The sequence below is a fragment of the Melopsittacus undulatus genome, chromosome 6, assembly GCF_012275295.1.
Source record: "Melopsittacus undulatus isolate bMelUnd1 chromosome 6, bMelUnd1.mat.Z, whole genome shotgun sequence".
NCBI lineage: Eukaryota > Metazoa > Chordata > Aves > Psittaciformes > Psittaculidae > Melopsittacus > Melopsittacus undulatus.
The window spans coordinates 29,155,133-29,296,080 of NC_047532.1; the positions used below are offsets into that span (position 1 = coordinate 29,155,133).

The 140,948-nt window shown below is 46.6% G+C and overlaps 4 protein-coding genes across 6 annotated transcripts; 3 read left to right on the plus strand and 1 right to left on the minus strand.

The window, feature by feature from the left end:
* Window positions 1-1,341: 1,341 nt before the first annotated feature.
* Window positions 1,342-6,201, minus strand: LOC115946205 (14 kDa phosphohistidine phosphatase-like). The gene is made up of 3 exons (XM_034064372.1): window positions 5,851-6,201; window positions 5,255-5,379; window positions 1,342-2,544 (listed from the first exon to the last, which is right to left on the minus strand). Exons 1-3 carry the CDS (start codon window positions 5,978-5,980, stop codon window positions 2,452-2,454), a joined length of 348 nt encoding a protein of 115 aa, XP_033920263.1. The 5' UTR covers window positions 5,981-6,201; the 3' UTR covers window positions 1,342-2,451.
* A 14,117-nt stretch (window positions 6,202-20,318) lies between these two features.
* On the plus strand, window positions 20,319-28,393 carry LOC101870887 (E-selectin). Of its 2 annotated transcripts, XM_034064360.1 has the most exons (14): window positions 20,319-20,457; window positions 20,740-20,805; window positions 21,182-21,568; window positions 22,313-22,420; window positions 22,542-22,727; window positions 23,402-23,587; window positions 23,695-23,877; window positions 24,442-24,627; window positions 24,735-24,917; window positions 25,174-25,359; window positions 26,214-26,321; window positions 26,780-26,801; window positions 26,912-26,984; window positions 27,328-28,393. In XM_034064360.1, exons 2-13 carry the CDS (start codon window positions 20,769-20,771, stop codon window positions 26,967-26,969), a joined length of 1,830 nt encoding a protein of 609 aa, XP_033920251.1. In that variant the 5' UTR covers window positions 20,319-20,457; window positions 20,740-20,768; the 3' UTR covers window positions 26,970-26,984; window positions 27,328-28,393. The 2 variants fall into 2 exon arrangements, with proteins under 2 accessions (XP_033920251.1, XP_030903154.1); XM_031047294.2 differs by lacking the exons at window positions 24,442-24,627; window positions 24,735-24,917.
* A 15,597-nt stretch (window positions 28,394-43,990) lies between these two features.
* Window positions 43,991-82,053, plus strand: RXRG (retinoid X receptor gamma). 2 transcript variants are annotated; one of them, XM_031047250.1, is made up of 11 exons: window positions 43,991-44,026; window positions 44,099-44,234; window positions 71,583-71,842; window positions 74,936-75,080; window positions 75,652-75,831; window positions 77,771-77,931; window positions 78,609-78,738; window positions 79,298-79,430; window positions 80,163-80,254; window positions 80,494-80,599; window positions 81,636-81,868. In XM_031047250.1, exons 2-11 carry the CDS (start codon window positions 44,141-44,143, stop codon window positions 81,781-81,783), a joined length of 1,449 nt encoding a protein of 482 aa, XP_030903110.1. In that variant the 5' UTR covers window positions 43,991-44,026; window positions 44,099-44,140; the 3' UTR covers window positions 81,784-81,868. The 2 variants fall into 2 exon arrangements, with proteins under 2 accessions (XP_030903110.1, XP_005147129.1); XM_005147072.1 differs by lacking the exons at window positions 43,991-44,026; window positions 44,099-44,234 and adding an exon at window positions 61,457-61,558 and having other exon boundaries at window positions 81,636-82,053.
* Window positions 82,054-89,658: 7,605 nt separating this feature from the next.
* LMX1A (LIM homeobox transcription factor 1 alpha) lies at window positions 89,659-133,552 on the plus strand. Its single transcript, XM_005147071.3, has 8 exons — window positions 89,659-89,766; window positions 90,344-90,530; window positions 127,710-127,942; window positions 132,287-132,456; window positions 132,609-132,686; window positions 132,794-132,863; window positions 132,993-133,163; window positions 133,392-133,552. The coding sequence occupies exons 1-8, from the start codon at window positions 89,691-89,693 to the stop codon at window positions 133,550-133,552; spliced, it is 1,146 nt and encodes a 381-aa protein (XP_005147128.2). The 5' UTR covers window positions 89,659-89,690.
* The last annotated feature ends 7,396 nt before the right edge of the window (window positions 133,553-140,948 follow it).

Genomic DNA, 140,948 nt, shown 5'->3' on the forward strand with positions numbered 1-140,948 from the left:
TACTACTCCTTTACTAGCTTAATCTTACTCTTGGATTGCTCAAGCATAGCTCTCTTTTAGTACAAATACAGATTTTTTAGGACCTTCAAGTGAAGAACCACCATCTCACAGTGACAGCACACTTGCAAAACAAGAAACTCCACATAGTATAAAGTTCCCATTTCAGAATTACAGATGAGAATTAATAGAGGATTTTTTTTTCCAGGTAAAATCAGCAAAATTAGCATTGGGATTTCTACAATTCCAGATGAGTTCTATTCTAGTCTAAAATTCAGCAATACATGCTGAGAGGAAGCCAAATTCAACACTTAAGTTTTGTAGGCTAACGGATGTTGGAACACCAAGAGAACAAACAACACTAGTTTCCTAAATCTACATTAAGGCTTTCCCTACCTGCCAAATCATCACCACCCTAGTGACTAGTTTCCTGCTTCTCTTCATGATCTGGAATAAAAATTTTTCACTCACTTGTAATACTTGCACATATTACTTAATAGCTAGGGAAATTAGCCTTTCCCCAAATGACACTGCATTAGAAAACAACAGGCATAATTTCTTGTATGAAGAAACAAAGACAGATGTCAGCTGGTAACTCAATTTATTAGCTCATTGCAAATCATCATGCCTTTTCTCCCTTTATCCCACCCCCTTGCTCTTTGAAAAAGTCATCACAATAGGAAATCCAGTCTAAATTATGTCCTTCCCGTAACTATTGCGGAGAGAAACATTAAAATCAGCCATAAAACATCTCAGGAAATTAAACTAAAAAGTTTGTTTGTTTTAACAGGCACTGGCCTTAACTGATTACTTCCCTTTGAAGATAATTTGCTAGTTTTGGGAAATGAGGCTATTAAAAAGATCAGTTTTGTATACTGGCAATTACAGTTATTTCACTGAACCTTAGTGGGGAAAAACCATGAGGAAAATCAAAGTGGGAAGTGCCTAATTTGCAAATTATTGACTTGTATGCTATTCTTGGTTACTAGGTACACAGGCATTTAATCACATTCTGAAATCAAAATCTTGTGGAGAAAAACCAAGCCTGTGATCAATGTTATGGCATTTGAAGCAGTGCAGCCAGAAGACTATTTACTGCACAAGAATGTAAAGAGAAGCACAAACAGCAGATGCAAAAGCGCAGAGGGGTGGCTGGAGGGAAAAGTCCAGGCTGCTTGTGGAGGGAAGCAGGTGCCAACCACAACACCTGTAACACCAGGTTCCAGAGATCCTGCTCCCAGGCATTTGAGATGGAACTCTTCTAATGAGGAATGGACTGAAAGGTTTGAGAACAAGTACAAGAGATTTTGCCCAACCAGTCAAAATAAAGACACAAGGGTGACATATGATGCATTCGCAGTGTATTAAGGTAATAACAACAGGACTTTTTTTTGTGATAAAAACTCAACTAAAGCATATCAAATTTCATAGCTTGTACTTGAAGAGTCACATGCACATTGAAAAGAAAAAGTTGCTCTATACCACCAGATACTGGTAGATAAGTGCAGTAGGAAATAGCAAAGGGAAGAACTGGGATTTAGATAGAAATATCTTAAAGACTGCAAGTCAACAATGTAAGCATAAGAACAAAATATATTCCCTTGAAATCTATAGCAGCATTAAAAGACAACTGGCAGAAAACAGAAAAAGTGAAAACTGTAGCAAGTAACTTAACAGAAATGAAAGGCAAAGTGCTGCCATGACACATGCAGTAAGTTAATTCAGACACTGCCTAAGTGTACTGGCTCTGGCAGGAAGGTAGTTACCTATAAATCAATTATTGCTATAAAAGGAAAAAAAGTATCATACAGGGAATAAAAGTACAGAGGAATCAGTATTGTCAGAATTTGACATTGCCATCAGTCTACTATAGGTGAGAATCTCACAGGAACACAAAAGATCTCAATTATTACTTGTGTGGAACATAAGTGCTGAATTTTCAAAACCATGGAGTAAATCAAAACTTTACATCATTGGTGAAGAACTGTAATAGTCAACCCTCCCCTCTCCTTCCTCCCCCAGTTTTTGTAAATTTGGATAAAGGAATCTGAAAAGCCTGAAGAGCAACAGAAAAAAAGGAAACTGAAAACAGTGTGGTCAAAAAAACAGGGAACAAGTCCGGTCCTGTGGCGTTTAAGTTAATGGCAAAATCCTGATGTATCCTACAATGTATCAGACAGCACTGGATGAAAATAAACTGGAGGTAATATGTTGTGGGAGTGTTTAATTAGATGGCACATCAAAAGGATGAAAAAAAAGGCTTAGAACTGCAGATTCTGCACAAAAGAATTATCTGGAAAGTAAGATATATCTGGGGATTACTAACCTTACTATAAATCACAGCAGAGTCCAGCTACTCCAGATTTATGGTAACACACAGAAGATATTTGATTTTATTTATTAAAGTACAGCTCGCAGAGTTACCAATTTTTGTTGTGTACATAAATTGCCAATTTATTTCTTGTCATCTGACCATGTAATTTCATAATCTGGATATGCTTTTTTCAGTATCTCCACTGTCAACGAATGATCAGCTTTTCCATAGCCCTGCAAGAACAAGTGCTCATTAGACATATACAGAAAGTCCACAGAAACATTCAGTTCTCGTTGACACAAATGATCCAGTTATTTGACACTTCAAGTAGTTCACATACAAATACAGGTTCTGAAAGAGTTATTCTTGCAGTATTGTGTTTTAGTTAACTCTTGTCCTCTCCGATCCCCCTCCCCAACCTGAGATGTGAAAAATGAGATGGGGACAGGTATATTCTTCACATCATCGTTTCTCCAGCAGAAAACTCGTTTTAAAATGTTCCCAACCTCACAACCATCATATTTATTGAATATCCTTTTAAACCACAGAGATTACATTGACCACTTTAATGAGTGAACATACAAACATCTGATTTGGCTCAGCAGAAAGAAAAGGGAATAAGCCAACCACATGTGTGAACATTTGAGTAATATTCTAGCCACTAAAGAAAACACAGTCTTCATGTTTTATTTATTTGGAATCTTGCTTTAGATGGTATGGCATAATTTTAGATATCTGTGGTCTTCAGCCACTGCAACACCAAACTAAGGCAAGGTCAGATGACTCATGTAATTAACCTTCCTTTAAATCACTGATCACATTGTTACTCTTTCACTGAAATTTAAGACAGTTGTGGTAGAAAGTGCCTTTTCATTACTGTCTTATATGACTGGAGTAGATTTCTTATTCTGGAACTACAAGTAGGTTTTTGCTGTCAAAAAGCCTTCACTGCACAACAGAGCAGTCTACTGACAGAAACCCGTGATTTACAGGTCACCTTTTTCCAGTAATATTTCATGAGAAACTTAACTTGGAAGACTTAAAAAGAGAGCTCAAGCTGGCATTATTAAACAAAACATGTACTCTTAGTCATGACTGACTCTGCCCCAAGAGGAACAGTTTAAGTAACCAGCATTTAAACTTTACAGATTAAAATTACTGATGCATTATAAAATGCAAACTTTTCAAAAAGACCAGATAATATAGTTATGTCAGAAGTGTTGTAGGCTTATCCTGTCAGTTGTAAAGCAATGGACCCTTCATCAGGGACTGTTACTCTTCATCAGGGACTGTAGTTATAGGACAAGGGGTAATGGGTTAAACTTAAAAAGGGGAGATACAGGTTAGATCCAAGGAAGAAATTCTTTACTGTGAGGGTGTTGAGGCACTGGCACAGGCTGCCAAAGTTGTGGCTGCCCAGTCCCTGGCAGTGTTCAAGGCCAGGATGAACAGGGCCTTGACCAACCTGGTCTAGTGGGAGATGTCCCTGCCCATGTAAGGGGTTGGCACTAGATGATCTTTAAGGTCCTCCAAATCATTCTGTGATTCTACAGATTACTCTTGCCTTGGTAATCACTTTGAACACCTTACCCAGTTTTGGAAATAATAGCACAGCATCAGCTTCAGGAGAACAATGACTATTTCCCTGGTTTTCATAAAACACCAGGATAGTTCTGGTTTAGAGTCTAACAAATCTCCAAGTAGAGAGAAGCATTAAACCCATGTAATATACTCACTTCTGACTTTCTACTGAGGTCTTCTCAACCTCCAGGTCTCTGCCTGACAGCAGCCCTCATGGTAATAAAGCCCTGCTTTTACATGGTGCTTAGCTGTAAGTGTCAAGGTACCAAAGCAAAGAAGCACTGTATTTTCCATAGACATTGCATTACAAGAATAGGAGTTAACTACTGCCTCTAACACTAGATTGGCAGTTGAGTAATACAGGTGTCAAGTCTCATCTAAAAAAGCAGTTCACATGAGGGCCTACAATCACAAAAACTTAGTAGAATAAGCATTATACACTGCCTTCCCACCCCACACAAATCTAGAGTGGGTTTGGTTTTTTTCCTTATGATTCCAGGTGGCAAGAGCCATCTTGGTACAAAAGCAGCACTAGCATTTAGAAACACTTCACTCATTCAAGCCCCAACCTCCACTGCTCACCTAAGGTGAGCAGGTTAGAAGTAACCATCACTTTCTATTAACAATTAACTTTATACTTTTCCTTAATATTTTCTTTTGGACTAGAACCTTTACTTACAGTATTACTACAGAAACAGCTATGCCTCATTACAGAGCAGCACCAGAAACAGAGTATAGCATGTTCCCTTATTTCAAGAAATCATTTATCACTTAAGAGTCTTTTTATAAACAAACTGAGATTACATGGAACAGGTAACAAAAATGCTCTAGCTTCCATGTTCTTGGAAATTAATTTTAGTCCCCCAATATGTATCTATGTGAAACTACATCTTCACCTATTAAACATTAACCACACCTAAACTGGGTCTATTCTCCTCATCCAACACATATATAGAACAACATTCAAAATTTAGCTGGTCACTACCAACCATCATTCTCATCGGCAAATAAAGGTTGCATAACAGCTGGATCAAGACCCAGCGGCTACAAATGGGCTCTTCCTGATCTAGCACTACAAAATTCTAAGTCAAGAGAAGCTAATTTCCATTTTTAGTCTGGATTATAAATTAATGTAGGTATTACTCAGCATTAAGTTACCTATTACTTTTGCTTTTTAATGGCAGTCTATTGCCCTTAAAACTAGTGGGTTTTTTTCTAATTTATCTCATAAGTGAGCCAGGCAATTTTTCCAATTTTGTTTACACTGCGACTCAAATTGCCAAAAGCCACAATACTATGAAACAAAAAACCTGAGAACATGAGAGACAAAACGATCTGAAGGAATATAAGAGATGCACTTACTGTCGAGAGCCCAAATACCCTAATTTTCTTGTCTTTGCTATTATGATCAATTTTCCCTCCTCCAAGGCACTTGCACTCATATCCCAGCTTTTCCATCTCAGGATTTACTTTTTCAAATATATGATCTGCACAAGAAGAAAGGTCAGAGGTATTAGAATATGCACCCAGTATCAAATACTCGAGAACTCTTCAGCTCTTTTCCACTCATTTTCCTCCAGTGCCCTTCTTTCACCTGCAAGGGAGGGAGGCTTCTCTTGACAGACATAGAAAAGCTGTAATTAAGGTTCTCTATTTCAGGCTTTTTACTTAGTTAACACTTCTCATTCTCCTAAACGAGGTTTATCGGGTTCAGAAATGGCATCTGGCAGAGACATTGCTTTTCCTGTTCACACAAGGCACCTATGAAGGTTACAAAAGGGGCTTCTGAACGACACCCTCTGACACCAGCCACCGCAGGCTGGGGGCTCTCCCGCCGCCTGATTCGCTTGGGAACCGGCGGCCGCCTCCCGCACTTGAGGAACGCTGCCGGGGTGGACGGGGCCTGTTAACAGTCGCTCCCCTCCCGCCGCCCTCCACCGCCGCGGCCTGTCACCCACTATGGAACTCGGCTGCCTTGGTGCCACGGACGATGTCCCGCGGCTCCTGACCGCCCGGGCGCTGCACACGGACCAGGATATACTTGAACGTGCCCTCCGGGTCGATCTCTACGTCCCGCACCGCGGCCATGGCTGTACCCCCACTCCAGCGGCAAGGCGCCGCGCGCTCCGGGGGGCGGGGCCCTGCTGCCGCTCGGTGGGTCAGCGTGAGGAGAGCGGCACGGGGGCACGGGCAGGCTTCTCCTCACAGGCTTCGGCAGGGCGGACGGGGAAGGCCGGCATTACTTCTTTCAGTTGCCCGCCCAGGCCTTAGGGGTGTCTTTGTCCTCCGTGCCGCCTACCCCCGGGTTCCAGAGCCGGGCCTCGCACCCGCCGTCGTGGGTCTGTCGCAGGGCAAGGCGTTTATAGGGGGGGAAAGAGGGTCATAGAGAGGCAAGTAGCTTTATGCCCCAGCGTTTTGTAGGATATATTTTAAAACAGGTACTGAGTAAGAGAGACATTCACTTCCTGTTTGCCTTATTTTTATAGGTTCCACTAGATGGGTTAGGTAAGCTCCACACAGATTCATCAGGAAGTCACAGGTGTCCAAAATGAGTAAGGTACACCAATTCACTGAAGACTAAATCTATTATGATATTAACTGAAGGAAAATAATAGTTTCCTTGCAGTGCTGAAGTAGGAACATATCAAGAGCGTATTCCAAAAAGAAGAAATACATTAAAGACTAGAAGTTTTGACATAACCACATCTTTCAAGTGTTATGTTGTAGGTCACTTTCAACCAAGCTTTTAATACACAGAAATAGTAAATCGTAATTGACATTAATTTCTTAAGTTCTTAATTTTTTTAATGCTTGGATGCAGACAGTGTACCGTGTAAACTAACATACAATACATTAAAAACACCAGTAAAATAGAGGAAGAGTTCAACCTATAGAGGTGCTTAAGAGGATAAATTTTAATTCAAAAGTTACATTCGTTTTATGATTTTTTTTTTTAATGCTACTCGTTAAACTACTTAATTGGCTGTCCTAAACCTGAATAACAACTAAAGCATCAGTCAGATAAACTAAATTCTTACTGGTTGAATCTTTATAAAGAGATGGGAGGAGCTTTAAGTATAAACACATCTCAGCTGTTCTGGATTTACCAGGTAGGCAGGGAAAGTGATAAAAATTGTCTGGATAAGGTGCCCTTTAGGATCATAAGGTTGAGGGAGTTTTGTAGGTTTGAGGTGTTGGCTTAAGCTTGTTTTGTTCTATAGTGAAGGCCTCTAGGGTTATTTTAACATCCGTTCTTTAATTGCTTTTATGGATGTAGCTTTTTGTCTAATAGCCTAATATTTGATGTTCTTATTTATCTCTTGTTGGAGCTATACAATCAAAAAGGTTTTATGGAACTTGCTTGTTTAAGTGAGCCTAGCCTTTTTATTTTAACAAGAATTGGGTATTTCCCAAGAATTTCCTTAATTGCAGAAGTCTGTTGTATGGCTATGGAAAACTTTATTGACCTGTTTCACTTATGATGTACGGAAGGAACTAGCAACAAACAATGGTTGCACTGATGAGTAAGGACAAGGATGGCAAAGGAAATACTTGTGGTGTGCTTCAGATAGAAGCTGAACTTCAAATGAATTTGTTCTTAACCAAAAGAGCAGTCATTTGGCTTGATCTGACAGCAGCTTGACTGTAACAACTAAAGTTTGTGATTTGGTAATAGGTAAAGCACAACTTTGTCCTGTTTTTTTGTAATAACTTTTGTCTTCCTAAGAACCCACCTTATCCAAAAATAGTTTTCTGTGCTGAGCTGTAGGATATTTCTGTTGGTTTTTAGGCTGAAAAGAAAAATCCCTTGCTGTTGGTGGTAACTATTAGTGCGTCACTTTGTGGGTCTCAGGGGTACAAAGAGGATGGCATGGGGTAACAGGGGTCTTAAAACAGAGACAGACTGTCTCCAGTAAAACTGACTGGCGGGACTTTCCTTTTGTAAGGAGCTTACTCATATCTAACTGTGGCACTGAGTTTGGCACTACTTTCTGAAAAATTAAGGTTTTTGTTGTTTTTTTTTTTTATTTATTTGACCAGGTGACATCTTGTCTCTTCACAGTTGTGTCCTAAAAAAAATTGTTCTGAAAAAAAGTAGTATAAGTTTATCAAATTAGATAATGGTGAACTGATGTGATAATAGTTAGGATAGTGTCTATTTTTCTTGAGTAGTTACAGCCAGATCATAAGTGTTGCCAGTGTCTTTTACTCTTCTGTGTTACATATGGGGCTTGTTTTCCATTATGTTTTGCAGGCTTTGGGCTGGACCCAGATTGACTGTAAAGCTGTATTGTTGTTTATGCCTTGCTTATCATCAGATTGTTTCAATCTATATGGCCTTGTGAAATTCACCTATTCTTGTGTTGTGCCAATATTGCAATGTATATTTCAGTGGATTAAACTGTTAGTGTAACAGCATGTGTGGTTAGGCTGGATCTGGGGTACAGTAACCAAGTTACTACTTGACCTAGTGCATCTGAACATGGTCAAACTTCTCTATACACTCTATCAATCAGGGAGATTAAAAAGAAATAACGCAATCTGTGGTTCATGTGACATGATACTTGGGTGTAACTGTTGTAGCTACCCCAGTTTGCTTTCACAATGTATGGTATCTCCTGGTAGGTCATTCTTTCACCTTCTAAAACTACTTCCTGAGTGTCTTGGGAGGGATAAAGCAGATAATAGCCTTGTGTTCTCTATTGCATCTCTTATAAGAGGGTTCTGTGACTGTGCTTTTTGTGAGTGTTCCTTCTGATGGAATGGCTTCTTCTGTACTGTGTGAAATGTTTGGGTGATGGAAACTGCTGATGGGGGACAAATACATTCTCATTGTCACACATAACTGAATTTCTGCTGGCCTTTGTGGTGGCATTAAGGCTGCAAGATATATATCTTTATTTAAAGTAACTTTCTATAAACATTTTTCTTCCATGTTATGTGTTCCCATCCCTCAAGAAAGATAGCTCTTTTCAAGTGTATACAGCTACTTAGTATTCTTTTAAAATCTTTTTCCTAGAGTTTCATATTTTTTGGTTAGTGAGGTAGACAAATAGTCTCCAAATGATCTTGGAGGAAATTTCCACTTGAGTGCAGTGCCCTTAAATCTAGATCTTGAGTGTTTACTAGAATTAAGCAGCACCTTGACACATCAAAGTACAGCTACTATATCTTGAGTATTTATATCCTTTAGCTGTATACCATTCAGTAGCTCAAACTACAATTCAGATCAGTTATTTTCTTTTGAAAAAAAAAAGTTGGAAACTGGCTTTTATACATGGATTCTTACATGAATATGTTAAATGCTAGTTTTCCAACAAATAAAGGTTCTGAATGTAGTTAAAGGAGTGCACCTATGTGCCAATATCAAATCTAACAGCAGATGAATATGCTAATGGCATGTTAAAAATAAATTGGTACTTTAAATGTGTTATGAGCAAAGCACAGTAGGTATGCACCTCCTGTATGAAGGCAGGCTGAGAAAGTTGGGGCTGTTCAGCCTGGAGAAGGCTGCATGGAGACCTCATGGCAGCCTTCCAGTATCTGAAGGGGACCTACAGGGATGCTGGGGATGGGCTATTCATTAGGGACTGTAGTGATAGGACAAGGGGTAACAGGTTAAAACTTAAACAGGGGAAGTTTAGATTGGATCTAAGGAAGAAATGCTTTCCTGTTAGGGTGGTGAGGCACTGGAATGGGTTGCCCAGGGAGGTAGTGAATGCTCCATCCCTGGTAGTGTTCAAGGCCAGGCTGGACGAAGCCTTGGGTGATATGGTTTAGTGTGAGGTGTCCCTGCCCGTGGCAGGGGGGTTGGAACTAGATGGTCTTAAGGTCCTTTCCAACCTTAACTATTCTATGATTCTAATATAAATGCAGCTGGGTTTTCTTACTATGTATTGGCAGTCCAATATGTATTGCTCATATAGAGCATATGTAGAATATCTGCAATATAGCAGATACAATACTGTACTTATGTCAAGTGATAGGTTCTTAGGAGTTCCAGAGGCATAGGTGCTAGCAGAGCAAAACAGGTGTTGTCTTATTAAGTAAGGATTTTTGGAGCAGTTCTGCCCAGTTGGCCCTTTTTTTATGTTTGATCTCTATCCCTTCTTGCTGTGAATATACCAGAGATGGCTGATGTAGGAATCTCATTTACTAATTAGATTCCTAAAACCTTTGCCATAAAATCAGAAAAGTTAAATTTCTTATTAGCCTTTCCTTTAATCATTACTGGAAAAACTGTGCATGTAAAAATCAGGGCAAATCACTGGAAGTTCTCAAGGTGTAATGGGACAGGGTGCTAGATCATCTCATCTAGGCTGCGTTTCCCACGAAAGGTTTGAGCAAATGATTGTTCAAGGTTCCTTCCAACATGGGTTATACTATAAAATTCAAATGTTAAGATTACTGAAAAAGCAGGTTTGGTTTGTTTGCTTGTTTACTTCATGTGTGTGTGCTTATGAGTGCGTAAATGGACTTCCCATTTCAATCTTTGCATGCTTGAAAACATCTGATCTTCACTAAATATAATTGTTGCAGGTAGAATGTTCATAGCTTATCCCCCATTTCTCCACATCCATTTTGTGTAGTCAGTAACAGCATTTTTCAATCAGACTTGAGCTATGAGCCTACTTTTAAAATTCAGGCAAAGCACTGTGTACAGTATTTCAACTCCTCTCTTGGTCTGAATGTCAGGAGTCCAGCTTTAAGACTAAGTTACCTTTTGACTCACACTGCAACATTCAGAGAGGCTGAATATCTGACTCCCCTGCCTTATGTTCTGCGTTTTACAGCCTTCAGCTAAAGTCAGTAACTGGAAAAGTTGAGTATGTCATTACAAAGGAAAGCCTTTTGAGTAACCCAGTAACAGAAAGGATCCATGAAAAAGCATGGATTGAAAGCCCAAATGGATTAGCCTTTGTGCATGATGGTTTGTGATTTTCTTATTTGTAGGTAAAGGTTAATTTGGCCGTTGTAATTTAACAAGTTCATGTAGCAGAAGTGATCTGGCTGTAGAAAAACAAAGTTCAGATCCAGCTTGCTTATCCTGCCAAAACCCAGAATCAGTTTATTGTGCAGATCTCAGACCTGGTATTACTTGCTTGTTTTCATTGCCCAGACTACACTAGTTAACTTGCATGATATCTTAAAAAGAAGAAATTGGATTGCAGCTCAAGATCAAATGTAACATTTCATTTGAGAATAGGCAAAAATCCTGTGAGCTAGCAATATCTTAATTTCAAATATCCTGTTTATTTTGCTATTTATTTGAACAGCAAGTGACTAGAAAAGGAATATTAGTATTTTGCAAATGTGTTAAATACACATTGTGCTTCAGTGAAGCTTATCACAGTATTCTCTCAAGCTATTAGGCCAATCCAGGTTACCAAAGTCAGCAAAAGGGAAACAATCAACTTGAGCTCCAGCTTTATAAATTTTTCCTTTCATTGAGCTCTTTGACAGCAGAGCACAAGAGGTAAGGATATGTTTAGCCTATTGTTGTATTACAGGAGAATATTAAGAAAAGAATTTTGAAGTAGGGAATTTCCATTGCATGTAACTCGCACAAGAGAGAAAATAAAATGAGGGTTAACTTTCAGCTGTACTTGCCAAATTTTTTTTATCCCTGAGTTAGGGTACACCCATGAGTTCAGCAGAAGAACATGTAATACACTGGTGCAAATGAAATACACTGTTGTAAGTTATTACTATTGTGTACATCAGAGATCACAGTTCTGTTTTGCTGCTTGGCCCACTCACTTTAATAGGCTTCAATTTTTTTTTTTTTTTAACCAGCTGTTGATTAGTGGCTCCTCAGATTAGCAAAGATGCCAGAACAAATGCAGTATAATGAAATTATCTCCTTTGGTGTTAACATCTTTTGGATCTGTGTGTGCATAGTCAGTTGAGAAGCCAGAGGCTTGGATTGTGCACTGATGCTTAAGTATCCAAGCCACCCTTCAGGATGCAGGAGTGTAAAGGACTTTTACTGGGTCCTTTATACCTTGCTTTCATTAATAATGTTCTCATATGATCCCTTTCAGGAATTGAGCAAGATCTTAATGAAAACCAAGTTTTATGTTCTGCTCGTAGAAAACAGTTTCATAACCTCATTACTCTGCTAGCTAGAAATTCCCTCCTAATTTCCAGTCTACATTACTCACAGGTGCTTTGTGTCCATTTGGGGGTTTTGTACCAACTTTATGCCTTTATGTACAGAAAACTTCTGATCACTTTCTTTTTCCTGATACTTTTGAAGAGTCTCAAAAGTTTCTGAGCCTTCCTAGCTGCTTCCTCTTCCCCAGACTTAAGCACAGATTTCTAGTAATCCCCTGGAAAGGTGTTTCTTAGAGGGGACTTCATGGAATATTTCTACTCCTTGAACAGTCTGTTTTCTACCAGGAAGAGTCTTTCTCCTAACTCTTCCAAATGACCGTAAATATTACCTGCCTGTTACAGGATTGCTAGTTTAAGTACTGAACACATGAACATTTGAATCCCCTTGGTCAGTAAAACCAGTCTGCTAGGTTTGTTTTCAGGGCTTGGCTGTCCTTTGGTTGTCCTTCCCTGCCCTTAGTGTCCATGTTTGTAGCATGTGCAGATAATGTAACAGCTGGGACTCTGGAATTTTTCTAGTCTGTAGAGACAAACAGTGTGAATGAGTTGTTTAACTGATTAGAGTTCATTTGTGTGAAATATATGACCTGAATGGAAGGGCCTTTCAGCTGCATCTGCTTTCTTTCAAGATAAACTCATGCATTTGCATTCATGGTGCAGAGATATGAAGGTATTTTGAATGGTGGTTTTAGGGCTTCAGGTACCCAGCAGGCAAACTGTCTTCTTCCTTGGTAATCAGACTGAAGAAGCAAAGGTGGATGGGTAATGCCCATCATGAAAGTAATCTTAGCTGATTATTACTTCTGTGATCTAACTAACTAGACACTACTACTGATTGCAGTCACAGGCATCTACAAAAGATGAGTAAATGTGTGTCGATAAACGAGAGAAAGAAAACCTCAACTAACACGCACCAGGAAGGATAAATACAGAATCATAGAATCAATCAATTGGGTTGGAAAAGACTCTTAAGGTCATAGTCAAGCCATAAAGGTAACACTGCCAAGTTCACCACTAAATCATGTCCCTAAGCACCTGAATACCCCCAGGGATGGTGACTCCACCACATCCCTGGACTGCCTGTTCCACTGCTTCACAAGTTACTCTGTGGGTTGCTTTTTAGGCTCAAGCATGAAAGTGCAGCAGTTTCAGGGTAGATGACAGACCCATCCTTCCTGATGAGTCAAGAAATCTAGAAGTGTCAAAAGAACAAAATTGTTGTTGGAAGGTTAAAGTGTTGTTTTCAGGCCCAGGAAATAAGGAAAGTCCTAATGATCATTACATCAGTTAACTGGAACCTTAAAAACACTCATGGTGCCGTTTTGTTTTTTTGAGGGGGGGTGTTCTGCTGGAAAACAATAAAATTGAGCAATTTAAAACCCTTTCAGAGTTAATGATGAACTTCTTTGTTGTGAAAGAATTACTGTATGCATTAAGTACCCTCCACTAATGATCTTATGTTAAACATGTCTGTTGTAAAAATCAATTATTTATCCAGCTGATAGAAATAAGCTGCTTTCTTGGAATAATTCATGGATAGTATGATTGTGTCAAACTTGTGCTGGAGTGGCTAGAATGCTCCTGAAAGAATACTTAATTCAGGAACTTCTGTTTAGTTCATAGTCTGCTGAGAAAAGTAATTTCTTAAAAATTGTTATTGAACATTACTTTAGCTATGGACTCAAACACATTAAATACTGTGTCCATTTACATATAAAAATTATTTACCTGAAACTGACTTTCACTGAAAGGAACAGACCTGAAGTATGGAGTTCATAAACTAATGGTGAGATGTATTAGTAAGGAAGGGAATATACTGCCCTCTTCATCCTTTTTTGTAGTCTCTCCCTCATAATACTGCAAACGCAGAATAGAAGGTCATGTCAACACTCCATAGTATTGATAGTTCACGTGCTATCTGCTAAGTCAAAACAGTGTTTTCTGGAAACACAGGTAGACAGAAACTATGCAGAGAATTTGCAAAATGAAACTTTTCTCACTATGACCACTTTTACAGAACCAAATATTTACTTAATCTCCTAATCCTGAAACTTCCTCTCACTCCTCTTGTCTACCAAAAGCTGTAACTGTTATCTTCCTCAGAGTGAGCATCTCCCATCAGTGTCCCATATGGGACATCTCGCTTGCTGTGAGATTATGGGACTACAGAACAGACCTGGAAAGTAAAACCTGATTTAAAAACAAAAAAAGTTGATGAAAATCCATCTGTGAGCAGTGCTGGGTCAAATGCATGGGTTATAGTTATTCTTTTCTTACCTGAGCATGAAGGCTGGCAAGGCTCTAAGAGCTTCTCTGCCATAATTTCCAACAGTAGGATTAGAAATACTTAAGTTCTGCATGGGATCTGTTCCACCTGCAACTGCAGGCAGCCAGGTACACACAATATTAAGACCAGCATTTCTTAAGGTGTGAGTTGCTTCCTCTGCTCTTTTGTTTTTTTTCATGTTTCAGTGTGCTGAATCACACCTTGCCAGTTCAAGGGATCCCTGGCCTCAGTTTGGATTCTTAAGTGTTTATTTTTGCCTGTTTGGAGGAAATTGAGCAGTATGAGTCACACTAGAGAGTTCCCGAAATGAGAAGTGGAGATAAGGTTTTCTGGCTCCTAGGGTTTCACTCCAGACAAAGTGGAGACTGTCTTAGGCAGTCTGAGAAATTACAGCTTCTTTGTAGCAGTGGCATTGCCTACCTTATTTACACTTAATGAGACACAGAGGCAGAGGGATGAGTATGTTTTTAGAAATTATCTTTTCTTCCCATCTAAGCCTCGGGGAAAACTTGTGCCTTAGACCTTTTGTCTCTGAATTTTTAAAGAATTAGTATTTCAAGCTCTTCTCCAAACAGGAAACACCTTCACTGCTGGCACCAGAACTCCTTTTCCCCTCAAGGCTGGCTAAAACTCTTACTTGTACTCTTCTACTGACTGTTACTATGGATGAAGCTGGAGTTTTTTATAGGACTTCAAAATTTCAAGTAGTTTTACAGCTTTTGCCATGAGATAAATGTCTGTTATACAGACTATTTTGAATAAAATATTTATGAAGTGTTTTAATTCAGGAATGACAGATACATCTCCTAGAAGAGAGATGGAACTGCATTACTTGAAGATACTTAATTATTTTTGTCTGTTGATATAAAAGCATCATTAAGATGTTTAAAAGGGAAAACTTGGAAATAGGCAGATGCAGATACAGTCTTATAATGTAGGTAAAAACCAACACTCTAAAAAAAAAAAAAACATGAAAAATTTCCCTCTTTCTGCAGCGTTTACATATGTACAGATGTATGTATTTTCATTAAATGAGATCTCATAATATCCTGTATTTGTCATATTTTGTTGATTGCAGCAAATTCAACAAAGAATTTGAGATAATAAAAAATAATTCTTACTGCATCCCAATTTCACAAGCTACTCATAAAGATATTGATGAATTTTTCTCACATCAAGTCTTAAAAATCTCCAGCAGAAAGCTGGACTCTACAAAACTCCTGTTTTAGTATTTCATGGCCTCCTTATTTAGAAAAATATCCTTTCAAGCTTTGTCACTACAAATTAATCCAACCACTACTTGCTGTGCACCAAGTGGACATATGCATTGTTGATCATGTGCCTCCTAAATACTCTAAAATACCTTTTAGGCTTTAGAAGATTGCATAGACTTCTTTCCTCTATTGTCTTTTACTGCAGTGGGGTGGGAATAAAACAGTTAAATGACTTGGGTGTTTACACATAAGCCATGTTTTCTGGGCCTGTGTTACTTGAGCTGTCATCTGTGGAGAGCTAGTAGTTGGGAAGATTAGATCACTTAGAGTCTCCTTACATGTTAGACAAGCATTCATATATGTTTTCAAGAAAAAAAAAAGAAAAAAAGAGGGTGTTCTTAAGGAATAATTATTTTTTTTTAAAATTAAAATAGTGCAGGGTATCAAGATTGGCTGAGATGGTCCTAGTTTCTTTTACAAAAGAGAATAAACCTTTAATCTTGTTCTACATAATGTATTGACAGTGTGGGTCAGGATTCAGTTGCATTTTGTCAGCTGGTAGCTTTCTAAAATGGTAGTACTTAAGATTAGATGCAGTACATCAGATGAGATTTGGCAACAGCAGATTGGATGAAATAATTGCAAATTTGCTCTTAAATAAAACATTCCTGTTAATACATACCAGAAGAACACTGGTCCTCTGGAACTCCTGCAGTTCCTCAAAGCCTGATGTCATCTGCAAGTTTTCTAGGCATTTCAGATGACAATTTGTTATCTAATATAAATTAGCTCAAATTAGTTCAGGACAATCCCTTGTAGGGCTAATTCATATAGTCCTCTCAGACTGACAGTGATCTTTGAAAAACTGCCCTTTGAGTAGCGGTTAGCCCTCTTGCATACTCATTTTATGATTATTTCAGCTAAGCACTATTGTTTTCTCATAAGAATGTCTCATGGGACACTATTAAAAGTCTTAATTACAGCAAAGTATATTGCACTATTGTTTCTTGTTGCTCACTCAGCCTTGAAGTACAAACTAGTTTGATCTGCCAAGAATAAATCAATCATATCAATTTTCTTGATAGCTTAGTAGCCTTCTGCTGATTTTTCAATTATTTTCTTTAAAAAATGTCCAGTATCTTTTCTAGTGCTCATGTGTAAGGCTTCTAATTACTCTGATCTTCCTTTTCTAGATACAGAAAGGAAATATTTGCTTTTTTGTCAGCTCTCTGACACCTTTCCCCATACTCTCAAAGGTAATTACTGAGGGTTTGGATCCTTAAACAGTAACCTGGTTGGCTGTAACTAGCATAAATAGTTTTTGCTTCTGTCTTGCCTTATTGTAACCTGTTCTGTTTTCCCAGTGCATAATGCTATTGCAGTTTCTGTTAACTTTTCTCTGTACAGAAAGAAATGACATTTGATATGTCCTCTGTCAATTGCTATTCTTTAAAGAGCAGACCTGACCTGATTTTGTTGTTCTTATTCCTAATGTGTTTATATATCCTTTTCTTACCTTTTATGTCTCATAGTAGCCTATCAGGTAAGCCTTGCAACTGGAAAATTGGTTGCTGCTACATAATCCTTGTTAGGCACATCTGTTTGTAAGGAAAGAGAGGTCATCTGGAGTACTCCCATTCACTTGTAAAAAGCTGGGCTTTTGCTGATGGAAATTAAGGTCTGACAAGAAGCAGCATTTCTAGAAGTTTGACTTGATATAGGTTTGGAGTCTCCTGTGTTTCTGGCAGAGAGGAATCTGATTAATTTTAAGGAACTGTATTTGTGTTCATGCAAGAGTGGTCAGCTACACCCAGCTTAGAACAGCTCAAGAAACAAGGCTCTTGTATTCTCAAATCTACTGGCAAAGGTAGGAAAAAAAGCATAAATGTGAAATAACTGGGAGGATAAATCGGTAACATAGAAACCAGCTAAGAGGCAGGCTGGATGACTTTTCTAGCTTGAACATCTGCAGTTCAACCTAGTAACTGTATCAAGTATTTTTTGTGATAACAGGGTTGAAGTTTTTATGTGCCTTTGACTTTAACCTCTCAGCTGTGTGCTTTTGAAAATGCTTTTTAGGCTTTTTCTTCTTTTCTGTAAACTTTGTGTTTATATTCATTATCCACTATGTAAAAAGGCAATAAAAATAATAGGTGAATGGCAGAATTCCCTGGGAAAAACCACAGAGAGCCCCATGTCAGTGATGCATAGGGGAATACTGCCAACAAAAATAGTCTATTTTTAGGCTGGAGTTTTTACAGGCATATTGCTTTTAGGCTTTGGTGGTTTTGGTTATGGGCTTTCTTTGTATGTGTGGGTTTTTTTATCTGCTACAGACAAGAGGTCTGAGACAGCCCCTGTGAAGGAAGACTATTGTAAATTCTGAAATGCGCTCTTCCTTCCTCCGGAGATTCCACTGGCGAAGAGATTCTGATAAAGTTTTCTCCGCTCAGCTTCAGAGCTTCTGCCATGACAGGGATGAGCACTTATGAGCAGGAAGCTCATAAAATGACTTGAAAAAGTGAATCTCCAGGAAAAGGTGTAGGATTTTCTACCTCCTGGCTCCAGAGAGGATATAAACTGTTCTGGAGTTGTCTATAATTTTTCTGTGTATACAATTAAAACAGCCGGTCAATGTTTGAGGAAAAAATAAATAAGGCTCCTCTATCAAAATTAGTTATTAGTTTGTATCAGGATAATGCTTACAGAACCTCTGTGAAATCAGGCCCTGTTGCATGGTGTACTGTACATGTTCATTAAAAGTACCAGTCTCTGTTATGTGAGCTTACAATCTGAAGAACACAGACAGAAAGGTTGATAGGAATTGCTTTCATTCCCAATTTACAGATGAGTCTCTGAGGTTAAAAAAACAGTTGTCATGATTTGGTGCTACCTGGAAGTCTCTGAAAGTCTGGTTGTTCTAAGCAAGGCTGGCCCAAACCTGGGCTTGCAGGGTGAGTCTGTGGCATAGCCAAGAGTTAGCGTTATCTTTCCAGAGTTTCTTGATAGTTTGTGTTTCTAGCTTTGTTAGTTCACACCTGCTAGAAAGCATTCCTCTCTTTACAAATATTCAGTATGTTGGTTTTAATCTCCACTCTATTCAGTAACATTTTGACATGCTTTCTAGTTGTAATTGTTGCAATTTCTAGTAAACCCTTCTATTCTGATAGTAACTGAAGTTGTTTTAGAACATACTCTTTATCCTCTTTTCTGTGATGGATTCCTTTGGGCAGAGATTAAGATATGGCTACTTGACAAATATTTTTTTGTGGAACAAAAATAGAAATTGATACGAGCTGAGTTATTGGTTTGGAATCCAAGAGCCACTGATTTTTATTCTGTAAGAACAGGCTGAGGCTCAAAAACAAGAACTCCAACATGCACTGTATATGCTATAACTATGCTTTACAGATATGAAGTGGGTGCTACCTTGTGTCCTCCTGTCGCTGACAACCCTTGTCAAGTCCTTTGCATGTTTAGCCTTGCTAAACCTCACCAACAATGGCAAAACATTATGCTTGGAATACCAGTTTGGCAACTGGACTGCCTGGTGGAGCCTCCACAGTAAGTGCCTGAGTGAACATGGAACAAAGGGTGGGGTGACATGGCTGATCAGGGTGCAAGGAAGTAATACCACTTTGTATTGACCAAGGTTGGGAGTGCTGGGGAACGTGGAATCTGCAACAAGCATCTAGTGTCATGTCTTTGCACAGGATCAAAGACCAAGCTAATGTGTCTATTACTCGTGTTGCTTATTCTCTATTTGTAGCCCTCAGCAGTACTTCTGAGACCTCCTGTAGAGACGTGAGAAGTGAATATTTGGATATTCTCTTAAGTGAGAATACCCAAATCTATTTCCGTGCATACCATGGCAAGTCAATTGCCTTATCACTGAAGTGGTCTACATGTGAAGGTATGCATGAGGATCAAGGAGTGGAGTGACATCATGCTGCCAGAACACTATTGTGCAAAGAATTGGTGATCTTCATGCTTACTACCTTCTCATGTATACAGGTGTACTCTGAATAGCCTATGAGTGCTTACCAACTCACTGTAGCAGTGTCCACAATTACTCAGGCATATGTCTCTGTACCACGGACACTGTGTGACTGCTCTATGCAGTAGTATAATTAATCAGTGTATACACAATAAATGTGCATTAATTCAGTACAAGACTAGTGTATTGTCTTGTCCATCTGAAATATTGTACGCACCTGTCCAGGAATTGTAACTCTGTTGAGGTAAGGATATTGAAGCATACAGTCCAAGGGACCGTTTGAAGCTAAGTTCACATTCTAAGCTTGACTGCTGTGAGCGACTGATGAATCTGTATTGTGAGCAAGACTCTAGAAGAGTACTAGCAATCCTGAGGCTGGCAGACCTTATCACAGATGAGAGCTCTGTACAGTGTGCTGTGGGCCACAAGGAATGGCTTGTCCAATGCTGCAGTTTCCATCTTTTACTCAGTTAAGCAGCTTTGAGTGTCAGTGCCTTTCTCACTGAAAATTGGCACCCCCTTGCAAAACAGTATGCTAGGTAAAAAGTTGGAGTCTTTATCATTCATACAACTAACTCTAACCATCTTACTCCTTCCTGATATCCTGTAATTGTGTGTTGCTGTCAGTAAAACTATGTAATGTAGCACTTGGCAGTTTGTCAGCACAGTGTGTCTTTGTGGGATGGTTGATTTGCCAACGGGAAGCATCAGGCTTAAATGTGTGGGAGTGCCAAATCCTCGGATTTTCCAAGAAATGCTTTTCCACGTGGAATTTCCCATGTCGTGGACAGGCCAGTAGAGAGAATAAAAGGCTCTAGTAAAAGCAAGGGAATACACAGTCCAGACACTTGGAGCTGAACTTACCTCAAGTCTGTATTCGGCAACTTAGCAACAGAAAGCAGACCCTGAGAAATACTGCAGAAGACTTGCCACCTGACCACCACTACCTGTGAGTATAAATGGAGTGTGTTTCTCTGTTTCATTGCTCAGCTAAAGGAAAATAGGACAGATGGAATTCTCTGTTGGTGTTGTTTAAAATCTGTTTACATTGCAAAGCGATCTCAGTATTAAGAACTGGTTTAAAATAAATAATTTCCTAAAAATGGAAACCTTATTTAAGTCTTTAGAATAATTGTTAAAATGGAGAAAGGATTGCATAGACAGTATTTTATACTGAATTATAAAAATCAGTTTTCGTTTTTTACAAATGTGTTCCTTTGATCTCTCATAGCTATCTGCTTGAAAGAAAAACTTGGAAACATGAATTGCTTGTGGTTTCTATCTCTTCTTACTTATGGTAAGTAAGTGTTCTGTGTGTAAAAAAACTAACTGGATGTTAATATTAATCTGACTGCTCTGTCTCAGCGTAGAATTAAATGGAATTTTTGAGCCTGACCTGACCTGACTTGAGGCTAGGTTTACACAGAAAAACCTAGTCTGCTAAGCTTTGTGTGATTGGCCATAGTTTCACCTGCTGAAGTCCCTGCACTTAATGCTGACATGCATGTTTTGAAGCTTGACAATTGATTGTTTCTAAAACAACTGGAACCTTTTATCTAGTTTCAGAAATGGATGAGTTTGCAATGATTGTAGAACTTTTGCCTCCTCTCTAGAAGAGGATATGTAAACATCAGACACCAACTTTTGTATTTCTTTTCATCTTTTCATTCTAGGACTTACACTACTGCAGGGGGCAAATGGTTGGACATACCATTATTCAGACACAAATATGACCTACAGGGAAGCAGAGCTGTGGTGCAAAAAGAGATATACTAACATGGTTGCTATTCAGAATAAGGAGGAAATCAGCTATCTCAATAACTTCTTACCCTTCAATCCGGGTTACTACTGGATTGGAATCAGAAAAATTAATGAGGTATGGACCTGGATTGGAACTAACAAAGAACTGACAGAAGAGGCAAAAAACTGGGCTTCAGGTGAGCCAAATGGCAAAGGGAACAATGAGGACTGCGTTGAAATCTACATTAAAAGAGGGAAAGATGATGGAAAATGGAATGATGAACAGTGTGAGAAAAAGAAAGTCGCCTTGTGCTACACAGGTATGATGTGATAAAGGCTATTCTAGTATGCCTTTATGGAGATGAGGTGATGGGTGGGATGAGTTGTTTGTAAGCACTTGTATGATTATCCTTGCTGCAGAGCTGAGATTGTTCTTGTTCCAAGAGCTGGATTGATCTCACCTTTTAGCTCATCTTTTGTGAGCAAGTCACCAAACTTCTATAATCAGTAAAGAGAAACAGGCTCTTCAGGATGGTGACTTTCATCCCACTCTCAAGTGGGTGTCTCAGCTAGATAAGGATCACCCTTTAGGAGGCATCTGTCTGCTGATTCTAGATCACTGGATTAGATTAGACACTGTGTGTAAAATTTAAACTACTTTGTATAGAGGTGGTTAAGGCAAAAAAATCAAAGTCAAATATCAGCCAAATTAGAGCTGTGGTGAGCTCATGAAGAATGGACCTGCTGAGGATTTCTACCTATGCCATAATATGTTGTTCCTTTTGCATTTTAAATATTGCTAATATCTACCTGAGAACAAGTGGGTCATGGAGTTTCCAGCCAGTAGAATCCTTTCACTGTGAGCTAGTCTGTCAGAGGTATTTTTTCTGAAATTCTTTTGTGAAATGACAGGGTAATCCTGTGGACTAACCCCCCTGCTTTTCTTTTGCTATGCAAAGTGCTTGTTTAGTGCCAGAAAGATAAAGTGCTAGCCAGGTTTCATTAGTGGCCATTGCTGATTCTTTTAGAAGTTGCTATATTTTTTCTTTTTTATTTTTCCTCAGCTTCTTGCAACCCATCTCTCTGCAGTGGCCATGGAGAATGCATAGAGACTATTAACAATCACAGCTGCAATTGTAACCCTGGATTCTATGGGCCAGAATGTGAATTTGGTAAGATTACTCCATCCTGCTTTTCAGCCAGGGCAATGCTCATGCTAGTCAGTGTTCAGTATGGCTGGCTTGTTGATTTACCACCTCAGCCAATGAGTGTATATCTGGTGTTTCTTTGAAGTTGAGAGCTGTGATCCACTAAAGAAACCAGATCATGGGAGCCTTGTGTGCAACCATCCATTGGAGAACTTCAGCTACAACTCATCCTGCACAGTTCAGTGTGAGGAAGGCTATGAATTGACTGCATTGGAATCTGTGTACTGTACCTCTTCTGGGGTCTGGTCTGCCCCCCTTGCAGCATGCAAAGGTGAGCTTTCTACATTATATGTACCTTTGAACTTCAGTGTTGCTCAGTTAGTAGTGACAAACTGAAGTTCTGGCTCATTCCTTTGTGGAATTAATTACGCAATGAAAGTGCTATTTTATTGCAGCACACAGGTCTCTGTTCCTGAAGGGGTGAAATGGACAGGATGAATGTTCTGGCCCTGGTCTAGATTTCTGTGTAGGGAAAGACTTTCACTTCTCTTAGTGGGAAATGGGGAATGGAGATAATCTAGCTGTGAGACTGCTCACAACAGACCAGATACTCCTGACTGTAGGGATTTTTTGAGGTGTTCACCCTAAAATGCTGTTTGAGGAAAATAGCATCAAACATAGCAGTCAAACTAAGAAAAATTTTAGATTGTAAATAGTTGCTGTCATGAGCTTCAGATGAATTAATGTCCTTGCCTTAAGTGTCAGTCTTCCATTTTGAGATCTTTCCACTCCTGTCTACTTTCTGAAATGGCAGCATAGTAGATCTTTCTAAAGCTGCTTCCTTTTAGTAGATATGTCGCTGAGTTTCAGGAAAGGGAGAAAACCCTCAAACATCCCAAACAAAAAAAAAACCAACAACCAAAACAAAATAACTCTGAAAAACAACCCTCAACTTTTTATGGTTTGCTCCAAACTAAGCTCTGTGCTGTCTCTTATGCCTTTCAGCTGTAACCTGTCCTGCCTTAGAAATGCCTCTTCATGGTGCTGTGAACTGCTCCCATCCCTCTGTGGAGCTCACCTGGGGTGCCACCTGTGAGTTCACCTGTGAGGAAGGATTTACCCTGACAGGACCAGCCACACTACAGTGTGGGTCTTCCGGGGCTTGGGATAGGCAGCAGCCATCCTGTGCAGGTACCTTTCCTTATCCTGGCTCACTTGAGCACTTGGGGCCGTCAGCATTGGCATGTTGAATTCCTGAGGCATCTGTGCTGAGTGCGCTTGTGATCTGTGTGTTGCAGCTGTGCTGTGTGAGGCTGTAACCTGGCCAGAAGGCTTTGTGACCTGTGACCACGCTCCTGCAGATCTTGCCTACGGCTCACGTTGTGATTTCCACTGCAGTGAGGGCTACGTTCTGGATGGCCCATCCAGCATTGAATGCACAGCACAGGGACAGTGGTCAGAGCCAGCACCAGTATGCAGAGGTAGGACTTACTGGGTTAGAAGTCATCAGTTAAAGCCTACAGTAGCTTGAATAGTCTGAAGAAACTTCCTCATATAAGTGTAGTCAAGGAGTAACAGTCATTCTCAGTGTGTTTATAGTACTCTTCATAACCAGATCTTGTGATGTGGATCATTAAGCCTCTTGTATTAAAGAGGAAACAGCAGTGCAGGGTGATAAGGAACACTTGGGAACTGTGTCCGCAACACATATGACAACAGGCTTTTGCGGTGGAGTGTTCTGACAGGAACTTTATTCCCTATACCCTAAATGGAAACCAGTGTCTGCTTATAGTCCGCTAGTGGACTGCATAATCCAAAGCCAGTCTCAGTATAACTTGCAATGCTTTAAGTGCATATTTATGGGTTCTGGTTGCATTGCGCAATGTGCCAAAATCCCTGTTTTCTGAGACACTGCTAGATGTGAAGGGAAGTGTTTTGGCTCTGTAGGGCACAGCTTGAGACAGGTCATGTCCTCTTGTCAGCTAAGAGAGTGTTTGACTTGACCTACACAAGCTAAGCTCTGTGCTGTCTCTTATGCCTTTCAGCTGTAACCTGTCCTGCCTTAGAAATGCCTCTTCATGGTGCTGTGAACTGCTCCCATCCCTCTGTGGAGCTCACCTGGGGTGCCACCTGTGAGTTCACCTGTGAGGAAGGATTTACCCTGACAGGACCAGCCACACTACAGTGTGGGTCTTCCGGGGCTTGGGATAGGCAGCAGCCATCCTGTGCAGGTACCTTTCCTTATCCTGGCTCACTTGAGCACTTGGGGCCGTCAGCATTGGCATGTTGAATTCCTGAGGCATCTGTGCTGAGTGCGCTTGTGATCTGTGTGTTGCAGCTGTGCTGTGTGAGGCTGTAACCTGGCCAGAAGGCTTTGTGACCTGTGACCACGCTCCTGCAGATCTTGCCTACGGCTCACGTTGTGATTTCCACTGCAGTGAGGGCTACGTTCTGGATGGCCCATCCAGCATTGAGTGCACAGCACAGGGACAGTGGTCAGAGCCAGCACCAGTATGCAGAGGTAGGACTTACTGGGTTACAAATACAGTTTCTTGTCATTGGACAACACACTGAAATTAATATTCCTGCAGGGTCATGGCTGCAACCTAAACTCTGTGCTGTGTCTCTTGATTTCAGCTGTGACTTGCCCTGCATTTGAACAGTTCCCATCCCAAAGTCAAAAGAATTTAAAAATACAGTGTACATCTAGTGCAAAAAATAGGGCCAAAGACAGAAAAGTCCTTGATGATTCTTAACCATTTCTGTCTGCATTTCAGTTGTACAGTGTGAACCACTGAACTCCCCTGAGAAAGGCTCTATGGATTGCTCTCATAGTGTGGGGAACTTCACATACAACACAGCATGCTACTTCAGCTGTCTGGAAGGATGGATGCTGAATGGTTCTCATGTTCTTGAATGTAACCATTCAGGAAACTGGAGTGCGAGTCTGCCCACATGTGAAGGTATTTTACCTGTGACTAGCCACAAAAAAAGGTGACACTGGGTTTCCAGTCAGGTGATGTGTAGAAGGGTGGAGTAGGTAAAAAAGACCACCAGTGAGTTGGAACTTCTAGTGGAGTGCAAAAATTACAAAGTGCAACAGAGTTGCTCGGTAAATTTCTTGAAAATAGAAGAGGGGAAAATTCCTAAAAGGTCTCAGTGAAAAGTGTTGGTTTCTAATCCAAAAATAAAATCTGCGAGCAGATTTTGGGTTGTTTTGTTTGTTTTTTAATTTAAACATTTCTCATGTTGAGCTTTTTCCATATGAATAAAGAAAAAAAATCTTTTCCAGAGAAACTGAACCTTGTGGGGACGTTTCCATTCATAATTATGTTTCTCAGTTGAAAATTTTATAGGTTTATTAATTTGTTGTGATAGATTCTTGGGTTCTCAACCAGAAGACCTCAGGGAGCTTTTCTGTCAGAGGCTGTAATTTTGCCAAAGTCTCAGCCTCACCTTTCCATTCAAGGCTGTAAGAGCTCTGTCACTGTCCTCAGTGGGAACATGCTTGGAATTAAAATATAAACTGAAACATGAAAGATGAGATAAACCTAAGTTGTCATGTGAGGCTGGAGGTTAGTCAGACTCTGGTATAGCTAGTCTGTTGCCTTGCTATTGCTTTGGCAATGGGCGAGATAATTTTTAGTATGCATGTTTTACCGTGTCAACTGGATGTGTCTTGTCTTGGCAAGAGAAAACTTAAGGATTACAAGCTGCAAGGTTCATCATGAAGTGCATAAGAAATAGGAAGAATTAGAGAGAGCTTCAAAGACCACACATGCCTCTTGAGCTCACTGAAACTTTTTTATCCTTTCAGCTTCTGAGCAAGTCAGCTATATCTCTGTGGGAGTAGCAGCCACAAGTGCCTCTCTGTTGTCCACGGCATCATTCCTCCTTTGGCTTGCAAGACATTTCCAAAGAAAAGGTGAGCAATTGGATTGAGTCCACTGGATCTACTTACCTTCCTGCAAAATTTACAGTAGAGGAAAAAAACCCAACTCTCCAAATCCCAGTACCTTGCTTTTTGAAAAAGTGAAAATTCCCATATTTAAATTATTTTCAAGAAGCCTGCATGTGTGCCATGTTTGTCTTCTGGATGAACATTTGAAAATCAAATACAGTAGAAACCCAAATGTTTAGATAACAAGAATTAGGAGGACAAAAGCAGCATTTAATTTATTGGTAATTGCTGCCAAGGACAGTGAATGGGAATTTGAGATGGGGCTCATGACAACATAGTAGTAACTGCCTGTGAGATTTGTTGCTAGATAATGGCTTTTTATCAGGTATTCTTAAATGAGAGGGTTTTTCAGTAGAGAAAAAAGTTTGCATGAGGGGGCTTTAATCTTGAAATGCTAATACCTGATCTTATTCTTCTTGCAGCAAAGAAATTTACTCCTTCCAGGTAAGTTGTGTCTCAAAAAGCAGCATGAGCAGCACTGTGATCATTTTGCTAAAATCCATTTGATATAAACGAGTTGTCATTAAAATACTTTTCACTTCTGCTTTTTGTAGTAGCTGTCAAAGCCTAACCATTGAAGGTAGTTTCCAGAGTGCTGGCCAGACTGTCTAACTCCAGGTGTTTCAGGTAAGCACATGAGAGCACTGCACTCACAAATTCTCTTCCTTTTAATCACACAAGCCATCAGAGCTGTTAATTGCTGAAGTAGCAATATGTGCTTTGGGGTACCCAATATGTGTCTTGGCATTGCATGAAAGTTCCTAACAAGACTGATGGATTTATTGCTTTAGAAATGGTTATTCAGCTCCTTAAGGATCTTTGTGGTTATTATTCTGTCCAGCTGCATATAGTATTAGTAATGATTTTGTGTGGTTTTGCTACCTGCTGCATATAAAACTCCTCTGAAATGAGAGCAAATACAGATCTATGCTGATTTTCCAGTTTATAGAAGAATTTGTTCTCTCTGCAGGAATTGAAGCCATCTTTACTTTTGTCTCGGATTTCCAGAGAGTGAAACTGCATGCAAATCAGCAGCTGTCCAGATGTTTTTACCTCTTGCTGACAAGATGATTGACCTTGTGTATTGTTCAGAAATGCTAAACTCAAGCTGTCTGGTATTTCCATTGAAGACAAGCAGAGTAAAAACCTCTGGCCTTCTGGCAAAATACTGTCTACATTAAGTGATGTAGTTATCATAACTGGGAGCTTGCCATCTCTTGTCCAGATGGTGAGCAAATAGTAAGCTGCTGCCTAAAGAGGAGGCTGGTTTCTCCTCTGGGCTATTCAAAGGTACCTAGGTGAGGTGAAGACATGCATTATTTCACATCACTTACTACACCGATGGAGATGTCTCCTCTGGAGACACATGGGTTACACTTGCAGAAACAGAATAATCAGGATGAAAAAATATTCATCGAATAGTTTTGAAACCATTGATCTGGTTTGTTGTTGAAGTCAATCTCAGAGGATGTCCAGTCAAGAAATACACCTGTAGTGATACGGGCAATTATTTGGGATTCTGTTGCATGTCCCAGAAAGCCTGGGGACTTTTTTTTTCCGTAATAGCACTAAGAATTGTAGTGCTTATATTAGGTACTCACTCTGGTTTCTGAATGCAGCAAGTAGATCTGAAATGGTCTTGTCCCTGTGGGATTATGCACTGTAATACAGGTGTATACACAAATTTAATTGCATTTTTTTACTATGGATGCTTCTGTGCTGTTAACTAAATGGATGATAAAATACTCGTTCTTGAGTAGGTCTGTGGGCACTGATCTGGCCCCAGGTAATCTTAAAACAATTCAGAGGTGTTTGTAAGGATTTCATGCCTGCATATTATTTACAAATACAGTGGAAGCCTGAGATGTGTGTGTGTATATATATTGCAAGTATGATTTATTAAACTGTTAAAGGACTTCAAATGAGAAAGTCTTAAGTTATGCTTAAGTTATAATTATAAATTAAAAATCTTTGTCTAGAATCTGATCTGTATTGTCCTGTTTGTAAAATTATTTAATAAAACGTTTCAAATGTAATGTTCCCTTTTTGGACATGTGCATCTCTGAAATAATTTAGGTCAGCCCTGTGGATCTGACTTCAACAGCAGGGTTTGAGGGGTTAGGGGAAGACTGGCTAAATAGCAAGTCTGGCCCTTACTTAGATTTTCACGTTTTCATAGCAGTCAAGGAAAGAGTAGCCAGCAGATGGCACTGACAGCCAGAGCTGGACTCCAAACCAGCATCGCCAGTCCTGACAAGCAGGAGGGCTCAGCGATGTGTCCTGTGAAGAAGGTGCCTGGAGCAGCAGTGAATTTTGTGAGAGACATGCTCAGGAGGGAGAGGGAAGCAGAAAGAGAAGCAACTAGGTGATTTTTGTGTGTAGTTAAAGGTACAAGCTCCTCAGCCCACACAGGTCTTTTTCAGACCTTACTGCTGGGAAGTTAGCTGAGTGTGGGAGACATGGGCTAATGGCTGAAAGTACAGATCTGGGGATTAGCTGTGACTGCTATGTAGGGACTTCCGCTCCACTGTTGCCAAAGGCTCAGATACTGATGGTAGCCAGCTGCTCCTGTGGTTGCCTTTTCCCAGCCCCTGACATAGTCAAGGAAGCTGCTCTGTGGCTCTCTGTAGCTGGTGCCAGGAGCCAGCCCTTGATGATAAATAATGAGTTGCATTCCTCCCCTAGACAAGACTTCAGAGAACCCATCAGGCCTGTGAGCAAGGGACTCAGTTAAGAGATGCTGTGCTGCAGTGGACAGGGCCCATTGCTGTTTATCCCAAACTGATTAAAGAACTGAGAGTGGCTGTCAGTGCTTCCCCCTGCCTTGACAAGGTAGGGCCCAAACATGTGAGCAGATGTAGAGCAGTAATCCTTCAGGTTCCCTGAGGGGATGTAGAGATTAGCCCGAAATGCCCTGCTCTGAATCCCTGCAGGAGTTGTTTGAGAGATAAACCACCACATGGGTCCCCCAGCCAGTCCTTGTTGTCCTTGTCCTGTCCTCTGTGTGCTGGCCCTGTAGCATCCTCTGGAGAGAGCTGCTCAGGCAAATGTGGCTCCCACTCTGCTGCAGTCAGGGCAGCCAAGCTTCTCCATTCCTGACCAGAGATGGTGCTTCTAGAAGCTTTTCCTGGGATCTTACAGGGTCTTTATTGAGGGAAAAGAGGCAATAAAATTATCCTCTCTCCAAACATTCACCCCGAGATTTCTAGAGGCAGCATGAGTGAGATATTTGAGTGGAATTAGTCTCTCATTTATCTCCTAGGCCAGACAAAGACTCCTCAGAGGGGATCTTCTTCTTTACAGTGACTTTTAGGTTACAGCTATTCTCATAATTAATGGTAGTCCAGGGCACAGGCAAAATTCTAGCCTGTGCTTGTCCAGGTTGCTTGATTCTTAGTCCTCTTCTGGTATTGTTCTGCTCCTACTTCAGGATATGAATTACCAGTTATGACAGTTATGGTGTGTCCAGGCCTTAAGGATCTTCAGGAATTAATTTTATTTGCAGTGGATGTCTCTGTTGCAGTGCCTGGGAACACAACTCTTCTGTTTGCTATCTGTGTAGTTCCTGTGCTGGCAAGAATGGCCATGGGAATGTTTGCTTCCAGGCAGTCATTTAGAAACTCCATCGAATCACTCCTCTGTGTAGTGCTGTGCGACCACCAAAGGGCCGCAAGGGGACTTCTCTTATTTCCTGTTGTTTCATTTCCCTTAAATTCCTTGGCCATCCCTGGGCCTGTGGCATTGTTCAGAATGGGATCAGCATTTTGCCTGGCGTCTTATTTTGGACCGGATGTCTGCTTGTGCCATGACCTGGGTGGCTTTAGCTTTTTTAATCCACAGCCCAACAGAAGGAGACTTAGAAACAAAGTCTCAAACAGACAGGTAGTGTTTGATTTGGGGTGGGTGTTTCTGTGGCCCTTGGTGATATGGACAGTATGAGACCTACCCAAGTTGGGTTTCTGCCTTCTATTTTCATAAGTAATTAGTCATCACTCAGTCATTTACCAAGGCCTGGCTGAAGCTGCCTTTCAGAACTACAGTTTTCAAGGGTTGGACTGGACCCAACATTTGGCCAGCAGTTTTTCACTCATGAAGAAAAGTCACTGCTACAGACTAGAGACTGAATGTCTTTCCCACTCCTTGCGTGCTTTGCTGAGGACTGGCAGCAGGGGCTTTGAAGCAGCAGCTCCCATAGGAGTTGGTGTTATGATCAAATCACTACCCTGCTCAGCTCCTGCTCTGGGAGCTGTCAGAGGATATTAGGGCCAGGAGGCTGCCACACTGCAACATACAGTGTCTGTACAATACAATACACTCAAGCCTCTGTGAGTCTGGTTTCTGTCCTGATTCTTGCTCCTGTTAGGATTCCTCTGGTCCTTTCAGGGGGCTGGCTCCGCTCTTTTGGATTGAGAATGCTGCTAATGTGTGGCTGGTGGTGGGTATTTTGTTGGGGGGTTTTCAGCCTATAGGTGCAGGGGAGCAAGATGCTGTGGTGAGCTCTTAAGGACATAAAGGTCCACAAGATTACTGCTTCCTGGGGCCCATAACTTACATCAAATGAGAAATACAGCATGTGTTTGCCCATGGACAGGCATCCTCCTGTTTGCAATGGGCAACACAGCTTGGTGGAGGGCAGAAAAGCAGGCAGCAGAGCCAGCCTGTCATAGCAGTTGCACAGTTGTACAATCGACCTCCCTAGCCTGGTTTACAGCCTCTCTCACGCACACCTGTAGGGAGAAACAAACAAAATTGCAGTTTAGATTTGGCCAGTGGAGTCAAAACTTTCTAGATGGTTATTGTTCTTCACCTGGCCCTATTAAATCTCACTGAGAAGGGAGGCAGACATGGCCAACATAATTCAGCTGTGGCTCTGGTGGTGAGAAAGAAATACACAGCCCAGAAACCATTTCCACAGCTGATGATGGCCAATGCTTTCTGGTGCTCAGGAAAGCTGCTGCTAAGAACAAAAGCTGCTGCAAAAAGCACGAATGCCTCCTCAGCAAGGCAGCAGATGCCCCGGGACAGCTGCCAGCAAGTTTTCTACCTGCCTTCCTACTTCAGGAAAGGACGTTCCCTGAAAAGCCCAACGTTTGCTTTGACTTTCAGCCTGGGACAAGTGGGACCTTCATCAACTTCTCGCCTCACCAGCTGCCATGAAAGCAGCAATGGCAGGTGTGAAATTACAGGTGATTTGCTTGCTCCTGGCACTCCAGTGCTGTCATTTTGGGCTTTTGACAGCCTCCAAGTGTGCATGAAGAGGGAATCACACTGAATCATGCTTTCTGGAGCAAGCCTTTGGTCATAAAGCACTTGGGTGGAAGGAAAAGGGTTAAAGAGCAGACAGGAAACACTTTGTTCAGGGCTTATTCTACAGAATTATTTCTGGGAAATAAGGGGCTGCAATCAGGAAGGATGTATTCACTTTGGGATCTTGGGAAATCAAGCCAGCCTGGCCTAAACCAAGAGGAAAGTACAGCACAGCCCTCACTGAATGAAACAACAGCTTCCCCCTTCACCTTATCTTGTGCCAGTGCAAACAGTCCAGATAATATACAAATGAGACATCATGAAATGGTGGCATCATATGAACAACCAAGATATCCCATGGGGAAGTGACATGGTTTGAGCAGAAAACAGTGGGGATAGTCCTAGAAAGCCTTAAGATAGAAAGGGCATTCTCTAGTCCTCACTGTAGTTGCTTCTCCTCCCTTGCCACAGTTGGTACCAGGGACCCCAGTTTGATCCCTGGCTGGGGAGCAGGGTATACTGTCTGTGTCACAGGGCTGTTCCCAGACTGGAATCTGATCTGGATGGCCCTTAAAGGTAGCAGAGGAAGTCTGTATAGATGAGTTAGGAACAGCTGAGCCATTTAATGGGGAAGATCTTTGCTACTTCACAGCTAATCACTTTTGACCAACAAACCCTCTGCAGACAACCAGATGTAGCAGAGGTTCTACTCTGTCAAAGGCACTTGTGGAGAAAAACTGATCTGTGTCAGTAACCTCTTTCAACAAAAGGCAGAAGATCATAGAATCATAGAATAGTTAGGATTGGAAAGGACCTCAAGATCATCTAGTTCCAACCCCCCCTGCCATGGGCAGGGACATCTCACACTAAACCATATCACCCAAGGCTTCATCCAGCCTGATCTTGAACACTGCCAGGGATGGAGCATTCACTACCTCCCTGAGCAACCCATTCCAGTACCTCACCACCCTCACAGTAAAGAATTTCTTTTTTATATCCAGTTTAAACCTCCCCTGTTTAAGTTTCAACCCGTTACCCCTTGTCCTATCACTACAGTCCCTAATGAATAGTCCCTCCCCAGCATCCCTGTAGACCCCTTCAGATACTGGAAGGCTGCTATGAGGTCTCCACGCAGCCTTCTCTTCTCCAGGCTGAACAGCCCCAATTTTCTCAGCCTGTCTTCATATGGGAGATGCTCCAGTCCCCTGATCATCCTCATGGCCCTCCTCTGGACTTGTTCTAACAGCACCATGTCCTTTTTATGTTGAGGACACCAGAACTGCACACAATACTCCAAGTGAGGTCTCACAAGAGCAGAGTAGAGGGGCAGGATCACCTCCTTTGACCTGCTGGTCACGCTCCTTTTGATGCAGCCCAGGATACATTTGGCTTTCTGGGCTGTGAGTGCACACTGCTGGCTCATGTTCATTTTCTCATTGACTAACACCCCCAAGTCCTTCTCCGCAGGACTACCATGAACTTCCTTTTTGCCCAACCTGTAGCTGTGCCTGGGATTGCTCCCACCCAGGTGTAGGACCTTGCACTTGTCATGGTTAAACTTCATGAGGTTGGCATCAGCCCAGCTCACAAGTGAGTCAAGCTCCCTCTGAATGGCATTTCTTCCCTCTAGCGTATCAACAGAACCACACAGCTTGGTGTCATCGACAAACTTGCTGAGAGCACACTCAATTCCATTGTCCATGTCAGCGACAAAGATATTAAACAAGACTGGTCCGAACATCGATCCCTGAGGTACACCACTCGTTACTGATCTCCAGCCGGACATGGAACCGTTGACCACAACTCTTTGAGTGCGATATGACTGAAGCTCTTGACAGTGATGAAGTAGTCATCATGGAGTCATGCAGGAGGGAGCAGGGATATAGAGGGAAGAACAGCTCCATCTCTGTTTTGCAAGACACTTCCTGCTTATCACTTGTGCCCTTCTCCCTGGCTTATCACTTGTGCCCTTCTCCCAGGGCTTGGGGTAGAGGTGAGGGGCCCTTGGAGGAAAGAGTGGCAGTTTGCATTGTGTGGGCAATTGGTAAAGTCACAATGAATTTTGCATGCACTGCTCGGACATGCAGAGTTTGCTTAGGCTGATGGTTTATTGCACTAATGGCAAGCCAGCCATTCACCTGAATGCATTTGTCACTCTGCTCTTTTGAACTGGGGCAGCTGGATATTACAGTTGATGTCAGTACAGATTGATCTGATTCATTTTCTTTTCTCTCTATTATCTCATTTTTCAGGAATATTCAGCACCCTGTTTAATTTGCCCTGCTTGAGTACAAGGTTTCTGTTCTGCTGTACAGTCCCAGCTGATGTGCCATGAGGAGACCACTCAGGATATTAAAAACTCCATGCCTTTCCTAAAATTGAGTATAAACCCCAGACTTTAAAAACAGACTGGACATAAAAAGTTTCTTGTAAAGTGACTGTAATTACTAACAAATAAGCATCTGGTTCTGTGAATTCATCTAAGTGCTGAAAAGAAGTCATAGACTGTGGAGACAGTGTTCTCACAGGAGAATGAATATTTGGTACATGAGCTCTGAATAACTCCGAGGGATACAGCAAGGCCATGGGAGGCCCGAGGAAGCCTAAGCAAGCAAGATAAGAAGAAGCTGGAATTCACTGAGTTATAAGAACTGTGGACTGTTGGCAAGTGTTCGAGGTCAAGTTCTCACACCTGTGCTTAACCAATTATATGTTAGTCACTAAGGGTCTTCAAGACAAGCATCCAATCATGATATGCCAAATTGCTGTAGGTGTGTGTAAGCAATAGTATATAAGGAGTTAATGTTTTGCAATAAATGGCTTTTTGTCTGATCATATTGGTCTCTGACTGAGTCCTTTCCGTGGCAAATGGCGCCCGAACAGGGACCCTCTATAAGTTCACATTGAAACGGAAGAGGGTGTGAATCGCTGGGCCGTGAAGAAATCGGCTGGAATCGATCTGGCTGGACCAAGATCGGGAGGCAGAAGCCTCGGAGGAGGGAATCCTCGGATCGGAGCCTTGTGAGCCTGGAAGACACTGCGCAGTGCAAATAAGGTGAGCAGCCGGATGGTTGGAAGGGAGCTTAAGGATGGGAAAACAGTTAAGTAAAGAAGAAGAAGTAATACTTAAGCTTTTCCAACATATCCTCTCTGTGAGAGGGACAGGCTATGATGAAGCTATGCTAAAAAGATTGTTGCTCTGGAGTAAGAAGGAGTTAATTGTGGGAGTCGGCGAAGCTTTTAATCTTGAGATTTGGGAAAAAATTACTAAGGAAGAAGCCTCTGATTTATGGATGTTTTCAGTCCTTCTTAAGGTGAAGGGAACAACCTTTAAAGAGACAGACTTAAAGTTAATGTTGAAATGGTCGAAGACACATTGCCCACAGATTGATGAGTCTACTGGACTTGAGATCTCTTTGTGGAATGAGGCAGGAGTTAAGCTGTGGAATGCAGCCACGAAAGGCAATGATGCTGTGAAAAGTTTGTTAGTCATTTGGAGAACTGTTTTAGAGATGTTAAAGTCAAAAAATGAGATCATGGAGACCAGCGCCCACCCCCCACCCCCCCTGCCCTCCCCCCCGAACCTCCGCTGGTTGCCGCTACGGCTGTGAAGACTGAAGATGAGGATGAAGATGATCCTTTTGATTCAAGTCCTATTGACCCCGAGAAGGAGCCTGTGCACGTTCATCAGTTTGCTGTTGCTGCTCCTGAGATTCTGACGCCTGATAATGCCGATGCTGACCTGGATGGTGCTTTTGACCTGGAGCCTATTTATCCGGAAAAGAAACCTGATTTATATCCCCCAGTTATCAAACTCGTGATAAATGGGCAGCTGTAAAGGGAGAAGTGAGATGGGTGGGGGATGTGGATGTATTGCATGGTTTCCTGTGGTATGTGTGCTTCCCACCCGAGATGGGAAGGTCTCTTGTATGCTCTTATCAGGGGTATCGGGCAGAATGTGTCAGACCATGGAGTTGGGACCCCATATACAGCCCCTTTTGATACAGTCTCTCTGTGATACTCATGTACTAGAAGTTGGTAAATATAAGTATGTCCATGTTTCTATCGACCCTTGCAAACCTTTATAGATACTGCTGGCAACTTCTTCCAACATAGGCTGGCCACCTGTGTTGGAATGAGTGTGCATTTTGGTCAGTATAAAAGCCCAAGCTTCATGCAATGTGAGGGAGGCAGAGCCTCTGTGGGGATGCCCGCTAAGGTTGAGCTGCCACCTGGCACTGCGATGATGCTTCTTGGAGCTGGTTTCCTGATAGTCTTCACAAGGTCCTTGTGCCACGTTCTGCATGTGGGACTGTGTAGTGGGAGTAATGATTGTCTGGATTTTGTGTTTCAAATATTGTACTTGTGTGGAGTGTGCTTGTGGAATCCCATGTGTGTATATGTGTGTGTGTGTGATGAGAGCAGATGGTGTTCTGTATGATTTTGCTGTCAGGTTCATGTAAAAGTTTTAACAGGTAGCAGTTCAACATTTTGGGCAAGGAAGGGTTAATGCAAAAGTGCGGCAGGTATTTATGGTTGCTGCTGCTGAGAAGGCTGCTGCCCATAGGCCGGTGGTTTCAGCTGTGCAAAGCAGGGTGAGCGACTTTGAAAAAAAAATGCGTAATGATAACTCATTCTAGCTGTTATTAGTGACTGTAGTTTTGTTGTGTATTGCTTCAAGCTTGTTTTCCAGCCAACGTACTATCAACAGCAAGTAAGGGATTTGATTCAGTGATCCTGTCAGCGTGGGTTCCTGAATAGGTTGGTCGAATCACCCCCCGATACAGTGGGCTGTTCAGTACGGTCCCCACAATGGGATGCAGACAGGCTGGTTGGACACAAGGGTCTCGTCTTTCCTGGGACACTGACAGGCTGATCAAATATAAAGGGTTCAAGGAAACCCCCCTTATAATGTTACAATGTGGTCTGAGCCATAGGAGTTAGGAAGTATTGCTTTTGATTCTGAATGTGTGACAGAAAGAAAAAAAAGTGTAATGATGGAGCAAACTCCTTGACTGTTAACACTGTGCAGTCTATTTCTGCAGCTGCTTCACATTCCGTTTGCATCAGAATGCTTCTGCTTTAAGGAATCACTTTAACCTGTTTATTTCTCAAGAACTGATAACCCGGAGGAAGGAGTATATTTGTGTCCTCCTACCTAGAGGTCCATGGCAGCTGCCTGCAAAGTTTGTCAAGACTTGCCATGAGCTGGACAGATGAGTGGAAGAACTCGATGCATCAGCTACAGGAGCTGACCGTGAACACCCCAAGCAGAATGAGATAGAGAGAAACAAATGATTGCAAAACATCACTTGGGGGTAACTGAAAAGTAACAGCTTGAATATGTGTGCTTGTAAAGTAGCTATTATTAGAGGTTGTGATTTTGTGTATAAAACCAGCTGTATGCCACATGCTATAAAGGTTCAAGTGACTTCAAATCAGACTAATCTTACTGAAATAATGCTGCCTAGAGTAGTAGGTTGTTACGTTACACAAGTCAAGCAGTGGTAGAGAGAACATCCCAAATTGTAAAAAACTTTTTGTAAAACGAAAAAGGGGGAGATGTGGAGACAGTGTTCTCACAGGAGAATGGATATTTGGTACATGAGCTCTGAATAACTCCGAGGGATACAGCAAGGCCATGGGAGGCCCGAGGAAGCCTAAGCAAGCAAGATAAGAAGAAGCTGGAATTCACTGAGTTATGAGAACTGTGGACTGTTGACAAGCTTTCGAGGTCAAGTTCTCACACCTGTGCTTAACCAATTATATGTTAGTCACTAAGGGTCTTCAGGACAAGTATCCAATCATGATATGCCAAATTGCTGTAGGTGTGTGTAAGCAATAGTATATAAGGAGTTAATGCTTTGCAATAAATGGCTTTTTGTCTGATCATATTGGCCTCTGACTGAGTCCTTTCCACGGCAATAGACTGATCACCCTTTTCTGTAGACTGCAATTCATTCAGTTTGCCTGAATTAAATTCAGAAGCAGTTCCTTTAGGTGCTGACAAAGGTGTTTCAGATGCTGCCAGATGAAGTTAATAACACACACACACACGCACCCATGCACTCACGCACAAAGGGTCAGTCAGTGCTTTTGTCACTTTTGATTCCTGTTTCCTTGCACACGTAGAGGGCAGATTTTGATTCTCAGCCCATTAAATGGTGAATGACGCTATGCAACATCCTTCACTGTCTGCTAAGTAGGAGCGAGTCTTGCAGGTCAGCCTTTTGGTGACAGAAATTGGTGACAGAGACTCTGTGGACTTCTAAAAATCTTTATTCATGTTCCTGCATGAGCAGGGGAAATTGAGATGGCTGCAAACAGCAGACAGATACTCCGCTCTCTTGTTGGAACTGAAGTGTAGCTCCAGAAAGTGATGCTGTCTCTGAGAAATGCACTGTGGAAGGACAAACCATCTGTATCGGAGGATTTGGGGGAACATGGACTCCCGTGGACTTTGCAATAAGCAAAGCTAAGTCTGAAGAGCAGGTTTCTCCCTGAGCTTGCATCTGAAGAAATAACTTGTCAGAGGATCCCAAGAAATAGGAGCCCTGAAAAGTCACCTACCTCAAACCTCTGTCTCAGGGTGAATAAAATCACAGGTAGACATCGATGCTGTGGGCCCCATGGAAAAAGCAGGGGCTCTGTGAAAGGAACCTGGGTGGTTCCCAGTGCAGCGGCACCCCATACCATGTGCAGAGGTCCCAGACAGTGGGGTTGATTTTGTGTCTGAATTCCTTTGGCTATTTCAAAAATCACAAGCTGGGGCTATTAGCTCGTCTAACATCATGGTGGTAGCCTGGAAAAATGAGCACTTAGTTTAATTTCCTAGCACTGTTGACAGCTAAGTCTGCCTTGTATCTAAAACAGAATTATAGGATCACAGAATCATTCAAGATCAAGTCCAACTGTAACCTAAACAGTGCCAAGTCCCATTAAGCCAGGTCCTAAAATGCCACATCTACTCATCTTTTTAATACCTTCAGGGATGGCGATAGAATGATACTGAACTTCTTAGAGAAGGCGATAGAATGATACTGAACTTCTTAGAGAAGAGCTCCGGGACCTTCCCAGGAAGAGCAGAGGACCTGTATCAGGTGAAAAGCTACATGTCTTGTTTTTATCCTCCTGCCCTCTCTATCTGCTGCTGGATATGAGGTGAAACAGGCCTTTGATTTGATCTGGAATAGCCATCTTTCTGTTCACATGTCTGGAGTTGGAAAATCTAAGCCTTCAGGATGTTTGGATGCTGTGGGAACAGGTGCTATAGGGGACCTAAAAAACAACAGAGCAGAAAACATATGGGACCGCCCTAGCTCTTTATTAACTTAATTGCTGTAGCTTCCATGAAGGTCTGCATGTTTGCCTAACATGTTGTTTCCAGTGCAGGCAATCACCAGTCCCTGTGATAAGAGCATAGGCACATTAATACCATCAGCAGTCCCTTCCCAGAAGGGGCTCAGCAGGCCAGACCATCTTCATAAAATCCAACTGGTACGCTTAGGTCCTCATGCCTAGATGTACAGTCCACCCCCCCAAAGAGGCTGCAGGCTTCTCTAGGAAGAGAGTGGGGATAAGGAATCAGTTTTGAATGCTAGCAAGGGTTATTACAGCCCAGTGGTCTGACTTGTCTGCCTGTCCTCCATCAGAGAATGTTACTTGGTGATTGCTGCTGCAGGGACAATGAGTCATTCAAGCTGCAGGTAGTCAGTTGATAAATGTATTGAGCCAGCTCACCTGCACATTCGATGGCACAGTAAACCACTAAATATTTATAGAAAGAAATTGTATCCTGACTAGTAAAAAGAGAACACTCTATGCACTCTTTGGTTAAAGAGCACAACTGGGCTTTAGTCCTTTTTACAGGACTTCAGAGCAAGAGAAAGGGTAGTAAAGAATCTTTACGAAACCTCTTGATAGTTAGGCAACAAGTTTTTTCACTTCAGAGTCACTCTTCCTCACTGAAAGTATTTGGAAAACAAAGTCACTCCCATTTAGTTAAACATGTCTTTTCATGGCACAAAATTGTAAATAAAGCTGTTGTCCTAAAAGTACTACAGATACCTCAAAGGTTCCTGAGGTTCAGAAATGACATGCTCTAACAATCCTTGTGTTGTGCTGCAAACTGCAATTTGAAATTGGTTGTCCAGATGCCTGGTATAGAGCACTGCAGATAACCAGCCTGCTCTTTGTAAGGAAGCAGCTATTCCTATGTATGTGTTTCACACCAGCAGAGCCTGGATACTCTCTGAAGCTCAGGGGCTGGAGACTTGAAGCACAGCAGAAGGAGCTGACTTGAGAGATGCAGAGATGCTACTGAGTGAGGAGGGAGAGTGAAGTATCCGATGTGAGCACATCTTGTCTGCCCAGCCAAGCCAAATATTTATCACCTTTGGATTCACCATGCTGGCCGAAAAGCAAAACAGACGTGTAGTAGTGTTGGCAATCTCGGTAGGAACCTCCTGTTTGCCAGATTCTCTCTCCCTGCCCTCCCAGCAGGTGCCAGCTGGGTTTTTGTTTTCTTTCATCCTATGATCATGTTTCATCAAAGCAAGCAGTCAGGGGATGCAGAGCCCAAAGGCTTACTAAAATTAGGCCTGATCTTTGGTCCTGTTTGTAAGTTGTTTCTAGGCATGGTGATGTCTGACATACAGACTGGCTAAAATCAGGGTTTGCAAGTCCTAAGTGCAACTATGCTTGTATTATTGTTTGCAAAGTCCTTTGGAGCAGCTCTGTGCCTGTTAGAACAAAACAGCAGCACACAGTGAAATAGGTTTCAACATAGACCAAGCAACCTACTCTATCAAACTAGCTGACAAAGGAGAATCATGGGAGAAACACAGTGACTGTGATTTTGACACAATCGTACCATGTTCATACAGTCCTCATGACTCAATACTGTGGAGTTCTCTCGGCCTTGTGCAGTGAGAGTGCAGTAAGTACTCTCACTGTGGAGATCTCTCGGCCTTGTGCAAAAGCAATGAATGAAGAAGATGCTAAGTTCTCGTTAAGTTATATGTGGCTTGAACAAATACTTTAGGTTGAAAGTAGTGGTTTGTGTTTTAGTGGGTCTGGATCTTGATAGATCTTCTCTTTCCCCTTCTTTCTATCAGAGCTACTTAAATAGCAGTGGTTAACAGGGAGAAATTAGGAACAGCAGTTCAAAACCCAAAGTAGACTAGCGTAGGTATTTGGAATGCCTGTATGAAATACCTTCAAAGAGGTGACGAATATACAGCAGAAGCAAGGAGGGAGTGAAAAGCGTATTTTGTGTCTGTTTTTACACTTAGCTCATGTGTGGTTTTGAAAGAAGAGGAACTGCTGATGTTGTGTGTCTGGTTTGGCTGATTGCCTAACATGCCATGGAAATCAGTGTCTATTGGTAGTGGCATTACCATATCTGGGCTAGAAAAGCATTAGTTCAGTGCTGCACCTGAATTAAATAATTATCCTAACTCTGATCTGCTCCTTGGGCAAAAAAATTTGATCTGGTTCAGGTCTTTATGAAGACCTGGATGGCCAGCAGTGCTCTGCTGGGCCTGTGCTCAATCTGCCTGCTGCAAAATAGGCTCTTAAATAGCATGAGCCAAGGTGAAGCCAATCTCATTTTGCAGCAGCCTGGGTACACCCAAGATATTCCTCTGGTGCAGAGTGCTTTGTTTTCCTTTACCTGCTGCATGGTGTCCCCAGTATGCTGCAGCTTATGAGAAAGAAGGCGGTGTAAGGGATGCCCCAACATGGGCATGGAACTCTGGTCTAGGATATTCTTGTGGGAGCTGAAGAGGTGCAAGTTCAAAATAAATGAAAGAAGGTGATTCTCTACTCTTCATTCACCTGTCCTCAAGAATGCTCTTCTCAGCAGCTCTCTCCCTCCCAGGGAGACAAAGGGGAAATCATGGTGGCAGCTCTGGCTTGGGGTAAGGGCCAGCTTCTGGAATGGACTTCTCCTAGACTGTTTGTAGCTTTATAGGCCAAACTCAAATTCTTAAACTTCACCAGAAAACAAATTGTCAATCAGGCTTAATGAGCACACTCCCAGGAAGCTTTGACTATGGAAGTCTACAGCCTCTCATTTGATGAACAGACAACAGCATTTTTTTTCCTTCTAACAAGGTTTCCTTAGAAATGGATCTACTGCTGAATCCCAAGTCTGCCTGCCATATTCGGGGGGACATCTGGCGTAAATTCTTCATTATTAGATTACATTAGTTGCAGCAATAATCATTCACATGGGATTATTACATCCAAGCTTGTCTCATTGCCTTTATCCTTTCACACATTGTCTTTCCTGGTTCCCCTTCAAAGGGCTGTTGTGAGTCTGTGTTGGAGCAAAAAATAAACTTGTTAGTAATTTATGCATCATTTCCTCCAGTCACATGTATTTAGAGAAAGATCAATACGAAATAATAAGGAAGTGGGTGGGTATTGTCACCGTGGGGCTGAAATAATTCCTTTGGTATTACTGTAAATCCTTCCCTCACATATGAAAACCTGCAGTCCTGTCCATCATTAGCTTATTTTGCTAGACTCTATCAACAGAACACTGTTTTGGCTCCTTTGTGTGCTTGCACTCTTCATGTCCTGCTACTTCTGTTCACAGCTACACAAAGTGGTTTGAGTGGAGGTTTAAGGTTTTGAAATAGCAGTTTTTCATAGCCCTTCTTCTGGTTCCTGTCCTGTAATTAAAGCCATGCCACCTAACACTGGAGATTTGTTTCTGGAGCGGTTCCATGCTCTGGTAGCTGCTGTGGTATGTTAGGTCTGAGAAAGGGAAAGGGATAGCAAGCGGGATCCAAGCACCATAGTTCATGGCACAGAAATCTTGCTGTCTGTGGGAACTGGGGAGGCGAACCTGAGTGGATCACAAAGGTCAATGTCAGGCTTGAGAGGATCTGGGGTCCCTGACTACTGATCTGACTGGTGGACAGCCCTTCCTGGGTAAAAACAGAAAAAAAATGAAGAGTTTGGATCAATCTTGCCCATGGCAGTGTAAGGATGTAAGAGGGGCAATACTCGTGGGGAGAAGAGACAGCAGACAGAGCATGCTGTAGTTCTATGGCTCCTAAGGAGGCCCAGAGTTGATGTCACAGAGTATCTTTCCATGTCTCTTTTCTTGCCTCCTGGTTCCAATCCAAACTACCCTGCAGGCTTTCAGCTCCATGAGAACTTGAATTTGAGGTATTTGTTGCAATTGCTGGTTAAGAATTTCCTGAAAGTGCAAGAAAAATCAAACTGTCAGTTCAGCACCATTGCTAGCCCTATGGCTGTTTCTCTGGTGGTAGATGTCCCAGCAGTTGGCACTGATGTGGAAGGAGCTGTGGGGCTCACTTTGGCTTTAGCAATGCTCTGTCTTCTGATCTGAGGGGATTACAGCAATGCGAAGTCTCCAATTTCTGAAAGTCTCTGGAAGAAGTCTTGCAATCACTCCACCCTGGGACTCTGTGTGTTTTGTTGCTGTAAATGTAGAGAAATCTGTGAGAGGGAGGCAGTTAAAAACCCCTAGCAGGTCTGACTTGCATCCCAGAGCAATATTCTTTGTGCAGTTGTGCTGGGCTGGGCAGCACACAATGTTCTGGATAGGACAGAGAAGTCAGAGCGATCCTGCCCTCCACAACCCTGATGATGTTGACACAGCCTGAAGGGGAACACAGAGGAGACAAGATCCTGAGATTATCAGTGCAGACTGGGGGGAGGAATGTCATTTGCTTGTAGCTCTTCTCCATCAGGACTGGCAGAATTCAGACATGGAGAGAAGGTACAAGCAGACACCCATGCACAGTTTGTGAGTCTAACAGAGATAAAGAAGCTCAGGAGCGAAGCCAGAGGCTCTAACTTCAGCACAAGAAAAACTGGTCACAGGACTAGCTGTGTGTCTTCTGAAAGCCTTCTAGAGACATGGGTCTGTCCAGGTCATCTGCAAGCACTAGTGCCGCTGCTCAGGAATGCATACAGGACATTGCTCCCTTGTCACCTGCCCCACAGTCCTCACTCAGATTCAGTGAGGCAAAATCCAGCTACGCGTGGTCTCCACTGGAGTCCAGTGGTGATGTGGCTAACACTACCACTTTCTTGATAGCAAAGTTTGTTGTCAAATAGCGTGGGTAGGCTTGCAGATGACAGAAGAAAGACCAACTGTCACAGAGAAGGAGGAAAGCAGATCTAAAATTGATGTTCAGAGAGGAGGACAGTTGTTTGCTTGGTTTAATTCCTTAGGAGCTGGAATTAGAAAAGAAATCACTTCCAAGAGACACCTTCCAGCACAGGCATTTCAGACCAACTCCTTTGCCTTACAGGGCCTTTCCCAGGCAGCCTGTACAGCCAGCCCTCCCCCTTGGCATTGCAACATCTCCCGCTTTCCAAAGAGAGAGGAGCCCAAACAGCAAACACAGGAAACCCCAGCCCCGGTCAAGGTCTGGGAGGTAAATTTGTAACTTAGGACACATTGAGAGGATGCTTCTTTGTAACATGTAAACAGTCATTTCTTCCTTCAGCAGGGCAGCACGGCTGAGACAGCTGATCCCAAACCTCCCTTCATGGTTGAGTCTGCTGAAGAGACAGGACACAGGCTGGAGATGCAGCCGGGCACACAGGCTTATTCCCTGGAGATGGGCTCCTTCCCTCACTTCTGTAAGTCCTTTCCATGCCCCTGTGCAGATTGGCTGTGCTGGGCAGCAGTGCAGGCTCAGCTGCGGGCCGGGCAGCTGCACAGAGGGGTAGCAGACAGCGCTGTGGCCATTGCCAAGAGCCAGAGGGGTTGCCCGAGCTTCTGGGCATGCTACTGCTACAGGAATAGGTGCCGGCTGAACAGAGCCTTTATGGGAGTGTAGCACTGTGCTGTGCTCTCCATTGCAGGAGAGAAAGTTCAGTTTGGACACTGGGAAAAGCTATTTCACAGGAGTGGCAGCTTTGTCTCTGATTTGATTTGGGACAGGAAGCCGGGCAACGTGAGCTTGATAGGTCTCTTCCAGACCTGTTTTCTATGAGTCTGTGCTTTCCTCCTGCAATGGAGGGAAAGAAAAGTATTCAGAGTGTGGAAAGGGATACTGTATTTACGGGTGAGGGTTGTGATGCTGTATACTAAAGGTGTTCTGGGGATCAGCTTATAAAAGTTAATAAAAGACAGTGGAAGATACATGTTAAGCTAGTCAATAATTTTCCATGGGAATACTACTTTTTAAAAGTGATTTTCCTTCAAAAACTCTCCCTGGGTAAATACTGATTTTGTCAAATATATTTAATATGTGTGTGTGTGTACAGAGTGAAAGAATTCCAGTGGGAAAATGCTATAATTGTCTAATTAATTTCAGATCACTTTGGACCTAGTTTGGGTTTTGACCTGACCCAATGTGTTTTGACCTGTCCCAGTGTTTCGCTACTTCTGCTGCATATGAGCATATATGTATGAAATATCGTGATGAAAAGGAATATATTTACCTTTTTATATTTCCAAGTCACAAAAAGTTTTAAGCAGCAGCTTCTCTTGCTGCTTTCTTGGTAAATATGTCACATATCCATATCTATATAAAGTTTGATTAGTATCAGCTGATACAGTATTTGTCTGATTCCTGTACATCAGGTAAACCAGTGGCAGAACACGAATTGATCCAGTCAGATCCAAAGTAACTTTTGCACCAGGGGTTGAGCCCTGGGAATTGAAACCCAGCTGTCTTGAGCAGATCAGAGGGCTGGAGGGACTGTAGAGAGGGCAGGGATTGCTCCCAGAAGACCAGGAGATGTTAACTGGGTGCAAACAGGTAGGCAGCTGATAAGGTAGCAGGCAGTAGGTAAGCATTAGCTGGCTCTAGATTGGGCTTGCAGTGAAATTGCTTTCTCTTTCTCTCTGTGTCCCTCCAATCTGTTGCACAGACCATGGTTAGTACATTTCCATGTTGGCAGAACCCACGTCGTAACTGAGACATGGAGGAATCATTGTGTCCTGGGTTCAGCAGTAGCAGTTGTTTTACTCCTTATTAGCTGGTGCAGTGCTGTGTTTTTGACTTTCAGTCTGGGAACAGTGCTGATAATGCCGATGTTTTTAGTTGCTGCTCAGTAATGTTTAGTCTGACCAAGGACTTTGTGAGTCTCATGCTCTGCCAGGGAGGAGGGGAAGCCAGGAAGAAGCAGACACAGGATTCCTGGCTCAAATTAACCAAGGAGCTATTCCACACCACAGCACATCATGCCCACTATAAAAACTGGGGGCAGTTACCCGGAAGGGCTAGATCACTGCTCGGGTCCTGCTGGGTATTGGTTGGCAGGTGGTGAGCAGTTGTATTCTCTTCCCTTGTTATTTCCCTTATCATTATTATTATTGGTGGCAGCAGTAGTGATTTGTGTTATACCTTAGCTACCTGAGTGCTCTTTCCTCAGCCCATGGGAGTTACATTCTCCTCCCCAACCCTCTGGGAGCAGGGGGGGAAAGGGGGGGAGTGAGTGAGTGACTACGTGGTTCTGAGTTACTGACTTGACTTAAACCACGACACACTGTAAGTTTCAAAAATCTATTAATTTTTTTCTTTTTGTAAGTACTCCAGACCCTCAAAACACCTGACTCTAAAGTGCTCCCAGGGTAAAACTCCATCAGTTCTGGAAGATTCTCCAGCTTTTTACTGGGGTGACTCACTTTGTACATGAGAAACTGCCAGCAAATGCCTGGATGCTCACAGCTCTGTTTCTTACAGAAACCTGGACAGATAGGTGTGTATGGAAGTAAAGGACAGAGATGAAATTATGTTCTAGTCTCAGAGATCTAAAAAGGCAATCTGGGTCATGAGAGCCAGAAAGGCATCCATCCCACCAGCCTTCTCTCATCCCTCAGGACAAAGGAAGGCTGCATAAGACCTCTGCCTGGGGCTCAACCTCAGACTGAGTTTCAGTCCTAGTTCTCAAGCTCTGTCGTCTGGAAGTGATCTGCAAAGGATTTGCCACCAGCTGTAGCCAACAGAGCCCAGAGTGGAAGTCTAGCATGTGCTGCCAAAATCAGCTTGCAGGTACTCACAGGTTAGACCCCTCCACTCTGCATCTGTCAATAAAGCGAGCATCCTTCGCATCCTGACTTTTCCCAGCTGACCTTTTTAAGCACGGTTGCAGGTTCTGCCCAGTCTTCCCTTTGACAGATCTGAAGATTTATTCTGAACTTTGCGGAGGCAATTGGTTTATGGGAGAGATCAGCAACCTTTCATGGGTGCAGGGCTGGCTTGCCTTTCTGTTCTTCAAAGACAAGCTCACGCACACCTGAAACACTTGGAGGGAGCTGGGAGAAGCTGCCTTTACAATGGATGAGGTGGCCCCCTTCAGACAGGGTACTTGGAGGTAGCTTTTGCATGAGAAAGAAACTTCTTCATTGAAGTCAGGGAGCTGGCAAATCAGAGGAGACTGAAACAATGGGAACAAATTCTACTGCAATTTTGTGTAACTCCAGTGACATTCTAGGGATAAGACTTTCTTGCTGGGCCTACTCCTTCCAGCACAGAGGAGACAGTAAAAGCCCTTAGATTATCTGATAATGAGTTTTCTCCTAGGCTAGACCTAGAGTGCTGTAGTAGGCATTACTGCAGTAACAACAGTAGTGAAAAGGGTGGGGGTTGTTCTTTGAAAGTGTTTTGAGTTCTCCTCTTGATCTACACTTCAGCTGAAAACGCAAGTTGGGCTGCCCAAGGGCTTTTTTACTCAGAGGGTGAAGCTAGAGGGGGGTTTGGAGTTAGAAGCATCTTCTCTTGCTGTAGAGAAGTAGCTTACTGGGGCCTTTCAGGAGTTGAGCTGAAAGTCATCACTAGGTATGTGGTACTCTGCTCTTCCCATAAGTCTCTTGCTTGTGCTGAGCAATAGCCTATTGCTAAGCAGGAGGTGCATCGCTAGGGAGGCGTGCTGGGCTGCCTTTGAGACGGGGGAGGATGGAGGGCAGGGTGATATCTCAAGGTTCATCCACATGTGACAGTAATGGCAGAGGGGAAATCTCTGGGAAACTGCAGTAATGCAATAAATTAGAGCAAACCTGAATGTTCCAGGATCAGCATGTAGGGAGGCAATGTAGTGGAGCAGTGCATTGCTGTGCCCTGCATCACATAGGTGTGCACCAGAAAAAGCCAAGTAGCACCATAGTGGCTCTGATGTGCCAAGATGTTAGTGCCTGCTCTGGCCTTGAGTTGGTGGCTGCTGAGCACAGCTCTGTCCTGAGATGGGCCCTCCTTCCTGTTGGTTTTCTGCAGTGCTCTTGATTGCTTTCTTGTCATGGCTTTTCAGTAGGAAGCCTTTGACATTATTCTAGCAGAAATTGCTCTCACCTTGGCTTGCCTCTTCTGCACTTTTCCCAGAAACATTGTTGGATCCTGAACAAGACATTTTGGCGCCATGTCCTGGATGGCCCATTACGTGTGAGGGGTGTCAGAGGTGTTAGCTGTGGTGTGAGGAGGCCAGGCTGCCTCCATGCCCAACTGTCAGAAGTCCTATGCTGTCTGGAGTTGTACAAGGGCTTTAGCTATAATTTTTGGCATGAGTTACCTTACTGTATTTATATATATATATTTATTATTACAATAAAGCATCTATTTTCAGTGCTTTGAAGAAGAGAATCATTACACTGCAAATCTAGTTGCAGAAGCTGTGTTCAGAGGCTGAGGGAGACTTGGGGGTGGATTCTCTTCTAGTTGGCAACAACCCTGCTGGGCTTGAGGGCATGAAGTTGAAGTGCACAAGCAATCTGCGTCTCCTAAAAACAAACAAGATCTGAGTTTGCAGTCCCTCAGCACCCTGGGGAGTATGTGATGTGTCTGCTGCAACCCAGAGTAAATGAAATCAGCTAGGGAGTTTGGCTGTTTTGGGGTGCAGGCTCACTCTTTTCCTCTTGGGTCCATCTGCTTAGGATCCCCATGATACCTGGGAATAAAGGGTTAACATTGTGCCTGCTTGCTTAAGCAGTGACTGTGCTTAGTGAAGCAGAACTATAGGAGTCAAAGTTGCTAGAATAGTGAAGCAGAATGGTAGCTAAAAGAAAGGCATCAGAGGAAAGATGGCCTGGGCTAAGTGCTGGGGCACATACTTTCTGGTCCTTGGCATACACAGGAGCCAGCAAGGTTATAGGAGGATACAGCAGTGTTTTCGGAGGAAGGCTGCCCCTGTGTCAGGCTGGCCCTGGGGGCAGTGAAGGAGTTAAAGCCCAGCCGTTCTGCCCAATCAGTCTGGTTTGCCTGTAATAACCAATTAACAAAGTGTAATTGTGCAAATCCATATGTGGCAGTAATTACCAGAGAGATTAATGGATTCCTTCCTTTCTAAGCAGACCACACCACAGCTTGCCAGTCCCCCCACCACCTGAAAGGACTTGGTGAGGGGGGAAAGCAGGAGCTGCTCTTCCCTGGACACTGTGATGCAGCCAAGCAGACAGGGAGGCCCTGGGGGGACTGTCCGGTACTTGTTTAAATACTCCTTTTCATCTTCCTGAATTTCCTTACATACAGTTCGCTGCTCCCCGGCTCAGACGCGGCCTCCTGAGGACAGTTCGTGCCCAGCCTGCCGGGTCCGGGCTCCCGTGTCCCTGCCCTCCCCATTGTCCATTCATTCCCTGCTCCCCTTTCCCCTGTTTAGCACTAATTGCTGCAGAATATGGCGTTTGTTTGCCCTTTTCTTTTGTAGCTTTGTTATTTTTGTTGCAATGGGTAATCCGGCAAACTGTTAAAGGCATACACAAAGCGAGGAGGGGACAGCAGGGTGCTCGGGGAAGGTTTTCAAGCCAGGCAGTGGGGTTGCATCTGTGGGATGGCAGATTGCAGGCAGACTGGGCCAGACACATCCTTTAGGATGGGTTTTCTTAGGGTTATATGGCCACAGAATACAGTAAATATTTCCCCCTCCAAATGCTGTGGGTGGGGAAACAGGGCCCTGAGCCCTGCTGAGGAAGAAGGGGGTGCATTTGTGGACCTGTCCCCTGGCAAGTCACCACCTGGGCAGCACAGACTTCTCCATAGTTGCACCTTGAGCACTTGAGATGCAAAACTGCCTGTCCCACTTGGCAGCCTTGTCCAGCCTTGTCCCCACATCACACGTGGATCTGAGCCCTGCTGACCCATGGTGCGGAGGGAGCTGGGAAGAGCTCAGCCCTGTTTCTGAGCTGGACAATGATCCCTGCCCTGACAGATAGCTCAAGCAGAGAGTCAGCCCACGGGGCTGATGTGCTGGCTATGGAGACATCTGTCTGTGGCTGCACGCACAGGGTTGCAGGTGCCCTGGGGGTGGCTGAGCTTGCTCAGATGGGGATGGAGAATGTGGATGGGGAGCCAAAAGCCCTTTAGAACCTGGGATGGCAGGGAGTGATCACATCTCACCTCTTGCATCAAGCACCCTTGCATCCTTGCCTCCTTCTTCTTCAGGCCAAAAATAGTGATGTTGGGGGTTGAGTCTGCATCCGTGATTTTTTTTTTTTTTTTTTATTTTTTTCCCTGTGTATAGGCTGGGACTTGGGGTGGGCCAGAGCTGTGTGAGCTGGGTAAGAGCATCCCATGGGTGTAAAAAGCAGCCAGGCAGAGCCAGGCCAAAGGTCCATCTTGCAAATGGTGAATGCTTACAGGGGAAGTAGGAGCAGGGTGTGCTTGAGTGTCCTCCCTCCAGCAGGTACCTCCCAGCAGTCTCTGCCCTGAACTGTTCAGTATCTTCCATCAGTGATAACTGTGCAGGTCCAAGACCAGCTGCCCCCAAAATCTGTAGTGACATCTGCACAAACATCCCTGCAGAGCACTGGCTGGCCCTTGCACTGTTATTCTCTGGCAGTCCTCACCATGCTCATTGCATATACATCGTGATGGATGTAAATGACCTTTTTCTTACTGCTGACTTGTTACAAAGGCCAGGAATGAAGCTTCTCCAAGGGGACAGCTGTGCAAGGTGCTCAGCAGAGACATGAGCAAGGCTTTTCTCCAAGGGTAGTTACAGATGATGGGGAGGTTTTGGGAGATTCTTGCCTGGAGGTGATAGGAATGCACAGAAAGGTGCACCTTCCTGGAGGATAGGGAAAAGTGGAAAGTCTGGAGAAAGATGCTGGGTTTGGGTCTGCTTGCTCAGGATTCTGGGAGCCAGCCTGCCCCAATAACCGGGTTTCCAGCCAGAAAGATGAAATTGGACAGCTCTTGAGTATTGCAAATTGGATGTTTTTGGTTTTGGTGTTTTTTTTGTTTTGGTTTGGTTTTTTTTTGTCAGAGAGCTGTATCCATTGGTGTCAGCTGAGGCCCTTGACTCCTTCAACTCTTCTGTTTCACCTGAACGAGTATTTATCAATAATCATCTTCCCATGCTTCTGTATCATCCTAGGTTAGAGGTTATATGTGCCAAAGCATGACATGTAAACATGTCCCCTGGATCCTCTCAGCTTGTGAGAGCTTGAAGAATCCCGCATCTTGGGGGAGCAGCCCTCCTGGAAGGCTTTCCCACCTGGCACAGGTGCACAGGAGGATTCAAAGAAATACTCAGGGCACTGAGGGATGTGTCTTGCACAATTTTTGTGATGCTTGAAATGTTGGGTCTTTGCTGGCCTGGATTTCAGGCTCCAGGACCACAGGATTTAGCAGATAGCTGTGATTACAAAGCCTTATTAATGAAATAAGCCAGGGAAGACTGACACTGTGTGTGTATGTCTTGGCTCTTAAATGTCCAGAGTTTCCTGTGGGAGCAATCCTTGACCTGTGCTGATTCCCAGACTGTGCTCAGGAACCATCTGATGGACAGTGCCAGGCACTGAGTTAGCCAGCAGGATGCTGGATCATACCCTGGATTTGGTGAATTTACTGGTGTAGATTAGACTTTGGGGCTGTGCTGCTGGTCTGGAAATTTAAGACCTGAAAAGGGACTGGGCTCAAATTTTGCAACTGGGTTATGTCTAGTTAGCAGAGGAGACAGCTCTATGTTGGAGAAGCTGCCATGGGATCTTCAGGGATTTCTTGAATAAGCTGACTTAAGTCAGTGTACATCAGCACAGTGCCAATATCCAAACATGTATTGCTGTGCCCACATCATCCCATGTCTTTGCTTCTGCTGTGCAGAGGCTGCTCCTTCTGCTCAGAGGCTTGAAAGGACAGGGCCAAAACATGTGGGCAGGTGCTCACTTCTTTCTCTCCCTTTCTACTAGGGGGGAGGCAGAGAGGCAGTATTTGACAGTGCCAGCAAATGTCATTCCACATTCCTGCAAATTCTTCATGTGCTTGCTCATCACTGCTGTGCTGTCTTGGCTCCGTGTGGTGTGGTCCATGCCTGTCTTGATCTAGAGCTATTACTTTCTTTTGGACACAGGGAATTTTGTCGTGCTCCCATGGCTTTAAATACCAGTGGATTTTCCATTTGCTACAGGGGAGCATGTGGCTTTTGAGAAGATGATCTGTTTGAAAAGCAATGGAGGGCATTGATGAGGAAAGCGATGCTCCCTGTACCTGGCTCCTTACCTGCCCCTAGGCTGCACAGGGAGGCGAAGGGTTTTAAATAGTTTCGGTAGGGAAACACTAAGAGAAACTGATCTCATGGGAGAATATTTTGGCTGAGTTTGACATTGTGTTAGTCTCCCTTCATCTGCCACTGGAAAGTTAGTCCCAGGGGATGGACAGCTGCTATAAAAGATGAGAGAGATGTAACTATCCGTTAAAGGCAAAGAAATGGTTTAGTCATCTGAATGTCAAACAAATCAGGGTGGCAGAGTCTTGAACTGATGTTGGTTGGATCTATAAGGAGATGATCACAAAATGAACCTGTTGGTTTTCTGTGAAGTGGAAGTCTGCATGGCTTAGGGGACATATAAAGAGTGGAGTTGTCTGAACCATTAGTGGAACCAGAGGCAGTGAGAGCTGAGGTGAGGTCTTTGTATCCCCTTTCTTCTGTTTTTTTTTTTACAGCTCATTAATGAGGGGTATGTTTATGCTTCAGTTCATCTTAAATGCATTTTGTACCTCGTGCTTGGACAGCAAGACTTGATAGTGCTTCATTTCTTCTGGTTGCCATGCCTAGGCTGTTTCTCTGGATCTGGTATTTGTGAAGAGGCTGTATAGGTATGTGTTGTGCAGCATGGCATCAAACAGGGAGTGTCTGCACAAAAATGTGGTCTGGTTTATTGTTGGGGGGGTCCGTGTTTTCCACCCCCTGGTGACTCAGAGGTGTTACAGATATGAGCTGGAGGCTTGCAGTGTGCCGGGTTGCTGTATTAATAGCGCTAGCCCGGGGTTGCCGGATCACAATATTTGTTCCAGGACTTGCCTGAAACTCGGTATTGCTCAGGAGAGCCATCCCCAGGAAGATCATATCATTACAGAAACCCATCTGTGCATCAGAGACAGCAAAGCACTGGGAAACCTACCTCTCCATCTTCCAAGCAGACACACGTTGGTTTTAGCAGTAATTTTGATTTCTCTTACTGCTCTCCTTGCTATGATTTTGTTTCTTTTCTCTCTTACCTAATGGAATGGAAAGCTACTAGGCTGAAATCTACTAAAAAATGGTTAATGAGCCAGTGGTGTCAGCAAAAGTGAAGTGGAGGTGGGATCCAGGTGAGCTGCCTGGCTCCTGAGGAGCTGCAAGCATCCTATGAAAAGGCAGCAGCCCCACTATACCCCTGTGGCGTATTGAAAATGTCTCGTTGACTGGAGCAAGGACTAAACTATGAAGACTGCTTGGGAAGTGCTGACTGAAGCTTGCCTAGGCAATATGTTAGATGTGACTTTTGGGCCCTTGGTCCAGATCAAAAGCTCTGTGGCCATGTGATGCAAAGTGCTAACTGGTGTAAATGCCTTCAGCTTCAGAGCTCTTTAAGGAATAGTAATGGGCCAACTTGATAAAGCAGGATTTTTCCAGATACACTGGCTGCCAGAGAGCAGATTGCATTGTAAACGGAAAAGTGCAGGAGAGACAGGAACAATTCAGTGAAAACTGGAGCTGTTGCTGTGGCATTAATGTGACAGTGTGCAGCCAGATGCTTGCACCAGATCCAGGCAGTGCTCAGTGGAGAAATGCACTGTGAGAAAGCTTGAAGTTGTGACCTTGCTGGCTTGGAGAGGACATGGGTTAGAAATCCAAAGGTATGTGCTGATCTCCAGTCTCTCACTGCAGGATCAGAGGGGTCTGAGATGAGGTGTGTTAAGGTAGAGGTCAGCCTTCTGAGCTTCCAGGGCCAGGCTACTGTGGCTGTGACCTCAGGGACTGGGCTGTGGCTGGTGATGGCTACTGTGCCCTCAGACATGAAGGTATTGGTACTAGGTCCTGATGTGAAGCGGTTTCTGTTGGATGCCTCCAATTCTTCCTCCCCTGAGAAAGGTGCTACTTAGAGCAGAAATAACCCCTGTTACCTTGAACTCCAAGATATCTGCGTTTGCCTGTCTGGTATAAATAGACCATCTAAGGCAGCTGCATGTGATGGAGATTGACAGGTTGTCTCTGGAGTTTTGCACTTGCTGAAGCAGGAAGAAATGTAAAAGCATGAACACGGGGATGCACAAAGTGAGAGTAGCAGCAAAGCCCCAGCTACACAACAGACTGTAGCATTTTCCGTGGGAGGATGCAGGTGAAAGGCCTTTGTGGCCTTGTGCAGAGCAGTGCTGTAACAAGACTTTCCAGACCCTGTGTTGAGCTCTGGTGGCTGTCATGCAAGGTCCAATGCAAGGCCCAGCAAATACTTTATGTGGCTGGGCTGTCCCCTGTCAGCTGTGTGCCATCCAGCTCAGGCCCATTCCAAGGAATATAGTCTGCTCACAGAAATCTAGGTTTCCCAGCAAAAGAGAATGACAAATAGAGGAGGATCCAGAAGGAAAATATATAAAAATAAAGGCTCTTTGAAATGACTTCTGCAGTGAAAGGTGAAGGAACTGAATTTCACTGAGGTCTTTTGTTTCTGGGTAGTCAGAGAAGCCCTGAAATGAGTAGGGTTTTTTTGTGACTAAGATGTTGGTATTTTGGTTCTTTTTAGAGTACCTGTCCCTGCAAGCAATAATGCAGGGTTAACCTGGTCAAGGAACAATCCTCTGTTGAAATATTTCCTCTGAGAAGTGGTTGTTGTGGGAAAATGGCAAAATCGTGGCAGTTGCAGGAGCTGTGTCTCCTAAGGTTTCTCTGAGAGCTTTTTTTTAGAGGATGACAAAATCTTGGTCTTCTGGGTGTAACTTTCTTTGAACCTAGCTGTTCTGAGGCATTTTGCAGACAGCTTCACACCATATATACAGCAGGGTTAAAGAGGGGCTTGCATTGAAATGACAACTGTAGGTCTTCTGACACTCTGGAAAGTTTGCTTGCAGGGTGGTATCAAGGAGGTATCAAGTGAATGTTTTCTTCACCTGTCCTTTGAAAGCTCCTTGCTGCACACAAAATGACACACTGGTTAACTTTAAGAGCTGAGTGTTCATTTCTCACCAAAATCTCCTCTGGATATAAGGTCAGAGATCTGCCTTTGGATCTGAGTGTCTTTAGCACTTACTCACAGAAATTCTGACTTCATTGTGTCCTCATCCAACCTGGAATATGGGTTTTGTAGCCCAGATTTATAGCAAGTTTGCTACCTTGCACCACTGACAAGAGAAGTCAGGGGCTTACCTTTAAGTGCAGGGAGATGTGTGACTCTCCCAGTTTGCAGTATTGTGGTTCCTTTTTTGTCTCTATGACCTTTATTCCATCTAAGCTAAAAAGGTGGAATGACTTGTGTGAAAACAGGTGGGGAGCGATGTGCTCCCAAACCCTGAGCTAGTAGTTGATTGACTCAACTACTGTGTCTCAATACAATGCATTCCCAAACCTCTACCTGGTGTAGCACAGATCTCCTGTATTATGGGCTTGCTTATTCCCATGTGAACCCAACCTAAAGCAATGGATGCTTTTGACCAAAAAAAAAAAAAGTATTTTCTAGAGGATCCAAATGGCTATTTTTTGGTTCCACCTTCCCAGGAATACTTTGCTGAATGCTTTTCCATGACGCTATCACTGCTGACCTTTGCTCTGGCAAGGGGGAGTTGTGGGGAAGCACATAGGCAGTGATTCTTCACTGTTACAAAGGCTGGGATTGTTGGCAGCTTGACGCCCCAGAAAGTGTCTAATTGACTTGACTCTCTCTAGCTGGGCTCCGAATGGATTTTCTGCCTCAGGATATCTCGGCATTATAGTAGACCTGTTGTTTTTGCTCCTCGCATGATATTAAAAAGTGCATTGTTGGAGCAGAAAGCATGAGTCAGAACGGATGTGTAGAAGGAGCTGCCTGTTGCCCCGTGAATAAGTGCCAGCACAGAGAAGTGGAGTGAGATGGGGTCACCTGCCATCCGCAGATAGAGGCTGAAAAGTTTCTTGGAGCATCCCAGAGAATGAGCTTGGCTTGGTGGTATAGATGACATATTCAGAAATAGACAGATATAAACCTGCTCTTTGCATCTTGGATAAGGAGCATCAGCATTAAGATATCTCTTCTAGTAATTTTGCAATGTTTGTCTATTCCAGTGCATCTCCAGGTGCCCTCTGGGCTAGGAAGGAGACTTGCTCATGTATCTCTCACCTTGTCATCTGGCACTAGTGCCTGGCAGCATCTCACCTGCACCTGTGTCAAAATGTGCTTGTGCCACCACTGGTGCCTGCCTGGGGAGATAATTCCTTGGAGCAGTGAGCAGCTGGGTCCTGTAAAGCTGCTGGAGGTGCTTATGCAGGCGTAAGAGGATTGGGTGACACCTCTGATTAGGGTTGAGGGCCTCATTATGGTGCTGGTAATTGAAGGTCTCCCAGGGTTCAAACAGCCTGGGAATTATCTGCCCTCAGAGGCTGCTCTTGGCTGCATGGGATTGTGCTTTCTGCAAGGTAAGCAGTGCCCTCCCTGAAGCAGCCTGGTTCTGGGAATGGTGGCCCATGCCCTCCAGAACCTCAGGAGGGGACCCATATTGGGTGGCAGCTGTAGGGCTCTGGTAGAGATGGGGAAAGCCTGGAGAAAAAAGGGCAGGCTGTGTTACTGCAGGCGTGTTTGTGGTTCTTCTGTTTAGAATATGCTGCTGCTGGTAACTGCATTAGCCTGATGGGGCTCTGGGGCTAATTTCATTAGCCTGGTGTCTGTAGTTATTGCTTTACAGGAAACAGCAGTGAGGAAGGGCAGGGAGGGCTGGGTGGAGAAGGGCTGAAGCATTAGATCCCTTCCTCTTCATCTCCAGGGAATTATAGGGCCACCTTGATTTTGGTGACTTACTCTGTCTCAGGTGAATATCAACCTGCAGCAGGTAGGTGAGGTTGGGTCAGTCCATCAATTAGCCCTGAGAAACCCAGTTTCAAGTCCCTGCTCTACTACTGACTTCCTCTTTGGGCCTGAGCATGTCACCTGGTGTCCTTGTGTCCTCCTTTGAAGGCATGCAGGGAGGGCAGTGGGCATTTTGGCTCCTGGGGCACTCAGCCTCCTAGTCTCTATTGCACTTCACTAGCCATGTAAAGGGAGCTCCAGCTTTAACACCAACACCCTATGGGCCGTGAGTCTTCTCAGGGACTCTCTACCTCTGAAGCAGCGTCAGGAGAAATATGTATGTGCAAATGTAAGGATATGGGGGGTGCGACCTTTTTATTTGCTTATGCTGTTGCCACATGCATGACCAAAGAATGTCTCTGCCTTTAAACAGAGATTTGATGGGTGACTGATGGGTTTCTTGGTGGTATTTGGAGTTTTTCTTGTTCAATCCAATGTGCGAGGATAAGGGACCTTATTTACTGTCTTTTCTGGTTCTGTGGAAGAATGGAAGAGGCTTTCACATGTTTAGGGTCTAGCTCCAGAGACCAATGTTCCAAAAGGCTTGGTGGAGTAGTAGTGGGAATTCTTTGAGATGTTATTCAAACACACTGCTGAAATGTTGGCTGCAGTGAAATGGCTTTGGAAAGCTAACTGAGAGGTGAGTCAGTGACCCCAACACAATGTTAGTATCTCAGCTGGCTTGAATCAGCACTGCTTTGTTGGGAGTCCCATTCTGACTGATGCTCTCAAGGTGTGGTTGCTGAGTAGCAGTCAGCAGCACTGAGTCCCATCTGGATGTGGCATCGCAATGTTATTCCTTCCTAAAATAACAGTGGCAGTTATTTTTAATCCTTTTACATAATGGTGTGTGTGTGGTGATAAAACATAATTCAATAATTTGAAGCAGTGACCTGTGCTATTATTTCTAGTAGAAATTGAGAGTCTGCCTCTGTATGGTCCTGCCGCACTTGCTGAAAGACTGGGCTGGTTCCTGGAGTCTGTCACAGACTAATTTTGGTACTAATTTGAGCCTCTCCATACCCCAAAACCCATGATGGACGCCTAAATGTGTTGCCTGATGCTTGCTTTGCCTGAGGAAAGGGCCTGGTGGGGGGTTTCCTTGGAGTTGCTCCGTGTGTGCATGTGTTCTGCAGCACTAAGCACTCACTAACCCAGATCTGCTAAAAATCAATAAAGTAATCCACTTACTGCTTGGGACTGCCAACCTTTCTAAGGAGCTCAGAGATGTTTTGTCTTATTTCCTCTCCCCTTTCTTCTAAGCTGGGAGAAACAAAAGAGTGCTGGGAAAGGGGGTGCTTGGCAGAGCTGGACTAAAATCAGGCTGTTTGCTCTGGACAGATCAATAAAAATAATTCCCCACTAAAACTTCATTAGCATGGAATTAAAGCTGCTGAGATCCCATGTAGTCAGTAAGAATTAATGGTGCTGCTAAATCTCAGCACTGTTGGTGCTTAAATGCAAAGCTGCTTTGTTGCTCACACCTCTCTGTCCCAGTGCTGCTGGGGCTCAATGGGCTGTGCAGCCAGCTCTGCCTCACTGCTGCTGGGTGAAGGCACAGCCTTCTCATCCAGTCTGATGGCAAGGGACAAGCCAGGCTGGGATGGTAGTAAAGTATGATTCAAGCAGGTGGAAGTAAAACTGATGGGCAAGAGAGGATTTGTCTTGAAATAGTGACTCAGTTCTGAGTGCTGGTGGACACTTTAGATTGAGGATAGATGGCCCCCAGTCAGATGCGTAGGGGTGATGGATACTTGATGGGAAAAGTCTCTGGGTGGACAGGCAGGCTTCCCACCATGCCAGAGTTATCCTCTGACACTAGATAATAGAAACATCCCTCTGGCAGGCTGCATGTGGGTCTGCACAAAGTTCCTCTCTTCTGTGGAAACCTTGGGTCTTATTGAGGGTGTGTGTGTGAAAATCACTTATCTTGGTAGCAGATTGTTTGTTGGGTTTTTGATAGAAAAATGTTTCTTTCAGTCTTGTCACAGAAGAAACTTGCTCTGCTGATAAATCTAATTTTTGTCCAAACATTGAAACAAGCCACCTTGCAGGTGGCTTCTCTGCAGCACTCTAGGTCTCTGCCTGGGGGGCCTTGGAGCATCCCAGCTCTGTGCCTAGCTCTTACCTCCTGCCCCTAAGGAGGATCCCTACTGTGGCTGCTAAAGGACAGCACCAGAGGCAAAGTCGGTGTTATCCTGAAATAGCAAACTTTGCCTTGAGGTTAGAAATCCCTGTGGTTGCCAGAGATCTGATGCCACTTAGATTAGGGCAGGGTGGAGATGGTTTTGGAGGAACCCATGGGTGTGTGAGCATAGCCAGGTGACTGAGGGCGCAGCACCCACTGAAACAGCTGTGTAAGAACCCTATGGCTTCTGCACCTGGATGCTGCTGTGAACTCTTGGAGGAGGACTGTCCCTTGCTGAGGACATTTGCTGGGAAAGTCCTTGTTGTATGTTGGGGTGATGGCAGGGCAAAACATGAGCTCAGCTGAACAGGGAGAGGGATGGGACAGTCAGATGCTGCTGTATTATGCTCTTGTACTGGCTATCAAACCCTATGATCTTCCTTCCCTGTAGCTTGAAACTTGTGGCCTGTGAGCGGGGCATGTAAGCATGCTGCTCAGTTGCCTTTCCTCCTCTGAAATAGTTCTGCAGTGCCATTAGTGTTTGTGCAGTAAACCAAATGAGATGTGAACAGTAGCCAATAGAAAATATGAGAGCAATCTCTTCTGTTTGTATTCCCCCTGCAAGACTGCAGTTACTTGGGATTTTTTTTTTCCATTAGTAGAACCTTCTCTGAATACTGATCTTACTTTTTTTTTTTCCAATTTTTTTAACTGTAAGAAAAACGAGTGCATCTATATCTGGACTCCAGCTAATGGGCTATGCAGGATGCTGGTACTTGTTTAAACCCCCTGGTTAGAGAGAAGTGGGTATGGCAATGCCTGAGAAAGAAGCAAGAAACAGAGCTAACAAGAGTAACCTTTCCTTCTCCTGCACAAGCATTACCTCGAGGCTGACAGCACCTCAGCATCTGCCTGAGCTGCAGCTGGATGCTGTGAACAGCTCTGTGCTGGTATATTGTATGCCTTCCCCTTGTAGTGTGCTTAGTGCCAAAGGGCAGCATGGGCCCTTGGGTGACCTGGAGGGAGCCAAAAGCCAGCAGGCCTTGAAGAATGTCCAAACATTCTAATCTGCTGTTCTCCCTTCCTTTTGCCTTGCTGCTTGCATGGCATGCTCCCCATCCTGTACATGGAGGTGGTTTGTCATCTCCCTGGAAAGGCAGAGCCCCTTGTTAGCTCTATGCCTTCTTTCTTTGCCACATGGCTGGTGCCAGTGGCAAGGCTGTAACCCACTTCCTCCTCCAACAGACATGTAAGTCAGTGCAGACCTTGGTCTCTGCTCATTTTACTTTAGACAAAATTCCTTCCTCCTTCATCCCTTCAAGGTGACCTCACCTGAGGTCACCCAGGTCAGAAGCCAGGAGCAGCGGGCTCTGCTGTTGCCTGCATCCCTGTTTCTCCCCACAATTGCAGCAAGTGATAGGGAGCTTGCTAGGCAGGGAGGTGGGACTGATTCCCCTTCAGAGTACCAGTCACTGGAGGAGGCAGTAATGAAGACTGTATGTGGCTTTGCTCTGATCTAGCAACTGGCTGCTTGTCTGTGATTATTTCTACCTATTTCCTGCAGTACTTTATTGTCAGGCTGGGTTGGCATTAAACTGAAGTTCTGGATGTACATATGGGACTATGTGTGAAGCCTGCTGCATTCTGCTGTGAATGCTTTACTGGCCGTGGCATGGATTGAGCCCCCTGGGTTCTGTCCCATGTCCCCTCTTCTCATCCTAGACAGTTTTAGCAACAGCTAATGATTATTTTTTGGGGGGTGCTTTGGGTGTTTTTGGACTCCTCTGGGGATAGGAGTTGAGCTTCCAGCTCTGCTCTTCCCAGGAACGTCCTGGTTCTCCTCAGCCTTGGCTGCATTTCCTAGGGATGACTGCAGTTCAGCACTGCAAGGGCCATAACTTGGTGCCAGGAGTGCAGCTGAGGCAGGGCTTGATGTGGGATGGGAGCATGGATCTCCCTGCCCTACACAGCCCTAGCCCCAAATTGCTAGGTTGCACACGTGCGCCTGCCCTGTCAGCCAGCCCGTGATCAGGGCACAGCCACTCTGGGTAAGGGTTGGTCCTTCACGTGTGCGGAAAACACCTCCACATGGCTGGGTCTAGTATAACTAATAACCTGCATCGAGTCCTCACTGGTGGAAAAGCAAGGCACCCCCCTCCTTCCCCACGATGCTCCTCCCCTAAACAACTTAAACCCCCCTGCCCCTCCCAATTTGTGATCTATACCGGAGCTGTCATGCATTGATCGGCGCCTTATCCAGGTGATTATGCTACCCGGATGGTCTGCCGTGGATTTGCGGGGAGCAGAGACAGCTGAGCACGGGAGCCAGTTCTGAGAGGCAGCGAACAAGAACATGTCTCATTCCGGCGAGCAGCTGCTGTCAGCGTGAAGCAAGGATGAGGCCACGGAAGCAGGCAGCTGCCGTGGCACCCTCCAAGAGCCCCTGCTCCTGCAGAGCCATGTCCCGACCCCAGCGGGCTGCGCTGCACTCCAGGCAGCTTTGAAGTTAGAGGAGACAGTTGTGTTTAGAAAGGCAAGCAATGAACTGAAGATTAAACATGTATGGAAATTATCCTCACTTCATTAAGTTTCCTGCGGGCTTTGGCAGTAAGTATTTTACTTGCATTTGCAATATGTGCCTTCTGGGTTAGGTGGAGGAATTGATCCCATAGTAGGAGTTAAAGGGAGTTTAAAAACATGTTTAACCTAGCTTGTATGTAGCTGTAACCTGTGGTGCCTGTGTGCTTATGATTGAAACTGTCCTGTGATTGTATGTGCTGTGAACTTCTGCACAGCCAAGCCAAACTGTCTGTAATTATGCAGGCTTGAGTCAAACCATGACTCTGATCTAAAGTTTCATATATGACATTTGTGAGATGCATGTATGTGTTTGCGTATGATGGACTGAATCTGTGAATTGAAAGAACAGAATCAAACCAACTAAGTACCTTTCCAATTGCATTTTAATTAAGTTGTTGGAGGGAAAAAAAACCCAAATTTAAAAACATAAAATAGCCCCCAAGAAAATATAAAGAGGGCTCTTTCCTTGCCATGGGGCTGTCTCCTGCCCATGTGACACAGATACCACCATAACTGTGAAGCTTTGTCAGATTAATCAAATGAGGCTGTATGGTGAGACAGTGGTCTGCGAACGACTGTGTCTGCATGGCTGTGAGCTGCAATCCCCCTGCACATACCAGCCATGAGCGAGCCCCAGTTGCAGAAACCAGAAGTGCACTTGGGAAACGGGCTTTGCAATTACTGGGGTTTGCTCATTATCTTTTCTGAAGTTACTCCTCTTGTCCTAACACGGGTGATGTGCAAGTGGAACGAGCTGAGGAGCTGCATGGGCATCCTAGCTGATGAAGGGAGTGGGCAGGTTGGAGTGCTTGCCTGCAAGGGACTGGAAGCACCTGCATTTTGGCAGCTGGTGCTGCTCCAGGGAGGTTAAAGTGCATTATGGTTTATGGATGTGCAAAGTCTTAGTTTCCCTGGGAAACTCCTCAAGTTGTTCTCAGCCCTTTAGGGTAGGTAAATGCCTCCAGAAGTTCCTCTGGAAGCCCCCAGGCTGTATACATCACAAGAAACCTGTTATTTCTCTGCTAGAAGAAAGGTTTGTGCAGAAGTTGAATTGCACATGGGATGCTCCCGCTATGTGTGCATTTTTTTTTCCTCCCTCTTGCACCAGATGCTCACCTCTGGTAACTCTCCAACTCCAGAAAAGTCATTGGTATTGCATCAAGTCATCCCCAAGTTTCACAAGCACATGACTTTCCAAAATACCTTTTTAGGCAGTTTCTGTACAAAAGAGATGACTCGTTGGAAGAATCTGTTGCTCACTGGTGTTTTTAAGGATCAAGGAAAGACAAGCCAAACTCTCTCCTATTGCTGCAATAAGAGTGAAACAGTGAAAGTGATATTTGTGTTTAGTTTGTTGAGTATTACAAATTTAAGAAGAAGCAAAATAAAAGTGATGTTCAGACTGATTTTCATGGGAATAGGGCACAGATCCCTGTAGAGACAGGGATCACAGCACTCAGTAGAGTGCTTGGAAGATTTCTAGAGGAGGAAATTGGTAGTAGGAGCAGAGGTATTTCTGCTTCACCAATAAATCTGAAGGGACTGTTCTCCAGCCCAAAATTCAGTATATTGGAACTTTAACTTCCATTCAGAAGTATCCTTAACTGAAGTTGTAGCCTGCTTCTAATTTGGTTTAGAAAGAAGTGTTTTCTGCAGGTGAATTGTTGAGAGAGATGCAAAAGCATTGGCTGAGTTTTGTTTGGGCTGATTTGAAACAGTCACTCTGGCCTGTCCTACACTCCCCAGATGCTATAGACCAGCAGGTTACCACTTGCATCTACATTCCCCTCAAGGCTGGAGGGTTTCCATGCCCCTGAGGCAGCTTGGTGGGGCTGGGGACCTGGGGGTGGTGAGGGACTGCCCCTCCTTGGGTTGTTGGGTGTGCAGAGAGAGATTTCTGGCTGCTTGAGAAGGCAATTGCTGCTCTGGCCAGGCAACTTTAGGGACCCATGGGCTGCCCAAGAGGACAGTAAGGCTTTGAGAGAGATGAAGCAGGACAGATCATGGTGACCAATGATGATTTGGGGGAGAGGGGGGTTGTAGCAAGCTTCCCACTGCTTTGGGGTCCTCACCACAAAGCCTTTGCAGGCAACCTGCATCTCCATCAGGCCCATGACATGTTTTCTTTGCTGCTTCCCCTTTATTTAAAATAGCTATGAAAATGTTTCTTGTCCTGCCTGTGCTGGCAGTATGAAGTGGGACATCAAGACAACGGAAAAGGGCAGTATCCACACTAGGCTGTCAGCTTGTTGCATTCATTGTTCTTGCACCTTGTTGCTTCAGGGTAGTTAAGATGATGAGGCTGCTGCTGTTTGGCATGTCTAGATCTTATTATATTCAGATTTCCTTCAGCTCTGAAATTCTGGGCTTCATTTTGAGCTTAAGGACATTCAGGGAAATAAGGGACACATTTTTGATAGTGTGTATAACTCATTTGATCTTAACATATCTGGATAATGCCATGAAATTTGAGAATGTACATACACCAATTGGTAATAAGTACATAATTTGTGGTAAGAAAAGGACAGTCAGACTCTAAAGTGTTACAGATGAGTTTGGAGAGTAGCAGAGCAAGTGTTCAGATGAGTAACCTTTAGACATCTAAGGCAGGAGGAGATGTGCACTAAGGCAGATGGATTTGCTTTCACAGCCTGGGCTATAGGAACAAAGAAAGGGCTTCAGAATCTGTTTTTATTCTCCAGAAGGATGCATTTCATCTGAAGCTCAGCTCCCAGGGCAAGGAAAGATGCTGTGCTGGCTGTCCTCTCTCTCTGGGCACTTTCTGGCAGTGTTGGTTGGGGACAAGAGCTAACTTGGCTCCTCCACAAAGTCTCTTTTATTAGTACTCATGTAACTTGGCCTGTGGCCACACCACCTCTGGCTTCAATCTTGTCAGCTCTCCCAAGCAAAGTGGGGCTAGGCCAGGTCATCTGGGGGATAAGGAGAGAAAAACCCAGGTTGTGTCTGGAGCGGGGGCTGCGTTGCTGGCTGGCACCTTTTTTGTCTGTGATTGTCTCAGGTTTTGTGACCTGCAGGATGCTTTTTCTCTGCCTGTCACAGCTTGCCATGTCAGAACCTGTAACTGAAGTATCTGAAGATTGAAGAGGGCTCTTTGACCCAGAAAAGATGTGAGAAATTTCAGTGACTGGGCAACTCCTGTAGCTACTGAAATATAGATTTTTATTTTATTTTTAAGGAGACACTTGCTTTCAATTGCCTGGGGCAGCCACAGGCCCTGCAGCCTGTGAGATAATTTCTGATAGGGACCTGTAGCCTCTCCAGGGAGCTTAAAGACCATGGTAGAAATCTGCATTTTTTTTTCCTGGTGGATGCTGTGCCAGAAATCTTGCTGGCCAGGTGGGAAACCTGATCAGACAATCATGAAAAACCCTTCAGGCCTCAAATGCAACAACTTGTATTCTTTGGAGATGAGAAATTTTATCCAGCTCTTGTGTGTTACTGTGGTCACCAGGGGGATGTGATGCCTTGCTAGGGTACTAACTAGGGAAGAATATGTGGTTACACTGTAGGTGTTTCTTGTCCAAATGTCCTTGGACATCTCAAGCTATTGACTCAGTATTTCAGTTAAATCAGAGCAAGACCTCAAAATAGCATCCAATGCTGAGCCTGCACCAGGGCAGGTGAAAAACCTGTGTACTTCCAGCCCATGGTTTCTTATGGCCCAGGTTTTGGGTGGGCCCTGTTTGCAAGAGTGGCGCAGGAGAATTACCTGAGAGTAAAAGGAGCAACTCTTCCCAGCACCCAGAGAGCTGAAGGAAACTCCCTCCTGCCCTGTGCAGATCCCTGTTGTAGAAGCCCCTGCTCATGTATGTGCCAGCACACATCCAAAAAAGTTTGCTCTTCCATGTGTTAGCTGCAGGGGAAGGCTGCATTATTTATTGACTCCAAGTTGAGCAGGAAGATGGAAGCACAAAGGTTACTGGACCTTAAAAGCAAGGTGAAAACAATAACCTTTCTGTAGGATATTAGCATGGCAATCTGTACTGCCTGTGGAAATCTGCTTGGACAGTTAAAAATACCACCAGAAAGGGTACAGTTACTCAGTTTAGCTTCCATGTATTAAATAAAAACTACTCCTGCAGATATAGCAGCAAAACTTTGATTCCAGTTAACGTGGATTCCCTGCTGCATAACTGCATCCAGTTTCAGGAGTGTTTCTCACAGGTACTTCCCCTTGAAGGTCGTCCCCAAGGACGAGCTGCCTGCCAGGCTGTACCTCCCACACACGCCCGTGCTCCTCTCCTGAAATCAGCCCTTCTGTTCATGTCTCTTCCCACTTCCTGGTGCTCTCTGATCTGCGGAGGATGAAGTATCTGTGAAGTTTTGCTAGCTGTGTGTCAGGCAGGACAACTTTAATTGCTCGTGTGAATGATACCAACCTCTACCATGTATATCTGGGGCCTCAGAAGCACAAACGTGGTTTTCAGTATTTGAAAAGATCCAGCTTTTGATTCTAATGTTAAAAAGAAAACTGTAAAGGCTGAAAGTGTCATCATCTCTAGCCTTGCCAGGGGTTCTCAGGTCTCGGGAAGCCTGACACTGCTTTAGGCCTTATTTGAAGAAAGACCCCAGTGTTTGACATGGATATCTTCTTGAGGCTTTGCTAGGTGTTACAGCTGAAAGCATTAACCATAACAAACTTGCAACCCATAGTGGTTCAATAGACAATGTACTTAGAGCTTGGATGTTTCTGGTCCCTGCATCCTCATTCCACTTTCTGCTCAAATGTAATTACTGAGACTGGTATTTCCTGACATTATTTGGGTGTAAATCAAGACAGCTTTATTGGCTGCAGCTTGGACACTTATCTTCCTACTGCCTTTTCCAGGGCATTTGGTGTCACATGCACACTCTCATACAGTCTTTGCTTCTATGCCTGCCCCAGCTTTACCTGTGAAGTGGTCATAGCATAAAGGTATCCAATCTGTGTTTATTGACCTAATGTAGGTCCTGGATCAGCCTAGCCATGTTAGCCTGGACCTGGCGGTTCAGCACTGGTGTAATGGACCTGGAGTTTGTGCTTCGCAGGCGCATCTGTCAAACATCTATGCATCTGCTGTGATGTAGCCAGTGGTGTTCTATTCCTGATTTTATAAGGCTATTCATACAAGTTTCCCATCACTATGATTTTGCTAAGGTGGAGATGAAACACAGGTGGAAGCAAAGTATCATAGCTTTGTGTCCTCTGCTTCAGTGACTGGTGTATGAAGGTAATGCTTATGTCCTTGAGGGTATGAGAGTGAAGTAGTTCTTAGGGTCTTCTTTCATTATATTTTTTCTAATGTCAGCAGAATGATTATTAGATATGATCTTTCGTTTGAGTGCTAAAGCAACAGGATGGATGTTGTATCTGTGAGCATGCTTTCAACACATAGCTGCTGTCTGCAGTTGCATTTCAAACAGTTTGAAAGAGCAAAGCACCCAGAAGCAGGCTTCTTCTTCTCAGGCTTTATTTCCTGCAAAGAGGAGGCTGGACTGTGTGTGCTCCTGTACAAGAGAGCTTACAGAGGGTTGATTGAGGCACTGACTTCTCTGTATGCTGTTTGCAGTGGAGACATCAGAGAAGCTACACAGGGCAGCTCCCCCCATCCTCTTTACCTGTGCTCCTCCAGGAGAGAAATAAATACAGTATCAGGCTTCCCTGAAATGTCCAAGCATTAATGTGGAGGAGGGAGAGGAGAAAGACACAGCTCCATTTGTGGATCAGAAGGAAGTTGGTCTTGAATCTGGAGAAAGTGGTTAAAAACAGTAGCAAGCCCTGATGCTGGATGCAGGGTCTCAGCAGACGTGGTGGACCTGGTCAGTCTGGGAGCCCACAGGCAGGGGCTGTTCCAGCCACAGAGCCCTCTCTCCCGATGCAGGGCTGCCCTCCGCTCTGCGGGGCTCCGGCACAGCCGGCTGAATCCCCGGCATCGCTTGTCACCTCACATTACCTGATGGACAGACTCGGGGCCCGCTTTGGCCTGTGTAAATGTCACCTGTGCCTGGTGCTGCTGCAAAGGCAGAGGCGGCAGGCTGTGGCAGGCATGCAGGACTGAGTCCCGTCTCTTCAGTGCCCCCTGCTCTGTCCCAGAGTTGCTTCCCTGCTGCAGAGTGGCTACATGCTGACCTTGCTCTGCGGCTATGCTGTTGTTTCTGTCTGTCTCCCAAATCATGGGAGAAATTACCTTGAGGAAGGCCATGCCACCACTGCAAGCCCAAGGTCTTTCTGTCTGCTTTCTGCTGGGAGATGTGGGACAGAGCATCAGTATTTTCCTGCAGATTCATTTAATATTTTTTGACCAAAATTTATCAGACTTGTGATATCTGCTGTTTGCATTGTCCGAGCCATCCTGGCTCCTTTGGACTGAGATGACTTTGAGGTTACTCAGCTCATGAGCTAAGTAACCCCAGTGTTAAAAAAGTGCTTTGGTATGGTTCTTTCTGCACACTTTTTGCCACCAGTGCAAACTGCTGCTTGCACAAGCTGCTAAGATGTGATTGCTACCAGGTTATATCCCTCTTGGAGCACTACAACCTGAGAGGAATTATTTTCTCAAGGTGGGAAATTTTCTCCATGCAGGAGGGTGCATTTCTGCTCCCACAGGGACTGACTTGGCAAGCTTATCCCATGGAGGGACTGAGAGTCAAAGTTTGGACCACTTTGCAGGAGTGCTTTGCTTCACCCCTTTCCCCTCCTTTTTCCCCCCTTTTTTGTTTTTCCTTTTGTTTCAACGTTTCTTCATGCAGTTTGTATTACAGTCTGTAATGGATAAAATTATTCATGAGTAAATGGTAACTTAACACTGGTGGTTTCCACCAATGGGTTTGTCACAGCCTTAGCAGGACAGCATGGCCAGGCACTGTGGAAACAAGCTTGTTAACTCTGGTGTGTATCATCAAGCCCTGTCAAAGCTTGGCTTTACACCCGTGTAAGGGTGTAAAAAATATCTCCTGTGCTTGCCAGTAGATATTTTCATTTCTTTGTCCATCTCCTTCATGTATTCATGTTTCTTTGATGTCTCATTGCTGGGGTAAAAAAAGTAGATGCAAGCTCTTCACAATTCCTGGTTTCAGCTTTTGATCCCATCTTGGAGGTTAGGGGATTCATCTGGCCATAGCCTTCTTGGCACAGACACAAGCACACCATGGGGCTTGTCCTGGACAGGAGTCTACTTGGCTTTGCTCTGCATCCTTGGGAACCTCTCTGATGGAGAAACTTAGTGGTGACAGCATTTCTGTAAGGTTTGATGTAAATGCAAACAGTTAAATAACTCTCTTGGGAGTCTTTTCTTATTGGTTTAAATCTTCTGCATGATACTTTCAAAATATGCCCTTTTCTGTGTTAATGGAAAAGGATGAAGAATCATTCTTCTCCTTAGCTGTCCTGGTGTGATAGATTTCTGCCCAGTCTCCCCTTCAGCAGCTTCTTTTCCAAGCTGAAGAATCCTCAAAGGCAATGTTGTTTATCTAGCTGCTTAAAGAGACATAAAAACAATTTCTTTGTAAGTCTGTGCTACAGATGCTGGGCAGGACTGCATGCTATGGTACCAGACTACTCACAGGTGATGAAAAATGCATTTGCTTTTTTCTGGCACAAATCCTTTGAAGTCCCAGGAAACAACTGCGGCATCTCTGTGAGCTGAGCTCATAGGTAAGGTGGGGGGCCAGGAAAACCACATCTTCTGCCCATTGCTAAATGCTCTCCTGGCACTTGTGTCTGGTGCGAGTCTTTTGCGCTTGGAAGCCATTACAAGGTAAAGATTTTGCTGTCTATTAACAGAAAGTAGGCTGTCTGTCTCCATGATGGTGGCAGCTGGATGTGAGATGACTCCAGCAGCAGGCAGGAGCCCTGGCTCTGCCTTCAGACCGCCTTGCTGCCTCTAAGGCTTCTCCTGTTGTCATTAAGCTGGCTTCCTCTTTCTGCACGTTGCTTTCCCACTGGGAGAATTGATCCAAAAAGCCAAAGCAAGAATTGACAAAGACCTTTTCTCCCCCCCACCCCTCCTGCAGAATTAAGTCTGAAGTGGGTTGATAACGGCAGATCGAGTCCTCCTTGACTCTGACAAATGTCTTTAATGTTATTCAGCAAGCTGACCTTTTCCCGTCTTTATTGTGCATCTTCCCTTTGAATCAGATTTGATTGTTACTTCAGGTAAAATAACAAACACTGTCACGTAAATAACTTTGCAATAATGTTAAAAGGAGGAAAAAAACCCAAACAAACAAAACACCAAAGTGCTCCCTCACTTGCAAATGCAATGGGAACAAGTTCCTTTATGCCAGCCATGGAAAACCAACTGTGTGACCTTCCCACACAACACCTTTTCCTTGCTACTCCAGGGAATGATCTCCTGTGTTGAAAAACCAACAGAGAAACAATGATTCATTGAAATGTTAGTACAGCTATTGCTAACGGGTTGATAAGTTATAGGGGAGGGACAAAAGGTCATATGAATCCTTAAAATACAGCTAGATACATAACCTATCAGAACTAGTGGGCATTTAATGCCCAGATACCCTCTGAACAGGAGACTAGTCCTATAGAAGAAAGCATTTAGAACTTGGGTGAGGCATTCAGCCTCAGAGACTGCCCTGAAGTGGCAGTGCTCAAAGTTATGTTGCTTTTCTATACTTCCTCTTTCCCAGTGGGGTTCAGGGGCAAATTGATCTCATGGGGCTACTATGAGGCTTAGTTTGGCAATGTGCTCTGGGGTTCTTTGGTGTGGGAGGAGGAAACCCTCTTTCCTTGTGTTCTGAGATTGTCTGCTTAGGCACATCTGTGGGAACAGTCTCTGCTCTGTCTCATACTATGTGAGGAAAAGTAATGAACAAAATATTTTGTGGGTGCCTTGTCCTATAATCTGCGTTGCTAGCATGTCATGGGCAGTTTCTGTCCTCCATTGCTCCAGCTTCTCCAGAAGATGCTGGCATTAAGTTTTGACAGCTGGAGGATCATGTGAAATAGCATAGAGGATTGGTGAGTGGGAAGGTAAGGAGCTAAGCCACTGTAAGAGGAGCCTGCTGAGCATGATGCCTGAGCCATTGCAGAGAGCAAAGGTGCTTCATAAGACATGGGAAGCATTCAGGGGTTTCCAGCCTGATCAGTGAAGATTTCGTGGTTTCAGATGTGCACTGTCTCTAGAGCCAGCTTAGACAAAAGAAGTGGGACCTCAAAGAGTAATTCAGAGAAGACCAGCAGCAGACAGGCATTGGTGCCTTTTTGCAAGTCAGCTGAGGCACTGAAGCAGTGAAATAAGATTTGATTAGGATGCGTTATCTTTATAATACATTTTGTCGCTGTAGGTAACTCTATTTCGTGTACCATAACCAGCATTTTGCTCTTTCGTTTTATAGCATAAGACATGTTTGCTGGTTGGCTTAGAGCCTTGGTGTCATGGTTTAAACCTGGTTGGTAATTTAAGTACCATGCAGCTGCTTGCCCACCTTTTTCCTTTCAGGTGGGATGGGGAGGAGAAGTGAAAGAATGCAAAACCTGCAGGTTGAGATAAGAACAATTTAATAATTAATTGAGTAAAATACAATTATAATAGAAATAATACCAGAAATAACAATACTGCTAATAATATTACAGTGCAACAAAAAGGGATAAATGAAAATTCAGAAAACACAAGTGATGCATAATACAATTTCTCAGCTCCCACTGACCAATGCCAAACCCATCCTGAGCAGTGGTCAGTCCCTTCTGGGTAACTCCCCCTAGTTTATATACCATGCATGTTGTACTGTGGTATGGAATATCGCTTTGGCTAGTTTGGGTCAGGTGTCCTTACTATGCTCCCTCCTGGCTTCCTGTGCCCCTCCTCACTGGCAGAGCATGAGAGCGAGAGTCTGAAAAGTCTTTGATGGATGTAAGCACTACTGAGCAGCAACTAAACCATCAGTGTGTTATCAACATTGTTCTCAGACTGAAGCCCAAACACAGCACTATATCAGCTACTAGGAAGAACATGACCAAGACTGTGCAGCTGATAGCTGTACTGCCAGCCTTGTTCATAGTGTATTTAATTTCCTTGCTTTTTCCCTGTAGATTCCCCGGTCCATGCCAGCTCCACATCTGTGAGCCTGTCATCAAGCCTTTCCTCAGGAAATTCAGTGGAGGGGCACCACAACTACCTAGAAGCCCCTGCAAACACCTCCCGGGCACTGCAGTCCCCCATGAGCACCATCGGGTCTCCAGTGAACGCGCTGGGTTCACCGTACAGAGTCATTGCTTCCTCCATCGGCTCGCATCCCATCTCGCTGCCTTCAGCCCCAGGCATGAATTTTGTGACACATGCAAGTCCACAGGTATGCAGATGTGCATGCTTACTTTGCTACAGTTCACAGTGTTTAGACTGCGTCAGGTTCCCAGATTTGAGGATGTGGGTTGGCTGATGTGGAGTGTGGTGGTTTTTGGCCACCAGCTCATGTCACTTAGGAGATGAGCTGTAAAGAACAATTTCCAGCACATGAATCTTTCTGCATAAACCCCCCTGGCACAGACACAGAGAAGACACCTGTATATATTTCAAGATACCCTGCACAGTAAGTGGGAAGAGAGAATTCCCAGGTCAGTTCTCACTGTGGGTGCAGTCCAGCTCCCCTTCACTGCATCTTTTGCAGTGTATGTAATTACTGTACATGGAAGTAGTCAGGAAAACCAAGGGCTGCAGCACGTGAAGTATTCCTCTTCTTTCTGCAAAAGGATATCTGCTTTGTTTCATTATTTGGAAAGGAGACAGACTTTCTAGAGAGAGGCAAATGTTAGTGCTAAATGCCAGCCACGTACTCTATGTTGCACATAAACTTTGCCTGAAGAAAAACAGGCTCTACTATCCTTACTGCCTGAGCTCACTCAGATAGCGGAGAGACCAAGGTGTTGGGATTGGTGCTTCCCCAAAGCCATGGACAGGCTGGGAGCCTCCTGGTGTGGCTTTGTGGGGCAGGGACAAGAACATGCTGCCCAAGAGCCTGGCACCACCTCTGGCATTGCTGGGAAGAAGCTGGCAGCATGGAATTTTGTTAGTGCGCTGAAATGTTCTGGGAGTTTAGATCTAAGTAGAAATTCTGCCTTTTATAACAAGACTTAGTGTTTTATTAGTGAGACCTGAAGGTAGGAAGTACTCAAAAGTCTCTAGGCTTCTGCTGAAGAAGCAGCAAGGAGATGGTCCCCAAGCCCTCTCTGCTCCATATGCCAGTCTAACTCCACAGTCTGTCTGAGGCTCTTCCCTGTGCCTGCCACCAAGGCTGGGAAAGGGTGGTGTGGGGATGCACCTGAATTGCTCTGAGAGAGTATAGGGTGATTTGGCAGGTTTTACCAGCATCCTCAGCTCCTGCATGGATTTGGGCTGACCGCATTGGGTGTGTCTGACATCCTTCCTTTCTCTGCACCACTAATACTTGTACCCATGGCATCCAGGGCAGGTGTTTTGTGGTGGTGGAGCTCTGGCAGCACTGGCTGTGTGGAAGCCTTTCCTTTGGGGATGGGGATGCTCCAGGAAGTGGTTTCCCCAACCTAGGCACTGTGCCAAGTTCCCAGCTCTGAGGAGCAGATTTCACTTGTGTTGCCTCTAATGCAAGGAGACAGCTGGACCTTGGGGATTCAGCAGAGAGGCAGCTAATGGATTTGGGTTCAAGTAGTTGTCCCAGATATCATACGTGATTGCACTTAACCTGCTGGAGTCAAGCTCTGAGGACAATGATGGCTAAAACTGCCCCATTCCTTCCCCCTCCCATACATCCTCTCTCCCTGTTACTGTCTTAAAGTGCAGCCAGAGAGAAGTAAAAGGTGGTAGCTGTCTTGTAAACCATAAGAAGTTCCTCCTGGCTCAGCATCTTGCCAAAAAGTTTTCAAGATTGAAAAAAAGGTGGCTGGATACTTGTGGGGAGGAAGGGTTTGATTTCCCTTTTTCTTGGGCTGATATTGAAGCATTATATTTATAAGCTGCCAGTGCCTGGGCTGGGTTTCTGCTGGGGAGAGTGAACCTCTATTCCTCTGGGCAATTTTTCCCTATGCACTTCTATTTTTCCAGAGGAGCAAAACAACCTAGCTCCTAATGTGGTACTTTTTTTTTGCCTTATAATTTGTATTTTCAATGTCATCAGACCTTTGAAGCTTTGAAAATGCAGGGAAAGTGTGAAGGGAGATAAATGCAGGCTTCACATTTTTATTTTTTCATAATGACCATTCCAAAAATCCCAGTGGGATGAACTCTTCTTGTTCTTTCCTGAAATTCCCTGTGGAAATTATACTTTTTAATGGTAAATGGGCAGTTTCTTGAAGCAAATGGAGAACTTGCAGCAGCATGCATGAAATCTAGTGGTTTAGATGTTATGGAGACTTTAACAAAATCTGTAGCTTGGTTTTCATTCAAAGCCTTGTTTTGTGTCCCTACTTTCATCTTCTTGCTGTGAAGAAGAACTTTATCTGATAAATTGGGGTGACTGCTAAAACCAAGCTCAATAATGAAGAAACCATTCCGAGCCCTCAAATAATGGCAGTAGAAAAGATGATTTCATAGAGGTTTTGGGAGACATTGCTCTGCCCAGACAGCTTTGCAAAAGACTGCTCAATGGCCCTTAATCCTTACTGCACTGCCAACAATAGCTAGAAAGCAAATAGCAATAAAACGAAGCCCTGGGCAACATCAGGCTTTGGTCTCTAATCGATGTCGGTTTGTAACCTTTAACTTGCAGCAGCCATGAGCAGCTCCTCGGGATCTCAGCTGGGGGTTCTGGGCCATTTGTCTGCATCTTACTGATGCTGATTTTTAGATGCTCAGCTCCTTCCTTTTTCTGCATCTGGTAACCCCAAACCTGCTCCATTCCCAAGGCTGTGATAGTGTTAGAGACCTAAGTCCCAGGGAGTGATCAAGATGGCCATGTTTTTACGTGTTCATGCAGATTTGTTTATTGTGAATCAGGTAAGCTAACCCACTCAACATGATTAGGGCTTCCCTAGCCATACAGCAGTGCAAGCTTCATTGCAACAAACTGCCTGGCTGCAAAGCTGCTCCTTACTAAGCCATTAGTGCTCAAGCCTGTAAGCAGACAGAGATCAGCGTCCTCTAATGAAGCCAGTACTGTTGCTTGGAAGCTGTAACTGAGCAGCTGAGGGTTGCTGCCTGCTCTTTTCTAGCTATGCTGAGTACTGGCTTTGGTTACAGCATCAGGGCAGGATGGAAGGCAATATCTGCTACCAGGCATCTGCTTAAACTGCTCCAGCTGGATTCACCAGAGGATGTCTCTCTGCCCATGGCAACCCCATGGAGTTGCTGGGGATAAGCTTATGGGATGAGCCCAGCAGGAGCAATAAAGGAGGGGTCAGCTCAATTTGGGGATGGTTTCACTGGGGTATGAGTTTTGATCCTCTAACCTGTCTTGTGGCTTCTGCTATTGCAGCTCAATGTCTTGAACAATGTCAGCATCTCAGAGGATGTCAAACCCTTGCCAGGTCTCCCAGGGATTGGGAACATGAATTATCCATCTACAAGCCCAGGATCCTTAGCCAAACACATCTGTGCCATCTGTGGGGACAGGTCCTCAGGTAGGAGGTTTTCTTTCATGGAGAAGGCTTTGTGCAACGAAGGCTCCCCTGATATTCTGAGGCAAAGCTCATGCAGGAATGAACCCTGTGGAGGATTGCTGATGCCATACTGGCATTGTAGGATTCATAGCTAGGTATGGCTTACCCAAGGGTAAGTTGTTTTGCAGATTAGTTGTGCTGTGCCCAAAAGAGAGCAAACCTAAAAGCTGTGGTTTTCTCCCTTATGTGTATAATGTGTAATATTTTACATTTTGTCCCTGTTTATCAAAAGTAAATATAAAAATTTTTGTTCTTATTTACCTGTGTTTTGCATTAGCAAGGCTTTGCCTATGCCTGGTTTTCTCTCCTACTGCAGAGACCTGCAGCCTGGCTGTGCCTTGCAGACCCCCTCCATATCAGTGCATCCCATTTGCTACCTATGACTTTAATGCCTTTGCATTGCATCCAAGATGTGGCTCCACATCCTTGCCCTGGGATTCAGTCCCTCCTTATCACAGTTTCAAGCTCCTTCACACTGGAGAGAAGGGCAGATATTTTCCTGCTCACTCGTGGTCTCCCCTCACCTCTCCAGGGAAGCACTATGGGGTGTACAGCTGTGAGGGCTGCAAAGGCTTTTTCAAGAGGACAATCCGGAAGGACCTGATCTACACTTGCCGTGACAACAAGGACTGCCTCATAGACAAGCGCCAACGCAACCGCTGCCAGTACTGCCGCTATCAGAAGTGCCTCGCAATGGGCATGAAGAGGGAAGGTATGTGAGGGCTGGTGGAAGGCATGGGCTTAGAGAAATTTTCCATACATTCTTTAGGGAAAATCTGGCTCTTGTAGCCCTCCAAGGCTAGAGCATTCCAAAAACCCACACTGACAGCTTCAGGGGATTTTTTGACCTTGTCCTGTTCCCTGCAGTATCATCAATGCTGTGCTGCTTCAGTCACTTAGTGCAGTGGGGACTGCAAAATGCCAGCTTGAATCAAAAACCTAATCCCAGGCACAGCTCTCCCTTCCACCTGGGTGCAAAGTGGTTCAAATGATCAGGGTGTCAACTCAACTTTCTTTTGCAGAGCTTGAAAATTAGAACACCAGGATCTTGGTGTTTGGCTTCAGTAATCAGAGGGGCTTTCTGGGAGCTGCTGAAACTGGAGGCATATTGCAGCTTGGATGGAACCCCGGATGACTTTCCACTAAGATTCTGGTGGATTTAGAAACATTTCACTGGCTTCTTCCTGTCCATTAAGGAGGACAAATGCTTTCCCCAGCTGCTTAGCACATAGGAGAGCATCCCATATTGTCCTCCCTCAGTGCCAGGCTCTATGTCCCACTGAGCCACCTCCTTGGGTGTGGCCAGTTCCTCAGAGCTGGGCAGTCCTGGGAAGCACATCCTCCAGACTGGGAGAAATGCAGAGAAGTGCAAAGTGGTCATAAGTCTCAATGCTGAGGAACCTCCTGTGGTTTGGCCCTTCCCCTGAAAGCACCCTAATGTAAGCCAGAGTAAGGCAAGACTCGTGTTTATTCAGGTCCCCTCTCAAAGGACTTTTTAATCCCTTGGCCCTGGTGGTTTTACCACTCCTCTGGATACTGACTGCCTGGTGCTTAGCTAACAGGTGGGGAAAACCTTCAGCTGTTGAATATTGAAGCACCAATGCCTGCATTGCAGGGCCCAGCTTTGCCATCAGCTTCTTCCCCCTGAACCTTTAATTTCAGGTGTATAACTGCCTGCAGCTCAGTACAGGCCGTTCTTTGAGACCAGGCCAGCTGCCTACTTGTCCCTTAGGGGTTATGGGGCAATCTGGGCACCTGCCTCTCACATAGAAGGGTGATGCTAGCAGGATTTCCTTTTGGGACATTTCTGCCCAGCAATTAGCTAAACCGACATGACACCTGCTGGTCACTTGGGTTTTAGCAGGATTTTCTTCCCATAAGGATTTTCTCCAACAAAAATGGGTACCCAGGGCTTCTACTGAGCAGAAGGCTTGGCATACCACATACACGTGTTCTACACCAACCTGTCTTCCACACCCAGCAGCCCTGGGATTTAATATCTGAGGTCTGGAGAGAATTTCAGTCATTGTATTTGTCTGGATAGTAGGTATTTTGGAAAATGTACAGAGATGGGAGAAGAGAGTGAAGACATCTGGGCATTCAGAGGTGCTAGGAGCTACTGTCTATTGCAGAGGGTTGGGAAGAGAGGTAGTAGAAGAGAAGGTGGCACAAGGCCTGGGCCAGGCTGTGTAAGCTTTTGCTCGGGAATGAGATAGGCAGCATGTGTGGATACAGCTGGGGTGATGGACCATCCTGCTGCTGGATGTGCTAGCCACTGTGAGAGTGTTCAAAGCATGGTGTGAGCACAGCAAACCTTGGTGTCTGGGTCCTGGGTCCCTCCTGCCTCCTCGAGCACCTAGTTACAGCCGAGTCCAGGCTGCCACCTGGAGGTATCAGCTCCTGTTTCTTATATTCTGGAGCTTCATATCTTGGAAATCACAGCTTTTTATCAGATTTGGAGGCCACTGTTCTACAGCAACCCCAATGTTATCAGGGGAAAGTGATGGCAGCCATTTTTCTGGATGTACATTTTAAATATCCATTTATTTTCTGCTCTCAACCTCCTGAGCAAGTTTCCTCCCAGAAGAAAGAGACTCATCACAAGCAGGTAAGTGTTGCTGTGGATGTAGAACCATGTTTCTGTTCTGCAGCTGTGCAGGAGGAGAGGCAGAGGAGTAGGGAGCGGAGTGAGAATGAAGCTGAGTCCACAAGCAGTGGCAGTGAGGACATGCCTGTGGAGAGGATCCTAGAAGCTGAGCTGGCAGTTGAACCCAAGACAGAGGCATACAGCGATGTGAACACAGAGAGCTCGGTAAGGGGCACTAACATCACTTGCAGCTTGAGAGCCTTTGAGATGTGATTTGAAAAGCTAAACCCCATGTGAATGGCTAGCATTTTGCAAGGAGTTTTTGGTTTGCACTGCGTAAAAATCAGTAACTATTTTTCATTTGAAGCTACTCTGAATGACTAGAAAACAGGCTACACATTAAGTCCCTAGCTGTTTTTTAAAATTCCTGTTGGTTTCAATGAGTCAATAGGGGGATAGCTGAATGCTGGAGATTCTCAGCCCTGGACACTGCTTGCATGCTCCAAGTGACCAAGACTGGAATGGAGCTGGACTCAGCAGGTTTACTGTGGTTTTACTGGTTTGGATGAAAGCACCATGCCCATTCAAAAGACTGCTTGGTGATGATTAGGTATGCTCTGGGGAGTAGGACTACAGCCTGCCACGCAGGACTTGCTCTGCAAAGAGCAAGCAAACAGAAAAGCTTAGCAACCAGCTGATTTGGCTGGTTGTAGAGGGGATGGTGGTAATAAATTTCTTTTCCCAGCCCAGCTGAGATTATTGTCAGTTTGATCATTTTACTTGGGGCTCTCAGTATCATTCATTTGATCTGATACCATATGCAATACAGACAGTGACTGTCAAAGATTTTTCATTACCAAATTCTCTTTTCCTCTTTTCCCTTTGATATTGCTTTTAATTAGACAAATGACCCTGTTACCAACATATGCCACGCAGCTGACAAGCAGCTCTTCACACTTGTTGAGTGGGCCAAGCGAATTCCTCACTTCTCTGACTTGACCCTGGAAGATCAAGTCATTCTCCTTCGAGCAGGTAATGTTCCCACCTGGGGCTATCCTTGGATCCATTGTTCCTCCTCTGGACTGTGTGCTGTGCCAGCCAGGCAGGATGGTGAATGTGAAATCCTGATCTGATCTGTCCCGTCCCTTCTTGCCCTATGACAGGGCAAGCACTCCTTTATGAGTAATGATGAGCAGTTGGTAGAGGCTCTCTGTGGCACAGTGGAATCTGCTGTTTGTTCCTGTCTTTATGCAGACATGTAGGAGGACTGGAGAAGTGTGAATAAATATCTCATTAATGTAATTCCTGTAACTGCAGAAGTCACTATGTGTGGGGCACACTAGTGTGTAAGGTGCAAAATGAAAAAACAATGTCTCCCCCCTTCCCTGAGTCTTTTTATGCACCTTCCTTGCTGCTGGTCACAATTTGTCACCCCTTGCAGTGTTGGCAAGTGTGTAGTTGGCACTTGGGGTCCTTTCTCTCTTGCGAGCCCCATCTGAAGCCAGGAGGGAGAAACCAGCTTTCCTGCTCCATGTGGGACTGATTTTCTTTTGCTAACTGTCTTTTGTGTCCTACATACTTCCTCTTGCAGGATGGAATGAGCTGCTCATTGCCTCATTCTCCCATCGCTCTGTGTCAGTGCAAGATGGCATCCTTCTGGCCACGGGCTTGCACGTGCACCGCAGCAGTGCCCACAGTGCTGGCGTGGGCTCCATCTTTGACAGGTATGTGGCCTCTTTCTGCCATCCCCTAGCAGCAGTGGTTATGCTGGCTCTGTCTTTCTCCTCTGAATGGGCAACAAATCCTTAGTAAGAACCCATGATCATCTGGGGCAGAGCTAATTTAGAATGGCAAAGGGATTCTTGACTGGCTTAAAACCCAAGAATGGAATGAAAGCACCTTGGAAAGGTACTTGCAGCTGCAGAAGGAGATCTTTGGTCGAGTATGCAGGGGGAGGAATGCTTCTCTGCCTTTTCTCTAGAGTTTGTCATAGCTGAATCTACAGCTAATACTGATCAGCAAGAGCTTTAGCTGGCAAAGCCTTATACGCCATCTTGCTCATGTACCAACTGCACATGTACCGTCCATGCCATGCCTGCTCCTTGCCTGGCAGGGCAGCGCATTACCACTCTTACACAGCTGGCATGCTTCACATGTTTTGCACAGTGAAATATGGAGAAAAACTTATGTGGTTTTCCTTAAGTGGATGCAAATTTTCTCCATGGTCCACATGGAGCACAGAGACCACATGCTGAGCAAAATGAGAACAGGAGTGAATTTGATGCTTAGGTACCTGGATGCTGTTGAGCAGTGTGTGGCATGGTTTTCCCTCAAAGCTGCATCTTCCTGCAGAGAAGAATATGGGATATTTCCAGTGCCTGTTCCAGATGTTTTTCAGTCCCCCACCTTGATGTCTGTACCTGTGTTCATCTTCCCACCCATGTCACCGTATGCAGGGTTTTGACAGAACTGGTGTCCAAAATGAAAGACATGCAGATGGATAAGTCAGAGCTGGGGTGCCTGCGAGCCATTGTCCTGTTTAACCCAGGTAAGTCTGAGGCCTGTGGCAGTCCCATGTGGCATGCACACCCTCTGGGCCATGGCAGGTCACAGACAGGAGGGCTGTGTCAGTGAGCATCAGGCAGGACTGCAGACAGATTTGTCCCAGTCCCTGTATCCATGATTACAGAGTCTCAGTCCTTTCCTACCCCTGCAAAAAGTCATTCTGCAGCAGAAAGGCTCCCCTGCAATGATTTCTTCCCTACCTCTATTTTCTCCTTCATCCAGATGCTAAGGGTTTGTCCAGCCCTTCAGAAGTGGAATCACTGAGGGAGAAGGTCTATGCCACGCTGGAAGCCTACACAAAGCAGAAGTACCCTGAGCAGCCAGGGCGGTGAGTGTCCCCAAGCAAGGCAGGCAGCTCAGGGCAGCACAGCATCCACTGTGGGAAGAGAAGACTGAGGCAGAGGTGTCTGTGCTAGCCCTGCCTGAGCCACCCTCAAAACGACAGGAGGACACCAACCAGAACTGCTTGAGCAGCCCAGCTCCCACAGGCTGGCCTGTCCTCTCAGTGCCCTAATCCTGGGCCAGATCCTTTCTGGTGCTGGCGAGATGCATTTTTCTTTCTTTTCAATCCAATCATACCCTCTACTGGCCGAGCTCTCGAAGCACCGGCAGCTGGACCCACCCCCATTGTCACCAGCCAAGTGATGTGCCCACAGCATCTTGTGCTGTTTTTGGCTCTGGATGTGATCACGGAGTGGTACAAGTGGGACGTGGGGAGGGGGATGCACTCTGGCTGCTGCACCCCCTTGCAGCTGCGCCTCAAAAAGGAAGGCAGTGGCTGGCAGAGGCACTGCTGAGGGGCTGCACACTCTTGGGTGTCTGGGGAGTTTTGGAAGATTCTTTTTCCCAGAAGGATTGAAATGGCACCATGGAGATGTAAGTCTTGGAGAGAGGATCTGGATGTATCTTTTTGGGGGGGGGTTCTTGTTTTTTGGGTTTTTTTGGTTTGGGGGGGGTGGGTTTTTTTTTTGTTGGGTTTTTTTTTTTATTTGTTTGGATTTTATGTTTGAAAATGCTAAAATCTGTTTGGAAAACATACATCCCCGAGGACATTCAAGTTGAGGCTGGATGTAGTTCTGGGCAACCTGAGCTAATTTAAAATGTCCCTGCTCATTGAAGGGGCTTGGGCTCGATGGGCTTTGAAGGTCCCTTCCTACTCAAACTATTCTGTGATTCTATTCCATCCCCACATGCAGAGCGAAATGCTTATTTTGAAGGCATAGGGGAATCTAAGATAGAACTTCCCAAGCCAGTTTTGGGGAGAATTTGGGCTCTTCTTTCCTGAGCCTCTGCTGCAGGCTTGGAAACACTTGTGAGAGAGCAGCCAGTGCCTCCCACATGCTTCTGACTCTGCTCTCTTCCAGGTTTGCCAAACTCCTTCTGCGTCTGCCGGCACTGCGGTCCATTGGGCTGAAGTGCCTGGAGCACCTCTTTTTCTTCAAGCTGATTGGAGACACCCCCATTGACACCTTCCTCATGGAGATGCTGGAGACACCCCTTCAGGTCACTTGAGGGTCTGGCCTCTCTCTGGCCAGACCCTGTCCCCACCGTGCCCCTGCACAACCTCCCACCCCTCCACTCTGAGCCTGTGAGAGCTCCCACCCTCCCTCCACTCCTCCTCGGTGGGATTGTTGTGTTTTGTACAGCTGTAAATCACCTCCTCTAACCCTCCCTGCCCTGGCTGTGGGAGGTCGCAGATCCTCTGACCGGTTAACCATTCCCCTACCCCCTGTACAGATAATTGCTTTAAATTATTTTTTCATTCTCAATAAAAACCAACAAAACAAATAAAATAATATATGAGAGAGACACTGATTTGAGCTGGCAGAGCAGTCTCCTCTTTTGCTGTGATCACAATTCTGGCTTGGGATGGGGCTGACGGATGCTCCTGAGACTCTTAAGCAGCCCAAATCAGGACAGGAGCATCACTCAGGATATTGCTGGTTGTGCTGATGGGCACAGTCGTCTGGCCAAGAAAGGACAGGTATTGTAGCTCCTGCTAAGGAAAAATTGGGAGAAACTTGGTGCTTTGAATCAGAACACTTCATTCCACCACCTTACAAAGAAGCTCATGGACTCCTTGAATTCTTTGAAATTTTAAAAGTAATTTAAAAAGTGACTTTTTAATGTACTTTTTGTTTTCTGAGCTAGTCCAGCCACTGAGGGAAAACTGAAGTGCTTCATTTTGGTTCAGGTAGAGTACTTCAGGGTGAACCAAGCCTGGCATGCTCATGGATAATTTTCAGTTTTCTTAAGCTTCTCAGATCCTGTTATCAGCTCCTTTTTTAATTTATTTTATTTCCCCCTCCGTATTTTTGCACTGTAAACAGGCTCTTCAACCCCAAATTTATAATTTTTAATTTACTATTTTAAGTGAAACTTGTAGAGATGGAAAATACAAGACACTCAATGAACCTGCTTCAAAGGTCTGCCTGGTCTTTTCCCCATTCAAATGGCACTGCTGGAGCTTCCCATCACAACTGAGCTAACCAGAGTCAAATGAGTTAAAGACATTAATTTGTTCAATATGCGGAGCTTATCCTGGTGGGAAAATGTCCTCCCAGGAACCCAGCAAAACTGTCTGCATTATTATTCATAAAACAGGTGTAGTGTTAAGTGATCTGCCCCTTCTGACCCTCTCAGCAGACAATGCGGTGAGATGCAGCCGTGCTTCGTCTGTCCGTGTGACAGATTGCAACGCTGCCGCTCAGTGACTCAGGGAAGTTCGAGGGGAAGGAGTAGTGACAACAGGATAAAGAAAGAAGGATAAAAATGAAACATTTAACATTTTGTTAAAAATCCCACCCAGGGGCATGATTTGTTCTCTCGTATTTCATTGTGAGAAGGAAAAAGAGAATGAAAAGAGCAGGAAAAAGAAACAACCCCTCCAAATTACGAAAATGTTTGGTTTTTCTTGTGATGATGAAAAGAACAGGGACAATTTCAGGTAGGTGAAAAGCACTTGCCAAAGGGATATTTTAAATTGAAAATGTGATTCTCCATTAAAAGGGAAGTATTCTAAAGAAGGATAATCAACGTGCTCATTGTAAAACCTTTGCTGGAATTTGAGACACTGCACACAGACTGTGCTGGGATGGTACCCACCTCACACTGCTGGCTAGATAAAGCAAGAGGTTACTTCCAGCCTGGACTAGTACAAGCTTAAAAGCTGTGGGCTTTTAAGAGCTGGTCCCCAAGTAGCTGGGTTGGGTTTCTTTCCTGATTATGAAGCCCCTATTTTTTCTTGGCCTCCCTGCTCTCAGTTTTGATGGTTTAAGTCAAGGAGGTTGGCTGGCATTAGCAGACTTAGCCAGAGAAAGGCTGCAGGAGCTGATGCCACTGTCTGAAGGTAGACCGTGTGGTATTAATGCCTCTTATTGAAATATATAGAGGGAAACATGGGGATCCTCATGCTGCAGTAGACCTCTTGCTAAGGTGATGTCTGAGTGCTGTTTTGAAGCTCTGCAGCACTTGGTGGTAACTCAAGAGTGTGCTTTGGCGCTGGGGTGAGTCACTGCAGCACAGCAGGCTGAGCCAGCTGGAGGGGACAAGATGCTTCAACATCTGTAGTGCTGTCTCTTTCAGGAGCTCACAGCCTGTCCTCAGCACACAGTTGTTGCAGATGTGATTGTATTTACATGGAGCTGCAAGGTTGGAATTTAATTTGGCCAAGGCAACCACAATTGTTTGGACATGTTCAACCCTCTCTGATAGGGATTTAACAACAGTGTAATGCCTCTTGGTGGCTTAATTTGAGTCCATGATGAGGAATTCACAGTCCCTGGTATTCCACACTGGCAGAACAGTTCAACGTGTGGGCAACACAGGAAAATAATCTGGACAGAAGAGTGGGATGCAGTGCATAACCCAGATGATCCTGTGTGTGCCACTGCAGTCAATGTGAGTAGAGCTTGCTAAGTCCCATGATTGATTCACCTTGACTGTCTTGATGCTGATCTTAGGCTACTGCTTGCATCATGAGCAGTCGCTTTTTGAAGCGGGAAATTATGTGATATGATAACCAAGAGATTCCTGCTCTAAAGGAGCCATTTGTGGCTCCTGGACACCCCTACTCTTAGCAGTCTACCTTGAGACCCTGGAAAGGTGGTTTCTGAGCTCTGCCTGCAATCACTGAGGACCTGAGATTTGTCCTAACCCCTGGATTCCTTAGTTTGTTGTCTCTGTATGATGGTGTCCAAATGCTGCTTTAGAGTATTGCTTCTCCTAGCCTTGCAAAGCATAAGGGTAAGTCTCTACAGCCACCCTGAGGAGCAAATCCCACAGCATTCAGTAATAACTCATAGGTACAGTTTTCCTTCAGGCTGAATTGCTGCAGCAGAACAGCAGCTTGGCATGGCTGGAGCTTGCCCAATATGCAGTTCTGCAAAAACCTAATTTTCATAAAACAGTAGAAATAGCAATTGTGGATAAGCCAAAGAAAACTCATACTCTTGCACATACATTCAGCCCTGCTTGTGTGGAATTAAAACTGCACAAAGAATTAAAAATAGCCCTGAAGAACTCAAAACTCAAGAAATACCAAAGTTTCAGTCCCTTTCAATGTGGTTGCTTTTTCCTTGCAGACCAGTGTCATGATGACGCCTTCAAAATGCAGTCATCAGCCACTTTTCAGGCATAACAAGGGGAGCATACTAGGGTCCAGCTACCTATGCTTCCTACTGAAACCTGTCTCCTCCTTTCTCCTCTGAATTTTGGTCTTGCTAGATTCCTGTTGCTGGGTCTTGCCACTACTTTGAAGATCCAGTCATTGGTTTCCCCAGGAAAACCTTCATAGCCTCAGATTAAGCTCTGGCATTTTTCGTTTGCTCTTAGAATGACTAGTGTAAGACAGTGTGTCATATTCTCTTTCTCACCATGCACCATATCTCATGAGCTTTCAGAGTTAGCACCAGGTTCCCCCAACGCAGACAAGCTTTGTTTTAGTGCACAGGCCAAAGGTTTCAAAGCATTTATTAATTCTTATCTGTTTGCTCTGTGGTGCTCCATGGAGGAGACGCCAAACAATAGTGGGTTACAAGGGGGACCTCAGAAAAAAATGAAAAACACTTCAAACTCCCCTGCTTGTGTGAAGCTGGATTTGTTTCTCACCCAGAAATCAATTCAGTGTATTTTCCTGCCCTGACTTCGTTTGGGTTATGTAGTGGCTGCTTCAGTTTTTACTGAAGTTCAACAACAGCAGTTCTGTATTGGGAATAAAATAAATAAAGCCCAAGCTGTAAAGGTTTGTGCTTTGCATTTAACTCAGCTCCACTCTCCCTGCTGAATTTAGCGATTCAAGATCATGTCCTATAGACCTAAGGTGACTTTCAGATGCCAGTATTGTGACTCTAAACTGAATGCCACCACCACTGGCCTTTCCTTGAGGACCTGTTGTCTGGGCCCTGGAATGCTTTCACCATTCCACCTGAGCTTCCCTGACATGCTATCTTTGTTGCCCCATTTCTCTGTCTGTCCCCTCTCTATCCCACCCAAATCTCAGCTGTCCCATCAAAAGTCTGGCTGGGAAGCTGGAGAGGTTGTGCTGACTTGTTACCTCCTGAAGCACCAGAGGGCATAGGGAGGAGGAGGAGGAGGCAGAGGAGAAATTACACTGATTTAGAGCATGTGGGACTCCTTAGAGCTGATGGTGGCTATGGGAAGCGGTGTGTGTATCCTCTTTCAGGATTGACTGCTTTTATTTCATGGTGAGGTACATTGTGGTGGAAAACATGATACAAAGACAAAAAAGCTCTGATAAACCCCCAACTGTTTGTCAGTGTTGGTGGAGAAGGACCAACCCAGACCTACATAAGGCCAGTGGCTGCCACCCCACACCACTCTTGTCTCTCTCCCTATGCTCTCTGTACAATTAACTCTTCCTGGGATAGGCTTGGCTACGGGGATTTCAGAGGTAAAGGAGTGTGTCCCCCCAAAGGATATATTCAACAGCATTGTGGCTGTGGGCTGGTTTCTGGCTTGCCTCTCTACCAGGGTCAGCCAGCCCAGCTGGGTCTGCAGCAGCTAATGCCTATAAAGGGCTGTGAGGGTAACAGGAAAGAGGATGGAGTGTATTTAACAGGGTAGGTGGCACAGAGGGATGTCTCTGAGTGATGGGTAGGGCTCTGTCTTCTGGGAAGACTTGGTTTCAGACGTTAAAAGCACCCTGATGGTGCTGACTAGCTGGTCCAGTGGCTCCTGTCCCAAGACAGGTGGCTGGAGCCCATGTAGGGAAACACAACTCATAACTGCCCTCTCCCTTGGTCTCCTGTGTGCGTGCTTTTGGCCCCAGACCTCCCTCCTCTTCTGTGGTTCTGCATCTGCTTTGCTGTGCAGAGTTAAGGTAATGCTGGATTTGCCTCCCTGATGTCTGGAGCCATGTCTATTGCACTGACTGTGGCCAGCCACCCCTGAAGCTGAGTGCTGTTGATCTCCTTCCAGTAGTGAACAGTGTGCACCTGCTGATCCACGCAAGCTCATTGGCACAAACCAGGAGAACTGGGTAACCCCAGTGGGAAGATGGTTGGGGGAAATGTGTGTCCCCTCTTCCAATACCATGGGCTTGTTAATTTGGCAGGCAGCTTCTGTTCAATGATGTTTTTTCCAGACCACCCAGTTTTTGTAACACCTAGCTGCCTCCAGACCCTACAGCTAGAAGGAAGTCTAGTCCTCCTTCTCCTCTAGTTTAATTCTCTTCAGCTGCTATTGATGTGGGCTGCTGCACCTAATTCAGCCCTGGGTGAGCTAATAATGGAAAGCCTGGCCCTCAGAGGCTGCACTGAGCTGGCTGAAATACTGCTTCCATCTTTTGTAGGGCTGAGGTGAATGCGTGGTTCACCTGGTGACCATCCTTTGCAGGAGACCAGGTGGGCTCCACTGTGTGGGAGCTGGCGGATGTGTGTAAAGCATAGGCAGCAACACCCTGCTGCAGCTCCCTTGGCATTATGTGCTGGGGGTCATCCCTCAAGCCTGAACCTTCCTAGACTGAGCTGGAAGTTGCGCGCAAGAGGTGTGAGGTTAAGGCAGTCTCCATACCCCTCCTTGCCTTGGGGGGTGGGGGGGGAACCACCACATGACAGCACCTAGAGGGGACTTACTTCCAGCTATTCCTGCATCTCTGAACAGACCAAATCAAGCAGGCAATCTGAGTATATGTGCATGGTGTCCTGTACAGGACCACAGTTTTTCGCGGTACTAAAGGATGGCTTTCCCATCCCATGGGGATGACTCCTGTGGAAGAAAAATCTACTGCCCTGCACAGATGGGGTGGAGTGGGCTGGGCTGGCTGTGCTATTTTGCAAAGGGAGGAAGAGCAGTGTCTGGAGCCCTTGGTCACGTCCTGGCTGTGCTGGTGTCTTGGAAATGTTGCTCTGATGGATCTGGCTATTGGAAAACTTGGCTGGACCTGCTTGGGAACCTTCAGGAGAGACAAAGACAGAGGCATCAGAGCCCAGTGACTTCCTGCTGCAGCTCAGCACTTCTGAATGTGAGGGATCAGAGCTGTTTCACTCCAACCTGTGCAATCGTATGGTTTCTTTTGTGCCTGAGCTTTTAGTGTAGTTACACTGGGATCCAGTGAGGCTGTCCCAGGAGTCCATTTCCTTCTCCCATGGGATTTTGGCAGGGTGGTGATCCACCCCTGCTAACCTGTGGCCTCTCTCCTTCCTATGAGCTCTCAAAGGACATGACCTTGGTGCCTGTATCACCCACGTCATCTGGGCGTGGGGAACACTCGGTGACGAGGATGCCCAACAGAGAGGCTGGGAGTGCTCCTGTGGCTGGTACCAAGGTCACTGGTGAACACAGGAGGTGAAGCCCCTGAAAAACTCCCATCATCCAAGAGCCTGTAGCGGGTCCCTCGCAGCTCTGCAGCCGGTTCTCCCTTGTTAGCCGAAAGGGGGGACCCAGCCCTCCTCTGTGCAGGGGGGAGCTGCGGCCGCGCTGTCCAGGCTGCTCCGGCAGCAGCAGGTATGCGGCCCCGGTACGGGTGGCTTCTGGCCTGCGAACCCGTGAAACTCCCCGAAAAATTAGCGAACCCCCGCCAGGGAGGAGAGAAGGAGAGAGCCGGGCAGGACGGGAAATTGCCGGGGCTGCGGGAAGGCTCCAAGTTTCAGCTTCGCCGGTCGGGCGGGAGCTTCTTTTTCCGCGGGTTTCCCCTCCCCGAAGCCGATGCGGTTTGGCGGAGCCGGAGCGGCGCTTCCCCGGGGCAACCTCCTCTTGTGACTCCGCGGTACCGGTGCCCGTAACGGACCGGGCCCTGGTTGGCGTCAGCCACCACCGGCGGCGAGCCTTCCGGGGCAGCTCTCCGCCTTTGTTTTTGTTTTTCCCTCCTCCCCTCCCAGCGCTAATTTTTCTTAAACACTCCGGGGCAGCGGGAGAGAGGCGCCCGAAGCAAAGCGCAGCGCGGGGGAGCGCATCCCGCCGGGAACCGCAGTCCTCCTCGGCCGCTGCTTCCTCGGGCCGGGACCGGCTTTTCCCAAAATCTCCCGGCCTGGGCTTCTTCTGGCAAGGGAGCTGGTTTCCAGGCGGCTTCAGCAGAGGGAGAGCCGCAGTGGCGGGACACCACCCTCCACTTTGTTTTTTTTTTCCTTTTTTCTCCTTTTCTTCTTTCTGGCTTTCTAAAAAATAAGAGTAAACAAAAAGCCAGGGAGCGGAGCCGAGGCGGCCCGATCGTGCCCCCCAGAGCCGGGAAAAGCCGCCGGCCCCTCGAGGCGTGGCGGGGCTGGTGCCTGCAGCCAGGCAGGAGAGCGGGGAGGAAACTTATTTCGAGTGGGGTGGAGAGGGGAGGGCAGGGGGTGGGGGTCGGGCAGGGAGGTATCAGCTCCAGGAAATGTGCCTTGGCAGCAGTCGGACGGGCGCTTCCCCGCAGGTTGGTGCGCTCCGTTCCGGAGCCGTCCAGGGCACCGAGGACTGGTCCCTACTGCGGCAGCATCGGTGGCAGGGAAGGCGAAGGAGGCCAGCCCGGGGAGGCAGGAGCCGCTGCAAGATCATCCCGGAGCGGTGGCTGCAGACGTCTCTCCTGCCGGCTCCTCGCAAGAAGGCTCCGCCCGGGCCGCCCCAGGTAAGCGGCCGAGCCCTGCCGACGGCTGCCCCGCGTCATCCTGTCCCGCATCCTCCCGTCTCACTACAGAGGAGGGCCCCGGCGCTGGCTGCCCCACACGTCGGAGCCTCGGGGTTGGTGGATCGCTGTGAGCCCGCCTGGGGCAGGGGCTGCGAAGCCGGAGCCGGGAGTCCGGGGGGTTTCTTTTGGCCGGAGATAAGGAGGGAGCAGGGGAGCGGGGCGTCTCTGGAGTAGGCGGGTAGCCGGGGCAGGGAAACCCCGGCCGGGAGCGGTGGGGCCGGAGGCAGGGCTGAACTCGGTGCGTCCGGGCTGTGTTGGCAGGCGAGCGGCGCGGCCCCCTCGCCCGGCTCGGCTCCTCACCATGCTGGACGGGCTGAAGATGGAGGAGAGTTTGCCGAACGCCCTGGACCCCGCGGCCCCGTTCTCCTCCCTGCTGGGTAAGTCTGGGCACCCCGTTTGCCCTCCTGGGGACCCCGAGGGTAGGGCACGGCCTGCCGGGACATGAGCGATAGGCACCGGGGGATCCCTGTGGCAGCTTTTCCCGCTGCTCGTTCCTGCCCGGCGCCGCGCCGCTCCCTTCACCCGGGCAGTGCCCCCGCGCCCGCCTTCACCGCTCCCGTTTCTTTCTGTGAATGCATTAAATTGTGTGCTCCCTCTCTGCCCCCCACTACAGCGAAGGCCTTTCCTTCGTATCGAACAATAAATAATTTGTATTTTTTAATTTCGTTTTAATATCCGTTTCAAACGATCGCTGTCTCTCCGAGCTGCGGTTCTGCCTTCACCTTTCCAAAAGGAACGAAATCGGGGACGCCGACCCGCTCCCAGAGCTGCTCTAAGGCACAGGTCGCCCCCGGATCCCGGAGCAGCACCCCGCACACCCTCGGCCCCCAGCTGACCTACCAGCCTTGCGCCGGGGAAGCGGGAGTAGCGCGATCCTCTGTTCGTCCCTCGCGCGGTCCGTCTCCCCGTCCACCTCTCCCTCCACCCACCCCTGCGCCCGGGTCCTTCCCGCAGGCAGAGCCGCGACCCCCAAGTCGGTGTGTGAAGGGTGCCAGCGCGTTATTTCGGACCGGTTCCTGCTGCGCCTCAACGACAGCCTGTGGCATGAGCAGTGCGTCCAGTGCGCGTCCTGCAAGGAGCCCCTGCAGACCACCTGCTTCTACCGTGACAAGAAGCTCTACTGCAAGCTGGACTATGAGAAGTAAGTGTCTCCTTGTCCCCCCGGTGAGCCCCCCTCGTTCTCCTCCCAGCACCCTGCTGAAAGCATAAGGGATTGGGGGGCTTCCCTGTAACTTCCCTGCTTCCTCTGTGTTGTGTGTCCCAAGAGGTGTCAGCTTTACAGTGCTGCATGGTGAGTTGTGCTTCTCCCTTGCATCCTTGTTGCACCCCAGTTTTCCCCTTTTTGGAAGTATTTCCTTGTGCTTGGCTTTGGGCCTTGGGCATTTAGGAGCCTTTTGTTCAGAGCCTGAGATTTGGGGTTATGGAGCCTGAGCCTCGGTAACCTCGAGGCTGTGGAGGGACAGGGACAAGTGTTTTCGCCACCTCCCCTGGCTTTGTTCTCCAACTGACCATCTTCAGGAGGAGCATTATATCCTCCCTGATGTGGTTCTGGATGGAGTTAGGAAAATGTTATATATTATTAGGAAAATAGTCCCACAGGCAGGACAATACTATTGCTCCCCCTGGTCAGAGGAGAAAACTGAGGCACTTGTCATGGACCAGGGAAGGCCCCACTGAAACTGGAGTTTTTGCTGTCGCATGCAGAAGGCTTTGCCTGCATCTGGGGCTGTGATGAAAAGGAAATTTAGATGTAGGTGGTTAAAGCTTCCAGTCCTGATGCTGCTCTTTTGGTAGGTGTGGGGCTGGAGGGGGGGAAGACAATGAAAAAAATATTTTTCCTTTTTTACTTAAAGAAAAGCCTTTCCAGTGGGAATGGGGAGAAGGCTGTTGAATCTTTCCTCTGCAGCTATTTTCATTTTCTTCCCGATCATGCCACTCTCACTGTCCCTGCCGGACTCCATTCTCTGGCTGGGTTTCGGAGCCATTAAAATTGTGTTGCCTCTGGGCCAGTTGTTTCTTGAGAAGGGTGTAGCTGTGGGGCCAGACCCTTTGCTATGGCAATAGCACAATTGCTGGAGCCCCACGGTTCCATTCCCAGGTCACTGCCACATGAGAAAACAGTGGTTGGAGATGCTCTCATCCCCAGCCTTCGGTGGGCTGATGAGCGTGCCTGGGGGCTAGCCCTACTCCAGGCCTTTTAAAAGTTGGTTTTTTTCCTTTAAGTCCCGTATTGTGGGTCTGAGTTTAATCACTATGGATACAAGGCAAATTGAAAGCAGAATTTGTGCGTGTGACCTTGTTTTCAAATGTTTACGAAAGAGCGGAAGAATTAACTGCCGTGAGAGTGGGAAGGACAGCGCTGCGGTATGAGCTTTTTGAGCTTTGTTTTTGGGTTTTTTTAGGCGAAAATTTGTCGAGATTGGGTGCACTGCTTGCTTGTTCACAAAAATTTGGCTTCCCGTTCCCATAGCTGTGCAACACAATTTAATTCACATTTTTTTGTTTTACTGGTGTCTCCATTTGGAGCATTAAGGGGAAACTGGGGTGAATATTACCACAGAAATGCCTTTCCAGCTTGCAGCGCGTGTGGGTTTTACTCTCTGCGTGTTTGACTGCAGCTTCTGAGCTCTGGAAGCTGGCTCCAACCTGAAACCCTTCTCCTATGTCTCTTGTCTGGGAAAGAAATCGGTGCCTCAGCTGGCTTCTTGTTGGGTCTATCTTGCTATTGGGATGGACAAGGATGATTGTGAAAAAGGTAAATGCCACAAGTATTTCCGAGGCTTTGATGATGGCACCATTTACCCTGGTTATTTCCCAGCTGTGTTTCATTTGATGACTGGCTGGAGCCAGGAGTGGGCTCTGCAGCTGATGGTTTCCCAGAGGTGTGATGGTTTTATCCCTGAGCCATTGCTGGTTTCTTCTCCTGCTCCCACCTGCCCCTCAATATCACATCTTTGTCCCCTTGAGTTTTATTTTACTTTACTTTTTTGGCACGGGGCTGTAGGTCCATGTCCCTGCTCCCTCCATCTCCCTGCCCGGGCTCTCTGATGTGCCAGTGGTGCAACTCATTACCTGGAGATGGCAAGGATGCAGAGCAAAGTCCCAAAGAGCTGTTCCCTTTGGGCTCTGCTGAGCTTTACACATGAACCCCCTCTTTCTTTGCCTAAGCTGCCTGTCCCTATGTTTTACCCTGGTGAACTAACACTGTGCCGGCGTCTGCCTGAGTGCTGATGCTGATAATGGGACTTTCAGTGTGAAAGGGGCAGGGGAAGAGCCACTGCTCTTACACTGAGCTAATTACCTCAAGCTGATAGCTGGTTAATTATTGTGAGTGACTGACACTCTTTGTGCAGTGCGATGGCGTAAAGTGGCCATCCTCCCCGGGGCCTCTGTCGGCCTGCCGGGTGGGAGGGCTGGGGTGTCTGCATGTGAAACATCAGCACTGGGAATATCAGGGAAGCGGTCGGATCCCACTTGCTAGTGCTGTGGTGTTGGTGGGTTTGTTTGTTTTTGATTGTTTGTTTGATTTTTATGGGGAGTTTTGTTTGTTTGGTTGGTTGGTTTGGTTTTGTTTTTAATGGAAAGATGGGATTTCTCTTCCATGTGGCGACTGTTGCAATGTTTCATTAGAGATGAATAGGTGCAGCATTTTCTGACAGGCCTCTTTGCTCTCTGTTTGAGTTCCATTTAAAAGAAGGCTGTAGAGGGTTAATGACAGAGCGTGAGACGGCAGAGTTATGCCTTTAGTTATAAATACAGCCATGGAAAGTGTTACGGGCAGTATTAAGCAACCATCTGACTTGCTGGACTCTAGAAATTGAAGAATCATTTACTAAAGCACGTGTTTTACATTTCTTTGTCTTTCATGAAGAGGAAGACCTTGGGAGAGGACCCGGAGAGGGATGGTTGAAAGACAAAGGATGCTATGGCCAGGTCTCGGCATCTCTTTGGGATGCCCATGGCCACAGCTTAGGACCTGTGGGCAGTTTGGGCAGTGATGCTGACCATAGACTCAGGGGGCTGGGGGTCATTCTTAGATGAGCTTCCCCGACTCTGGCGGGGAGGGCTCCTGGGAAGGGACTTCTTGAGCCATGCCCCTGGGACAGCATCTATTTGGGGCAGAGGACATCAGTTACAGAACATCCTGAATCTCGCAGCAGCCCCCGGCACTTATCCAAACCTGATAAGTCTTAACTATGACAAGGTTCAGGCTTCACCCTGGCCAGCTCCCTGACTGCAGAGCGGATTCGGGGATGTTCTCCAGCTGTGGAGCCCCTGCGCTGGTGACCAGGGGGATGGGCTTTTGGGGTGATGGGTTTTTTTTTGGGATAGCATCAAACCTGGCCATAAATGAGGAGGGGTGCTGGGAGCAATGGGAAGAGAGGGCCTGCCCTAAAGGCTTAAAATCACATGAAGATGGGAATGCCTGAGCCTCACAAGCCTAAAGGTGTCTCATAGTGGGTTTGCATGGGCCAAGCGGAACCAGAGCTGTAGGGAGAACTTGGAGCTGCTGGGATGTCCTCATCCCAAAGCCCCACTGTGGGTGATGCCAGTGGCATGCAGAAGCCCTGCTGGCTGGTTCTGGGGGCCGAGAGCACTGACAGCGGTGTGGTCGTGATGGGGGCCCAGCTGGGGAGCGTGGCGACGGCGGGACGGCTTGGCACGTCCCCAGCCACGGCGCAGAGCCCCAGCCCCAGCCCCGGCTGGCAGGAGCAGATGGCCAGCACATCTTGGAGCAGGCCTGGCATGTGGGCGCCGGCAGCGGAGGGGCAGCCGCAGCCCCCAAGCCACCTCCACCATGCCGGGCTCCCCGGCCGAGGGAGGCAGTTGTGTGATGCTCGTCCTGTCTTAGCATGGCTTGATGGCTCTGTGCTGTTGCCAGCTTCTGTGCTGTTATTGCAAAGCTCCCTCTGCTTGGTTCCGAAATCCCCTGCTCCTGGAGTCGTGGGTTCGCATGGGTGCCTTCACCTCTGCCTCTGTGAATTAAATGAGGAGGCACATCCGGATGTGAAGGCAAAAAAGTCCTTCCAACCTGAACACAGACACACAGACACAGACACACACACAAAAGAAAATGTGTTTGTTTTAAAATCAAACCCTGCATCTTTGTACAGGGGATGAGTGTGGTCCTGGCAGACCACGGTGGGTTCTACCCAGGGGGAAGGTGGGATCTGCCAGTGCAGGGCAGTGCAGTGCAGCCTCCTCTCATGGGCTGGAGGCTCGTCTGGCAGCTGCTGCCATAGAGAAGTGAGAGGGAAGAAGTTTGAAGCACCATGGCTGTTTATCTTTCTTAATGTGGGTAATGAATGTAATTGTGCAATTAGCTGCAAACCGTAGCGCAGCTTCCCTAGCCTGGAAGGGTTGCAGAGCAGATAATCCCAGATGGATAGAATGAATAAGGTGATGCTGAATACTCTAGAGTTGCCTGCTCCCACCGGCTGGGACTTCCTATGGTCTATGTGGTTTGTGCTGGTAATGTGCAGTCTTTTGCTTTCTCTTGCCTGGAGAAATGGGAATTTTTACTCTTCTTGTGGCTGATTGGAGAGAATGGGCCTTCCACAGAGCCATGAGTCAGCCCCGCTACAGTGGAGAATGCCTTACAGAGGTCCTTTTCCCTTCTTATAGGGCATCCTAGGAAGAGTATGGTGCTAACTTGGGGGTCTCCAGCTGGCCATGCACTGGAGGCAGTCAGACTAGTCTGGACAGGGTAGCAGAGCAGGTCTGTAGCATCTTTCTTGCTGGTCTCTTTTCCTATTCCTCAATTTTTTCTTCTAGAGCATCCTGTCCTTCTTGCCTGCTCTCCATCCCCATCCAGCACCTTGTTTCCTGTAGCAAATGCCTCTCTATCCTTACCTCCTTCCCCATAGCTCCTGGAGGAAACATGCTGACTTGTGGGCTGGGATGAGCGCAGCTCTGGGGCAGTTGAATCTGGCCTCATCCCTACAAGGGATATAGTGGTGGGTGCTGCCAGGCCAGGACCAGGTGCTGGTCCTTTGGTTTTTGTTATTAGGTAGCCTTGTTGTGCTGGTGAGGGTGGGAGGGAAGTGGGGAAGCAGTGGGATGCAGCAATGAGAGGTGTGTTGTGGAGGCCGCTGCAGGGTCTGCACTGGAAATGCCAGGTGCGCAGAATACACCCTGCCTCCATCTCTACTACCCTGTCTTCTCACTTGTGGGGCTTCCCTTTTCCAAAGGGAGTGGAGGACAGATTTGACATCTTGCCCCTTCACTCTGCCTTTAGTTGGGTTTAAGTCTTACAACTAATATTTCATAGAAAGGCCTGGAAGAGAGCAATGTTTCGCAGCTTGGGACCAAGGCAGCTGACTATACTCATCATACGTTTCATTGTAGCAGGGACCAGGGGTAGCTTTGAGGTCACACTTTCTCCTGATCATTGGCAGTGAGACTGTGGGTTGGTACTGGCAGGGCTGGGACCTGAGCACCCTTGGAATTCTCTGTGGTTTCTGCCATCTTATTTCAGACCTGCAATGACTGGTTTCCCTTTCTCTCTCTTTCTCCCCCTGTGTCACAGTTCTTGATTAGTGCCTATCAGGGTGCTTGGATCTCAGGGAACTGCTTCAGATTTTTGCAAACTCAGTGAAGACATTGAAAAGAAATCGGCTGGGGTTGGAAAAGGGGGGTTTATTTCTGTTTGATGAGAATTCTGTCCCCACCAGCTGCAGAGACAGCTGGGGTCCTCTTGTGTCCCGGCTCACCAGCCCTTGCCTCACTGGTTCTTCACCTGCTTCCAGCCGCCAGGCACAGAGAGGGATTTGCTGAGCCACGGATTTGAGAGCGCCTGCAATTGGGTTTGTTGCTCAGTACTTCCTTGGGGAGCTTTCTGGCAGGGTCTAAACTCGATGCTGTGGTCAACCACAGTTGTTTTCAGATCGTGGTCTTGGGTGTTGGCTATGCCAGAGGCTGGCCAGCATGTGGAGGATGAGCTCCTCTGTCTGTCCCTGTCCCAGGGTTGTCTCAACGTACCCAAACCCACAGCAGTTTCTGACTCTGATCCTGTACATTTGCCCCACAGTTTAGCTGGGGGACCCGGAAGCACCCTCTGCCTTGGAGGGGGAGAAAAGGCACTTTGAGGGGTGAGGGTCTCCTCTTCCACTCACAAGGCTGCAAGTACTGCTCCTTTCTGAGGAAAAAAAAAAAACCCAATGGTTTGAATCTGTTTTCGATCTGGATTCATGGCTCCCCACTTCTGCTGAATCCTGTGGTGTTCAGCCAAGGGGCTACTAGGCGTGCTCTAATGCTGAAGGAGGTCTGAGGAAGAAGGGGCTGTGGCCAAGGCAGTGGGAGGTGGAAAAGAGAGTGGTGTCCTGGGTTTTTTTCCTTTAAAGATGCTCTTTGTCCCTTTGTACTCCATTTTGTCTGTGTCATATGCCCTCTGCAGGGGCAAATGTAAATTGTGGAACTGGAGACAGGGGCCTGGGCTTGAAAGAATGTGCCTGTACCTGCATTTTAATAAAGCATCTCCTCTGTAATAGGAGTAAAGAGTAGCTCTAAGGCAGGGAAAAAATATTCAGATTTTATACGGGTTATATACTGGGATTGACCCCCCACATAATTTATTTTCCCCCACAAATGTGTTTTCATGAGGATGTTTTCTGTGTATTCATAGATTTCAGGAGAGAGAGGTGTATGAAGATTAACAGCACTCCCTGCCATTCCAAGCACCATGCAGATGTGTGTGAAAGCCTATAGCTGCAGTTACACTATCCTGTAACTTCCATTTTGTTCCTCAATATTTTTAACTTGGAAGAAATCCTGTCTGGGCAGAAGGAAGTCAGCTGGTCGCTGGGTACCTTCTCCTGATGGCGCTCAGGGGCAACGGATGCACCCTGGTTGTCTGTGCATCTCTATGAAACCAGCAGGCATCTTCTTGCAGCTTTGTTTGATTATTTTTAAGATCATCAAGCCTTGGTTGCCCAGGAGAAGGGGTCTGTAATTCCTGGCTTCCCATCCCAAATATTTACGGACAGCCAGATCCTGAAGCTTTTGCAAAAGGCCTGTAGCAGCCTGAGCCTATCTCTGATAGCCTTTCTCTATCAGACAGCTCTGCCTTCTTTCTTATATGTTTTCCTGAGATCTTATTAATAAAAGACCAATTTCTTCATCTTGTCATGGATCCTGCAGGTACTCTGCATTTTGTAGACTGGTTATCTGAAAATGGTGATTTCTTCCCACAGGGGTTTGAGTTTTGAGGAGGGTGGCATGTGCATTTCTCAATACAGGGGTGAAATCATGTTGTGTTCAATGCAAACAATTTATTTTCTTATATTGCATTGTGTGTTTGCATTCACCTACCTGTTTTCAGTAGAGCATTTCCCATGCCTATGAATACAATCCTGTTTTGGGTTCAAGTCTCCTGCACTGGTGCCTAGATGAGACTTGGCTCCTCTACCCATGAAAATGGGGCTGGAAATGGGGCACGAATTCTCAGTCTCTCTCCAGATTTGCCTTATTTTTACATCATGCCTGTCTTTCTGTTTCCCACCTTGGACTACCTTTTACTGAAGGCAATCGAGAGCTTGTGTTGCAGTTTCTCCCAGGCATGAATCAGTAGGATTAAGGCATGAATTAATAGGAGAAGGCATGAATTGGTAGGAGAGCTGCTCTCCTCTGTATCATGGCACATCCCAACAGGTAAAGGTGCTTCTTGTCCAAGGGTTGCTGGGGTTCTATGCCTGCAGATGAAAGGTTTGCCCTGCACAGAGGTATCCTGCTCCTCCTGGGGTCAAATGTGTGGAAGGGCAGAGCATGCTGGAGGAGACTTCCTCAGCTGGTACTCATGCTTTGCAAGCCCATTAGGGCTCAGTGTTGATCCTCCCCAGCTGTCCCCCTCTTGCCATCATCTGTACGTTGTCTCTTGCCACTCCTTACCCCTCTCCTTCCCTCGTGGGCTTCATTTCCTAATACTGCTCTTAGGGAGAGCTTTCTGTCCTTGACAGCAGAACAAATCCCTTTTCACGTGACCCTCACACCTTGGCCTATTGTCCTCTGCCTCTGCCACCACCATGCAAAACCTTCCTCCCTGGTATGTCTGTTCCTCTGGAATGGTAACTACCCTTGCCCCTGAAATCCCTCTGGGCAAGGTCCCTGCCCTGGGAGGGAGTAAAGTGAGGTCTTAAAAACACAGCAAGAAGCAAGAGTGAATCCTGGATAATTTACCTTTTGGATGTGATTCATCTCTCTGTGACGTGCATCCTGTACTCTGTGGTGCAGAGCTCCTTGGATGAACCTGGAACCTGTGTGTGCTGAGGGCTCCTTCTCTGCCTGGGGCCAGTGGGGCCACATTAAAAGTTAATTTTTCACTGGATGACATTGCCCAAGGTAGCTGAATGGGAAGAGTGAGGTGGGAATTTCGTCTTTGCTATTGAAAGCTCAGGGAAACTTTTGGCAGTAAAAATTTGGACAGGGGAGAGAAATAGATTAGGGGACATGAAGGCAGCTCTCAGCTACAGCATTGTTTTTTTATTTTTATTTTTTAATTTGTAAGAGTCAGTGTTACCATTTCTTCCCTCCAAACCCAACTGTTGTAAAAACATAAGGATGCTTTCACTGTCAAAATTTCTGCTTGGCACTTGCCAGCTCTGTTAAGCCTTTGTTCCTGGAAAACAGTGTCTTAGCTATGCAAAATATTGCTAACCTCTGCAGTAATGTGTCTAAACAGGAGGAGGGAAATGCAGTCTGGGAAATGGCACATGTTGAAGAGTGCCTTCACAGGGATGATTTTGATGCCTTTGGATGATTAAATTCATAGTTGATGATTGTGGAGATGGATGTTTGTCAAGACACAACCCCAAACTGTTGCCCAGTGACTTCTGTGTGAAGCCCAGATTGGGACTGCCCTTGAACACCCTTTTGGGGCACCTTTTCCATTTCTGGTCTTAGAGAGGACTGTCCAGGCAACAGGAGAGGAGGGAATGGCAGCTGTGCTGTGTGTGCGTTGAGTATGCAGGGCCCCAGCCCTGTGCTGGGTGTTGACGATGGGGTGACAGTCTCCTCTCTCCTTACAGTCCACTTTCTGTAGACTCCTGCTAGGGTTGAAGGGGAGGAAAAGGCTCTTCTGAGAACGTGGTTCAGGCAAGCCAAGGTCTGAATTGCCTAATGGAGATGCTGAGCTCCAGGTGTTGGATACAGGAAGAGCAGAGGGCCCCTTGATCACATGAACACTCTCTGTGAGCCAAATCATCCTTGGGTGCCTGTGGTCTCTGGTGTGGTGGGATGACTTAGGCTTATGTGTCTTGAGTCTGGCTTTTGCCAAATGGGTGGCCAGCTGGGTTGGTGATGTGGAACTGAAATACTGAATTATGTATATCTCAGTGTCTCTGCTGCTGGGCAGAGCACTGGAGTGCTATTGAGTGGATCCTTTCAAACAGTGATGTGGACATGGGAGCTTGGTTAGGAAAGCCATTAAGTGTTTGAATTTTCTTGATGCCTGCTCAGGTGAATGTTGCTCCTTTCTTCTGCATCCATTATTATGAAAGGCTGAAAGAGCAACCTCAGTGGACTGGCTTAAAACTTTAATGAAGCTTAAAGTCTTGTAGGCTGGGCTCTTGAGTCCGAGCTTGTTTCAGCTCTGGCCCTAGAAAGGAGGATTAACCAGAAAGTGGGAGAGGCTTCCTGCATGCATTACCTTGAGGGCATCAAAACCCATGTTGATGGGAGGTGCTGTTATGGAGATGGTTTAGGGGAAAGTAATGGAAGAAGACATCAGAGATAGCTGAAGGGCTATGGGGAAAGTAGGTCCAAGTGAGTTGTTTATCCTTGGCAGGGTGAAAGCTGCCCATGGCAGGGATGAGATTTTCTGGACCCTGTTGTGCAAGATGTGTGTGTAATGATGCCTTCGGCTCTGCAGCTCCAAATCTGGGCAGCACTGATGGATGGGTGCCAGGCTGCAGAATTTGCTGGGTTGCTCACCCACTCTGCCTGGCGTAACACACTTCTCATGTAGCCTGCTAGAGGCATGCCAGGCTGGGGAGGATTGATGGTGTGCACATGTTGGCAGCCTCTGTCTGGCTGAACCAAAGCATCCATGCCCATGGCAGCATCTTTACAGGAGTTTCCTCTACAGCATCAGTAACCTTTGCATCTGTTCTTGCCTGGCTGAGATGTGGAGCCAAGGCCCCAAGGTGTCACCCCTTCCAGCACTGGGGGAGAAGCGCTCTTTCTCCAGATGTGCTGGTTTGTGAACCCCCACCAGATCCCGTTTTAGTTACATGGGATGTATTTGGAGTGGGAATGACCTCTGGCCAAATGTGCTGGGATCTGCTCCCAGTGCTTCACCTTCTTCCCCTTGCCTCATGGCTGAAACTAGCTCTTTATGGTTGGAGTGAGGATGGAAGAAACATGATCAATACTTTGATGCTGGGATACATATGGGGACACAACTAGATCCATAGGACCATTTCTTCATGGCCAACCAAGTTCAGAAGCACTGATGCTACCCATCTTTATCTAGGCGGCATAACATGAAGTGATGAATCTGGCTGCTAAACCAGAGAGCCCAGATCCACCCTGCTCTTCGGAGATGGATCATCCTCATCCCTCAGAGGAAGTACAATTTCCATGCCAATAATGTCTTTATCTGTTTCCAACTGCACAATAAATATCTCAGGAATTCCCTGAATCTTTGGCTTTTAAAGTAAATATACCCCTACCTTGCACTGGCCTGTTTCAGGCACTTCTGCCTCCAAAGATCCGCCTTGACCTTCCCTCCCTGGCCTGATGCCTGCAGAGCACCATTCTCACGCAGAGCTGATCTTACAGCTGGTCTCACCTTGGGACAATGCTTTGCAGGTCTGCTTGGTCAGTTGGGGAAGTTCATCAGGCATGTTGTAGGTGAAAGCTGATAATAGAACAAAACTCAAATCTGTGCTTTCCACTTTAGTGCCTTTGTGCTGGAAAAGTGAAGCAAAAGTCAACGGATGATGCATCTTGCCGAAGCTGCATTTTTTTTTCCCATAAGGATTAGTTGTTCAAGAGCGGGGATTTTCAAACTGACAAGCCCTTGGCAGAGAAATAATTACAGGCTTTTTATGCTTTGTGTTTCCTAAGTAGTTCTAAATAACTTTTTCCCTTGGGGTATTGTAAGTCCACAAAATGGGGGTAAAAAATATGCATTTCCTTAGTGTCCTTGAAAATATGCAAGATGTTTGTGGAGACCATTTAAGTTTCACCTATAAGATTCTATGATTTTTTTTGCATGTATTTGCTTTAAGCATGTTCAAGCAACTGAAGTTTCTTGGCCAGCAATGTTTCAGAAATGGACTTTAGAAATGGGAGATAAATCTGATCACTTTTTGGCCATCTCAGGAATGCGGGTTTTGCCTCTGCAGTATATTCCTGGGGGTTTTTACCCCATTCTTGATGTAAGCGAAGATTTCTGTGTCTGTTATTTGCTTGTGCCGAGTGCTGGACATCCTGCTGGGAAACGATGGTTGTGCCCCTTTCATCAGCATCCTGACACTATTCCCAGGGACTGCAGAACCCAGAGGGGTTGGCCCAGTTCTCCACTGTGTCCTCTCCTTGCCCACTCCTCCATCCTGCCCGCTTTGGCCAGTCTTTTTAATTTTATGAAAGGCAGTGTGATGGGAAAAAAAGCCACCTGGGAGTGACTGAGGACAGCTCTGAGGCACATATGAGCTCATGCCTTTTGCCCCTAGCAAAATTCACCTCCTGTAAGTTTCTATGTAAGCTCTTAATGTGGTATCCTAATTTTCTGAGCACACCAGACATCTCCATGTCACACCATGTACCAGCACAGAGCTCTTTAATCCCTAGGTTTTGCCCCACTCTGAAAGACACTGTCCTAAATCCTAGGAATCGTGTGCCTCATCAGTGAACGGGTATCCATCCGTCCCTGATACTGAATCCTGCTTCTAATGTAAAGGAGGATCTGGGAAAGGACCCCCTTGGCATTTACACTCACCGCAATATAAAAGGGCAGCGCCAAGTCCCAGAGGGGGCACGTTATTGCATCCACTGTCAGGGCAGTGCTGGGGTGCTCCTCTGGGATTACCAGTGCAATATTCCTGCCATCAGTAGGGAGGGGCAGGTTGCTGTTAATAACGGCGTTGGTCTACCTCAGCTTTATTAAGTAAGGGAAGCCTCTGTTCCTCACACCCCAGGCATCTCTCAGTCTGGGCTTTGCGATGAGAGGGAAGGGTGATGGGAAGATGGTGTTTGAAGTAATTAGAGATGCTCAGTGGAGAGGAGGGAATTGCTAAGATGGGTGGCAGTGATACCTCAATGGTGTCTCCTACCCTGACTTGACACAAAACCCCTCTGTGGGCTCTGCCTTCTACTGTCCTCTAAAGACCTTCTTAGAGTAGCTAAAATATCATTAAGCTGGGAGGCCACAATGTAGCTGCAGGGCTTGCAAAGTCCCCTTTGCCCTACAGATGTGGCAGCTGACCCTGCAGAGAGACATGGTGCCAGGAGGGGACCTGCATGTCCTGTTTCTCCTCTGCCCCAGCCGTCATTTCTCAGGGGAAAGGGTTGGTTTTTTTTCTCATCTTCCCCTGTCCAGACATTGTGAATCCCACTAAAACTTTTGACTGGAGCAGGGATTACATGCTCAGGTTTCAGCCCTTGTCTGTGAGCAGTGTAAGCTTTCTGCTGGAGCTCAAGTGACATTTTGTGGGAGATACAAGAGTATTAAGTGTTGGTTCTTGCAGATAAAAATAGCCACTGGCCCGACAACATTTTCTGTCGTCTTGTCACTGGTCTGACCTGGCTCCATCGCCTCCATGCTGGCATTCCCAACCTGGTCTTAGCAGCAGGTGCTGGGGGCACCCACAGCCCAACCTGCTCCTGTTCTGAGCATCCTTACCTGCCTGTCACAGCAATTCTCCTTTCCTCCCATAAGCACCATGATCAGGATAGTGCCAGGTTCTTGGTGTAGGCTGGAAAGCAAACTTGGACCAGGAGCAGCAGGTTCTTGGTTTGTGTTCACAGGGGCTGGAAGGAAGCACTGTCCATCCTGCTCACTGTAAGCCCACCCTAACCAAGCACAGCATCGCCCTTCTCCAAAATCAGTCTGCAGATCAAAACAGGTACCCCAAATTGCCTATTATTGCAAACCTTGACACTGATGTGGAGCTCTCCCGATTACAGGAATGCTCATATGTGCACGCATGTCCGCCTGTCTGTTTTTCCCGTTGCTGTGTTTCAGAGATGATGTTTTCATTCTGAGGTTATAGCCAGAGCTGGCTCAGGGCCCCATAGCAGCATCGGCAGAGCTGACTCTTGCTGCTCCAGTAATGCGGGGCTGGGGCCAGTCGAAAGGAAAGGGAAGGAGAGGAGGAGGAGTATGAGGGAGCGGTAAGGTCTGGCTCACTGCTGAGCTGGGACCAGATCTGCTTCTGGGAAAGCCTCTCCCACCCTGCCTGCCCTGTGCCTTTCCTGGCTCTGCTTCAGAGCAGCATCTGCCCGCTCCACCTCTGAAAAAAGCCAGCATGGTTCTGGAAGAGTCTGTGTACAGCTGGTGAGATGGGAAGCAGGGACAATTTTTCCTGGTGTTGAGGCTTTCTTTCTCGTGGCAGGATTGGGAAGTGTCTGGGCATTAGACTCTGGGCTGGATATCCTTTGAAGATGCCTCCATTCCATCTGCTTGTTATTCTGATGTCCACCAGAGCATCATTTTCCCCAAGGATCTCTTAATGGACTTCCTAGCTTTATAGTCAGGGTGCCTTCAATGCAACTTTTAATCACAGTCCTTAAGTACCTTTCTCAAACAAGCGAAGGCTTTTGGGAACAGCATCTTTTCCAGATTCCTTTTACTCTCTGCTTCAAGGCCCACCTGCCTCTGAGGGATTCATCATCTTGTGTGATGTCATCCATCAGCTGGAGCATCTCTCCCATCAGAAATAGGGAACAAGGTCCTTGTGTCTGCAGCTGAACCGATGTGATGGCACTTGGCCACTTACAGTAGTGGGCGATTACTGAGCCCCTGCCAGGAATTCTTCCAGTGGGATCGGGAACACTCTCTGGTGTTAAATTTGTCCTGCAGTGTGTAACCTCTAAGTAGAGCCCGTTGTGTTTTGTAACAGATCATATGATGCCAATGATGGCAGCCGCCCGCCCAGCATTTCAAGGTCAGCACAGAGCTTGGGGACGGAGGGGCAGCTCCTGGCTGCAGCCTCACCTGACTCCTGAGCCATCTTGCAGGGCTCTACTCCCTCCTGGGGTGAAGTCTTGAGTCCCTCAGGAGCTTAGGCTTGGAGATGGAGGCTCTTTTGCTCCTGGCTGGTGAGGCTGCAGCCAGCATCTTGGGATCTCCCCTTGCAGGGGGTGCTCCTGGAATCAGCGTGGCTCTGGGATGCGAATCCTGTCCGTATGTGTCCTATGAGGGTTTCTTGTGTGCCACCAGCATACTGTCTTCATGTCTGGAAACCTCTGTCCCTTAGCCAGAGCCAGCACATCAGGTGTGACTCCATCTTCTGAGAGTTTTACAGCATCATGCTAAGGACAGGACCTTTCAGCATACATATAGACATTATTCCCTCATTCTCAGTGCCTTAAAATACCTTCCAGTTAGGACTCCATCTTATATTCTTGAAGCCAGGGAAACTGCTGTGCAGAAAAGGGAGGAGTGGCAGGGTCCTTTGCTGACAGAGGTGAGGAGTGCAAGGTCCTTTTCTTGGTGGACAACCAGAGATGCTGCTGCCTGCTCTGTCCCTTGGCTTCCAGCCCCTCAAAGGAAGAGTCTTCTATGGTCTATATCAATAAATACTTTAGGGCCATCACTGTATGAAGAAATTAGAAAGGATTTTTTGGACAGGTCGTTAAATAAGAATTAGCAGGGATTTAAAATATTAATGGGCAATTGGCCCTCACCAGTTCTTTTGTTACATGAACATTACATTTATAATTTGGACCCAAGCTGGGATGTGCTGAGGGATGCTCAGGCTGCAGCCTGTGCATAGGGGTTAACGTAGTGCTCTTTCCTGCCAGAAAATAATAAAAGCCAGGGACTGTCTAGGGATTGTGCGTGAAGGATTAGGAAGAGGATATGCATGGGCCTGTCTGCAGCTGGTTGAAGTCTAGCGCAGAGGGGTAAGCCTGGAAATCATTCCTTTCTGATGGCTTCAAGGGGGGCAGCATGGAAAGGGAGCTTGTCTCCTAAAACCTGGGGAGCTATGCAGCTGGCTGATGTTTTTAGTGGGAGGCAATCAGTGGATCCTCTTTCCCTGGTGCTGGTCAGGAAGGAGGAAATGCTATGTGGTGGATGCTTCTGCCTCTGCTTTCCAGGTGCTGCAGTTGTTTGATGTTAGCCAAGGATGCTGGACTGTAGGGATTGGTTTTTTTTTGTGTGTGAATGGAGGACGTTTGGCTTCAGGGACTGGGATTTTCCACCTTTCTACAAGATACTTTGTCAGATCTACAGGCTCTGCTGGGAGCCTGGCTTCATCCACAGCAATATCTGTAACATTTTGGCTTTTAAAGCTGCAGGTCCCAGAGTCAAGGGATTTAATGAAGTTCTTCCTACTTTTCAGTAGGGAGCACTTCTAGCTCTCCGGTTCTAGGGGAAGCTGGAAGATGCTGATGTTGGCAGTGCTGTTCCTTAAAACGGCCATCTCAGTCTGGCTCAGGAAGCTGGGGTCACAGCTCTCCAGCATCAGTTATTCAGCATTAACATTTAACTTGTGACCACCATGTTCATGGAAGGTGTCTGCAGAGATGGAGGCATCCAAATTCCCCATGGTGACTCAGGGCTTTATGGCCTTCACCCAAGAGAAGCATGTTGCTTTTGTGGCAACTATTAATTGCTTCCTGAATTTAAAAAGCATAGCGAAACTCTGTTGCCAGGGAATGAGTTACCTGATGCATAAATACTTTGCCATTAATGTGTGGCTGACCCTGACGATGATGTGAGGACCAGAAGAGCTTTCAAAGAATTTACCAGAAACCATTTCAGGGGAGGTTGTGTGTTGTAAATCCTTAAGTAACAGGATGGAGGGTATTAGATTAGATAATAGTTTGCAGAAACCGGGCGCGATTCCCCATTGAGGATCTTGAGATCATTAGAAACACAGTGTGGTGAGGCAAGGCCCCCATGCATCCTTATCCCTGAAACTGAGTGAGTTTACAACCTGGTAAACAAGATTATCAAAGGGTTTTTTTTTACATGCTGCAATAACAAGTGATGTTAGGGAGCAAAACAGGGTCTTGTTACATCCAAAGATGTATTGTAAAGCTGAAGCAGTTCCTGGAGGAGCAGCCCAGGACAGGGCTGTTTGTGCTGGGTTGAGGATGCCCATTGCATCCAGCATGCACCATAGCAGCACTGGGGCACCTTGCAGCCTTTGGCATGAGTTTCTCAGGTGGTCCTATGCTTCTGCTTGGGGAGCTATTTCAGGAGGACTTTTAGCTGCTATAGTAAGGGAGGTGGTGTCCTATCTTGCTTTTATAGTCTGCCCTGAAGTATGCATCTGTCTGCTCCTGCCATGAGCTGTTCTAAAGCTGTTTGCAGGTTTTTAGAGGGTCCCAGCCCCTCCTTATTAACTTCCCAGCCTGTGGACAGGTCCACTGAGCTCTTTCATGGGGAGATGCTGGTGTGTGGGGCTGTTTGTTGCCTCCCCCCTCCTCCAACACGTTTCATTTGCTTGCTACATCTGCAGGTTTGCTCTTCTTCAGGCTCCCCCTGCACTGGAGGGATGGGGTTGGGTGAAATTTGGGATGCCAGTGGCTTTTGTTGGCAGACCTGCTTTTACTATCTGGCCACATGTTGGCTTTTCCCCAGAGGTTTAGGTGGTGCCTGCTGCAAAGAGCTGGGGAGCTCAGCAGACAGAGTTAAAAATCTCTTATTTGGAAGGGTAGGCATGGGAGAAAAAAAATGTTTTGCCTGTGGCAAAAAAGTAATTCCCAAATCCAATATCTATGCAATGAGGGGTACCGTGGTGGGAATTGTGCATCCTTTCACGGGGCAGTGCTTGCAGGGAAAGCATTCAGCAGTCAAGCTGCCTTGAGCCCTAATAATAGTCTTGCTGGCTGCCTGGGGCAAGGCACTGGTGCTTAAAAGATCAAATCTAGTGGCTGAAATTCAGCTGCCCGTTAATGCTGGTGTAGCAGATCGCATCCAGCTTGTCTGTCTGTCCTGGGGCTGCCTGGCACATGCACAGGTTGATGATGTTTTCAACACAACAGTGATTCACGCTAGGGAAAGTGTAAGTCTAGATTAGCATTGGGAGGTGTGTTTCCATCTCTAGATTTTACTCTCTCCAGCAGAAGGACAGAGTTCAAAGGGGCTCTGGCCTTCCTGGAATAGGAAGAAGCAGGGTCCACCCTAGAGCCTTTTCTCTTCATACCCAGAAGGGTCCCGCCCCAGCTGAGAAGCTCTGAATCCAGCTGGGTGTGGAAATGGGCTTAGAAAGGTCTATGCAAGGACTGTGCTTAGCTCCTATCGCTGCAGTACTGGTTGTTCCCCTTGAGCACGTGCAAAGTTGTGTTTGATCTGGATCTGACTCAGGGTTTGTCTTTAATCTTCTTTAGAAAGGGGGAAAAGAAATTCAGGAGGCCCCAGTGAGATGGGTTTGGAGCTGGGTGGCTCTCACTCCACAGAGCAAGCGCTGGCGTCCAGTTTTCTGTCTCACTTTGTTTAATGGACCTGCAAATCCGTTGCAAAGCCAAGATTGCACAGGCGAACACCCCATAGCCAGATTGCAGGGGCTTGCTTAACGCAGTGCTGCTGGGTTTTTCCCCACAGTTTTCATGTGAGGTCTCAGCTTCACCTTTTCACCAGTGAGAAAATACCCCAGAGCAGCATAGCTGAGCCTCAGGGCTGGGATTTTCTTTTGGAGGTGAGTTTTGCTAAGCCACAAGGATGGAGAGGCTGGTTTGCACTGGTCGCCTGCCTTCCCCCTCTCAGGTGGTACCTTTCCATGCTGGTGACACACTGGTCACTCTCTGCTTTAACCACCCTGGGAGCTGTCAGCTCAGAATGTGTTCAGCAGGTTGGCAGGTGACATCATTAGGCTTCAGTGATAATGTGCTGTGGAAGTAAGCAAGGAGAATCTCTCAGTAGCTGGTTCCCTAACTGGGGGCTCTCTGTTGCTTACATTTGGACTCTATTCATGCTCAGATGCATTTCCTCCTGATGCATACCTTCCCCACAGGCTTTCACAGCAGACTCAAGCAGGCTCAGGTTCTTGGGCAGGTTTTGGCCTTCTGCGTGTAAATACATGGTCTCATGGCCTGAGGTGACATTATCTCAGAGTTTCAGATTTGTGTGTGTCCTTTCCCACCTCTGCATCATGCAGAGCACTTCCAGGGACAGAAGAGGCATCTGAGGAAGGGGAGATGCTGTAGAAATCAAGGCACGGTGGCCTGGGTGCCATGTCTGTTGCTGTGTCCACCACTACTGCCCAGTGGGTCACATTGCTATCTGGTATTGGTGGACATCTGGTTTGATAGGAAAGGAGCACCCAGTGTGTATTTTTTTCTGGGAAATAGGAACAAAGAAGTACAACACCCAACATTTGCAAGCCACCAGGCATGCCTTTGGAAAAGGATGTATGAAGGTGCTTGGTACGCAGTTTGCAGAGGGGCTGGAGTGCGTTTTGGAGGCTTGAGGTCCCCTTTATACTGATGCTGCTGGAAGAGACTGGTTTTATCTGGCATTTCCCACCTCCCCACTCAGCAGCAGAGGGTAAAGTGTCCCCTCACAGGGGTGTGCAGGCAGGACTCTGGCAGGGAAGGAAAGGAGGAGAGGATAACGCCCCAGATGTGGGCCCTGGCCATTTCTGGATGAGTAGGTCATCTGGGTGTGGGAGGGGAGCCGGTGTCCAAGCCAGCCTGGAGAGGCTGAGGTTGGGTGTATGTGTGATTTGGGGGAAAGTGAGAAGGGATTTCTTAGGCGAGAGGAATGCAGATTTCCTCTTTCACATATGTCTCCTATTCTTCCAGTTTGCAACAAAAGTCATCAAATTGCCCAAGACCTGGCAGCAAGGACAGCCTGAGAACAGCCCACAAATCAAGGGAAAGCATCTCCCCTCCTCCCTGCCTGCCTCCAGATACTTGTGCAGCAGGAACCACTTTAATCCCCCTTTGGACAATAAAACTCCTGCCCCTTCCTGATGCTGGGCGGCTGCACAGCCCAGATCCTCCAGAGCTCCTGCATCCTATAATACTTATCCTGGCAGCTTAGAAATTTGGGTTTCCCTTGAATTGTTTGCACTGAAAACTCTCCAAATGGTCCAGGGAAGGGCTAGAACACTCAGACATCGGGGGCTTGGAGGAGACACTGTGACGTGGCTCGTGTGACTTGTTTCCTGGTGGTGGGGACAAGTGGCAGTGACTCAAGTCCTACTTGGTCCACTGAATCATCAGGTACTGAGAGAGGAGACTGTCAGGGATGCCCAGCTGTGGAGCACCAGGTTTTGGGGGTGTAAGGCTCCAGATGAGAGGTTGTTTCTCAGGATGAAGGGTGCTTTTAATGAGCCCAGCCCTTTCCTTGCAATCCTGCTGGCTGCTATTTTTTTATTTGGCAGAAAGAACTGTTGGTGAAGAAGAGCTGCAGAGATCAGGTGAGCCTGTCTTAGCTCTCCTGTTCACCCTGTTCACCCTGTACATAATGGGCAAAGTCTCCCTTGCTATTGTAATCGCCAAGTTGAGATTGCTGCTGAAGGTGTGCTTTGTGCTGTTTTGTCTGTCTTGCTTGGGGCTCTGAGAGCAGTGTAGGAGTGGTTGCAGCCCCGCCATCCTCCCACCATGAGCTCATGCATCCTGCCTGGTTTTGCAGCCACCTGGTTTGCACCAGGAGGTGCAGGTCCTTTAGGATCCACATAAGAAAGACAATCAGGTTACACCATTTTGGTGATTTGAGTTATTATGGGATTTTTTTTACAAGAAAACAATTCTACCCATCTTATAAGTGTAGACTAGCAGTGATACCAGGACAACGCCTGCAAAGGTGTCTCACCTTGAGGGTCCACCCCTCATCCTGTGGGATGTGTCCCATTAACAGTGATGGTGCAGCATTCACAAAGCAGTCCAGAGGCTCATGTGAGGGAGGAGACACAAGGGAGCTTCAATGTGGCTGGATTGCAGGGGCATCCAGCACTTCATGCTGGTCAGTACACGGTGTGCAGTGAGCAAAGACAGCAGTGTGAGCCACTGCAGAGGGGGAGGGGTTACTTCTAAGTACACCTGAGGAGCAGGGGGTCTCCTCGAGTAGTGTGAGCACAGCTGGTAGCGCTGTAGTTACTGCTGTCCCTCTGCCTTGCCTGGCTGGGGTGAAGGCCACGGCTCTCTGTCACCTCTCTCCTTCCCATGCATGTCCAATCCACCTGGAAACCAGGCATGCAGCTGCTGTTTGGAGGGGAGTCGTTCATGCAATGGAGCTTCCTGAGGTGAAATGGCTCCAGATGAAGTCAAGTTGCATTAATGGTTCTACTTGGGATATTAGTCTTTCTTACAAGGCACCCAGCAGGATGCCCTGCAGATTGCCAGCATGCAGTGCTGGTCCTTCTTCAGCTCTCCTGGTGAAACCTTGCAGACTGCCTCACTCGCTGAGCTGCTCACAGGCAAAACCTGGTTTGCAGGTAGCCAGTGTGCAGGTTTCCTTCATCTGCCCAACATGCTGCTCCCGTGCAAACTGCTTTCCACTTCCCTGCTCCTGCCTTCCTCCTCCATCCACAGCATCTGCTCCAGTTGCTTTTACCGCTGGACTGCAGAAGCTGCATTTGTTTTGTGGTTTTGTGTTGGTTTTTTTTTTAATCTCTCCATGGTCCCCTTCAGATTGTTTTGCTCTGTTCCCTCCCCTCCAGTTTATTATCTCCTACTAATGTTATTAACATGCTGATTAGTCCCTAATTGCAATTGCCAATGAAGATATCAGAGAGGGCTGATACTAACCTTGATCCTTCATATCACACTTTTCCACTGAATTCTGCAGATTACCTCTCTCATTGTCTTGATTATTTTATCTGGTTTGGTTTCACAGAGGGATGATCACTTTTGCTGAGTGTGATTCCCCCCCTAGTAAAGACTCACTGAGACAGATCATAGGGTGCTCTATGAACCCCCAAGGCCAGGTTGGCAATGGGTGTAGCTCTGAGAAGCATTTTCTGGCTGGTCCCAAGGTCTCGTCTTAAAGGCATGGTATATCCCTGGCTCTCAATGGCAGCCCCTTGGGAGGCAGAAGGGAAAGGACTTTGGAAAGTTAAAGAGCAGCATTTGCCATCCTGCCTATACACTCAACCCTCTGGCTGCTTGAGTGTTGTGCAAAGGTCTTCCATGGCTATAAATAGGCAGAGAGGTAGGCAAAGAGATGGTGAGATGGGATGAGGACAGGCAGCGAGCCAGCCTTGGCCGGCATCTGGAGCTCTCATTGCCTTCGTGCACAGAAGAGGTGTGGTTTGTTCCGGCCACGCCACTCTCATCAGGCAAAGTTTGCCCCCGCAGAGCCTATATTTGAACACAAAATCCCCCTTGGTTACCTTTTGGATGTGCTGCAAAGAGCTGGGGACAGTGTACAGTGAAGTGCCCTGGTGCTGCTCAGGACGTCAAGCCACGTGCTTCAAATAGCTCTGTGCAGACGTGGCCTATGGAGATGAAATGTGGCTCTTGACCGATTGAGAATAAATCAGGGTCAGGAGCTTGAATGCTGGCCAAGAAACCCAAAGGGATAAAATATAGCCTCTCTACAGACTGTTAGCAAACAGCACGTGGGCTGAGATCTGCTAGATAAATTTATGCACTGTGAATTGTTCACCCAGCTGTAGTGGAGGGATGGATGGACCCACAGAGAACTAATAACCATATGTGGTGGACATGCCTTCGGTGCTGACCTTTAGAGGGTTCAGCAGGGCCAGGAGGTGGCATGGTGACGTCTTCTTAAGGATGTCACAGGGAGGGAATGGACACATGTGTTTCTTGACACGAGGGAGGGGGATTCAGGCTGCCTTTGCCCTGCATATCCAGGACACAGGCTGGCAAAACAAATTAATACTCCTGACCTTGGTTCTCCCATCATGTCATTTGACATGAATTGAGGATGAATACTGGGCTCTCTGCCTTTGAATCCTTGTTTCCAAGCTCATGGGATTTGCCATCCCAAGAGCTCCCATTGCTGATGCAGCCCAGGGAGACCAATTTAAAATGGGAGGAATATTATGGAAATAGTGAAAAGGTCGGACTCTCACCCAGTCAGAGGCTGTGGACATGGAGCCTCCAGCACCCACTGTCACCTGTTTCAGGTGAAATGCTGAGAGATGGCAGCATTGCCCCTGCCGTGGGGACTACTTCCTCTCGCTCACCCCAAATCCCTTGTAGCTGCAAAGAGGAACGTCAACTTCATGTTAGGATGAAACATCCTTGCAGTGGAACCAGCTCCAGGCAGACTGACTTAATGAGCCTTTGGGCTCAGTTCAGCTGCTTTAAACCAGAGAGATGGGCCCAAGCCCAAAACATAGAGCCAAACAGCCTTGTATTTGTCCAAGCTGCAGAGGAGCGTGAGCTGTTTGTGGCTCATCCCTCCTTTCTCTAACCACACATCTGCTTCCCACCCTCCGCCCCAAGACACTGTATGTGTGCATGCTGTCATCAGATAGGACTGGCTTATATATTGACATCGTACATGTCAACATCTTACATATCAACATCTCTGTCTGGGCTTTAGCTCAGCTTGCAGGGGGGATTCGACACCCCCATGGGTACTAAACCCTGGATCTGGCTGTGGGAGGGTGACTGCTCTGTTTTCTTGTCTCGTTTTACCCCAGCACTGTAGGGGGAACCTGAATTCCTCTGGCTGTGATTCAGAGAACTGTGGAGGGAAAAAAATATACCATGTTTTGGGACGAAAAAGCATTTCTCCTGGATGCTGGGCCAGCCCTGCACTCACAGGCTGGGCTGAGCAATCCGCCTTCCCTAGGCTGCAGGAGATATTGAGGGGGCTGCAGATTGTCTCTGCTTCCTGGGATGTGCAGCATCATTTTGAGGTTGCGAGGTGGAAAAAGAGGCTTTTTCCCTGGCTGGGCATCCCCAGGAGTCTGGGAGTCCTCTCCTGGATGGACTGGCTGCTAGCTATGCCTCTCTTCTGCACTATCACAGCAGGGCAGTCTACATCCCTGCCCCAGCAGGTGTGGACTGAGACTCCCACTTTGGTGGCTAATCCAGCAGCCCTCCTGCTGCTTTGCTGCCTGCCCTGTGCCTTTGCCTTGGCCTGTGACTTTTGACACAGGCAGGACACATTTAACAGTGTGCTCTGAATGCTTTGCCAGTGGTGATCTGGTGGATTGTGAGATGTGGGGCTCCATCACAGCTCTTGCTGGAGCGACACCAGAGGTGGCATTGCCATCCCAGCTTGTGCTGGGGAACCCTCATCCTGGGGACAGATGAAAGCCACCAAAGGCAGGCACTGCTTTCTGTGTGCAGGGTGAAGGATCCCCACTGTGTCTCATACTGCCGTGCAATTCAGTGATCTCATTTGTTCTTTTAAAAGTTATTTAGACTGTGTCAGAGCAAAACATAGCAAGTTTTAAATGCAGACTGATTTTTCCACCAAGATGTCTTTCCTTTCTCCTTGTGGTGGTGAGGATTTTAACAAAACTTCCCAAGGAAACTGCAGCAAAACCCCAGAGCAAAGAAATAAGTGTTAAAATGTGAAAAGTGTGATGTGGTGCTTGAGTTGGATGTGCCCCTTGTTTGGTGAAGGCAGCTCAGAGAAGTCCAGCACTGCACAGGCAAACCCTAAAGACGTTAGAAAAATAACTGTATTGGTTTTTAATTTTATTTAAAGGGCATGATTTTGCAAGAAGGTCTCATTGTGGTCCTGTGCTCTGTGGCCAAGCACCCAACTGTGTACTTCTTTTTTATCATGGTCTAGTCCATCCCTTAAAAAAAGGCATCTGCCAGCTATTCCAGACAGCAAATGTTGCTGAGGCAGGCAGGAGAAGCATGAGCGTGCTGCTGCCCAGAGCTGCTTCTTTATCACACACCAGGCAAAAGAGCAGAGCTAGAAGGGACTCCCCAAACCTGTGTAGTGGGAGGGGGGTGTCTTTCTTACTCACCCCTGCCCCAGTGAGTTGGTGCATTTGGTGTTTCAGTGAAAGAATTGAGACTTTTGCTGGGAATGGGTGGCTTTGGGATTGATGGATCTAAGGTACTACCTGTTATTCTGTTCATGCCGTTTGTGGTCTTCCTTGGTTGCAGTCATTAGGTTCCAGGGTGAGCAATAGATATGGGGTAATTTACGCTTGTCTCGGGTGTGAGGGGACATCCACATATAGCTTAACACCCTCCAAAGATTTTGTGTTCTGGCTGGCTGGATTAACATCGTTATTTTTCTGTTGTCTTCCAGAGGGTCCTACTGTCAGTTTGCAGAGCCCTGCCCCAGCGTTGCTACTCTGTGGTGGGCTCCTGTCCCTCCATCTACTAGTCCATGTTTTGGGGCTGGGAGAGCCTTCTACCAGCTGAAGGTGTTGAGCTATCTTCTGCAAGGGGTTCACAGCTAATTGGTACAATCAATATTTGTTTTGCAAATGCAATTGGAGAGAAAGAGAGATTGAGAGCGCCAGAAATTCAATTGACCTGTAAAAACAGATACTGTGTAAAGGGAATCCTTCCCCTGCCAAGCAAATATTTAGAAAGGAGAAGCAATAAAATGAATAAGCAACAAAGTAATATCCTGCCTCCACAGCCACCGGAGGCTGCTGCGAAGGGCTGCTGCCCCCAGCACGGCGATAACCCCGAGCAGACGAGCAGCAACAACCTGTTTCCAAGGGAAGCCTGTTTGCTCTTAGTGTCAAATCTGTTGAAGTCTCATCCTGGTGCCTTGGCAGCACTGGGACCTGTCTCAGGTAGCCCAGCAAAGTGATCACCAGCCCTGCACACCTGCAACCAGGACTGTAGTATGAGCACAGGAGTGGCACCCTTGTTCCACCTTGTAGTCCTTCAGTGCCCAACTGAATTGAACCAGAGAACTATGAACTTTGGGCTCATGTCTGAATTGAAAAAAATCTGTGGAAAGCAGGTTTTTCAGAAAAAAAAAAAAAGCATTTAATGTGTATACACATGAGTGTGTGTGTATAAAATAGAGCAAATAGAAGGAAGAGATACGATTTTATGGGAAAACTTTGAACCAGCTCTGGCACTAAGCACCTTTAGGCCACTTTGGAGTTTTCTGAGCATCCTCCCCCCCTAATGGGTACTGACACCTATAACTGATGTCACAATCTGAGACTGCCTCTTGTTTACTGGCATCAATTAAAGCCTTTTTTTGGGGTGTTCCTGGCTGCCAAAGCCACCTTGAAATGCAGTTATGACACAAATAAAAAATATAATACTGAATTTTCAAGAGGGTGTTGGCTAAAAAATGCAGGCTTCCCTCCCAAATTTCCCCAGGCTGAAGAGAAGAAAACTCTAGCTAAGCAAGTGAATTTTTAACACTTGATAACCAAAATTTCCTCAGGTTTTATCCCTATTTAGCTTATCCCTTATTTATACCTACCCTACTCTTTAGGATGCTTAATACCTCTGGGGAGCTGATGCCCAGCTCCACAAAAACAGAGCAGCTCTGCTTTTCCATGCACGACATGTCATCTGGGAGCAGGTTGCTTGCTGGGATCATAGTTAGCCTATGCTAGCTGCTCATTGCTAGATTCCTCTGCCGATGCTTCCCTGGAGCACCAATGGTGTGAGAAGCCCCCCTCACACCCTCATCTGTTACTGCAGCCCTGTCTCGGGTGCCGCTTTGCTGAGGGTGCAGAATGCGTACCAAGCATTTGCTTCTTCTGAAACCCCAGCCTGAGAGCATGTGCTACCAGAGAGATGCAACATGAGCTCAGCAGAGGTGGGGAAGAAAAAAAAAGGTGACTTAAATTTAATGTCTTTTTAGATGAATATTTCCATTCATTCCAGAGCATATTCCTCTGGCATTTCCAGCGTGCTTGTTTAGCTGAGTAGTTAACAAACTTCATCGAAGCACATGTTATAGTGCTCTCTAGTGCACGGAGCTATGAATGAAGGATGCCTCTTCTGAGATATCTGGATGTGCAGCACAGCTTTTGCTCTAGAGCAGCTTTTTAACCACAACAGCTGCTTCCCATTGTGGAAATGCTATTGAGAAAAAAAAAACCCCACAACATCCCAACAACCTGACAACACACACAGACAATATTTATGCAAAACCCTGTGTGAGGGTGAACCGGGACACATGGAAATAAAAGATAAGGCAAGAAATAACCCGGCCATGAGACTGATATCCCCCCACTGGCAGTGCCCTGTGTGCTCCCACAGATCTCTACTTGCTGAGCCTGTCCGAAGCAGCTGGTCTCTGTGTTGGGCTTAGTTTACTCTGTTTAGCTTTCATACAGCTGAGCAATTTTTATAGCTGCCAGAGCACCAGGAAGCTCAACAGGATATTGGCTGCCTCCTAATGAGAGTTTGCCACATTGGCACGTCAGCACGAATGTCCCGTGAATTTTAAATGCCTGGGAAACGCTGGCTCCTGTGGCCCTGTCCCTGGATGCTCAGAGAGCCACTGGGGGAAACATGGATTTTCTGTTTAATAAAGGAAAACACAAGCCTTAATTGTAGCCTATGATACACGAGAGCAGTCAGAAGCCCCAACACTGAGGCACGGCTGCATCCCATGTACGTGCCCTTGAAAGTGATGTTTTCAGAAAACCAGGGGAGCCCTGCGCACTCAGGAATTTGGGTGGTCCTAGGGGTGAGGTCCTGTGGGACCAGGCTGGGATGGACTTGGTCCCCCGGATTTGCCTGATCCCTTTTTAAACCTGTTGGTACAAGGTGGAACTGGATTTATCATATCATGGGGGAGTCAGGGCTGGAAGAGACAAGAGGTCCCCATCCCTGCATAGAACAGGGCTGGCTTGAACATTGGATCAGGTTGCTCAAGGCTGGCTATCCTTGAGGAAGGATATTTCTACACTTGATCTGAATGGTCTTTCTTTTCCTTTGTTTTTGTTTTTTGGGGGAATATTTTTTGTTATTTTGTTTTGTTGTTTTGTTTGGGGTTTGTTTTGGTTTGGTTTTGTTGGTTTTTTTTGTAATCCTCCTTTCAAAATTCTGAGTGCAAAATGGAAAGCTTTCGATTTTTTGTTTCTATGTTCATTGTCCATCACAGAAGGTTTACAAAAAATTCATAAGCAAATATAATGATTTGCAAGAGGGGGTGCCTTACGCTACAAGAGAATGAAAGTAGCTCCTTCCCCCCAAGAGGTATAACACATCGAAAAAGCAGCGGGTGCGTAAATCCCCAAGGGGTCAGGAAGACAAGCCTGCAGGATTTTTTATCCAGGATATCCATTTCTTGGAAAGCAAAAACGAGGTTTCAAGATCATCACATTTTTATCTGCAAAATGAATGACATGAACAGCATTTCCTTCTCTCCTAGTTATTCCTGCCCTCCTTACAAAGCCAGCCAAATCAGGGTGGTGGCAGCGATGGCACATCCTCTTGCTCCTGGTGACTTTGCTTTTCCATCATTTGCCTCTCCATTAATCTCAGTACAAACAAAGGCTCTGAAGAGACAAGCTGAAAAGCTCCTGGGGGTACGTTTAAATCAGTCCTTTCTAATAATGTCTGTCGACCTCTCTATGGAAGCACTGCTCCCCAAGGAAAGGACACGGAGAAGCGGCAGCATGCTGAAATATGGTGGGGTGTAATTAATTCTGACCTCTGGCTCCCGCTCACTCACTCTCAATATTAAATTTGACTAGTGATATTGTGTTTTTTCAATTATCCTTGTTTTCTTGGGGGCACGGAGGGGGAAGGGGTCGCTGCTCGAAATTCAGCTTTGTGGGAGTACTGGCTGGGATGCAGAATTGCTGTGCTATGGGCTGGGTGAGATTGATCCTTGGATTGTCTCCATTCAGATGGTGTTTGCTCTTGGACACAGTGTTGTGTGTGCCTCTCCCCCTCTTACCTGTGTTCCTCTTGCCTCCAAAATCAGATCTGTGATGGGGCCAGCTCCCTGCATTATTCTACATGTTGTTATGGTGGGGGGGAAGGGGGGGAGGAAGGAAGGAGAAAGGGACAAAAAGAAGCAGCCTTTAGGGAAATGGAGTAAAATCAGCATTTTGGTGTTGTTCTTCTGGCCTTGCCCAGGAATTCAGTAAAGGATTTTTATCAGGCTCCCCAAGAGCTGGGAGGGAACCCATAGCTCTCAGCTCCTGTAGGACCTTGCTGATGAAAGACTTAATAGTATATCCTTCACCAGAAATGGAGCAACTTAAAGCAGCCTTAGAAGCCATGCACTTGCTTGACCTTTTATTTTGGTGTAGAGAAGGCTTGGGGGTTGCTAGTATATTTTGGCAGCAGCTGTTTGCTGGGAAAGCTTCGTTTGTCTGTTTATTTAACCCTTTCATTCTAGTGGTGCCCCTGCGTGTCACAGTGTGGTCTCTGGAGTGTTGAGGGGAGTATTAAGTGACCACTTTTGACCTCATCCAGGAGGCAGGGGTGAAGGTGCCCTTTCCTGGGAAGGCTCAGATGGTTCATGTGTAGCAGAGGGAAGGTTAATCAGTCCACTGCTAACCCCCTCTCTGCTGTACCCCTTTCCCCTTTGCCACCATGTTCCCTGTATGTCCGTTGTCCCCAATGTGTCTCTTGTCACTGGCATCCTCTGCCACAGCACCAGGCTCCAGGAGGGGATGTAGGACCATCTTAGGTGCTCTCATCAAGGCAAGATTTCATTTAGGGTTTCTTCTGTGGGGTTCCCATGCATGGATCCCCCAGTTTATCCCCGAGTTTAACACCTCCAAAGCCTCTGGGGTCCCTGGACAGGGCTGTCCCCCCGCCTCCCCATCCCAGCCATCACTGACATCAGTTCTGCCTTTGAAAGCAAACTGTTCTTGTTGGTATCGCAACTGTGATGAGTTCTCTGAGGCTGGGATATGTGCAGGGCTGGGATGCATGGCAGAACATGATGCTGGATGGGGTAGGACCATCGGCTTTGTACCCTGAGGGAGCTGGGTTAGGTAAAGAAAGTTAAAAGCAGGACTCAGGCTTCACCTCCCTTCCTTGCTTTCACTGGTCTCCCAGAGAACACAGCCACCAGAGAGCTGCTCAGGGGTGGATTTGCAGGAGGCCAAGGATATTTTGGACTCCCCATTCCTGGCTGCCAGCAGCAGCTAAACTGGACCCCGGGAAGAACTTGCTCCTGAGGGCTGTGAAGGCGAGCTCACATCAGCCTGAGGGATGAAATAAGCCCATTTCAGCCTGGTTGCTATGTCCCCTTGAAGTGTTGGAAGATGCATTCAAGCAGCAGGAATGAGAAAGACTTGAGCTGGGGGGGGAAGGGTGGGGGGGGGGAAGAGGGAGGGAGGAGAAGGGAAATTAAAAAAGAAAAAAAAAAGGAAAACATCACCTGCTGCAAAGTGAGTGAATTCCCCAATAAACCCGAATCTGCTGAGAATACATTTTACAAACATGCAGTGAAGTTGGCCGCTTTTGTTTGGGCGTTTGTTAAGCATTAACTAAAGAATGCCATGGTCCAGCCTGCTCGGTGTGAAACCTAATTCTCCCCCTTTCTGGAGCCATGGCATGGAGTGCTCAATTTTTTTCTCTCTGTAGGACTGCAGCCTTCTGGTACTCCAGCCAAAAAACACTCATATTTTAGCAAGCTTAGCCCCGGCCCCGTTGCCAGGCAGTAAAGCGAACACTTGTCCGCCTCAGGGTAGAGGGGGAGGGAGCCGGGAGACGGAGAAGAGTCAGAACAGTCCCGGGGAAAACATCCCTCCTTCATCCCACCAGAGAGCTCTCTGAGGGCTTGGGATGCACAGGGAGGGTGGCTGGGGGTGCTTTCCTGCATCAGCCTGGGAGTCCGGAGACCTGGCATGGATTTGGAGGCTCCTGGGCTCGCTGGTGCTGGGTTGCCCTCTGAATCTCTTTTGCTTAACCCCAGGCCATGCCAGCCTGCTCTCTGCAGCCCAGAGATGGTCTCAGCCCTTTCCTAATTCCTCTCATGGCCTCAGCACCCTTCCTGGGGGCTGAACATCCTCGTTGTCCCCAGTGCCTATGGCTGGAGTCTGTGCTAGCAGGCACCACACTGGGGGTGAATCCCTCTCCTTTCCTTCTTGGCCCCAGTCCCTCTGCCCCATCCTTTTGCCCCACAAGGGCTGGAGGGAAGGACAAAGTGACGTGAGCCCAGCAGCAGCAGGACAGCAAATCTTTCCCAAGCCATGCGTGCAGGGTTGACAACAACTGGCATTTTTCCACTGCCAGCCCTTGGAGGACTTGGTGCTGCCCTCCCCCTTTCTGATGAGTGGCAGTGAGTGAGAAGATGACCTGGTGCCAAGACAACTCAATCCGACATCCATACACACAGAGCCCTGCGGCTTACTGCTGGTGCCTGCCTCCAGCCTCTTCCCTCACCTCTCGTGCCATGCATGGCCATTGGCTCATCCCCATGCCAAGGTCATGGTTTTGCTCTCCAGAGAGATATTGATTAGAGATGTCTGTGAGCATGGCCTGGCTGGAGCTCTTTACACCTTCTATGGGTTGGTTTTAGTCTGCTCCCACTCCTCCTTAGCCATGCTGAGAGTAAGACATGAGTTAGTTAGGTCTCTGCACCAAGGTGCTGGAAAACCCAGCATCCCTGCGGATGCATCTGCTGCGGGAAGCCCTGGGAGGGAGATGAGCAGAACAGCTGCTTCACAGGGACTGGTAGCAATGGCGCCTGCTCCAGCCCTCAGCCAGGAGCTTGTGTTGTCACTTGGGGGACCCTCACAGCACATCCCTGGGCCAGGCTGGTGCAGGCAGGCAGGAAATTATTCCTGTGCCCAGCCGAGCTGCCTTGCCTTACCTGGTGCCTGAGCCAAGCCTCTGCACAGCGTTTGAGGTTTGTCCATCACTATTTAATATCGGCATCCCTGACCCACTGCCCCCTCCCCGGGGAGGCTCCAAAGGGCTGTGTTTGTATGCGACACACGCAGACAGACAGCAGACGGGAAGCGCCCGTCAATCACAGCCCCTTTCAGCCTGTCAGCTCAAAATAAAGGGAGAAAGAGGGGGTAGTGACTCTGATGAGAAACTGGGGCTGCCTGTACACCTCCCCCTCCATTGGTGTCAGAAGGGACATGGGATGAACTGTCCCAGAGGTGGCTTCAGACACGTGTAGAAATTTCTAGGTTTCAGTGACACTGTGTGGATGGGAAATGCGAAAGGAGAAGTCTGGGATGAATTTCTTGAGGAAGAGGGATTGCATGGAGAAGTGAGACTTTGTTCCAGAGAAAAGGGAGACAGCTGTAAAGCTGGCTAGTTTGTCTGGGAGCCTTCCACCAGAAATGTTGCATTTCTGGAAATGGGAAAATATTTTGTTTCAAAATCTTCTTGAACACCCCCTTTCTGTTTCAAAACTGGATTTTAATTTCAAAAGGGACCTAAATACATAATAATAATAATAATAATAATAATAATGCAGATCAATCAGTATAGAAACAGAAACATTTGTAAGATAGAAGCAAAAGGTTGTCTGTTGCGATAATAATTGCTTGCATCACCATATTTTTGTCCCAGTTCCTGCTCAGTTGAGTGGGTTTGTTTTGATTTACAAGTTGTCACTGTCTGCGCTTCAATGAGACTTCTACTGAGCTGCCTGTGGCAGGCTGGGTTTCTACCGAGCATCACAGTGCTGAGCGGGTCACCCTGTCCAGTGTCCTGCACTGTGCCTGCCAGTTTCCTACATGGTTAAACAAACCTAAAGGCTGCTAGCCAAGCCTCATTTAGCTTTTGAACACCAGGCTATGAAAGGCAAAATTGTCTTCTGCCATCCGATGATGACAGGAATGAAAGCACTTCTATTGAAATCTAAGGATAGGTAATTTGTTCTTGGTTTAAAACCTGTTGAAGTCCCACCCTTCTCTTCTGTGCAGCCTCCTATAGAGAAATGTCATCTTAAAGTCCCCTTTGCACCTGAAGGGAGGCAAAAAGAGGGAGAGAGGGGACAAAGTGAAAACCTAGACCTTGGGCCCACTGTACATGAGGATCTGGTTCGAGATCATCTTAAGAACCTGAATGTACACAAGTCCATGGGACCTGATGAAATCCATCCGCAGGTCCTGAAGGAGCTGGCAAATAAAGTTGCAAAGCCACTGGCCATCATATTTGAAAAATCATGGCAGACAGGTGAAGTTCCTGATGACTGGAAAAAGGGAAATATAACCCCCATTTTCAAGAAGGGGAAAATGGATGACCCGGGGAATTACAGACCAGTCAGTCTCACCTCTGTGCCTGGCAAAATCTGGGAGCAGATTCTCTTGGAAGGCATGCTAGGGCACATGAAAAAGAGAAATGTGCTTGGTGACAGCCAGCATGGCTTTACTAGGGGGAAATCCTGCCTGACCAATTTGGTGGCCTTCTATGACGGGGCTACAGAAATGATGGACAGGGGTGGAGCAGTTGATGTCATCTACCTGGACTTGTGCAAAGCGTTTGACACTGTCCCACATGACATCCTTGTCTCTAAATTGGAGTGTCATTAATTTGATAGGTGGACCACTCGGTGGATAAAGAACTGGCTGGATGGTCACACTCAAAGAGTTGTGGTCAACGGTTCAATGTCCGGCTGGAGATCAGTAATGAGTGGTGTCCCTCAGGGATTGGTGTTGGGACTGGTCTTGTTTAATATCCTTGTCACTGACATGGACAATGGAATTGAGTGTGCTCTCAGCAAGTTTGTCGATGACACCAAGTTGTATGGTTCGGTTGATACGCTAGAGGGAAGGAATGCCATCCAGAGGGACCTTGACACACTTGTGAGGTGGGCTGATGCCAACCTCATGAAGTTTAACCATGACAAGTGCAAGGTCCTACACCTGGGTGGGAGCAATCCCAGGCACAGCTACAGGTTGGGCAAAAAGGAATTTCATGGCAGCCCTGCAGAGAAGGACTTTGGGGTTTTGGTTGATGAGAAAATGACCATGAGCCAGCTGCAGTGTGTGCTTACAGCCAAGAAAGCCAACCGTATCCTGGGCTGCATCAAAAGGAGCGTGACCAGCAGGTCGAAGGAGGTGATCCTGCCCCTCTACTCTGCTCTCGTGAGACCTCACTTGGAGTATTGTGTGCAGTTCTGGTGTCCTCAACATAAAAAGGACATGGTGCTGTTAGAACAAGTCCAGAGGAGGGCCACGAGGATGATCAGGGGACTGGAGCACCTCCCGTATGAAGACAGGCTGAGAAAGTTGGGGCTGTTCAGGCTGGAGAAGAGAAGGCTGCATGGAGACCTCATAGCAGCCTTCCAGTATCTGAAGGGGGCCTACAGGGATGCTGGGGAGGGACTATTCATTAGGGACTGTAGTGATAGGACAAGGGGTAATGGGTTGAAATTTAAACAGCAGAGGTTTAGATTGGATATAAGGAAGAAATTCTTTACTGTTAGAGTGGTGAGGTACTGGAATGGGTTGCCCAGGGAGGTAGTGAATGCTCCATCCCTGGCAGTGTTCAAGACCAGGTTGGATGAAGCCTTGGGTGATATGGTTTAGTGTGAGGTGTCCCTGCCCATGGCAGGGGGGTTGGAACTAGATGATCTTGAGGTCCTTTCCAATCCTAACTATTCTATTGATTCTGTGATTCTAAAGTATCTCGTGTTCTGCAAGGAGGGAGCTGGGCACAGAGCTGCAGATCCCAGAGGTGGAGGAAAACATCTCTGGATCCAGGCTTGTGTGCCTTGCTCAGACAAAAATGTTAAATTAATTGCTAGATCTGGTGCTGTAAGAAAACTTCCTTTCAGCACCATCTCTGGCTGACATGGGGTGGTTCAGTTGGGTTACCTGTACAGGAGTTGTCTGTGCTAGAGTTAGCCTATGTGAGGTTGCCCCTATTACGGTGTTGTTCTCAAGTGGGGTTATCGATGTATGGGGTTACCCATGCATGGGGTTATCTATGGGGGACATGTTAACCATGCATGCTCTTCTTCCCCAGTCCCTGTATAGGAGCTGGTACTGTCCAGGGCTGTTTGAGGAATGTAGGGATCTGGTATGCCCTTTGCACGTTCCCCATTACTACCTGTGGTAGGCTGAAGTTTTTATGCCGTGACCTTTTACTGCCCAAGATCTTGGTTTATTGTGGGTTTATAAGGAGCTCTTTATGGTTTCATACTGTGAAAGAGGTTTTATGGGGATTTCTCTGCATCTCACATTGCCCAGGGATGGGGAGTCCTGTGTTGGACAGTGAAAGATGACTGGTCCATCTGGCATCTCTCAGTGGGAGCTGCTGGGAACTCAGCAGTTTGGAAAGAAAGTAATTTATTCAGCAACTTATGTTTAAGCAGCCATTTACCTAAATCTCACACCCTCCTCTTTTGCAATATGCTTTGGGCTTAGAAACGTCCATCACTTGGTTGGTGCTGCTGTGTTTAATTGGCAAAAGTTTATGGTTCTTTAATCAGTGCCCTGGAAATAGAGATTTTGGATGCATTCACTTGTGAACATCAGATAGCAGTAATGTAATAGCTTATCAATATTTTATTACTGAGAGCAGTTAGTAATCCCAACAGGTAAAGCTTAATTTAAACAGGATGAGAATGTGTTACCAGATCAATCAAATCACCTCCACTTTGACATGAGAGACGTAATTAAAGACAATTACAGAAATATTAATGCAAGCCTGCACTTCTCAGAGCTGGGACAGAAAGAAAACAACCCTTCAGAAGGGATGCTTTAGAAGGAATATACATTCCTTTCCTCCCAGGGCAGTCACTTGGGTCTTAGAAACACATACATCTTAGAGACAGACAGTTGTATGGAAACCTGGGAAGTTAAAATTGAATGTACAAAAATAAAAGCTACTAATAGCATTACACAGAATTATAAACTCCCTAACCTCCACCTTTTATTTGACAATTTTCCACTTTCTAGAGTGACACTGGTGTTTTATAAAAACTTCATAACACCTCTTTCCTACTTCTTGGGGGATGCTACATTTTGCGTGTTTGCCAGGATTTGGCTATCATGGGGAGAGTGGTGCACCCCATTCTCATGCTTGCCCCCACCATTTTGGGAAAACTGGGGAGGGAGTGGGCATAGCCCACATGTTGGCATGAAGTGTCCATGAGAGACCTCAAGGAGAGAGTGAGCCAAAACCAATCAAGTGGGGAACATTTGAGTACCCCATTTCTAGCCCTTCAAGCCCTCAGCACCCTCAAAGCCTGGCACGCACCACTGGCAGGTAGCAGGATGCCTTGTCACCCTGTGAGAGGTGCGCACATCTGGCAGGCAGCTGTTTGCCTCTGGAGCTGGGTGCTCACCAGCTGCAGCACTGGGCACTGGGAGGTGACGCTCTGTGGCTGACCCTGCCCTCCGCTCCTGCACATAACTGCCCTCCTCATACCATGGAGGACACTGCCCTGTCCAGGGTCACTGGCTCTGAGCAGGCAAGAGATGGGCATAGATGCAGCCAGCTGCTGCTGCCTCTCCCAGGCTTGCTGCCTGCAAGGCAGAACCTGCCTGTCCCCCTCTGGCAGTTTGCACATCTGGCCACCTTCCTTATCAGCTGTTGGGCAGCTGAAGTGGTGAAAGGAAAAAGTGAGATGAAGTCTGGCTGGGATTTCGTAGGAGGAGAAGCTGTGCATGGGCTGCACAAAGGTGCATGCACCTTTGCTGCTGGGGATCTTCTGTTCTGTAGCATCTCTGGTGTTACAGGAGGCTTTGCTTTGGGAGGTACCTCCGGAACACAAAGACACGCACATGCCTTGTTCTGCCCCTTGTCTCCTTGTTTTATGGGCTATCGAGCTCACCACAAAAGCTTTTTAAAATGATCCCCATTTTCTGATGGTTTTGCTGTGAGTGTTTTGCTTACGTCTGGTCCTCTCCTTGTTGGGATGGGGCTGACTCAGTGCTTTTCATTTCCTATATGGGCTTTTTTGTTTTGTAACTGCCAAAAAAAAAGAAAAAGGATTGAAAACCCACTGGTGGGTGCAGGGCTTCCCTTCACCCTTACTCTCCCAGCCAGTCACCCTAGCACCACAGACCCCCAGCACCTCAGGTTTTCCCTGGGAATAACACATGGGATGGGACCACAGAGGTGGGAGCTATCTGGGGTCGGAGGAAGGCTGGGTGTGTCGCTCCCCATGCAGGTCCCTGGGGCATCCCCGGGCTGGGACATGGGCAATGCTCGGAGATAACCTTCACAGGATGTGTGCTGACTTCTGACTTCTCTCTCTGGGCCAAGGTCATTAAGACAGGGGAATAATAATGTCCAGTTCCCACAGATATTTAGAACAAGGCTGGATAAACAGTGACTTTTTTTTTCCTTATGGGGCCCCAGCCAAAAATACAGATATCTGGGGTATCTTCGAACATCTCTACTGGCTGAAACATCCCATTCACTTGAAACATCCCATTCACTTAAAACATCCAGCCCAGGGATTAGCTCCAGGTGCCTCCAAATCCTCTCAAACCAACACTGATGTTGCCACCTCCTCTCTGCTTACCTCAGTCTCCCCAACTGTAAATCAGTGATCATACTACTGAAGCTCTTGGTAAGGACATTTAAAGTCAGAGAAAGAAAAGCTTTGTTTCAACCTACAGTGTTATTGCTGTCATTATTATTTTTGACTTTTAAGTATAAAGCCAGTGTGTTGAAACCTGGGAATTGTACAATTAGTGATGCTTCACACACTGTCCCGTCAATGTCAAGGAACAAGCTGAGATTTATGTTTTCCTTTTGACATATCGAATCTTCAGTCTGTCACCAGCCTTAACCCAAAACTTGATGCTATACAGGGTTTTTTTATGACAAATTGGGTGTTTGATATGTTTGCAATCAGAAACAGGGCTGTTCCAGTGACCCAGGGCAGAGGGATGAGGTGGTTTGTGGGTGACTTATAGTACTGATGCTTTCTTCAGGTGCTTCTTGAAAGGCATGGATGAATTTGCTGGCTCCATTGCCATCTCCATCATCTCCTTACATCTAGGTGTGATCTGGAAGCAGGTAGAAATGTAGAGTTGGCTCAATAAAACTCATGTAGATGTGTGTCCCATGTCTTGTGGTGGTGGGAGCTGGGCTGTTGGGTTTGACACCTGTTTAATCTTCAAGTGGAGTGTCCAGATGTTGGCATCTTCGTTCTTTGACTGTGTTCACGGTAAGCACCTGGTAACAGGTCAAACAAAAATGCTAAAGTTGTCCCAAAGGCAGCAGTCCCCATTAGCACAGGGCAAGCTTGCAGCACGTGTCACTGCAGGGAGACAGTGCCGTTGTGCCCAGCCCCTCAATGCAGTCAAAGCACCAACAGGGTGACACAGTGATCCTGTGATGTCCATCTTCCTGCCACGGGTCCCAAACACTGCGCCACCTGTGGGTGCAGCCGCGGTGCTGCCGGGCATCCCAGCGGGATCTCCTCTTGCTCCCGCAGGCTCTTCGCGGTGAAGTGTGCCGGCTGCCTGGAGGCCATCGCGCCCAGTGAGCTGGTGATGCGCGCCCAGAAGAGCGTCTACCACTTGCGCTGCTTCTGCTGCTGCGTCTGTGAGCGGCGCCTGCAGAAGGGCGACGAGTTTGTGCTGAAGGAGGGGCAGCTCCTCTGTAAGAGCGACTACGAGAAGGAGCGGGAGCTGCTGAGCTTGGTGAGCCCGGCTCTGTCGGATTCTGGTAAGGGGCTGCCCGTGCCCAGTGTCTCCCTGGCTGGTCCCGCTCTGAGGCCCCTGTGAGTGCGGTGTTGCTCACTAGAAGCAAGGTTTGGGCTCGTTACCCTGAAACTCTGCCCCATGGTCCAAAGGGAAAAGCACATTGCATTCTCCAACCAGAGTCTCTCCCACCTCAGTAACAAGAGCATGAGTGGGTACCTCAGGAGTGGAGGGGCTGCAGTGCTGCAGGATACTCTGGGGACCATCCCATCTCAATAGGCTCTTTCCATAATGGTTTGTGCTCCTGGCCTGGGCAGCAGCACCCCATCCTGAGGGGCATACATCCTCTCCAGGAGCAGGAGGGAGAGTCATGCTGGCCAAAGGCGACATCTCTCATCTCCTTGCCTTTGGAAACAGAGGAGCTGTCTCTGCTGAAAATACACTGTACAAAAGAGTTTTCTTTCTGAAAAAAAGTCATGGTCCCAGGCATCCCAGTGACTACCTTCTGTGTCCTTCCCCTGTGCCTCACTGTCCCAGACAGCAGACCCAGTGTGGTGACACTGCTGGGACACTGAAGAACCAAGGGGGGCTGCAGGAGAGGCGGCACCTAGCTGGCACCTGTAGTTGGGCAGGGGGTTGGCATCCTGCTCCAGCCATGGTGTCACTGCCAGGTCAGGTTGCCCAGAGCATCAGATCAGCATTAAAATATGCATTCACAGTCAATGCAAATAAAATTTGAATCTTTCCCAGGAAGACAAATTTAGTAAGAAAGCCCAGCAACGGGCACCAGGCGGGTGGAAATGATCTGCTAGCAGAAATCCTTGTGTTAATGCTGTCCCCGTGGAGCCCTGTTTCTTGATAGGCTGAACAACCCCATGCTGTGCACCTGGGTCACTCTTAAAAACCATCACTGGGGGAAAATCTGCTTTGTGGAGGAAAAGATTTAACTTTGAAATGCTGTGCTCTGGGAAGTGCTGACAGCATGCTGGGGGAAACTTGTCCTTTCCCTGCTAGAGCAAAGCATTGGATTTAATAAAATAGAAATCAGTGTTACAAGCCTGCTTAGGAGCTGGTTAGGTTGTCAAGGTGTGAAGCAAGGCAGGCCACAGACATGACAAAGCCAAGTGCTCGCTGCCAGGCACAGGCAATGCTGCAGCTTGGAGCAGGTGGGGAGGGGGGGGACGACGGGACACAACAGTGTGTTTTCGATAGATATGGAGCAAAAATTGCATAAACCCATATTTGTCTTTAATATTGTGCTCCTCTGTAATCCTGCTTGCTTGAAAGAAAAAGAAATCCTCCTCCCAAATAATGGTGATGATATTTAAACAGTAAAGAGTGAAGCAATGGGAGGAGGTGGCTGAAGGCAGCCGGTGAGTGATGGTCCAACGCTGGAATTGCTGGAGAGTCAGGAAAGTAGCAGGATCCAGCACACTGGCATTGCCTCTTGCCTTAGCCCTGGGAAAGTCCTGAATGGATTGAAGAATTATTATTTTTTCCTTCTGGGATGTGCAGACTCTTTCAGTTAAAATAGGAACTGATGAGGAGACATCTTGCAGGAAAATAAGTGAATTGGCCACAGCGGTTTGGGTTTATTCCTAATAGGAGAAAAGGGCAGTTTGGGAAAGGCTGGGGAGCTTTTCCTCCCCAGCGACTCATCGGCCAGTGGTCCAGCTCCCTGCCAGGGGCTCTAGCCAAACTGAGAACAACTAGCAAAAACCTCCAGGGGAAATACTTATTTAGGTGGAAACTCCAGCTGAGACCCAAGAGATGCAAAGGGCCAATGTGGGAGTCAAAAGGACACGACAACCCCTTGGCTGGGTGGAAACCCAACCCAAAGCCCCAGCATCCGCTAGCAGCTACTGGCTGGGAGGTCCCAGCCTTTCCTGTCTCCCTACAGACCCCATTGCTGAGCCCCACTGTTGTTCCTGCCTGGTTTTAGTGGCCACAGTTTGTCTTGGGATGTTGTGTGGCTTTGGGGATGGTGGCTTAGTTGGGGCCAGCCCAAGTGCACATCCCATATGGATTCCCACCATGGAGCGGCTTTACCCCCTCCTGCTACATCCCTCCTGGGGACCTCACCATCACACCGGGGGATGCAGAGGGAGTGTCTCCACTCTGGCACTGGTCCCAGATGCCCTTCACCAGCAGTGTGTGATGTGCTTGTCCAGCCTCTCCCCTGTCTCCCCCTTGCTGCTTTGAAGACCTGCGACCTCCCTCCCCCAGCCGCTGTGCACCAAAGGCCACTTTATGAGAAAGCACAGATAAAAAGCAAGCCATATGTTGTCTGTAATCTCCCAAACCCTCGCTTCAATTACCTCCTCCCCTGAGCCTCTGCTGCCCAGCCTAAGTAAACAAGCCCCTCTGAAAGAGGACCCCACTTTCCAATTAAAAGCGTCCTAACGTTTCTCCTCTCCCTAAATCCTCCCAAGTGAGGAATGTCCTGGCCCTGGCAGCGGGATGCGGGCTTGGCGGGTCAGACCAAGGGCATGCTGCACAATATCCATTGCCCCGGCCCCTTCCCAGGTGACGTCAGGGGCAGCCCCAGACACTCATTAATTTCTCCCCCCTCCTTGGTGGGGAAAGTCTTGAAAGGGAGTTAATTAAAAGTAATACCCTGCCAAATCCGGCTTCACTTTTCCTTCTTTCCCTTTGACACTGGGAGGGATTTGCAGAGCAGGTGTTGTGTGGGGGGCAGGACTCTGGAGGGCTGCTCTGAGTGGGTTTTCCCCTTGGCATTGGTTTTGAGCATCATTTGCTTGATGGTGTCCATGAGCCTCTGGCTCCCCCCTGCTGGGCTCTGCCCCTTGCAAACTGGAGGGGATTGGGGCACTTGCCTCCCATTAGGATGTAAAAGGGTTCAGGCACTGAAACGTCTCTGTTGGTTGACATTCCTCCTCCCAGTATTTGTAAAACTCTCTACCCTTCCGTCAAAATTAAGCTCCTTCAGGTTTCAGGAAAGCAGGCAGCTCAGCAGAGTGCACTCTGTGCTGGCACTGAGGAGGCAGTGACAGCCACTGCTCAACCCCATTTGCCACCAGACTCCACACCCAGCATTCCTAGCACTGGGCTTCTCAAACCCACTGTGTTGCTATGTCCCTTGTTTTGGGACATGCAAGGAAAAAAGCAGTTTGTCTTTCCCATTGCCACTGCTGCCATGGGCACACTGTGGCTGTGCAGGAAGCTCACAGCAGCAGCAAGGCTTTGTCTCCTGGGGGCCAGCACCAGGTTGTTTGGGGATCGCCAGTGTGAAGATCTCTCCCTGTCCCAGTCTGCCCAGCCCTAGGCACAGGGAAGGTCTCTGTATCAGCTGATGAGCCTAGGAGAGAACCCAGCAGCATGGAGGGAAGACATAACTGTTACCTTAGAGCATCCTTGCTACTCCACTGGAATTACTGCCTCACCTTGCTCTGCAGAGCTTCTGTCATTCCACATTCCCAACTGGGCTGCCATTTGATTTATGCTTTTGTGATGTGTGTGATCCATGATTAGGTATTGCTATGGGTTTCAGCCTGACCTGCTCTTGCAATGAATTACAGTGAGCTAGGCTTACAACTCCCTAATGCATCCCCATCTCCCAGAGGCATAACAGCCTTGGGACAGGATTTGAGTGAAGCACAGCCTTGCAGCCTGCATCTGCATCAAACCAGCACCTCAGTTCTGTTATCAATTCCTGAATGGATGGTGGAGGAACTTTCTGGAAAAGGCTGTGAGTAACAACTTGTGTGTGGGGAAGACCTGTACTGTCAGACTTCCATTACAGCCGTCCCACAATGGCTGAGCATGTGAGGCTGTCAACATGGTGGTGATGCATAAAATTAGGAGGGCTGGTAAGATGCTTTCCTGGAGCAGCTTCTGCCCAAAGGCCTTGCAGCCCTGCACAGTGGAGAGCAGCAGGAAGATACACACCAGTGCGTGGGAATGCAATGGAGCAGCACATTACAGCAAGTACCTAAGGGGTGAAGCTTGAAGCAGCCTGAGCTTCTGGCTAGAGAGATTTAAAACTCCATGGAAAGGGGAAAATATAGGCCTGGTCATGAGCTGTAGAGCAGGCAGGGGTTTGGGTCTGATGAAGGGAAAATCAGGTGTCCTAGGATTTCACGTTGCAGCTTTTCAGAATGTTGGGGCAAAGAAGAACCCAAAAGCACATTGGCTGTCTGAGCAGCCCCAAACTATGAGTCACTGCAGCTCCCACCCTCTCCGTTCTGCTGTGGGGAAGGCAGCCCCAAACCTCATCTCCTGTCACACATTCACAAGAAGATTCCCACCAACACCAGCTTAAGTCCCCCAGATATTTTCGGACATGCTGGAAAATAGAGTGCATGGCCTGTTGTCTGTAAAGGACCTGCTTCTTTTTCCCCCCTCTTAGGCAAAAGTGATGATGAGGACAGCATTTGCAAGCTGGGCCAAACCTCAGGGAAGGGTGCTGAGGATGGGAAGGATCACAAGCGTCCCAAGCGGCCGCGGACAATCCTGACCACACAGCAGCGGAGGGCATTCAAGGCATCGTTTGAGGTCTCCTCCAAGCCCTGCAGGAAGGTAAGGGGAGAAGGGCCCATGCGCAGTTGCCTTCAGCCCCTGGGGATGTCCTGGATGCTGAGCAAGGACTTGTCCTGGCTGCTCTATTTCCTCCTGAAGTCTCCCTGAAAGGCAAAGTGGGCTGAGATGCTGCTGTCATTCCTTCCTCCAAGGTTCGGGAGACGCTGGCAGCTGAGACAGGTCTGAGTGTCCGTGTAGTGCAGGTCTGGTTCCAGAACCAGAGAGCAAAGGTGGGTATAAGGGGTAGCCCCCACTAAGGCTGGTGCTGGGGCTCCCCTCCCTCCTCACTTCGGCCAGGGCATGATTTCACTCTGGTTTTCCCATTCTTCTCACCCAGATGAAGAAGCTTGCCAGGAGGCAGCAGCAGCAGCAGCAAGATCAGCAAAACACACAGCGCCTGAGCTCAGGTACCCCTTGCACCCAGTTCTCCTTGCATTCAGGATCTCCCTATTCCCCAGCCCTGGACTTCCCAAGGGAGCTGGGCCTCCCAAAAAGCAGCAGCCCCACTGTGTTGACAAATTGCTCTTATCTTCCAGCCCAGACCAATGGCAGTGGAAGCTCAGGGCTGGAAGGAATGCTGAACCACTACACCACTCTGCCCCCACCCCAGCAGCTGCTGGGCATGGAGCAAACTGTCTATGGCTCTGACCCTTTCCGGCAAGGGCTTACCCCACCACAGATGCCTGGAGACCACATGCACCCCTATGGTAAAGCTCTGGGGTTTGCCTCTTGCCTTCTGCCTTTCATAGGGATGCTGGGCTGCAGTGGGGGGCTGTGTGGTGGAGGCATGCATGGGGATGCAGTGCTTCTGGAAGATGGTGGTCCCCTAACTGCTAAATCCTTCCACTGCAAAAGCTGGGGGTACCAGGCACTGTCATGGTGCTGGAGGAGAAAGCAGGCTCTGAAGCCCTTCTGCTCCTTCCCTGCTTCCCAAGGTGCCGAACCCCTCTTCCACGACTTGGATAGCGATGATACCTCACTGAGCAACCTCGGTGACTGCTTCCTCACCACGACTGATGCGGGGCCGCTCCAGGCACGAGTGGGGAATCCCATCGACCACCTCTACTCCATGCAGAACTCCTACTTCACCTCCTGAACGTGATGTGGGCCCCAGCACAGGGCAGCTACCACTGCTGTGCTGCTCCAGGAGGGGCTGCAGAGCCCCTGGGGTTGGGAGGGAGGGGAAAGTGACACTGCTGAGATGCTGTCAAACAATATGTTGTAGCTTGGGATTCCCAAGGAGCGAGTTAAGTTATGGGTTGCATAGTTTCATGTTTCTCTTAGGAGCCTAGGATTAGGGACAGGAGTGGTTGTTGCAGCTGGCTGGTGGATTTTCAAATTTCAAATGGGGAACCGAATTTCTTGTTTCAGCAGGAAGAAAGGCAGGGGGAGGGAGATGTTCCTGTGGGAGCATCCCAGTGCTGTATTCCCTCCACACCACCTTCAGTCTGAGTGGCAGAAAGAGGAAACTGCTGATCTTCACGGGGAGAGCCTGCTGCATCAGCCAGGCTTTGAAATTTGAAAAGCTGAAAATGCCTTGGAGAAACAGGGGGAAAATTTCACTTCAGGGTTTTCCCTCTGTTCCCTCTACCAGCTTGAGCACTCACTGTTTAAACACAGGGACTTTTAAGATAGGTGTTCCCATGTGAATATAAAAAGCTAGAAACCCCTAACATCACCCCCGTCCCTGCGGACAGGGCTCTGTGTGTGTATGTGTGTGTGAATGGGCACACACGTGTGTGTGTGTGCAGAGCTGTGTGGTTGTGGGTGATGTCCTACACAGCCACACCTGCCAGATTGTATCAACAAAGTTTATTTCTAAGTCTATCAAAAATTTACTGTACAGCAAAAGTAACTTTATTTTCAGCGTGAACCATATTTAAGGAAACACTCAATGCACTTAAGTTATAAGATGAAATAATTTACTTTTTATAAACGTTATGTTTAGGTTGCAAAAACCCAGTGGCAGGGAAGGAACACCAGTTCATTTCAGGCGATAGGTTTGGATTTTGGGGTTGGTTATTTTTGGTGCTCTCGGGTTGCCCTACTGGTTTTGAGGTACAATTGAAACCCAAAGTGGGGCTGGCTCCAAGTACCTGCTCCTCTGCCAGCAGATTGATAGGGACAGCATGGTGGCCAGGTCCCCATCTGGACATGTTCAGTGTGGAGTTAGTGCAAGGTGGAAAACACTGCTGGACCTGGTGGACATTTGGGCCCATCACGGCTCAGCCATGCTTCTCTGTATCACCTCTCTCCTTCCCACAGCAGGACCCAGCCTGCCTCCGCCAGCAACCCCAACCTGTACCCTCAAATATGGGTGCTAGACCAGTGTGAACTGCTGTCATGGCTCTGGAAAACACTGCAGCCACAGCCTGTATCACCACCCCTCAGGCAAAGGAGAAAGGAGGCATTTCCCTTCCTGTGTTCATCCCTGCCGAAGCCATGGGAACCTGGGGAAAGTTCTCCTTAGGGTCAGCCTTCAACTGACCCACACCTCATCCCCACTCTCATTTTCATGCATTGTGTCCTTTTGTGCTGCTGTTCACAAATGATGTAAGCAACAACTTGTAAAGACATGCACATGACTGGAGGCTCAAACACTGGCTCATCGCCATCATACGATCTGACACCGAATGTAGCGGGTTCCAGAGATGGCTGACCCAGCAGGAGATGCTGACACACTGTCAGAAATCGCATACCAAGATGAAATTAAAAAGACAAAATATCTCTGAAAAAAAAACAACTGAAAAACCAACAGCCTGGTCTTTTCTTGTGTGGGGTGTCCCCTTGACTCTGAGAGGAAAGGTTTTGAATCATGTCCACAGTCAGCAAGGTGTTGGGTAGCGTATAGCAAGACCATGGGGGAAGCTTCTGCTCCTTGGGTTTCCTATATTAAATGTTCCCTGGTCTTGTAGTAAACTGGACCTTGCGGGTCCTCCATGGCCAGTGGACAGATTGGTAGATCTGGAGGGTGACATCTATCTCTGGCTCCCTTCCAGGGTGGCAGTGAAGGGTTTGCTGGGAACGCTTTCTGCAGGCCAGGTTAGCCCATAAATGCTCTCACCTGGTTTGTTACTTTACCATGACCACCAACCCTCCATGGCGGGGCCATGGGCAGCTTCATGTTAGGACTACCTAAAAGGCATGGGTAAGTATTTTCCAATAGGATCTTCTCTCATTACAAGTCTCTGACATGGAGAGGTTCAACAAATATGTACTGATGGTACCAAACTGGGGGTACAGATTCACAGCTCATTGTCTGAGGTGTTCAAAATAACATGCTCTCCTTCCTGCCCTTCATCAGTCACTGCTCTGCTGTTTCTGTTCTATAATATGTCTCCCAAGTCCAACCTGCAGAAAAAACATTCTCAAATGGTGTGACTCTCTAAAGAAAACTTGATTTTTATTTTGCAAGATGTAGTTTCCTAGGAACAGCCTGGATTTCTTAGATTAGTTTGTGTGTTTGCTCTATTTCAGGATAGAAGAGCATGGCACCTGACCCTATAACTGGCAACTGCTGCAAAACCCTTGAGCAGCCCCAACCCAGTTTGCTCCAGACACCAAATCATGTCTTGGGATCAGGGTGCTGGGTAGCCTGCCTGACCCACACTGCTTGAAACTCCATTCTGGTCATCCTGCAGCTATTTCCCCTTGCTCCCCAAAATGAAGACTTACTTTTAACCACTGCACAGGCTCTATTTTCTCTTAACAGTAACTGTGATTACAGAACATCTCTGAGCCCTTATCTGGCCTCTGTTGCCTCAAACATGAGCTGAAAAAACACAGCAAGAAGACTGGAGAAATGTCTGACATGTAGGAGAAGGCTTTCCATTGAGAATTTAAAAAGCTGTATGTTGGTATAAGGTCTTCTCTTCCTTTCCATCTGTTCCAGTTTGCTCATTTGGGATGTAATTAGTGAGTCATGAGGTGAAAGTGTTTCAGGAGGGAGGGCAAAACCTTATAAAAGCAGGATTCACAGGCTGCCTTGCTTTGGGAGGAGGTGGGAAGATGTGCCCTAGGAAGCTGCCTGGCCTGATTTGTGATGATCTTGTGAAGGACAGCAGGGCAGATGCTTGTGTGTAAATTTTGCTGTGTTTCTAATGCCCTTGCTCTTTCTAAGAGAAAATGATGTGCTGGAAATTTTCTTTCTAGAGAACTTCACTCTTGCAGAGTACAAGGGTGATACCTGTTAAAAGTGCTAGTATATTTTAATGTTAGCTAAGCATATTTTTTTTACTGGTTGTCTCCAAACCCAGATTCTGGGTGGATGACATGGAAAGGCAAAATCCTGTATTTTATTTTGGTATTTTGGTGCAGGAGAGCTCCAAAGCAGCAGGGTAAAGGGTTGGACATGTTCTGGCATGGGCAGATTGGGGAAATTATAGGTTAAGATTTCTCTCTAGGCTTGGTGGTCTCGGAGCCAGGCTGACTGGTGCTAGGAGAGCAGAGGGAATTTAAGCTGGGGTGAGGCTGATAGTCACTGATGGTTGGAGGTAGAGATCTGCTTTGCTTGTGGAAAGGGATTTTATCTGGGGGAGATGAAGTATGTGTGGTGCAGAGGAGCTGCTGTGAGCCATGAAGTCAGCATCAGTCTGATGTGTAGGATTCAGCTGCTGGCAATGCCTTTGTTAGCACCACCCATGTCTGCAATAGAAAAATAGATGTTTTCATTAATGGTTATTAAAATTGTCTTAAAAATTTCCCTCAATCAGATGCTTCTTAAAACACATTTAAACTTGGATTTTTAAAAAAACTTTTGAAGGTAAAAGGCTTGTCTTTTCCACCCACAGCCATCTCCTATTTGGAAAATGTTCACCTACATCAGTCTGGTTTTCTATCAGCCTAACTATCAATTTACACTTACAAAATTACTTCCCAGAAAATAAACCCTCCATAAAACCCATGGCATATAGACAGGCTGTCTACTTTTAATATTTTGCAAAGAAATACTGCCATGCTCTAATAACAGTACCTCAAGGTGTGTGTATGTATAAAGTTATTGTATACAGTATATACTTTGGGGAAGGATCAATATTGTGGAAGGGGGCAGATCTTTTGTCTAGTGAAATCAGTAGAATTTATGGTCTTTAACCTGTCTTTCTTCTGCAAGTTGACCTGTGTGCTTGACACAGCCTAAATGCAAGTCCAGCTTGCAATTGCGCAATGCAGTAGCAGATGTGGGTCCTCCTGTCATCTGGATTTCACATTCTGATGTGCTGTACTTCAGGGTGTGGATGGATCCTGCCAAAGAAATACTGGCTGGGCCTTATCTTCTGCAGGTGATGGATTCTGCATGGCAGATGACTTCTTGTCACTCTGGGCGGGTTGTAAGTTTGCTATGTTCAGGGCTGGAGCCCTTGGGATATACTGTCATGGTGCTGCTTTACCATGTTGTGCTCCATGTCTGAGCCCACTCTTGGCCTTTGGAGCAACTCCCTAGAACAAATGATACCTTCTTGTCAAAGCCAGGAAGAAAAGAACAAGGTCTGACATGAAAACAGGTTCTACCTTACTCTCCAATACAAGGACAATGCCAGGAAAGTGTTGGGAGCTGACCGTTGTGTCTCCAGTGGCTCAAAACAAAGCTTCCTCTGTTCAGGCACTGTTTGGTGGCCAAGAAAAGATCAAGTCAGAGATTACTTTTCAGTTGAGGACACTGATTAGATGATACAGATAGGCATCTAGCTCTGAGTGATATCATGTTAATTAACTTTCTCTTTGTGAATGCGTGATGCAGGAGCTTGTGGCAGATGCAGACTGGAATGAAACTCAACATGGTATTGGCCAATACTGGCTGGGTTTGAATCTGGAGATTTAAATCTTGATGGTATTTTCAGGTATTTGTGGAAGACTTGTAGTGCTCAGACATAGAAGCTGAAGCAAGCAACCTTCCTGGAAGTGTGTGACCTTGGTAGCAGATGCTGTCTAGATGAAGGGTTGTATCCTTGCCTTGCTCAAAAAGTCCTGGCTCAACATTTAAGTGAAGTTAGTGTAGCTTTGGTGGCACCTGTCAGCTGTGACATGGGCATGAGGATACCTCAAACCGAGTAAAGAGCTTGGTGTAATGGGGATATTCATTTGTGAACCCCAGTGCACAGACACCTCCCCAGCCCATTTGTGCACAGGGTGTTTATAGGCTGGCAGGATGGGGGCTACTTTCTTGTGTAATGTGAGCACTTGTATATGAGAAGAACCTGCAGGAGAGTTTCTTGTGTACCTGCACCAGTGGGTCATCTTTCTGCACATGTGAGGTGAAGAAGGCACAAATCCCAAAGAAGCCACAAGTAGGGTTTTTGCTTGGAACTGGACATGGGGGGTGGCAAAAGCTGCTTTATCGTGGGGAATATGACAAAGATTCGGTTGCTCCTGTTACCTTTCCAGAATGAAATAATTTGCCAGATGCCTGATACCTATACTAATGCTGTTCTGGTATAGTATGTAACCCATCATTAGAAAACGCTTGTCCTGTAACACATGATAAAGCTCAAACCACTGAGGATAAGTGCCTTTTCTTTGCAGCAGGTTGATGAGCAAGATCCCAGGTAACACCAGCTGTCCAAATCTGACTTACATTTCCTAAGTCTTTTCTTCCACTGCTAATCATCTGCATGGAACATTCATTAAAAACAAAAAACCCAAACAAAGCAAAAAAACCCTACACCTTTATAAAATGGTAAGGACTTGCAATGGAAAGGCAGGAAAGGGTTAGAAGTTCTTCAGGTGTAGAAAGGTGAATAATGGTTTCCTATCTTGTTGGAGATCAGGCCAAATTCTTGACTCCATTCCTTTGAGTGGCAATGTGTTGCTCATGAAAAGGTTATCTTGTCAGTTGTAGACCTTCTAAACACTGATGTGGAGGCTGACACACTTGCCTGATTTACGTGTATAAGTTCACAGGCTGGGGACAAGCATATCCAACTGCGAACCATGTCAAAACACTCCAAGTGATCAAATACTGACAGCACTTTTGGTGAAGAACAGCAGATTCCTACTGCCTCGGGCCCTCTGAGCTGCTGCTTCAGAGGGGAGATCAGATTTCTCCCCTGATGACCCTAAGAACAGGGGGCTCATTCAGAGGGTTGTTTGGTGGGTTGAACTGTGGTCTTGAAGCAGACTAAATCCATGGCAGGAGGCAGGCAGACCCTGTGGCACAGAGATGGAGAGCTGGTGGTGAACCTCAGCAAGCACTGACCTAGAGTCCTTATCAGCTTGATGGCTTCAAGTGGGGTGGAGAGTCAATGACCCTTTTCTGACCAGTCTTATTTAGGGCTCTTAGAGAGCCCAGACAAGATTAGTGCTCTAGAGAGCTCAGCTTTGGTATCTCAGATCAACACTCTGAAACTGGCTTTCCCCCAGCAGCTCTGGCTCTCCTCTTGCCTCTGTTCATTGCAGTACAAATGCAGTAATATCTGCCTTGGAGAAGAGAAGCTGGGAAAGGAAGTATCCATGGAGCCTTGGGCTTCTCTGTGCTTTCCCAAGAGCATCTGTGAGGAAACAAGTCTGTGCTCAACACAAGCTCAAAATACTCTGTAAACACAGAGAGCCCTGAGGCTGTGCATGAGAGTGAGGAGGAGATGGGAAACAGTGAGCAACTACCCATTTGCTGAATGAGGCAGGGACTGTATGGAAAATATAGCATGAGATCATGGAACTAGAGATGTAGCATAACACCTGTGCCTTGGGTGGCTGATTATGTTGTCCTGACAACCTTGCACTGGTGTCCCAGGCTTGCAGAGTTTGGCTTTGCAGCCGCGTGCATGTAGGTATTTGGAAAGTAACTGGAGAGCCCTTGGGGGTTTTGGGAAGAGGAGACTGGTGAAACTCTTCCAAAAGGATTAGCTGGAGCATGCCAGAAGCTATAACTGACTGTTGGCTGCTCTATCTCCTCCTGGAGTAGGCGGAGAAGTGAGGAAGGAGTGGTGACATCCCAATGCTGCCAGCAGATGACCTGAGGGCTGGGGCACATCAAGCCTCATCCCATGGGGCAAAGAATGCCTTTGCAGGAGCTCTTCAACAAAGGCTGGGGTAGAAGAGCTGGAAACAGGGTGAGAGGCCCAGGCAGGACACAGTGGTTAAAGAACAGTAGCAAATGTATCAGAGCAGCCCATCTGAAAAATGGGATGTCAGCTTCAGGCTGGATTGGGATGTTAGCTGCAGGTGTGATCAGGACCTTAGGGAAGATGAAGCAGTCACTTTTGGGTTAAGAGAAAAGGAACAGTTCCACTGTGGGTGATCAGGAGGCCTGAATAGAAGTAGAATAGCATGGCTGGTGTTTGACCAGTGACTTTTCCACATCAATCTGGGTTACCTGATAACATGAGGTGGGGAAGGGACACTGAATCTGGACAAAAGTATCAGTGAGGCTTTGTTGAGGAGATAGACCCATGAGGATGCCCAAAGGCAGATGTTACCCTCAAAAGCATTGCAATATGTTGGGCAGCAGTGTGGGGACCCATAGCCTATGTCATGCCCAGAAATAGTCATATAAACTG

Excerpts from the sequence above, each read along its gene's own strand:
- LOC115946205 (XM_034064372.1), bottom strand. The coding sequence starts at position 5,980 with ATGGCCGCGGTGCGGGACGTAGAGATCGACCCGGAGGGCACGTTCAAG. Across the intron at positions 5,380-5,850 it reads CAAGGCAGCCGAGTTCCATA|ATCATATATTTGAAAAAGTA; the intron begins GTGGGTGACAGG and ends CTTCTTGTGCAG. Across the intron at positions 2,545-5,254 it reads GGGTATTTGGGCTCTCGACA|GGCTATGGAAAAGCTGATCA; the intron begins GTAAGTGCATCT and ends TTGTTCTTGCAG.
- RXRG (XM_031047250.1), top strand. The coding sequence starts at position 44,141 with ATGGTTGAGTCTGCTGAAGAGACAGGACACAGGCTGGAGATGCAGCCG. Across the intron at positions 75,081-75,651 it reads CTGTGGGGACAGGTCCTCAG|GGAAGCACTATGGGGTGTAC; the intron begins GTAGGAGGTTTT and ends TCACCTCTCCAG. Across the intron at positions 75,832-77,770 it reads AATGGGCATGAAGAGGGAAG|CTGTGCAGGAGGAGAGGCAG; the intron begins GTATGTGAGGGC and ends TCTGTTCTGCAG.
- LOC101870887 (XM_034064360.1), top strand. The coding sequence starts at position 20,769 with ATGAATTGCTTGTGGTTTCTATCTCTTCTTACTTATG. Across the intron at positions 26,322-26,779 it reads AAGACATTTCCAAAGAAAAG|CAAAGAAATTTACTCCTTCC; the intron begins GTGAGCAATTGG and ends TTCTTCTTGCAG. Across the intron at positions 26,802-26,911 it reads AAGAAATTTACTCCTTCCAG|TAGCTGTCAAAGCCTAACCA; the intron begins GTAAGTTGTGTC and ends TGCTTTTTGTAG.
- LMX1A (XM_005147071.3), top strand. The coding sequence starts at position 89,691 with ATGCTGGACGGGCTGAAGATGGAGGAGAGTTTGCCGAACGCCCTGGAC. Across the intron at positions 132,457-132,608 it reads CCTCCAAGCCCTGCAGGAAG|GTTCGGGAGACGCTGGCAGC; the intron begins GTAAGGGGAGAA and ends CCTTCCTCCAAG. Across the intron at positions 132,864-132,992 it reads CACACAGCGCCTGAGCTCAG|CCCAGACCAATGGCAGTGGA; the intron begins GTACCCCTTGCA and ends CTTATCTTCCAG.